Source organism: Styela clava, chromosome 5 (assembly GCF_964204865.1).
Source record: "Styela clava chromosome 5, kaStyClav1.hap1.2, whole genome shotgun sequence".
Classification (NCBI taxonomy): domain Eukaryota; kingdom Metazoa; phylum Chordata; class Ascidiacea; order Stolidobranchia; family Styelidae; genus Styela; species Styela clava.
The window spans coordinates 18,578,295-18,683,421 of NC_135254.1; the positions used below are offsets into that span (position 1 = coordinate 18,578,295).

Genomic DNA, 105,127 nt, shown 5'->3' on the forward strand with positions numbered 1-105,127 from the left:
CCGCGAATGAAAGGCATACGTATCCTGGTGCTTGAAACTGCGCCAATTATAAGCACTATAAAATAATAATTCATCAGCGCAAAATCATATAAGAATAGTTATTGACACAAAAATTCAATCGATACCCCATTATGGCCCACGAAGTGGACCAAAAGATCCTTTTAATATTATATTGTTGTTGTTAGAATTCTTTTCTTGTCATTATGTAAAAATTATCTTTCTCTTTAATTACTGGACCAGTTGCTTTAAAATTGTCACTGGTTAAAGATTGTTGTTGTCGCCAGAAGGCTATTACTTTTATTTATTTTGAAACTTTTTGTGGGCGTTATGGGATTTGCATTTTTTCTTTGTGTGTGTGTGTGTGTGTGTGTGTGATTACGTCATCAAAATTTTAAAAAATTGCGCATATTGTGGTGGTTCGACGTTCGCGCTCGTTGCGAGTTGTTGTGGTTCGAAGTCACGAGGATTACGCTTCCTTACCGATTCCGTGGAAGTTTAGATACCGGTACCCGTACTACACAGGTTAGGTGCGTAAGATAGAAAGGAGGCCTATAAAAAAAACTATACGCATATGCATATGATATATTAACAGAACATTCTACCATTCCGCTTACATAATATCCAATTTAAGTTTAAAATCACCTGACATTTGGAAATAGTTATACAGTTAGCACCTCTTTAACTGTTTTCATGATTCATATTTCCAATTATGCAACATTTCTAAAACTGAAAAAAGTCATAGACCAGGAAAGACGAAAATAATATTCATAAAAAAAAATAGATAGTAACTTACAAAAATAAACATAGTAAAAATCCTCGTATCATATAATCGCGAATCACAGAGTAAGGGAAGCTTGAAATCCTTTTATACTGTTCCTAAGCTACTTATAAACGCGACGTTTTGCCGTAATATTCAACAACTTTACCCCGTGTAGTTTTGATAACGTCGTTTGTTTGGAGATTAAACGAAACGGCTGCAAGATTGAAATAAAGGCTGCTTTATAAGCATGGATTATGTTATGCCCAAATTTAATTGTAGTTGAATTATATATTCAATGAAAATAACGCAATGGGTTAGTTAACTTTACTTTTATTTTAGCAGTTCTGTCATAAATAACAACATAACATTGTACTAACTGGCTTTCCATTGAATTCCTTGTGTCAGATTTTCGTTTTACGTATTTGAAACACCATGAATGACCGTGATTAATTAGTTTTGAATATTTGTGGACCACGTATGAATCAGGAAAAGTGTTTTCCTTTTTGGTACAAAATGTTGCAGTTGCTGAGAACCACAGTTGCTAAGTAAATAAATAAATTTGTGAAGTTAAAGTTCTCAATAAATTTTCGATTTTTTTTATAATAGCGTCTATATACATACATAAAATCAATTGTATTATATCTGCTTGCGTGACCCCAAACTATAAATCCGCTTCATCGTATAGTGATAATATGACGTATAGTTACTGTATTGTGTACATTTCTTCTTAGCTTAGAAAGTCGACACCGTTTTGAGTTTAAGGATATTTGTTTTATCAAAAATATAACTAATTTAAGGGTATGGAAAGCTAAATCAGGTCAGGCAGCTTTCGATTTCGTAATGTAATTTCGTAAACTCTAATCAGGAAATGTAATTCAGAAAAACCAAGCCAAAATTGAATTCTAGAAGTATAAACCAGTGAGACCATTTATTTTGAAAAATTAAAATATTTTAAACCGTTGTTCATATTAAAACTGTAGATCGAATTAGGAGCGTGAATCCCTACATAAGCCAGGCTCCTAGAGAAGAAACGGCTTCAAGCTATGTCAAAAAATGGCTATGGACGCTATAGTAAAGCTGGAGCCGGTATAGTTAAGATATAACCAATATTTGGATGAGAACCCACCATAGCCTGTTGGCTGTAGCAGTTCTAGATCGGATATAGCTTGACTATAACACTGCAGCTTGGCCATGACGACGGGTGTTCGGCTATAGACATTTTCAAAAGAATTCATCCAATTTTCATAAGACTAGACTTGAGTATGACCTGATCTACGTCACAACAAAATAGGGCTTTGGTATTTTTAATCCAAACTCCAGTTCTCATAGCTTTATTGTTCACAATACTATTTTCATGCCGTTTTTGGTTGTTTGGAAATCACATTTTTTGTCATTTCGAGGTTTGAAAATTCGATAGCTAGATTGTTCATTGCTACATTTATTCCCTTTGCAATATAGCGTGTCAATGGTATCTGGTTAAAGAGGAATTTCCTTAAAAAATGTGGTGAGGATTTCTCGCTATTTATTTGCATATACGTATGTATAAAAATATTGTCAACATGTATATAAATAGATAGCTTAAATTACCTGGGAAAAGTTACAGCGTTAGGAATAATTTATCTGGTTTGTTGGACTGCAGATTTTAGACAGTTAGGGAACGAATTCAGAACATTGATTCGATGTATATTCAATACCTTTAATCATAAAAAACTGGCAACGTTAAAACCATTCTCCTGTGATCACTGGAATAAAAAATCGACTCCAAACTTGCGACAGATTTATGCTATGCCAAGCAATTTTATACGACAAATAATAGATTGCTACTAGGAAAAGTTATTTCAAATACCATTAGAATGCGAGTAGATCTACTGCGTATTAAAATATCAAATGATCTGAAAATTTAATATTGCTCTACTGTATAAATGAGTGGAGAATTTCTTATTACCGCTTGGGAAGTATTGATAGATCTATCAATGCGAAACCATTAGTCGAGTATGTGTGGGCCTGATTACGATCCTTTTTCAATGAAGAATTAGAAGATATACAGGGTATTCAGAAATTCTTGAAAATTATTTAAATTGTGAAGGGAGTTCATTAATGCAATTTATAGCTTGTTTTTTTCCAAACGAATGTAATATATGGAGTAAATTGCTCGAATAAACGCTGTGTTCAGAATATAATAACAAACCCGGTAAAGATATATCGAGAACTGACTTCTTATCATCATCAATTGTAACGCGACGCACAATGTGAGCACACTGTATATTGCGGTCTGGCTGAAATCAAACCAAAATACTGATTTATGTACTTGTTTCTTTTTACCGTGAGCTATTTAGAAATATAGACAAATATTTAGTTTGTAAGAATGCTCAAAAGATGAATTGTTCCAATTTGTATCTCCAAATCAAAATGATCAATAATTGAGTAAAACTACTTCAAGGGGAGAATCAATATCACTGTGGATAATATTTTATTTGGATACCACTGTAGATTTGTATATATTATAACGCCAATATGCCTTCAGCAAAGAACGGTATGTGGGGAGTCGTGAGAGGTAAGAATTTTTCTTGTTTGTCCAATTAGCTCAACTTTATCTGTTTGCTTATCGTTTTCTTATATGCTGCTGTGAAATACTCTTTCGAATGCTCCATCAATACAACAAGATTAAACTTTGATATTCTTGTATGGAATGAATAGATTTTTCATACTATTATTGAGCAGAGGAATGTCAATAAGATGGCTTAATCAGATGGCGAACAACAACCTCTCGTTCAGTTTCCAATCTTTGTCGGTTATGGGAATAGTTAGCCAGATATTTGTTTCAGATACATGATCCTGAAGAAAACAGTAACCGTTATGTAAACCACTCTTCGGCGGCGAGAATTTTGAGCATCCTCTCGCACATAATTATACCCCACCCCACATTCTTTATTTGTAAGATTGCTCTTATTTTTTAATGTCTCCATATTAATAGAAAGGCTGTTCTCATTCCTTCTTCCCTGATTTATTTCTCATAACCAACCAATCGGATGTTTCGAAAGCATTTCATATTTATCTACTTCAATCATAATGTATGAGTGGTTCAGTGTAGGTATATCTATATATATATAATTTAATCGTCAGTTTATTTTTTAAATGTCCAGTTTTATAGTGTTTTGTTGTTGTTTTCAAATCGAACATTGATCGCCCGACATGTGAAATTAGGTAGCAAAATATGCTGGTCATTCCAAAAACCCAATAGCTCTCAACATATTAGTGACTACATGTTAAGAGCCTTCTTTGTTTGGAGTGAAAACGACTCTCAAAAACATGCCATAACATAAATTCGCTGTATTTTACAAGATCCCAAGACCCGAATAAAGCATCTGAATAAAAACAATGTCAAATGTATTATGATTGGTTTTATGAGTTGTTATGATAAAAGTTTTGAACGATCCATAGTACCCATTCCTTTCCATTTGTAAGGCAATATTTTAACATGTTTGTTGAAATTGGAGATACCATTGATGTACTCCGGCTTATCCCATTAGCGATTATTCAAGCATATAATATTATATCCGTTTATTGGAAACGCCTTATATTTTGTCGGTTTATGACAGGTTTTAATATCAGTCGCAGAAATCCCGCCTGATAATAAATGGCCCAAACTACCTTTCGTATGTGGGCGCTAGAGTTTTTTGAATTACTAATTTTCGTTCGACCTTTGAAAGCTCTTTTTAAAAATTAAACGTCGCTTCGCTACTTTCAACCTCGCATCTTCATGACGCATTAATTCTCGCTATTTTCTTGTAATTATTATTGACGCTTTCATACTTATAAGCGTGACTGACTTTGGAAAGCACTCGCACTTGAATCACGCGACCGATTGCTCTTTTTGAACTTTCCAAATGCATCAATGAATATTTAAAGATGAATTTTAAAGTATTTAATATCTATTAATTAACATCATTATACACTATATCATACATGGACGGTGAAGCGCAAGTAAATTTTATTTAGTAAACATATGGATTTTTATTTCAACCATATAGCCTACTTATACAAATTTACCAGTAAAGACAGGCCGGTCTTCTTTTATTGTCATTGTCATAATATGGTGAAATTGTCCATAACTTATATTTTTCAATCGGCGCAAGTTCATCAAACGCCGTTTCCTTCTTAGGATAATATGGCGGGTACCAAGTAATCCGAACGGAACGTGCTATTATGCGAAGGACCAGTGCCAACGGAGCTGATTAGAATCGGGAAACACTACCACAATTCGTCTTACCTGGTAACGATTAATAAACTAACGGTGACTGACACGGAATGCAGCGGCGGGTTGTGAACATGGCCCTTTCAATTATGGTCTCTTGACCATGGAGAAATCACGCCCCTTTCTTTTGTGTATGTTACCCAGCAATCATTCTCTAAATTGACTTGTATTTGGCTCTGAATCACATTAGCTTTGTCCAGTGCAATTGCGGTCGGTCAAACACAAGGATGTCGTCTGAACAGGATTTTGTGGGTTGCGTTTAAGTGAGTTTTGTACTTCAGGGTAAGCAATTATGGAAAAATATTGACAGCAAAACTATGAGAGGGGTTTGCAGTTTTTAACGACTGCATTTTATCTCGTGTTATATGTGTTGGTTTGAACTAATTTAACCTATAGCCAGTATGTTATTTCCCTCATATCCAAATTCTCAGAGTCAGAATACTCCAGAAAATAATTAATCGCTGACTTGCTGGAGGAAGAGCCGCCTAAAAACCGATAGTCGTAAACTGCAGCAAATAAAATTTCGGTTTTTTAAATAAAATCTCTATATTTCGTGTACAATGATCAAATAGGGGTGTTGTTTCTTCTTTTTCAATTTATACTGTACTCTGTATGTGCAGTACGTTTTAACCTATGTTACACGGATCGTATTTTACTTCTTAATTTGCCATGATTGTATCGATCCACGCATAATTAAGAACGAATATCGTACGCATGGAAAAAAAAATATATACGAAATGTATGATGCACAACTATTTTGCATATACGTTTTGAGAAGGCTTTTAAATTCGATAATCCCTAGACATGGATTTTGTGCACTGACTGACTGTACGGAAGGTGTGTTTTCTTTCTGAAAGACATTCATTTAGTTCACTTTGATTATATAATATATTACCTGGAGCTAACAGTCGGCGTGTTATTTAAAATTGTCGTTTTTGGATCACAACTGATTAAATCTTGTTCCTTCCACTTTATTAAAAGAGCAAAAAGGGGTAACTGGGAAGTAATTACATACTGAGGCTTCGACATTTTGGAATGGCATTTACCCTTTCATATTTCTCATTTTACACGCTTGTCGGCTTAGACGAGAGTTTGATTTGTTTAGAATTAGAAGGAAAACTTGAATCAGGGTATTTTGGCAGTTGAAGAAACCGCGTAAGTATCTTTGTACACTTCTCATCGCCCTGGCTACATTTACGCTTTTGCATTGATAGCCAATATCGCAATCGCATTAGGTCTTACTCCTGATCGATCTCTTTCTACTTTACTCACTTATCGCGTACAATTACCGACAATTAAATTAAGATATTACAGCCAATCAAGACGTGTATTTAAGAAGGCGATATGCTAAAATGAAAGTCATATTCAAACCGTCTGCTGACGACATTAATATTCAATGCGATTACTTCGATCCCGGTATGATCATCCTTTTGAAAAATTCATCAATTTGAGACAATCCGTTCGAAAAGATATAATTTCGTTGGCTACCTAATACGTCGCTACAACTTTGACCTGATGATATCTGATTACTTTATTCGACATAGAAATAGTAAGCTAAGATTTCAAAGCTGTGAGTTGTATCAAGATTGTGATGATTTCATTAATGATTGTTTTAAAATTTAGTTTGTACGACTACTTTGGACGTGGAAGATATAAGTTATGAATAAAAAAAGAAACATTTAGTTCTGGGTTATCAATTTTAAATTCCCAATCTTTGCATAGTTGTTTTTTCAAGTCAAAATGCTCATATTAAAATAGATTAAAAAGTCTTGACAATTTAGTGATTATTTAACCCCTGTCGTACGTATTAGGAGGTACTTCTGAGTGAGATTGCGTGATCTAACTTCGAGCAAATTGTTTTGAAAGGGAACAAAATGATAGAGGGTGAAGATAGGATACTGTTTTTTAAAAATGAAATTGGAATGTTAGCTAATGAATATTTTTTTTGACTGTTCCGACTGTTTTAATTGGGGCTTTGTAAAAATCCCAACACAGTATACTTCGCTGTCTAGAATAATAGGAAGACTTAGGGCACTATAGCCTATAGATAAGGGGTGTGCAACAGGCGGCCTGCGAGCTGCAACCATACCCGCCAACCCTTTATTGTTGCCCTTGTCAACACTCGGATTTTTCACCATCAAGCATAGTATGCTAATCCGACAGTTTATGTTTAAAAAGGTGCTTAGATGGGTAAAAATACATATTGTTTTGTGCTCCTGTCGCTTCGTTGAACCATTTCTCCGTTTTGCCCGGTGCCTTTATTATTGTAATGCCAAGTGATAACCGCATTCTCTACCTTGCCCTTCCCGGGGCGATCTGGTTGTCGCTAATGTATTTCGTCAGTTAAGGGTTACTACAACTTCTGTCAAAGATGATATTACCCAACTATGCGAGAAATCGAAATTTCAAGTGTCCCACTAAAATTTTAAATTAATAAAAAGCATTGTGAGAATTTTTTAATCTAGAAATTTTTGTTTTGCGTGGTCCACCCACAAAAAAGTTGCACACCCTTGACTTAGATCTAAAATCAGTCAATTAATTTCAATATAATGTTCAAAAGGAACTAGAATGGAACTAGAACTGCATTATATATCGAAAACTTCTGTATGGATTTAGCATTTGCATTCTGTATGTACACACAAGATAATCCCAGCTAAACCACAAAAAAATCGTTACATCTAATGTCGTACCGCACAACGTAAAATTCTTGTTCCGAATTTCGCGCTACAGATGTTATTATTTGACTTTAACGCAAAAATATGTTTTTTTTGTCTACATCTCACTTTCTTATAACATTTTCAACGTTCTCAATTGCATTTACAATGCGTTGACAGTTATAGAATCATAATCCTTATATTTTCAGCCGCTCAAGTCACTCGAGCTTCATTTCTCGGTAAAGGAAGTTACGACAAGGACGCGAAAAAGAAGAACAATAGCAAACCACGCCGATCAGTGTCTGCGGTATTTGATCCAACAACGGGGGAATATTACCATGATCCTTACTATCCGTATAGCCCTTCTACTACAAGTCCAAGAAGCTTAGAGGCTATATACGAAGAAGGACCGTTTGATCAAAATCACAACTCTCGCTCAAGGACCCGGTATAGTACCTCCGATCTTCAAAACTATACAAATAACCGTTTTTATGATAATCCCGCTTACGTGAGTGACAGTTCCACTGCAAACAGGCGGGCGACATTATCAAATGTATCTGACGTCTATTACGCTCAGAGACAGACGTCTTTTCCGCAGCATCCACCAGCTTATGAACCTAATCTTCATTGGAACACCGCTAGAAACAAATCATCGGTTTCTAAACTTGGACAATCAGTGAAGGTAAGTGATAAATATAACTTGTTTTTTTGTGGCACGACTCTTTGTTTTGAAGGGGATGTACAGTAACTTAATGAAATCGCTTCGGGTTGGAATTTTTGTAAACTAATAGCAAATTATGTTATTTTGCACCAATATTTTCAAACGTGAAAATATTGCAAATTTACCTTTTGTTAAATATAGATTGGTTTTATCATTAGAATGAATACATATAGCAAATGTCGATGGAACATTTAAGGAACAACCTACTTTAGTACCTGACTATCACAACTTGAAACGCGAATATTTGTTTTGAATTCATCTGAATAATATTTGGTCCTTTTCTGTTCCTATTTAAATAAAGCAGTGGCACTAACGATTACTTTCAAGGAGCCGACTTAAGCATATGCTATATGTATTTGAGCGCACCGAAGCCGCGATAAATTTCTGCTTTTATAATTTATGTATTCAAGATTCCAATGGGAAAGTATTGCAACTATTGCTGGTCACTGAAACAGTTTTTTTTTGTCACAAGTCACTCACTGGTTTCATATTTAGTTTATACGTAGTCACATTCACAAGTAAGTCTCCTCATAAACCGAGTATAATTACTCTCTCCAATACAGCTGGTATTCGTGGTGAAAATTTAAAGGAGTCGTTATTGCAAGCTCGAGGTTGGGCTGATAGTCTAAAATCGAAGTTTGGATTTGACGCTGTGGGGGAGACTAAAATAACTTAGAAAAGTGAATGACTTTTGTTATCTCGACGGCGTGTGGTCACCCGTTAACAAGGAGAATAAATGACAATATTCTCGAAATTTTTTCGTTTCGTCAATACAAACTCAAGCGCAACTCCGAAAATTCAGGTCTGACTAGTGCATTTGGAACATATTCTTAGTTTGGCATAATGGTTGAAGGCTCTGATAGACATTGTACCATGTATGAGACTACTCTATCCTTACTGTACTGTACTTACTTTATAAATTAATCTAAAGATAGGGCTATTAATAGTTAGACTAAGTAACTTGATCGAATGGTAATCGCGAAGATATTAAAAAAATGAGATTGAAATTTATATCAGCTAATTATTAGGATGCTCATAATATAATGATCGGTCTAAAATCAATATTTTTCAGAAAAAGTTTATTGCTGTTAAACAAAGTGTGATATTTGGCAAAAAAAACTATTTTTTCGCGTGAGTTCAAATAGATTATTTCAACGCTGCTGCTATGCGAACTTCGATTTTTCGTGCCTGATTTAGAATTATTAAATATTTATAAAGAGGGCAAGGGGTAATGGGGTTTTGCTTCCTGTTTGCGGTTCTCCATAATTGCTTGTATTTTTCTGGTCTATGTGGAGTGTACGTTTACATCATTATTGTTTGCATACGATCCAGTCACTAAATTTTCTTTAGTCAAGTATGAGCTATAATTGTAGCAGGACGTTACCGCGCGTTTTCTTATTTGGGCCATAACCGATTGAGAAAATTTAAAATTGTGTATAAAGTTTTTCTGTTTATCATTATTATTCGAACATACCAAATCGTTTAAGTAAACTGAATGGTAAAACTGTCACTCCGTTTTCTGCATTTTAATGCTATAATGCCTGTATGAGCGCATAAAATCAATTTTATTGATGCTTCAAAACGTAAATATTTCGGAATTGAATCAGAGTTGTGATTTTTCCCTTTTCCGGCCTGCAGTTATGACGTAATCGAGACGATTTTATTGAGTTCACAATTAAAGAGCAGATCCCTACATGTCAGTGTCTGCTTATACAGTGCCTTGTTCATGTTGAAGGCGTGAAGACGTATAAAAAAATTGTCCAAAATAATGTTTTGATCTGTGCCGACAAAATTGTTGTATCGATCACGGTCGCTTTAATAATAGTAAATAATATTATTAAAATTATTTAATTTCTGCGCCTGTTACATGAATCAGATAATCATTGTCTTGAATTCAGTTTGTTTGGGTTCGAATTCCTGATTGTTACCGTTTTAAGTTTATAACAAATGAGGTCATAGTAACTATTAATGTATTATCTATTATACATACTGATATATATATTATTGGAGTCCATGTGCTTTAAAGCGAGAATAGCATGTTTTTGGGCGGGAACTGACCCTTCTGCTTTTACCTGGTATAGCAGTAATTTGCGATTGGACCAGACAATAATTGTGCGGAAAGAATGAATCAAAAATTTTGCTGACCAATTCCACTTGTCTCAATTCCAAAAAGTATCAATTTGATTTGTTTTTTGCGACTTGTGACTTGTGAGTCATTGACAGAGCAGAAATCAATGTCATCTACCTGATTGATCGGTCGAGACGGTTTTAGTTATCTTAACCTAATCATTCAGATGTTTCGTATCTTTTTATGGGCCATGGAAGACGCGCGTACGACCGGAAGAACTGCGCCTCGTGAACAAATTTATATCAATAGAAATTACGTAAAATACACTTATAATGCTCAGTTATTTGATTCAATGACATTCATAGCAACTACGGATAGTGAAAAATGTCAATTTTGTCAATCGGTCAACTTTTTGTTATATTTACATTTTATATAGTATTATCGACGCCGTTATTTTTCAATTTTTGCAGTCAATTGTCAAAAAGAGCAAAATAGCAAAAGATTTTCAGAGAAGATCGCGCAGCACCGGAAGCTTGACATCAGAAAGGTCAAATCAAAGCCACCTTGAAAATCGAACGGGTCGTATCAGAATGCAATCAGTTGGATCATCTGTGATGGGAGAATACGACGATGTCAACCATTCACGGGTAAGATTACAACAATATTAGGTTAGATTTGTTTTATATTATGTTTTAAGTTAGAAATGTTGCCTATTAGAATGAATTGACTTGTAATGCATGTAGCTTACTTTTACCAAACTTAATTCAAGATATGTTGCAAGATCGTATGCTACATTACGAAGGATAATGTTAAATTTACTTTAGCAACAAAATTTACAACTTCTATTAATTCTTATGGATGAGAATTGTGAATCAATGATAACATGAAAAGTTTAGCTATGTTAAAGCGCCCATCAAAGGCAAAAAATATTGTGAATTAGTGGATTTCTATCACCATCAAGGGGTAACCGTTTCGAAAATGTTTAATAACCCCATGTACCTCATCCATTTATGAGTACCGGTATGTGTTTATGAGCATTTTAGTTTAACGGAAACATATTGGTACAGCGATGTTGCAGCGGTTAGAATATACAGGGTGGCCCCCAAAAAGAGAATGCAAGTCATTTGGAACATAATAAAGAGGGAACATAACTTTTTTGAAAAATGTCCTAGATTACTGAAACTTTTGGGTGCCATCATACACAAACAGAAGAGCGAGTTTTGAATGAATTTTCTTTTATTTTAGTAGAAGGAATTAAGAAATTTCAGGTCACCCTCTCTTAGTAGATCGCATATATATAAAGTGGTTTTAACACATTTTTGTCGTGAAAATTATAATAATATTGCTGAAATTATGCTCGAGGATTGGTTAGTTTAACCATGATTATCTGTCTGCGGGTCAAGTCATGACAAAGTTTAGAATTAGGATATTATCGCTAAGTGATCGATATAAGTAAATGGGAAATGTTGGCGGGAAATTCCAAACCAAATCCATGCAAAACAGGGTTTGACAAGTGTTTTGTTGAAATGCATCATAGCTGCTTGTCTTGGCAGCAAAAATTTGCACTTCACGCGCTTTGCGTGACGCCGCAGTGAAGGGTTTTCGAACTTTTTAAACTCAAGTCGACTTGGAAAAAAAAACTTTATTAACATAAAATTACGCATTTCATCAAGGCGATATGTAAGCTTGGTTTTGTGCACATAAACTATTATAACGCGGATGAATTTTCAATATAGTCAGTCTTACATAACCTTAATTTCAGTAGGTTTAATTATTTTATTTCAAATTCTAAACGTGGATGTTAATAAGTATTATTTTAGGAAATCGATTGATATTTTGCAACGCATTCGGAAGTACATCTCGCATTGCATATTTAGACACCACTACCTTAGTGCAAGACAGGATTGTGGACGTACGCAATCATTTCTATAATTTTTATATCATCTTGGCTATGAAAAAAGTCCTGTACAAGCGTTATTTTCAATTTATAAGAAAATGTAACTTTTTCATTTCGACCGAACATTCCTATTTTCTCACATTTTTGTCGTTCAGCAATTATTTTTGAATTAATAAAGTGTACTATTCTAATTTACCTTTAAACTCGTTCAATCACCCGCTGAATTAGTAGCGTTTTGTGTGTAATTTGATAAACAATTGGTATTCGGTAATAGTTTTTTGTCGCTCACGTGCCATGCTCGACTGTGCGTAAATGATTGATTTCAATTACATGAAATGCATATTTACATGTCGTTGTCTTTTATGTGAAAATGATAATGTTATTCCTACGCGTATTTCAACATCTTATATTTTATTTTTTTGACGTAAAATCAATTCGTTATTAATGGTAACTGACGTGTAGCTTCATATTATTGATCTTCTCGCTGTTCACCTTATCAGCTACGAGAGAGAGAAAATATATCGGTAGATGTCGCTGTTGAATTTCTTCCGTTGTCGTATAATTCACCCCAACCTCGCCAATTGCTCGTTCCAACACTCCTAGGTTGTTACGCAATATCATACATAGCAATTGTGTACAAAAAGTCCCATAATAAATTAATAGTGTGGACTTAGAGATCAATACACAATCTAATCACATCTTTCTGGTACCTCATTTGAAACCATACAATCATTTTGACATAACATAATATTTAATAATAGGCGTTAACTATGTATATCTCTATTTTATCAGATGTAGTAATTAAAAACAGACCATATTTTTATGTTAAACATAATCGTATACGAATATTTGACAAAATCTACACGTTATTCGCTTGCGAATTCTAACGTAAAAACTGTGTTCATGTTCACTTGTTTATTACCATCTAATCTAATCGTTCATTATGTTGACCGTATATTTGATCCCACGTGCATTTGCACCCGTGTGTATATCCGCGGGTTCAATCTATATGCGGGTGCTAAAACCCATTGGTTAGGGTTAGTATGGGTTCAAATATCCGTAAAACAAAACAAAAAATTTCATAGGTGCAATAGTATGCAGGTGCAATTGTCATGGGTTCAAAAGTAATGGAACCGTTCATTATTTATACAATCTAGCTGCAGTGACGGTTTCGGTAAACTGGTTGTTACAAAAATGCTGAGTTCAAAAAACAGGGCCAGAAAAACTCGCTATATTGAGTAATTCTTTTAAGTGGCCTAGCGTTGAAAGCGTTCGCTTGAACTCGGATTAGGATCCGATGTCGATCACTTTATTCAGGGTTTCATAAATTTAGTAGGCAACGACTACTGGTAAGATTCAGGCTATTCAAAAATTGTCCCGCCTTACATATCGTTAGATAGTAGTAGATTACCTTGGTCGAGCAAAAGTCGCAAAAAATAATGTCTTATAAATAAGTTGCAATCCGCAAAAGACGAAAAAACTCAGTTCTTCAAGTTTGCATTTTGTATGTTTAATATTTAGTCGTATTGGTAAGACTTGAGCATTGGATAAGGAGAGAATTTCGAATCATCCTCGTACAATTCTGAACCGCAAATTCAACTTCTTTCCACCAATCAAAACTACCACCCAGTCAAATGACGACAATCTTTCTATTTTAGGGAAATAACAAAAAATAAAGCACGACAATAACACAGATTATATCATTGCGTCATACCATCATATACAATAAATGTTAGATAAATTGTATCCCCCGTCATGACATTTGTGCATAAATTTTCTACCTAAGCGTGTTTAGGTAGCTCCAGGGCAATCTTTAGAATTTTTTCCTGGTTAGCAGTCGTCAATAGAATAGACAAACGTTGTCTTTACTGGCACTGACCTATGTTGCCTTTTAGAATGTATTAACGACAAAGAAAGAGAATAAATAAATAATGAAGCCTTAAATATTTTGGAAAGCATTCAATCTTATACAGAATTTAGACTCTAATTTTAACAAAGCATAGTCCGGATTATGATTAGTCAAGTATGTTTGATATATGGACTGTGTTTTACAGCGCTCACGCTATAGAAACCATATCTAATTAATGTTCGAGTTCAGACACTTACTGTTCAAATATACCCTCAAATTTTTGGCTATATGTATCCATTTGCTAACAGCGTAATAATGTTATTTGTAATCATATCTAATGGACGAAAGAGGTATCCAAAACTGGGATATATTCTGCTGCGGTCGTTGTATGGGGTCGGTGTCATCAAATTTTCGCGAAATACAATTTCCTTATAGGCAAATTCGCTGTTACGGTGTATATTTATACTAATATCTTGCCTATGCACCGATTTCTAAGTAATGACTTTTTAAACAAAAAGTATTCATGAGGTATCAAGCATGTTGAAGCTTGAATATTTGTGGCTCTAACTTCTAGTAATAGTAGAAGTGCGAGGTTGTGGATGCAAAAGTCGCTGCTTTAAAGTAGTATATCGTGAATAATATTTGAAATGAGCCCTGATTGATCCGCTGGTTTTACTATCGCTTTTTTGAACATGAGATCCTACTCCTACCTAAAACCGTCTCGTGATTTATTCGTAACTTTTCTTTTCTTATCACTAGTTGTGCTAGGTTGTTGTAAACTGCCCGTTCTGACTTTGATAAGACAACATGTTACCGAAAATTAAAATTCATAAAAGTTGCTGTTAGGCGTTTGAGCCACTCAATAAGCTATTTTGATTCTGGCTACAATATGCTTGCACTCATTGCGTGGGGACCCATGAGTTTACAGTTCAGGACATATGCTGTGTATGAAGCAAAGTTGTCAGTCAGGCTAATATGATTTTTTTCGTAGCTGGAAGTCATCATATAGATGAAACAGACTCAGTTTTTTAAAATGATTAGCGCTGTAGATTTTTTTTGTCCTGATTTACGTGAATAATTTTGGAGTGAAATGAAGCATGTAAATGGGCATGACGTGTATTGTATAGTTAGGCTAGGGCAAGTTTTCCCAAACTGGGTTCCGCAACGATATGAAAAGAGTCTAAAACATATAAAAATAGATCATAACCTTATCAAATTGCCGTTAGCCGATCAGTATTTAATGTTAGTATGTATTGATTCAGACTTTCATGAGTTTTATTTCGTCAACGGAAACATCATCCTTTCTCGTTGGCTAGGCACAGAAATTGATACGACATAGGATGGGGGTTCGTCAAAAATGAGATTCGCAAACAGGGGTTCGCGGCCCAAAAAGTTTGGGAAACCCCGGGCTAGGGGAAGAGTCAATATGGTTTATGTGAAAATGTCTGATTTAATTACTAATTGCAGATGGTTTTGGCCTTTTTTTTTATATGTATAAACGATTGTACTCGACTCTAGACCTATTTGACTCGCATATCTACTCGTATATCTACTTGACTCGCGATTCGGGGTTCAGAGACTTCCACCAACAGTGCATGGAACCGACAAAATATACATTGTAATTGAGTTTGTGTAACATTTCTTACTGTGTTTTTAAACTACTTCACTATAGCTTTTAATAAGATAAAAGTAATTTTGTAGTTCAATGCCGAGGGAGAAAAAAAAATTTGTGCATTGTTTTGTTTCCGCACAGTGCTTTTAATTCATCGGATATAATGTCACTTTACCTCACAGAGCTCGTTTGGAACTCTTCCACACAGTGGAGACGTCTTTGACGATTTCGCTGCCGGACCACATTATCACAGCAACGCAGACGACACCGAGGACAGTATGTCTCTGTTCAGTCTACATGGGACCGCCCGGATCCACAGGGATCTACCTGGAAACAATATTTCCGGATCCGGTTCCGGATATACCCGGCGTACAAGAGGACAAGCAGCTCCATCATATAAAGACATTCTCGCTGTACACGAAAAGCATAAGTGAGTGTTTATTTTTATTTCTTTTGTCAGCGTTGATTTTATAATTTATTCTATTGACCACTTGGTGTCAGTTCGTATCTGCGATGTCCCTTCTGAAACAAAGATCTAATTTGATTTTATTATCCTATTCTAGTATATAATAATATTTTTAGTGTTGGAATTTTGTGTTGATTTATGTGTACTACGATCAGGTAGCCTATTAGCTATATATCGGTGCTTCTTAATCGGGGTTATGCACCCCCTAGCTTCCACCAGTACAGTCCAGGGCACGCCTGGGCAAGTTGCGGCCCGCTGGTCCGTGGTAACGTTACATCCGACCCGCGAAAAGATTTCTAGATTTAGTTCTTTTTTTATTTACATATAAAATATACAACTGTAAACTTCGTTATTGGAATAAAAATCAGTGTTTTAGTAGCGATGTTGTATGGACCATAGTACCAGCTGTTGTTGCCCTTAGAGTCGTGTGCTAACACAGCGGGATATTGTTAGGCTAGTCAGCTCTGGCTACCCAGTATTATGAAAATGCTAAATACGTCTGCCATTGAACCTGACAACCTGACCTTGGAATGTTTAAAGGGGGTTTCTCTCCGCCAAAAAACTCAACATTTAAAATTGACACCGCACAATTTTCCTTGTGAGCTGGATTTGGCCCGCGGGTCGCAAATTGCACACCCTTGCAGTAGACAGACCATCATGAACAAAACAAGGTGTTTCGCTATGATCCTAACAGCTGAAGGCTAATTAGACAGATTATTATCAAATTGATTCAGACGTTTTCAAGCAATTTTCTGTTTGCTTTCTTATGTCATGGACATTTAAACTTTAACTTATGAAACAATGCGACATGAAGCTACGATAAACACCTGCTTAAATTAAGTCAATCAATAAGGCTTATGTTGTCCAGATTTCCAGATTTAGTCAATGTGCCTTCAAAAGAAATTGTGGGAACTTTATACTTAACCGTCATTATAAGATAATACTCAAGTTTTCTAATTGATCTCACCATAACTTGGGATTTGAGAGCTGTGTAGCTTCTTCTTAGTCAGCCTTTTTGACGCCATCATAGCTGTATTTGTAACGGAATTATCGCTAATATTGTCGTTTATCAGTTTAATCCGTAAATATTTTGTATTTAAAACGGAGGTTGAAAGTTGATTCAGAAACGTGGCCACGTATGGGTACCAACATGAGATGTAATAATGACTCACACTTGAACAATGGTAGATGTTGTACCATGGCACGATTGGCAATATTCAAAAATAATGACGTTTAACCATTAAAATATAAACCACGCAGTCTCAAACCCACAATCGGATTGAAAGATATAAACTCGTGATAAGTTTTCAATTTCGTTCAACTAATACCATGTTACCAGACTGGATCGTTAAGTCATAATGAAAAAAAAAATGTAGCAGCCTCACTTTCAATGTAATGCTTACTAGCACCGATGGGAGTTGATTTTACTGACCATTGTCAACTACATTTGTTATCATTATTGCCTATTCAATATCCCACGTATTAAATCTGTCAAAAGGTTGACACTTTTCCAAGAGGCATATATAATTCTGAATTATATATTTTCAGTCTTGATTTATTAAATAAGTTCCGATGGATACAGCTCATATATCCTATGAGGAAAGCGTTTTCGTGTTGTCTTGTCTTGTATAAACAACCTTTGCCAATATTTTCCACGGGTCTCTGATTTTTATCGATTATACGCGCTACCGAATTATAAAAGGATGAAATAAGTTAGGTATTTTATATAATATAACTTTTCGCAATCAAACCTCTTAAATATGTCATTTTATTCAACCTTGGTCCACTAAAACCTGTCCCAAGCCCATAAATACACCCCAGAACGTGACTCGAACAATTTATATATCATTTGACGTTTAATGCGGAATAAATTTTAAATGACTTTATTAGTTAAATAGCATTTATCATATACAGCGTTACCCCAAAACAAGTTTTTTGGAACCTATTTTAAAGAAAATTTAACTTTTATGCAAAGCTTGCCAGATTACTGAAACTTTTGGGTACTGTAATACACGAACAGAAGTTCGAGTACTGACTTTTTTCCATTGAAAAATATGAGTGTCTGTTTTGGTGTGTAGTTGGGTATTTAATTAAATAAAGTGATGATTTTGAATGTTTTGAACTGAAAATTTTGTTTGTGCGTTTAATGACAAGCCCCCAAACTGGTCAGAAGAACCTCGAATAGCCTTCGAACTTTAAAGTGGTGTCATGCTTGGAATCTTGTTTAGAGTAAACAAGCGCGAAATGATACATTCAAATCAATTTGGTGTTATCATGATGCGTCATTGTCAGTTGTCCGTCACGTATGATTTAACTAACCCATCTCAAAACATTTTACGTTCTTTCGTGTGGTTAGGAAGTTTATGATCTGCCCACCTGCGGTAGATTACTTCATGGTAATTGGCTGTTGATATGTTCCATATTTCATCTGAACACGCTTTTATATTCATATCTAAAATACCCTGAGGCTCCAATGACAGAAGGACTCGCCTATGGTGGTGAGGAATTTGAAAACATGGCAACGTGTCAAAAATTTTATATAATTTCAAATAAATTGTTATGTTTCGCAAAATTAGATTTAATGTACAGATAAGATATGTTCCAAAATAGAATTCATTTCAATTTCTCATACCCGCATCCATATAAACAACAGGTATATGAAATCAAATTAGAAATTAGAATCGGAATTATATAGAACATAATTATTTATCTCGAAAAAAAAGAGAGAAAAGCATGTGACGATTATATGGCATGGAAGCAGTTCTGGGACGAATCGACGATGTTCAACCACCCCCCAAGTTTCTCATCGGTTTCACTCTGAATGACGCGAATACAGTGTACCAGATAACTCGTTGTATATGAATGCTGATACATGCTAGAGATAACAAAATACAGTTCAATTCCTTACATTTCCAAGTACTTGACACAGCTCAGACCTAGTAGATAAATGTTGCCTATTGTTATTATACAGACCTAGAAAAACCTAGTTATAGGTATATATATTGCGTTTGTCGTCCTTTGGTACCTGCTCCGCCCTTCACAACTAATGAATCATGTTTCGGACAATTCTTCTTTGGTATGTTCTTTATCAGACCCTAGTCACTTGCAAGACTACTGCCTTAACACTGCTATCTCCATGGTTACCTAGATTGTTGGTGGGCGGGGTCATTTTTTGTTTGAGACGTGCGACTGCTGGGTCTACCAGGTCACCTTGACGTATTTTCTTTTCAAATACGTATATAATTGGACTTTTTTATTATTATTTTCTTTGAGGCTTTTTTGAGGGTGCAGTTGCTCGATGATCAATACTGTTTTTTCGCTTCTCTCCTCAGTCCGAATTGCCTTTTTCATAACTTATTGTGTTTTAATGTTTTTTCAGTGTGGTGAAAAAATAAACTACTTATTACTGATACTGGTATTTCGAGACTAGGTTTACATACAATTCTGGATCACGAATCGAAATTTATTATCTCAAAATCTTTCATGTAAGCCTTTTACTGAATCGCCATTGTTTTTTGTGTTTACAGGTTTTGACTTTGTTGTTATATTTATACTTCGCTGTACTAAATTTACGCAAACGGTAATGACAATTTGAATTATTATTTTAAGAAAGGTGTTATATTACCGTCATTAAAGCTGTTTATTGATTACGACGCTTAAGTTGATCAGCGTTCAACTTCTCCCTTATCACTTCTCTTAAAGCTATTTTTAATCATAGCTTTTTGAATAAGCATTGTTTGTGAATCTTTCCTGTAGATTCCAAATTAGAACCTGGATTGTTTGATATTTCCATTGAATTTCCAGTTTTTTGATATGATTCATTGCATTCGATAGGTTAATCAAAATCGCAAAAATTAACGGTTAACTATTTAGTCAGTGATTCATGTAAGACTTTGCTATAGGATGCTTAGTAACAAAAATTATTGGATAAGGAGTGGACCTATGGATAGTTTTGTTATTATGTTGTTGTTGTCCTTGTTGGACGCGGGGCGGAACCATGAATCGTTTTGGTATTATGTTGTTGTTGTTCTGGGAATTTTTCTTCCTTTCATTATGAAAAAAATTGCCTTTTTATTCAATTATTGGACCAATTGCTTTTTCAATGGTTAAAGATTGTATTATTCGCTAGAAGGCTATAACTTTTATTTATTTCTTATATTTCTGTGAGCTCTATGACAGGGCTACTCAACTACTTTCACCAAAGGTCCGTACACAAAATTCAAAATTCATCGCAGTTCGGTCATTCCTAAAAATATATTTTAACTATGCAAAAAAGAGTATCGTTCGACCAAATACAAGAGCACAATGATTTTAGTAAAACGGTTCATTAGTCGACTACGTGTCCAATAGCAATATATATAAGTTATCGATAATTGTTCTATTTTAAATTTCAAACTTACAAGTAAAAGCTGACAAATAGCATGCAAAGCCCCAAAACAATTTAATGTTTACCGCCTTGTAAAAAAACATTATGTATCCAAACAGCCGCTAAAACTTCGGTTTTTAAGCCACTATTGACATCCTGTTGTTTAGCAAATGCTAAGGCAGTAAACAAGTGAATAGATGCTCTGAGAAACTTATATCGCTATGACAGTTTTTTTCTCAGTGATTTAGCGAAAAATGCAAAATGCATTACATCACATTTGTGAAATTAAAAGAAACGGTGATATTCAAAGTCAAGAAGCAGCTGTGGTCCGAATTGAATACTCCAAAGGTCCGGATTCGGACCGCGGTCCTTTATTTGAGTAACCCTGCTTTATGGGATTCGTTTTTTGTGTGCTATGACGTCATCAAAATTTGCGCACTTTATGGCGGTTCCGCGAACGCCTATCAGCCATCTCGTGCTCAGTACGGCCTGCGGATCTCGTGCTTAACATAAATGGGAAGTTATTTATGGGGAACGGTGGACTGCGATTCCTGATCAGGTAATACAGAAGTGACTCAGATCACGTGATCATGAAGAATTGATTATCGTCACGGGACCTGGAAAATCTATGACAGTCCCTGTACCGTTACCAGTACCTTGGGTAGACGAGTTAAATGTGATGAGATGTTCGCGTAGTCGAGTTGTTCGTCTCCCGATACGGATACTGATAAGTTACCACATATGATTTTCGGGGAATTGATGATAAAATATCTAGTTTTGCTCACCTTGTCCACATATATCAGCCGAGTTCTCTTGCTTTTTTCTTATTGAGAAAATTGTAAGAATTTTTTTTACTATAAATATATAGCAATATATATATTAAAAGGCTTAAATTTTTGATATGGCACTTGTAAAAGTGTTTTATTCTTTTACACTGCACGATGGACAACTCCGCTAGAGGGAGATATAGCACTGGGGTTGCTTCGATCACTCTTTCGAATTTTTCTAGGTGATTAGTTTCCCAGCAATGTATAATAGGCTAATATTAGAACAACCGAAATTGAAGGGTATCAACTTACTTTTTACTCTGCTCTTCATCTTCTAGAAATAATGAGGGCTTGAATCACGCTGTTGTTTATACCATGTGTCCAAAATTTATTCCATTATTTTCGTCATCGTTCCAAGAATGCAAATAGATTTAAAGATATTTGAGAAATACTTCTCGTCCTCAAATATTTTCAATTCACTTTATTGATTAAGAAAAAATGGATGCCGCACAAAATGTGATGATTTTAAATTCGTTGGTGTCACCACGAAAACCTGCAAAATTGGAATATGAATGGTAATAGCTGTCCCGTTTAGGATTTTAGAGTCATGAATGTTGTTTGTAGTTAAAGTTGTACCCTACCAGCGGTAACGTGAACATCCTACGTTTGCTGTAGTGTAAAGACATCTCAAATTGTTCTTGCAATTTCTGGTATGATATAACAGGTCTGATGGAATATTCTTGAATTTTTTGCCAGTGAAACGGTTAAGGTATAGTTATGGATTCTCAGTGAAAGGCCAACAAAAAAAAATGCGAAATTGTCATTTTGATAGTGCCCACAAATTATTGTCAATGTGGAACCTTTGACGTAAGCAATAATACTGTTGAAAAATACAATAATTTTATCAGCATTTCTAAGTTATTTGGTATGTTTTACCTTCTGTAGACAGAAAAGTTGCAGTTCCAAGAGGACTACGTTACAACAAACACAATGAAGATAATTTATATGGATTTTTCGACAAAACAACATGATACATTTACAATCGTTTTTCAGTTTAATTTGCTGCATAGTTTTAATATTGTAGAGTCGCATTCCATCACACTAAATTATTGATAGCTAATGTGATTACTCCCGATCAATTTCAAGTATCTCGCCCACAAAGCGACGACAAAAACTGTCGAAAATTAAGCGCTATCATGTATGACTCAAGAATGATTAAGACTCAACAACCAAAAATTGAAAAATGACTAGCTCATAAGCAGAATACAATATTTGTCATCTCTGAGACATTTTTAACCAACAAACTGTATGAAATTTTGGCAACACCTTTTAAAATTTATCAACAATATTGACGGTTTGATGATTTGGATTGCGAACGACTAATTTTCTAAACTGTTTCAATACCCGTGAGTTCCATCCGTAACCTACTACCGAAACAGCAGTTCCATAATAAACCTATTACTTTATAAATTCGTTTTGTTCTGATCCAGTATCTTCATTCACGGATAAATATCTTTCATAGTTACTTCATATTGTTAGCAGTTTCTAACGCCCGCATGCATAATTTAACGGAAACATTGAAGGTGATAAAAGACCTCGAGAATGACATCCGAGAATTGAAATAGCTTTTTGGGACACTCAACAAAAGTTATATTTCTTGGTGAACCCGTATGACCCTATTACAAGTGACGCACCCAGTACATTTGAACAGAGAAGGCTTTCCAAGCAAAATATGGATTATTTATTATAATTGCTAAGGTTAAGAAAAATATTCATAAATCAATTTAGAAATAGAAATAACTGTTGACTTCAATGTTTTTCCTGGAAATTGGTTTGAAAACCTTGCATCACGTGTCACAAATTATATTGTGTAACGTTTCGCCTGACTAAATCGATTGTAGCCTTCGCGTTACTATTGTACTGTTTGAAATCGATAGGTTCATTAGAAAAGAGATTTTTTTCAAACATCAAGAAAAACCTCAATAACAACAACAACAACTACAATTTGGAAAAAAGATTCATAGAGAGTCCAATGATTTACTTCAAAACATTTTTGACGTCCTGGACAGACTAGAGACATATTTGTCGGGTTTATTTTCAGTAAATAATGTGTGTTGAGGCATATTAGTTGGGTTAGACCATGCGGAAACATTTCCCTCATTTAAAACGCATTGTATCTCCTATGTATCAGTAACTGCTAATGGTGGGAGTTTTGTTGGGGGAAAAGGTTTTAAATACGTTTTAGAAACATACCAGTACGTAGATTCACAACTCAAAATTTACGAAGGTTGTGCTTGTGACGTCATAGCCTATGAGCTCGACTCTGGGTAAACATTCAGTGAATTGTGGAACACGTTGTGAATTATGATACCACTACTGAATATAAATTCCGACATTGTTATTTAATATGGGCCAATTAAGCACGTATATCGCGGTACTGTTTATAATCAGATTCCAGAACAAATTCAAAACAATTCGGATTTGCTGAAAACGCCCAGTATTTGACCAATAGCGATGCTAGTGATGAATGTTTTTAATTCCATTCATATCAATAGTATTTCTGAGATTATAATGATTACTATGCATTTCCCATGGACGTTAGAGAAGTAGGTGGCCGAAGGTTGAGCCTGGGTTTGGAATTTACAAACAAAGATTTTGTTCATAACACCCTTTCAAGTCATGTAGATGTTAAGTCATGTATGTTCGCTTCGGCCTGTATCGGTTTCAAATATTGCTACTTCTTCTTTTCTTGGGAACAACATAACCTTCAAAATACCAAATTCTTCTATTGTAAAGACAAACTTGGCTTGAAGATAATAATAGACACCCAAAGCATCCCCTCTGGTGTAGGCCATAAATAAAACAATAAAAAAAAATATAGCGAGATTAAGCTTGATTCGACTCATTGTTGCAACGGTTCTGACCTTGTATATTTGTTGTTTGCTGGTTAAGTCGTCAATATTTTAATTGGAAACTCCTTTCCAGATTTAAACAATATTAAAATTGCGTATGGAAATTTCATTTTATACTTTTATACTGTAAAATATATTGCGACTTGTCATAAAAAAAAACTTTAATTTTTTTTTTTAATAAGTGTGCATCGTGAGTGTGCGACGCAGGTTAATGCAAAACTTGTAATAGTGTCAGGTAGCATAGTCGTCGTGAGTTGAATGTTTATCTGCAATTAACTTATACGATGACCCAAAAAGACAGAACTCAAGTCATTTGGAACATATTCTAGAGAGAACATAATTTTCGCGCAAAGCGTACTATATTACTAAATCGTCCCGACTTTCGTGGTTAAAAAAAATTTTGTGTTCTGTTTTATTAGATCACCCTGTGATATATTAGTCATTTGTACGACGGTTTAGAATAACCACAAGTAAATAACATGTAGCAAACTTTAGAAGACGTATTAGAGTTAAAACGGGTTTATTGTTTTCTACGGGAATCAAGGCTATCATTTTTTCAAGTAATATTTTGGTCATACTCCTATTAGGCGTTACAAATTATAAACTGTTCCTTGCACAAACTGGTAACAAATTTATAAACAAAGTATATTAGAAATATAGGTTCTATAAACCGAAAACAGAATTTTTTTAGGTAGCCGCGGGGTATTATGTATAGTTGCATTATGATATTGATTTTAACGGTTTTGATTTTATAACATTATACTTGTATTTAGGAACAGGAAATACCCTAAGTAGTTTTAATCTGTTTGAAAGCCGGCGATATTGGTAAATGTTGTTTTCTTACTACTGGGGCTTATGATGCATATTTATTATATATATGTATATGAATAGTCTGTGTGATTCGAGAATCTCGCTGCACACTAACAGCGTATTTCAACAGGTAAAATATAAAGGCTATGCTTTTCAGAAGAAGTCTGACCTCGGTCGGATGAATCCGTGCAGAAACGTTACATTTGTGTTTGTGTGCCATCAATATTCTTAAAACAGTAAATAGTCTGGTTTATTTTGGCTACAGCATATTTGCATTATTATTATAGATATATATTATAACATAAATATATATTATGTATATTCGAATTGTTATTTAATTATTGTTATTAACGTAGTTTACACAATGTATAACAGTGTCCTAGTTTTTTTTTTTGAATTCACCTTCAAATTTGTCATGTTGAGGGATTAACATCGATTATACAAATAAATCCTTTTATTCGAAATAATAATCGCCTTCTTATTACAGATATAATCCCTCACTTTTCCAAATAACATTAACGCTATTAAACTATAAGTATTTTATCAAACTTTCGACCTGATTCGGTGAATATCGATTGATGAAAAACATGGGGAACGTATGTTCACACTGTATAAGATGTCCGGGTGACCCCCAAAAATCAGAACACAGATCATTGGGAATATATTTCAGAAAAAAACATATTTTTTGTGCGAAGCGTCCTAGATTAGTGAAACTTTCGTTTACAATCAATCATACACAAACAGAGGTTAATGTGTTGAATGAATTTTTTCGTTCCATGCATTTTTTCGGCGTTCCAAGTGTGTGTACCAACATGGTGGTAACTAATTTTGTTAGCCTATTTTACATCAAGTTGTGTAAAGGGTCTGAACCCTATGGGCAGGGGTATATTTATTTGGCGCAGACAGTCCTCGAACTCTGAATAGAACTAAAATAAGGAAAATCGGAATGAAATTATGGTCTAACCCTAAAACGTTTGAAACAAGCATTGTAGCACGGAAGTTGTGGTGACGAGTACGAAAGTTACTTTGCATACGAGTCAGCTCACTAATTGCGATTTATAGTGGTATTTTGACTTATACGGCTGGGGTATTTACTCACAATTGAGTGCGCATGAGTAGTGTTCCGTTAACGTAAAGTTTTCTGGGATAACTCAAGGGTCTCATATTCTACAGCATTTCATGTTCGTTCTATCGCCGGTAAACACTCACTCCACTGGAGGGAGTAAACCTTTATTCAACCTGCTGCGATGTGCTAACAAATTTAATTACGTAAATAACAAGCAATATTGAAGCTTTGGGAGCTGATAATTAACTTACCTTTGGCCGCACATATCATTGCCATAAAACACATAGTTTTTCAATCACCCAACCTTGCTCAATTGTTTTTTCATTGTCAAATACATAAAGAAGACCGAGCGTGATCGATTATTAATTGTCAGATGGGAGTTACATCTTGTCATTTTCATTCATTCTCTAAAAATGCATTATTTTGTCGTCTAGTATTGTTATATTAGTATATATGTATATGTTTGCCTTCAGTGGAAAATTTTTAAATTTCATCATATTATATATATATATATGTGTGTCAAGTTATCATAATCGAGGTAGAAAAAGAGTGAAATAATAACAATTACGAGAGCCCTTATCGTTTATGTTTCAAACTTATCTATAAAGCTGATGTGAAAAAATAGATTATATTTAGTGAAAACGTAAAACATTGCTTATGTAAGTGTTTGAAAGGTCTGCTTGATATGATGTTAGTTTGGTGGTAAGAAAAGGTGTATGATATTCAAAGTCATTCTGACGCCGTTTGATCTGTGTCACAGGAATACTTTGTAAGATGAGATCAATTGTATTTAGAAACAAAATAGCAAACTCTCGTTAGACTCGTAGTTTATTACTTAGCTTTCGTCATCTTACAAGTTTCTAAGGTGCTGATATAATTCCATCTGAACAAGCATCTGTCATAGTCACTCAAAGTCTTACTAGATTGAAATCAAAATGACGTCGATTTAACTTTATGCAAACAGCATGCAGTACTGGCACATTCTGGTACAGTATTCAGGAGAATTCGCTTTACCGGTGATTCGTTCATTTCAATCTTTCATTGCCATCTTGTACCAAACTGATTTTTGAAACTTTGCGTGAATGCCCATTTACTTACTCCAATTTTTTTTGACAAAACATATCTCAGTCGCTATCACGTTGGTCGCATTATTTTAGGGTCAGATTCGAAGATGTTTTTCTCCTCATTACCCGTTGTGTGATAAAATAAATACCAGACAAATTGTTCCATATCAGTATCTTTTATAAGTCTAAATGAATACCCCATATTCTTAAAAACGAAATATACTATGCCGTGTCATACTATAACTTGGTTATATCTGATTGCCTTAGGTTTATCGTCTATGCACGTATCTTCATAACTAATCTTTATGAAATTTTTAGTTTTGAAGTTCACACGGCGGCACATATAAATATTATTATAAGTAATTACTTTCATAATTCTGGTTTAGGTTATTTATGGTCAATATTTTAAATAGTTTTTTCAAACTTATGGAGATTTTAAAATACAGACTCCTGCGTTTCAAACGGCGGTTGGGTTTATGTACATGTCTCTATTTCCAATTGTTATGATTTATGTAGATGTTCATCGTTGTACAATAATTGAAGTGGAAAAATGAGCACTCCCTTAGTGTGTGTACCAGGTTAGGGTTAGGCCATAATTTTATTCCGATTTCCCTTATTTTGGTTCTATTACGAGTTCGGTGACTGTCTGTGTTAGCCAGGTGAATATACCCCCTGCCCATAGGTTTCAGTCCCCATACACAACTTGATGTAAAGTAGGCGAACAAAATCATTGTGGTACACACACTTCTGGGGCGTCGAAAAATGTAGATTTTTATTATATAATATTACACTTTAATTGGCAAAACGAAAAAAAAACTTGTAGTTATCCGATAATCTGTTATGCTGTTATTGACACACAACTATTTTAATATTTTCTTGAACAACATATAGTTTGGCATCAACCCAACCTAATTTATGTCAACCTTACTTTAGATATAGCGGAGGGAAAATTACAGAATAAAACCAATATTTTACAATTTGTTCTAAAATCTGATGGATGTAGGGAAGTATGTGTTTATTATCATTTACTGCTGATATATCACGCAGTGTTTTCAACATTTTTAATACGCATTTTGTCAATTACATATGGCTATAACAAGTCAATTTCCTCCGCGTTTGAAAACAGTTCAATAATTTAGTACTTAAATACGTTTTATCTTTTATTAATCCTTCGACTGAACGCGTTTAAAATCGTTTCATCTTATTTATCTTGTATATTGCTAGCGAGACCCAACTAATTTGCATATTACGTTACACAACATACCATACTTGATCTAGTGTTACCTACCTTAAACCAAAACGCCGACGATGACCATCTGGACTAATATGGGGAAAATATATATTACATTCAAACTCATGAATTTTTGATAGGTCATCCCATACACTGCCCCATCACTGTAGTAAAAATAAATAAATTTAATTACAATTTACAGTTATTCGATTGGGTAAATTCTCTTTACCGTTGTTTCTGGAAACCGTTCTGGATCTATATGTTAGAGTAATATACTATTACACGATCCCACTCGGACGAGTGACAATAATTACAGTTATTTACCAATGAATTCACCGATTTTTCCTCAATTTTCACTTCACTGAAGTTTTATTGTCAACTGATATATTCATTGAGTATATCATTTTCGCTATGTGTTAAATTGTGACACAGGGCATCGTGAAGGTTACCAATGAGTAAAAACGTTCATTGTATAATTAGCGACTTTTTCGTACGACTGTCGCTCGTGTGTTGGATTTCACAATATCGATCCCGGCACACTTGGCATTTCGGCAGGTGTTACATTTCTCTCATCATGCCGTCTCTTATTCCCCTGTTAGTCGATATAGTCAGTGGCATTGCCGGGCATTCGTTTGTATTTTGTTTATCCCAGATGTCCCTGATTACGATGTAAATTGGGTAATTAAACTCGCAATGTTGCGATTGACAATAATAATTACTGACACTTTATATCCTCTCTTCGATTTTAACTGCGATGTATTGTCGACTATTATGTGCCAATTAAGTATAAAGTAAAATGCCGAAAAGTTCATAAATTGCCATATAATCCAGTTTAAATTAACATTAATGATCACACGCTTATCATCCAGATTTAGCTCCTTTGTTCATATACGTTTGTTTTCATACCGTCGACTACTAACGCTGAAATATAGCAATACTTGACACTGTTCTTCGCACATTTAGTACCATTTTCAATTAGGCTAGAGATATTTCATTTCATTCGAAAAAGAAAGTATTAACATAGAACATCGCAATCAATTGATATACGGTATCTGTGCAGGATACCAGGGCAATGGGAATCCTATATCTATCCCTACTGATAATAAATGTAGAAGGTGGGCCCAATTTTGCAGGTATAATCCCGTTCCGAAGTCTATTTAAATCCTACTCTGCCCCATACCAAAATTACAAGGGAGAATAAGCCCGAACTTGGCCAACATTCAATCACCCAGCTTGGAAATAGACTTGACATTTGTAGATATTCAATAAACTAACATTTTATAAAGGCGACCATAATTTGGAAAATGTTTATTTACTCAAAATCGAATTCCAACACGATCAAAATAGCCTTTAAATTATTTGTTTATATACACCATATACTAAATCATATATGAGGTTAGATTTCCTTTCCGCAAAGGTTCTACTGTTAAAAAAATCTTTTTGGTCTTGCATAAATCGTTTGAAAAACATTAGGTTATCTAGTTTCTGAAAGGTTTTGAAATTATGGGATCGCATTCATCTCAGTTCTATTTGCGTGGGTAACAATTTCTATAGAATTTAGAAATTGAGATGAAAGACATTTTATTGTTCGGATCGTGTTTCATACATATATCCAATCAAGATAAACATTTAATAAGATGATATATAGAAGAGTACACATAAATATTTTAATAGATGATTACAATAGTTATCCGAATAGTCTTTTGTTTTGATATTTACAATTCATTCAAAATTCAGTCAATATTTTAAATGGATCTGTCAAGCCACAAAACCCAATATTCACAAAAATAAATTATTGGCGACTTCAGCACATCATTACAATAACAATATGTTATTTGCAGAAAACCTTGAGATGTATCTGAAGATACTGATATAAACCATTTGACTTATATAGATCTCCGTTATATCAGAAATTCGACTAAATTTTTGGAGAATTTTATTTACAGCAATGCGGTAAGAACAGAAGTCTAAGCTAGCGATTATAATATTTTAACTGGTGACAACCGTGAGTACAAACCGACTGTATATAGCACCCCATGAGATTTTCGGTGAAGCAAATTTCAATATAAATCATGCCATACCTATTCCCCCATTTCTAACCGTGCTACAGTGCTCACCAAAATTTTCGTGGGCACATTTCGAAACGAAATTTTCTTTTGTTGATTGCAAGCTCGAAGCTGAAATAACAATTATCACTGCTATGAACAATACCATTTAAAAATATGATTAATAACGATTTTCAGTTTATTCTGTTCATCACTAACACTGTACATTAGCTGCTTTATTAGGCAATTGCATCTAAGCTCTCGGAATTTAATTTCATATAAATTTGATTTCAACATTACGAATGATATGTATACTAACTAAGTGTCTGACTAATTCTTGAAATATTTAATAAGACAGCATATTATTGTAGGTATAGTTTTTATTAAAAATCAAACGCGCTAATAAAACATCAATTTTTAAGCACATTCTCATGCTAAGTGTGCTGAGTGATTTAAAATTAGCTTTAAACTATTGTGATGAATCACAGTTTACCTGTGATGATTACGCTGCTATTTGAAACAGTATCTTTGTTAGATACTAATATATTAATCATCTGATGGTTAGGTTTTGTATAAGGTAACCGAAATAAGGGGATGATGAAAGGCATATGTGAACGTTTCTTTTTTTGCTTCAATATTTCTTTAAAACAATTCATATCTAAATCGTATTTTTATACTAGATTAATACGCAAAAATAGATTCCAACGGGCAACTTACATTATAAAATAGTTCGAGTAATCTTGCAGGATCGCCCTACAGAATCCTGAGACTTCAACCTGGTATAATCTTGTATATTGCAGGAAAGAACATTAGTTAGCCTTCTTTTTGAAGTGTGCTTTACAATTTCTATTTGATCAATTAGAGTAGATGCTTACATGTACAGAGCTACTATACGATTAGAAGCAGGGATTCTCTTCTGTTCTTATCTCGCCTAGTTAATTGCACCGTAAGTGAGGCAGAAAGCTTCTAGAGTAGCAGGGACTCAGCATTTGGACCAGTGATATTGGTATAAATAAACCGCTCATATGCCGCATTCCTGGAAAATTACTATTGAATACTATTACATTTTATGTAAATTACAAGCAGTGCATCAATATTAGATTATGATAATGTTAATTTGATAATACCGGTACAATGGTCTTTTAAGAATGATGTGATTCCCCTCGCTGTAGACAATTTAAATAACATTTTAAAATGGTACGTGAAATCAAGAATACTTTATGATATTCAAATTATGAGCTCTAATTGTTTTCTTATTACATTATGATTCCGTGCATAGCATTTTCGTTCTAAATTAACATTTCATTTTACGAAAGTATTCTCAATTTTGCTTTGGTTTATTCTGAAAAACATTCATTTTGAAAGGCCAAATACGAAAATAACACCCAGATGGATAGTATACTAAATCTTATACTAATATTTCAAAAAATCAACGACCTTTAAAATGAACGACAAAATTTGTGTTGTTGTTCATTCAGTTGTAGGGTGGCTATTGATTTTCAAAAGAATAGAGATAATTGTACTTCCATGTATTCCGTGGATTTGCTAAATTTCTTGGGCCCACCCCACAATAAAGTTAAAGGGCATTTGTTGAGTACAGAATATAATAAACTGATGTAAACAAAATTATCAAACGTTCAGTTTATCTTATAAATGTTGAATTTATCGCTCTACAAAAAATTTTCGGGTGGTCACATACTGAATCACCAATGCAAAAGCGTACGTTGTCGCCTTGACATGCGAAAAACATTTTTCATTATGGAAATGAGAACCAAGAACCGCACGGTTCCATTACATTTGAAACCACGTACATTTGAACCCAAGACAATTGCACCTATAGAATTTTTGTTTTACGGATATTTGAACCTATACTAACCCTAACCCATGGGTTTTAGCATCCGCATATAGATTGAACCCGCGTGTATACACATGGGTTCAAATGTACGGTCACCGAACCGCACACCTCACTGCGATGGAGCGGATCTATAAATAGGGACAATATTATACAGTACATATATACTCCATATATATATACTATATACTTTTGACTTATTTGTGATCTCTTTGTATGTAAATTGACATCATATAGTTTGTTTTTTTTCCTACTCCTACACTTTTCTGTTTTTCATTTGCGATTTTTACAAGCATGGGTGGTCTTGTGATGTGGACCACCACCACGGCATTACATTTTCACAAAAAATACGACAAAAATATAAAAATATGCTTTTGTTTTAAGTGAATTAATTCGCTCTGTTATATTGTCGATTGTAAAGTGAACTTTCTGAAACAAACGAGATGCGAGCTCACGAGTTTCCGTTAGTTTATCTATACCGTTTAATGGAGTATATATGTAGCATTCCATAAGCATGCAAAGATAATAATTAACGGAATGATTGAATTTGTTACTTGCGCAATATATAGTTAGATGTCGGTAAAATTGACGATGATTTTTCTCATCGAGGATTCGTTATAATGAAAATCCTCCTTCTTTCATGGCCAAGATAATGGTTACCAGATTCACGTCAATCGTCAATTCTTAAACAAGGTATCTACTACTGAGCCGTGTACTTTATACGAAACTAATCTTTTCACACTTTCTTTTTAAACATGGATCAACCACAGATTCAACAACGCAATTAAATGATCTTTCGTCAGTATAGTTCTCAACTATTGCCTGGACGAACAGTTTCACTCTTATTTGCAGCTCGCATATCGAAGTGGATTTTAGTTCAATTCCTGACCATCAGCGCATTTTAGTTTGTGAACGCGATTACATCAGCCACCATAAACAGTTATTGAAATTAGTATGACTGGACAACAATATATGAAATTATTATACAAAACGACATTGCTTCGTTAAATTTGCGCCAGATATGTTAAGGTTTTGGACAGTCAAAAAGTGGCGCCAGGGATTGTTTTGAAGACATTAATATTCGTGACTCACACTTTTAAAATATTGATCAGTTTTAGTATAATATTAGTGCAAATCATACCAGAGTATTATTCAGGCTTGGTAAAATTAGGTATGGATTCGTAAATTAATAGATCTCGTGATGTACATGATGTATGATGAGAGATGAACGATGTATTTATTGTACACCTACCCGCCATATATATCCCATGTATAATCAATATCGCTGGATTCGTATAGCTACTCTTTTCCGAAAAAAACGGGAACATTGAAAAAAGAAACATTGTTGGCAAATGGATGTGGCAGTTAAAGTAGGAAACGGAGAAAAGTGAGACGAGATATTGGCTGACCTGTGGACGCCGCTGTAATGACACCCGGGGCTAATTAACTATTAATGAGACCGTTCTGTCGTCCGACAAAGGGTTAATACTTCCCGTCCCCTTATAGATGCCTTCATCAATATTTTAGTAGGAAAAAGGAATGGGACGTGAAGCTAACGAGTAAATTACAAGAGAGAGCAAGCGAGGATGTGCATACTATAGCTATCTAGTGTAAGGGAATTCGAAGTAAAGCCTCGCCCGAATCTATCGTGACGGATTTTTTGTGTCAAGCTTACGATTTTAGTTTTACGTTTTGTAGAATTCATTGGTTTTTAAACAAATTAGTATTTGAGAATTGAGATCAGTACAAGTTGGATTAGATCAGGCGGTTTTGCATTTAGTTGTTTTAGGTATTTATCCTCTCGAAATAACCATTTGCCCTCCTTTACTGAGAAACTGCATTTAATATGTATTATAATTATGTAAAGCGAGTATTGTTTAAAATAGCAAGAACAAGCTAAGAGAACTATTTTTGACTCCTAGCAGGTATGATGAACTTGGAACTGGCAAGTGTAAAGGCTATACCCAGCGTATAACCATGCCTATATAAAATGGTGGAATAATCCCATCAAAGTTTGGTCGGCGGATGGCCAAAGATATTCAATTCCTGCCTACGATACTTCGCTTTTGTGTATTGTTTTTTGAAGCTATTACGAAAAAGGAAACAAAATTTCTGAAATTTTTGACAAGTCTAGGATTTTTACATTTGGCATGACTTGTTATTTTTTCGTCTGTTAAAACCATCGAAATCCCATAGTTGGTATTTTTTGCAACGCTGCATTATATCTTGAATCTTGTAGAATTGAACGTCGCTGTCTGACTCCATTTTGAATCAGTAATAGTTAGCCGACAATGAAAAAAACAGCCAATATGTACCGTACTCTTCTGATATTTCCAGTCGTTAATCAAAATAGTGAAATGAAACTGATGACTCTCACTCCTAAGATTATAAAGTTAGATCAGATTATCCCAACAGGTAGCGAAATGTTTATTTCGGCCTGTGCTATCGAATCAGGGGTAAACAATTGCAAATTTTTAACACATACAGATTTTACAATGCAAGTCATAATAAATCATAACAGTAATGGTTATTTTTGCCTCGAACGTGTTCAGCTGCATACAGATAACAAAATCGCTCTGTTTCACATGACCCATGTTATTGTGGATTATTATAATCTATTCAATACCTTACTAGAATCTAAATTCTCCTGTTATTTGCGGCTTCTCGGTACGCTAAAGGCGGAAAAACATTTACATAAACATAAGCAATACGGTTTCGTAACGCTATTTTTACCAATCGAGTGCCCCCTTTCCACATTTATTCCGCCTATCCTCCTACTTCATTAGGTATGTTAGAAGCAAATGTAGCGTCTTTTAACGATTTTATTATTTTTCTTCTATCTTAATTGTAAACAATTGAAGCTATATGTTTTTGTATAAAGATTATATCCAACGTACATCACATAGAATACGAGTTATTGCTTTGAATTGAAGGATTGTATGCCAGATCTGCATCTATATATATTGTTACAAGATTGCTTCAATAAATAGAGCAGTCTATACCGTACAGCATGTTCTTCTGGAAAATAATTCGTAATAGTTTGTAAATATCTCGGAGAAGTACCATAAACACAGAATCGGATTCAAAAGGTCTTTTTTGAAACATTTTCAGGTACGTTTTCATATATTTAAATGTTTGTATTCAGTTTTTATATATCTAATACTGTATTAGAAATAAGGCACACAACGTTCATTTCGTGATAAATTCGATACTGCCGTAGTGTGTACCTAATTTTATTTCGATGTTCCTCATTTTAAATCTTTTTCGAGTTCGGGGACTGTCCGTGTTAGCCAAGTGAATATCCCGCTGCCCATGGGTTTCAGTCTCTTTACACAACTTGATGTACAGTAGGCGAACAAAATTAGTTACCTCCTTATTGGTAAACACAATTTTGGAGCGCCATAAATTCTTTGTATGTGGGCGCTAAGAATTTTTAAATTTTTTTGTTATACAAGGGGTGTTTAAAACGAAACATTTCCGATATGACTCTCTTTGGAAGATTGTGACGATTTGATAATGAAGATCTTTAGTTTTTTGATATTATTGCGAAAATTTTTTGTAGTGTAAATTTGTCTCGAAAATATTTTCGAGATATATTTCCTTTTTTATTTTTTGTTGAATGCAGTGTCGCGTTATCTTAAAAGTCGGTCTTTGTTATGCAAGGTGATTCCAAAAATCATAACTCATGTCATTTGGAACATATTCGAGAGAATGAACAAATTTTGTGTAAAGCGTTCCAGATTACTGATTACTTATGCTGGGTAAAGCCATACGCCAACAGAAGTTCAAGTGTTTATTACATTACAATTACATTTTCTTTATTTTCTAAAAGTAATTAGGAAATTTATGGGTTCGATTTTTTGAGTCACCTTGTGATAAAATATATATGGCATATTGTTTGTGGGCATCACAAAATCTTAGAGGCCATTTCTCTATTGTGTTACATTCACCATTGGGTTTTTGTTTTAGTTTTATGTTTATTATTCATAACAACGTGGTAATTCAAATCCGATTTAAAAGGATTATCTTTTAATAGTATAAAAGTCTTTATGCAGTTTTATGGATGTGGTAGTATTACTTATTATTCTGTCTAATAAATAATGAAAAGAGCAGAAAATTCACTATATTGTCATTGTAGTTACTAAAAATATTAACATTTTTGTCTTGCATCCTTGTTACAATTTTTGTCCAACTTCGCAATTCATCATTTATGGAAGTTTACATTCTTGACTACGTTTCTTTTTATATTAGCTGCTATAGCAGAGGTGTATGTGGAATGAATTCAGTGAACGGTATATTTTCGCAGTAATCTCTCATTCTGCATAAGAAACGAATATTCAAACTTGTATATGCTAATAGCGGGAAATTATTTTCACTGCGACGCGGTTCTATGGGAGCGCAAAAATAGGGTAAAAAGTGGACATAAGAACAACATCACGTTGATTATAATTTATAACATCATTTCAAAAACACGCCAGGTGAGCGTAATGATGATGAACCAAGATTGGTGTATGAGGCGGTTAAAACGAAACAAAACAATAACGAATTTGGCGTCATTTGCGTCATGATGCTTTTTATACACGCACGCGAACTTGACTGACATCTGCAGGACTGCAGACGATCACTCAAGTTATGCGACAATCGATACTTTTCGACATTCTGTCTATAACAATGAACTAATGATGATGTAGTGTGACTGTGATTTTTAAATATGCCTCCATTGGTCGCGTGGGTCATTTATATAGATAATCTTTATCGGTAATTGACAAGAAGAAAACAGGATTGTATATTCATTATAAAGATTTGACACACGTTACAGCACTTGTGTCGATTTAAACCAATCTCTAAATATGCGATATTCATATTGCCCTGAAAGCAATATGCATAAAACCATTTGAGTGCAAGTCAATAAATTTGCAAGCTTTTTTGTATACAGCTATAAGCTACTAAAAATAATTTTCAAAAGAAAAATAATGAATCATATGAGGATTTTCATATGATCAGAAATAATAATAACAACTGTTATAATCAAATTATCATCCAAAACACGAAATTATTGTGGTTGGCCATTGAAAGTTCTCCTCATTACACATTTAATTAATAATTCAGGTTGTGCGACATCTTGGTGCGCATACTTCTGGAGCACCGAAAAAATTGTCTTTCCCCTAAGATATCATTTTGAATACCAACGCGTTTAGTGAATGTACAACAGCTAGGGGCGTAGCCAAGGTAATGGGATTCGGACCCCCTCTCCTTCTAAATATAAAAAGAAACTTTTCTGTATCATACATATCCCTAGACAGAAAGCAGCTCAGTTGCTATTTGGTTTTCTCAGACATTCCATGGGAAAGAAATGCTTGCTCATAGACATTTTCTGGTTAAATCCTGCGTGGTTGGTTTTTGGCCCGTCTCCTTGATTGTTGATCGGTTGGCATTGATTTGAATCTTTATCTCTCACGTATCTGCATGATGTTTTTGTATCACGTTGAAGGAAAACAGTATTTGGTCAGAATATGATTGATCTCTGATACGAAGTTCTATTGATTTCTTACATATCAACATACTCCAACAACTAAAAGTAAGGAATACATAAAATACTGTATGCTAATATCAACTGTCGGTAATCATTTGTCAAATCGTTGGAGTTTACTTCAAGAGAAAAGGGGTTACTGTCAATCTCTGTTTTAGATGTCAGTGAACACAAGTAGTATATTAGTGAAGTGTGTTAGTTTCTCCGTAACTAATGAACCTGTCCGGTTCATATTTTTGGTACTCAGAGTATCTGCTATTATATTTCATCAAAAATTTAGCAGTTTCATTTTAATAAAAGGAAAATACTTCTATCCGAATTGTTCTAACGCCTTCATACTGCTTGCCCGATGATCATTTCGGAAAATTTGAAGCTCCCAGACCTTACCATATCGGTAACGATGTGCGATCTTCGTGTCCAGCATGTATTTGAGCATCGCTCCCTTATTTTATTTTATATAGGATGACAGGATGTACAACTTATGTCATGATTTGGACACAATTTATTCCAGCTCAGATAAAAATCACATGACCCAATACTATTATCTTATTTGAAAATGATTCTCAATTAGTGTATACATGTTGGTACATTGCTGTATTCTGGCAAGCGCGTGCCTCTTTTCGTAATTCAATAAGTATCTATTTTTTTTTTTAAATATATTTTCGAAAAATTAATTAAGCATGTGCTGCTATTAAACAATTGAGAAGTTACAACAGTTGCCACAAAATTGGCTTTAAACATGTCCATTTAAAAGCCGTAGGTCTGGAATTATTTTACTTTCAATTGAAAATAACATATCACGATCACGTACTAATTTCCACCGCATTAAAATAAAACCTCTATAACGTCATGACGCAAGTTTACGCAAAATTACGCATGTACGTAATATATCGAATCAACACATGATCAATCAAAGAAACATTTGTCAAGGTACAGGCATGCATGTCTATGACTTGTATTAGGAAATTGACTCATATTATGACACAAAGAAATATTGGTAGAAGCTGGAAGGTGTTATATCCAATTTAATGTTACATCTATTTGTAATTATAAAACACCGAATTATACCCTTACGTGGAATATTAGAAGGCATTTCGTAGATTAGGCAAAGTATAGGGAACTTCAAAGTAATCGTGAAATGTCAAGTTAACTTTGAAACGATATCAAAATATCAAAATAAAAGTGAAGGCAATATACTTTGTTAGGAATTTTGAAATTGTCATGCACGATTTGCTATGTGTTTTCTCAAAATTAGGATTTCTAAAATGGTTTCATTTTTGTGTAAAACAAAATTGTAGATCGAACCGAATCCATTATTATGTAGATATATATAGTCATGGTAAGAGAAAGGGAATTGTGTCAAAGACTACAGCATACCAAGCTAGAGTCAGTTAAGCAAGAGTAAAGATATAACCAAACCAAATAGAAGAAATTTGGGATTTTATTCTACTAAGCTATGATTACGGATGGTGCAATGGTGGCTTTTGATCCTTTTTATCTGACTTGTCCACAAACATGGATACAACGGTACGTACTAGGCATATAGCTTGTCTATATATATTTTATGTACTTGATTTTCAAAATTCAATTAGTCTTTTTGTAAATGGAATTTAGTGAATTTAATGAATGACATGTGAATCCATTGGATACAGTCAATTTGGTCACAATTTTGTGACTCGCCTGGGTAAATATACTATAGGAAATATGCAAGCGTCCAATCCTTGATAGGGAGGTATTCAATCTAGGATTGGTTATATTCTACTTAGTTGGGCCCAACTAATTTTCGTTACAAATTGACTTATATGGTTGAATTGTGTTGTCTGCTGAAATAAGAAGCGCCGACTTAGCGACAGCGATCAGCGATGAACAACGAGCTGAACAGTAGATAAGTCTTTTGTCGTATGCATATATTTTGGAGTAAGTGTATATACACATCTCTTGATACATGATAAATAGTGTTTTGAAAACAAAATTTTGTGCATAATATTCACTATTATATGGTTTTAACCAACTGTATTTTGAGTTGAACCTCGTCGATATATATATATATATATACTTATCACCGACACGTTTTAATTTAGAGTTTACAGCCTTGAGATTTTCTGGAAACTGTCTGAATTGTCTATGAATCAAAGCTTATTATTTTATGTTCTAATTACTTCGCTGGTCTGACTATGACTTTGTTGCAAGGCTCAAAAATATTCCCATTATGTTAATTGCGTGCGTTGTTTTATTATAAAACCTATTTTATCATTGGCCTTTAAAGGTTATTCTGTCTTGATTGATTAAAATTCAAATTCTCGCGAATCGATTCACTCTCAAAAATCAGCGTTTTATGCAATCAGCATTTATTTTTAGTAAAATTCAATACCTAAATTTTCGATTTCGATTTCTAATAATCGGCATCGGTACTTTTCTGAAAAAAATCGTCAACGTTATTCTACACAGTCGAAATACCTTTTTTGGACAAATTATTGTAATATCTATATATTCCAAAATCTATCTGGGAAATTAAATAGTTTTCGCTATATATTGTTATAATAGATATATGATTTGCGCTATACACTGAAAGTATTCAATGATCTAATAAAATTAGGTTCACAAGTTTAGGCCTCAATGTGGACAGTTTTTCATCTATTCGGTGGTTAAAGAACAAAGAGTTTCTCTCTATAAAAGTTGGGATTCGTCCATCCTGTCATATAAAATAGTAGTAAATGGTGATAAAACTGCAACTTTGGAAAGAAACTAAGTAACACAATGAACAGGTGGGACGAATGAAACACAGATCAAGATCAAAATAGATAATGTTTAAGACAAAATCTACAATACTGCTGCGTTCTTTTAGTGTACATCTCATCATTTTTCTTTTGGTGACAATGACAGGCAAAGATATGTTTGAACATAACAGATGTGAAAATATTATCTTCCATAATTTTTACTTGTTATTACCGCTTCAAAAAGGTGTTGGGATCGTTTATATAAAGCATAACATTTAGTTTTTATCAATCGCATAATAAAGCTCAACAAGGCGCCCGTCGTTGTAATGGTATTGCGATGGGGTGACGAAAGGTTGCTTTGTATTGAACATGTTCTTCGAATTGTCATCATACCTTACAATACTTGACAAATATATATGATTAATGAGCGCTATTCTGTACTTCTTAATGAGAATCTAAATCGCAAGGTTCATTGTATAGTAATATATTTCGCAGAATAATGCAACGGAATTTTATTATGTAAGAGTAATTACATAACCACAACCACACGAACTTAGGAAACTATATAAAAACTAGATATGTTTAATTGTTATTTCACAGTAATTCAGATGATGGAAACCAGTCTTTAATGGAGGTATCTACTGATACAAAATTCATAAATTTACTTTTATTTATTAGTAATTAACATTTTGACTGAGATTGTGAGCTCCAACGTATTATTGTGTGAAAAAAATATATATATTTATTTGTTTGTGTTATTTTGAAACTTGAAGTTCAGCAAGAATTGTATATCCGTTTGTTTAATTAAGAATCGAATATTTTTAGAATTGGATTACAATTTTCAAATTATTCCCTAATCTTTTATACTGCATATAGGGTACTGATCTAATATTTTGCTGTCAAAACATCACAAATCATTAAGATTGTCGAGTAGAGTATGGTATGACAAATATAAGGGGATATAAATCTGAATTATAATAAAAATACAAGTTTCATTTTTTCATGACAATGCCGCTTGTTCTGGTATTTGATTCTTCCCACAAATATTTTTTGGACATCATTTATATGTATACAGTTGTCAATATGCTCCAATCGTTTACTTGGAAATTACCAATTGAATATTCGTTGCGCTTTTGAAAATAACTCGTATAATGTGCTTAGTACCAGTGATACCTGACTTAACAATTCCTCATAGCCTTCCGGTAACGGTGTGGCTAATAAAGCTGGTTAAGGTTTTTTAAACTGTTTGGATTTACTTATATTATTGTTTATCAAAACTGAAGTAGTCGCTTGTGTTTCATTTCATTTACTTAATTACCAACTTTCGATCGAGGTAATTTATTATGTTTCATATTTGATTAATCTTGGCACAATAGAACATGGCAACGTATCAATCATGTACTGAAAAATTGATATTCAAATTTTTGTTCTCAAGTATGCAATGCAATGCCATGCAATACAAAAAGCGGTACTCCTGAAGTATGCGCACCAAGATGTCGCGAAACCTGAACCCTAACCTCATACACAATCTGAGTTCACACAGTGTTCACACTATATTGCTGAAGTCAAATCATTCCACATAATTCAATTTTGATATTCCGTCCATCTCACAACTTTTAGAGAATGTCGAATCTTAATAACCTTAGTTGAGCAGAGGGGACCCGTTCCTACCAATTACAAAATTGCGCCTCCTTGTGACCAATTGATGTACAGTCGAATGGAATGTTTTCGTTCTCATTTGTAAACAAACAAACGATAATTAGGAATGATGAATATCTGTGTCGTATACAAACTGTTGGGTTGCAACTAATGTGTGAAAAATATGAAGTTTGGGAATGGAGGATCGCATGGAGTATGCAAATGGTTAGACAGTTTTGGTCCGGCATATTATAGGTACCGTTTGTAAAATGAATGATTGAATAATGTATCTATTATAACATTAGATGCAGTTATCTACTCATCATTATTATAATTGGAAAATCCCTAGAGAAATTAGGTGGCAAATATGGTAGCACTCCCTGTTAGGAATAGATTACCCTATTCTGCTGATTTGAATAGACGTAATATAGATTCTGACGTATGAAGGCAGGTACGAAATACCAATAACCATTTGGCGATCCATCAACCATTGGTTTTATTTTGCTTAGCAGTTTGATAGAATTCAACCTCAGTATTTCATCCTGATCAGTAAACTATAAAGTTTTACTGACAGTATCGCATGTGTCTAATTTGAAATGGGATTACTATATTAAGTGGTAATGACTAGTAATGTTTCACTGTTTGTCGTGTTTGAACATTGGTTAGACACTGGATTGTCGTTTTTATAGAGAGTTCAATAAAATTCGATGCTAAATATAAATCAGTTACGCGATTAGGTATATAATAAACACTATCTATATATATTCATTTTATATCGCTGCAAGCTCATTTTTTCATGTTTAATTTTTCTATAGACATAGTGATTTGATATAAAGATGTATTCGAAGCTTGTTGTCGTCTCAAGTAATAGTATATAATAGTATTATTGCATCTTTTGAAAACGCATGTTCAATCAAACGCGCCGAATCATGTGTGGCTAATTAATCAGCACTGTAGTATCTTGGAAACGGCTATTGTTTATTTTCAGAAGCAGTCATGCGTTTCACAACAATAAAAGCCCAGAAACTTCCCATATGCACCTTTGCTGGGGTGTATCAAGCTGTTTTTTTTGTATGCTTATTTAACATCTTACATTACACATTTTAAATAAACAATAAAAGCCGTCTGAATATTTCTGCTCTGGTTATCATAGTTATTTGATTCATTCTAGAATGGACAATCATATTACATACGAAACAACAAAATATTCAACGTAAACTATTTCAAAACTCATGTCTTTAAAAATGATCAGTCTTCATTTCACATAACTTGATTGTTATGTATAGTTTTCCTCCCCAAAAAATCGTTTGAGGCACTTCGTGTTTGAACTTTAGTCGTTTTTGGCAGGATCTTTCTTTATTTCAATAATAAAATGTTCATTATTCATTAGGGATCAATATGCCGCCGTGCTTAATATAGAAATACTCTATGCAAGCATACTAATGACACATAGTACATGTGATTGGAAAACAAATTGAGAATTTTTTTTTTTAATTTTAGTTTGACTTTCACAGGAATGAACCATAATTTCAGAATTAGAAACTATCCTGTTTTCAATATTAAGATTAGTTAAGGTGTTGGTTTCAGTAATTCACATTACGAACAGAAAAGAGTTGTTTTCAAATAGCATTCATTCCAAAAAATGATTTTCAATGTAAATCAAATTGTTAACGAATTTTTTGATCTGATATCATCCACTAGATAGGCATTATTATTGCCTACACTGTATTATGGGTATACAAAACATTACATACTCTAAGTACATAGAATATTCCATTAGGACATAAAATAAATATTTATCCCAATATTCGACCCGGGCATATTTCATCAGTGACGTACTACCGATTCTATCCATCGATACACATCATTTCATGGCAGGAATAATATTTCTCATCGAACTTTATAATATAGTCTTTAGAGAGATCCGAATTTAAGATCAACAGAAGAAATTTTTTTTTATCAATTTTTCTCAAGTTTTCTGTGTTAATATGCAATAGGAAAAATAATTCGTTGGAGATACGATTGAAATTCTAATATGCATTGTTAAACTATCTTTAAAAAAATCATGTCAAACGACTACCTTTTTATTGTTATTAAGGTTTTGTGGCTTTACTTGAAAATTGTCAATATTTCTTTACCACCGTTTATTATTCGTTACAGAATGGCGCGTTTCGCTGAAGAATATGCTTCCAAAAGACGACCCGGTGGCGGCCCCGGAGCTGGCGGAGGCAAAGGGCCTGGAGGAAGAGGTGCTGGCGGACCATACAAAATGACACTGGCACAGCAAGCCCGAACAATGTCATATTATAACCCAGTACCGAAACAGCAGAGCTGCATCACAGCAAACAGATCATTATTTATTTTCAGTGAGGATAACTTCGTCCGGAAGCTAGCGAAACGAATCATCGAGTGGCCATATCCTTTTTAAAAGCAATTTTTCATATCTTATCAATATGAACTCAAGTAAATTATCATATTGACAGCAGATTTCAGAATTGATTATTTGATTCACAAGCACACGTTTATGCTATAGTATGTGTATGCCCACGGCTGTACAGGCGAGGCTCTTCTCTAATTGGCGACAACTGGTAAATTATTGCTCTTGGGGTCAACTTTCATTTTTTAATCAGTCAGTGACCAACCACTATATCGGATAAGGGGGTTTGAGACAATGCTACAATTTTCAAAAGCTGGAAAAAATATTTTACAGTCCCCATACAAATGTTGGCAAAACTTGGCGATCTTTTATGAGTGGCATCAAACGCCCCAAAAACATCTTTTCGACACGTCAAACTCCTGTTGTTGTTGTTGTTGTTGTTGCCAAAATTCCACATAATATTCATCCCATCTGGCAATAATTCTCACCAGACCAGATCTGGTGTCAAGTCAGCTTGACATGCTTTTCTACATTTATGTCCGTTAGACCTTCAATTACATTGTCCACCTTGTTTTCATTTTCAAAACATATACCCATTTCCGTTTCACGTAACTGTGGATAATCGGATTACTTTGCGTTGGCGATTCTATTTTTGATACCCGGAGGACCGTTTATGCATAGACGTTAAATTTTTTGCCCATCGTGCTATACTTCCATGGTCTTCGTTGTTCAGTTCAGTGCGACAATGGTGATCGGAACTTCTGACATTGTTTACATCGAATCGCTCTCGTTCGCGATAAACTGACATTTTATTTCTATTCTGAAATGGAACAGTTCTAAATTAAGTCTAAATTAAGATACAAATTTTTATCGTAGAAACGGTTCACATGGCAACGGTTTCCACGGATTCCGTAGACTGACGTCACTGAACCTATTAAGTTTATATTTTAATATCTAAAAATTATATCGAATTTGATTGCGATTTAACAAGTAGCTGATTATTGAGTCTAAAGTCAATGGAAAGTATGTTATTAGAATTTTAAAAAGTGTAAAATATGTAATACCCCACATGCCAATAGTTTTCTATTTTATTTAATCTCTCTGTTGAAACCTGCGACCTCTTTCGGTCCGAGCTGTGTTTGTCTGTTACGGTGTTTCGGCAATTTTTCAATATGAATTATGCATGGAGCTAACAGTCACATCTGCTTGCTCGCGTTTCTGAATTTTGCAGCTAGCCAGCAGTTTCCAATAATCAATACCCACCGATCCATTTGATAACTGGAACACTGAAAGCGCAATTAGCAACGTTTTAATTTCAATTTTGTTTGTTTGTTTTTTATAAAGGCCGATCAGTGTCAATTCACCAAAATTAAATACACAGCGACGTGGCAATATGCTGCACACGCGACCTAATTAGATGGCGCCATGCCGAAGTTGCAAAACCGTTTATTCATGATAACCATGAAACATCACCGGTAATAATAAACCTGTTGTAATGGTATGAGGGTTTAATCTATAAACCTTAAATTATGTATTTTTTCCTCTTGTCAAAATTTGATATTTCTCATTCGGCGGCGAATTTATTAAGAGCGAAAAATATCTCGATACAAAAATAAATTGGTGTATCGGACGGTCCTTGAGTGCCTTCAATGTGTACGCTTTCAAGTATGTTTTCATATATATAATTTGTAATTTCTTTATTAATATTGCATATCGAAAATTTCCTTAATCAAATCTATTTCATCCAACACTCCTTTCGAATACATGATTCTATTAACCATCGTAGCAAACTGCATAGTACTGGCATTAGAAGGCCATTTACCAAAAGGAGACAAGACTCCGAGAACACAAAAATTGGTAAGTTTTTAGTTAATAAGTTAATTAATTACTCAGAAGTGAAAAATACTCATCAAAAACGTGCGTGCCAATACGAGCAAGATGTTAATCCTTGTATTACAACAAAGTATACTACATAAAGATTGATGTTTTCAGGTTCAAACCTTTATTTCAATTCTAGTTTTTAAAGGTTATGAGTCACTATTCGTGCCCAACGCTATCGCCAAATATCCCTCATATACCGGTATATGAAGCTTGCAATCGGTAAAAATTTGGGCCAAACGAATGGCTTCCGAGAAGACTTTTTAGTTAAAAACGAGTTTCATAGCGGATTAAGCTATACATTTGATAAAATTGATAAAAAAAAACAGCATTTCTCAAATTTTAATTCGATAAGCAAAGAGTATATAATACGGCCATTTAATGAGATTAATTCTGGATAAACTAATTACGCTTGACGCAATATGGCCATCGTCCATTTTCATAACGATTTCACGATTTGAACTTTAGTGTTTGTTATAAACCAAAACAATCAATCGCTTATAGAAATTGATAATCATTACCTAAATCGGTTTCAATTGATTTATACAGTTTCAATTACAATACCGTACTTTTGGAATCCTTATGTAAACTTCTAATGTTTTTTGAATGGTTTAAACTGGATTTCAGTTTGGTAAGAAATGTATAGATGTGACTTTTGTACTTACTTAATGAATGGATGAATAAAGAGACAGCCTAAATAGGACACGCTGGTTTGTAGCCTATTTTATTCAACTATTGAAAACTACCATGCGGTCTGAATGGGCTGTGTTATTATTTCCTATAGCGTATGAATAAAAAGTCCTCATTTGTCACAACTCATTACATTTATCTATTTACACAGGAATTTACAGAGCCTTATTTTTTGGCAATATTTATTATTGAATCGGCGCTAAAGATACTGGCGCTGGGCTTCGTTTTGCACAAAGGTTCCTATCTACGTAACGGATGGAACATCATGGATTTCACTGTAGTAGTCACGGGGTGAGAATTTTTTCTATTACATTTGCTTCTACGCAAGGGTGAGTACCCCTATTCGTCCGCTAGCTTTAAACGGAGTGGTCGAGCTCAGTATTTAGCTTATACCTCCGACACTAATCAACATTGCCATTTGTCTGGCGTTGTTCTGAAATATAAACGGGGCACCACACGCTCATTGGACAAATAATGTAATATATGTGGAAAATATACATTTTGTTCTGTCCATATCTAAATTTTGTTTTCTCCGATATCTAAATATCTAATTCTAAACTATAATATTGTCTTTATTACCGGACCAAATTGACCAAAATGAAATCGACCTCACACTAATAATAAAATGTATCTAGATAACGATAGTTAGTATCTTCATTTGAGGACAATCTGAAAAACAAAACCTTATTCTGGTGCACAAAAATGCACCAAATGTAAGAATCTTACTGCTTAAGGATACTCAGGAATTTCTAGGTTTAGATTGAAGAATAAAATTAGGCTACATAGGTTAGTAATTGTGAAATGGGTTTCGTAGCAATATGGAGGTATTGCCCAAAATTCTTTTTCATAAACGAAAGTAGGTTTTGAAAATGACACATTTTCTATTTGTGGGCCGTTTACATCGAAGTATTCGGAAATGGGTGGACCGTAATGTGTAACCCGCGATGCTATCTCTATTAGACCAACACATCCAACGAAAATACTAAATTCATTTTGTTTGAGGTTCACTAATGTGTTTTGGAAACTCGATAGGCTGACGGCTCGTATTATGTGGCTGTCCATTCCTACGGGAAAACATTAAGATCACCAATTAACGATTTCTCAGACCGTAGTCGCTAAAATATTTATGTCTACCATGAAGTAGAAAGAAAATGACTACAATTTTGATATAATTGGGATTGTTCCCGATTTAGATAAGAGTATATTACAATGCTTTTTTTTTCTCTGCATGGTTCAGTGATCATAATAGTCTAGTCAACTGTTAGTAAACGCCATCGCATTAGAATAATTCCTGATGTAAAACAGTTAAATTTGTTTATGTTTTTGCAACGTTTTTCTACGTGTTCTGCAATTTTAATGACTAAGAATTGATAGACGATGCACACTCATAAATCTTGTGGTCTTCTGGCTCGGATCCCGATCGCATTTGTCATCGATATTTGAGAAAAAATAATTAGATATATTTTGTTAGATCATTGCATACCTTCCTTTATTTCTTACATAATAAAAGCCGATTTAACTAAAGAGTTACCACCTTATAGATTATGAGACATTTGTTGAAAGCTTTCCAACTGCTTTCACGTGATCTCGCATTCGATCGTTCGTATTTTTGACTAGATATATATACATCTTGTGTTCTACCCTAAAAATCAATTCCTGTCTAATATAAATAAGCAAAATAACATCTCTACGGAAAAGGCCATAACGATTGACCCTTATATACACCTTTACTTTTAACTGTTTTTATATCATTTTGCAACTGTACAGTCTAATATCGCTTTTACAAGAGGGAAAGCAAGAAGGAGCATCCACGCTTCAAATTTTAAGAGCAGCAAAAGTTCTAAGACCTATTAAATTGGTTTCAGGCGTGCCCAGTAAGTGCACTCTACACAACCACAAGACGTGATTCTAGAGTAAAACATACACTCGCACATTTATACCTTTTTCTTTTACGAAAAAGCACTTATTGCACTAGTATATGATATCAATCCATACTTTCATGCCTGCGCCGCCGATTTTATAAAAAATTGTAAATTTTTGTAGGTTTTGCACGTAGAAAGCACAAGTAGAATATAGAATCACACATTCTCAAGTCAATATTTTTTTTTACTATATCTAGTAGATACCGAACGTGTCCAGGGGTACATGAACGAAAGACTATGATTTACATTGTACAGCTTGCTACCCCTAATTAAGGAAGGCTTTAATTAAGGTGCTACCTCCTTGTGGCTCGAACGATTTAAGTTCAGTTTCACAATCTAAATATGTACAAAGAAATAGCCACTACAATGGAATGAATATTGGATTATTAGTATTTGGACTATTTTTTGGATTATTGTTTCATAATATTCAATTTCTGTGTTTGAGATTTTCTTGGTTGACATTTACTATGGAAAGACGATCGATATCTATAGTCGGGTTTAATTATGATGGAAAAAATTAAAGCAACCGAAACTTATCCGTGATATTAAATTAGTATTTGTCATTCTGAATTAAAAATGCTCAAATTGAACAGAAATGTTACAAGAGCAGTTATATATGTTATGAAACCGACGCTTTTTACTTTAGCGTTGTCTTATAATGTTGGATAACTCGGGCTTCAAGCAAAGGTAATCCAACCCAAAATTATATTTAAAAAAAGCAAGTTATGTCCTCTTATTTTGTTGTATGGTCAATTGTTCGACTTGGTAGCTTTTACCATATATACAGTTAAGTTTGACTCATTTGTCCATTCCAAACTATGATACATTAAATTTCGATTCGATCACTTATCCTACCAAGACCCTAAAAAAGACCCTATTTCTCTCCCACAGTTTAGTTGTATTGGGTCGAATAATCTTATAATTGGATAGCACACAGACCCGACATCGCTAGCGTTTCGATTGCCATATCTTGCGTAATTAGTTAGTCACACGAAAGCTTTATCAGAGCAAACGGACGACTACCAAATCAGGCCATGTATGCTGAATAGGGCTTTTATAGGTCATCAAATTTTGAAGTTAATTCTTGTAACTTGCTCAGAGATAGATATCCTTTACTTCTATATATTTCAAGTTAAACTCCAGTAGTAATAATACAAACATCATACCACTGTTGATAGAATTGTCATTATAGCCTTGTACTTTTTGTTCGTTTCATCCAGAATGAGCATACGGGCCTTAGGGTAAATAAAGGCGATTTGTTTTAAGGTTTCAAGATTGACAAACGTAACGGAAAGGACCGTTTTCCATCAATTATTTAGCAAGAAAGGGTCAGCAGAACTAGTTTCAAGATTATTTCTTGCGCAACATTAATATGTAATGAATATAAGCCCGATATGAGTATTTTTTGCGAAAGTATTAATTGAAAATCAGTATCTGAATGCATCTGGATACTTCTCTAATTATCAGGACTTTTGCGCTTTTGCTACTTAGAACATAAATTAAGAAAATGCCATTTCTACGCTACTCGGCAAAGATACCACATATTGCAATATTTTTCATTATTGTTCCACTAAGCTTTGGGCTTGAGAAAATGCGCTTCATCGTATACCAAAGACAAATTTTAATGATAAAACATGATTTAAATCAAACATTCTTTGATTAATGCGTTATTGGTTGTATAGCGTGCTAATTTTGAATTTTAGCATTAACATCGGAATAAAAAGCCTTTCAATCAGGCTTTTTATTCCGAATTTAATACTAAAATTCAAACGTTACCTCGCTAACCATTCTGGATATGGGTGTTATAGATGAATAGTTTCAAAACAGTTAATTTTTCCATCAATCAGAAAAAATAGCGACTTCAATATAAGTTCAATTGAATTTTGTTACATTTTAGAGAAAATATGATTGCGCTTCGAAATTTTAAACTAAATATCACTGCTTATCGGTAGTTTCAAATTAAAATCGTTTATTTATCGAATACATCCGGATAGTAATAACCACTTTGTGTACATTCTCATATGTTTTGTAACCTCTACATTGAGGTCATACTTAAAAAATATAATAAATTTATATTTGACCGAATGACAGACACCTTTCCTTATCGATACACGTCTCGTATATTATTTTGGTGACGTCATTGCACGAATGGGTTATATAAATTCAATACAGTGTACCATCCTATCGATCTGTTTTTTCCCTAGCGCTGATGTCCTCTGATTTCACGTCGATTAAAGACGCCCCTTTGGTGAACGACGTGTGCGTGCGTGCGTATCGTCAAAACGTCATTTACGTAAAATACATAAAAAATATTTTAGCGTTACCTGCATTGTAAGTTTACTACACGTTATACGTGAAACGAGTTTCCCCTGTATATATATTATCTTGCGTGAGTACGTCGTTACGTTACGTCCCATCACGCCGAGTTTGCCGATCGACAGTTAATTTAATTTCAAGGGAAGGTAGAAATTCGTTGTCCATGTTGCGGCTTTCTAATGGAAGAGTTGGCTTGTTCCAGAAATCCCTATGTTAACCCTTGTGACACTTCAGCTGCATTGGTGGAATACAATGTGTATGTAACTGGAATCAGGAATTTGATATTGATGGTTCATGCCTTGCTTAATTATACTTGAATAGGACACAATTTCTGATAATATTTAATATATTAAAAATACAATTTTCTTCCGTTTCTCTTTGTTAGATCGCAATGTGTCTCTTAAATATTTAATTGCTGGTATACACAATTCCATAACCTTGGACTTGAGTTAAATAACAGCACACGGATTGCCGACTTTATGAGGTGGGTTCACTTCTTGGGCACCGAGTCGACCCGTGGCATGAAATAAACTCCAACCCATCCTGCCCAAAAAGCTCTGATATTGTACCGGGACCGAAATATATTGTAATGCTTCATTTATCAATTCAGTAACTAAAGCTTTGAACTGATCAGACAGGCTGTTTCAAGCATATCCTGAACTTGATCTCAGAGGGGCCGACTTGCAATTATGATTGTTCTGACTTTGAACACAAAATAAAAACACGTTTCCTGAAGTTTATAAACGTGCCTCTCATAGATCGCTTGTCAATATCGATAACGGAATAAGAATACTACCCGCTGATGACTTCACTCTTGTAGACTTTTTCGAAAGCCGTCTAAAGATCATAAATTAAATTGAACAATCCACTATAGCTTTATAGATATTGCACATCTTTCACTCTTATCACACTTTCTTCAATTCCTCTTAGATGCATCACCTATTTTGAGGTTGTTGGTTCTTCAACCGGATCCGGTTTTCAAACACTCAGGGCAGCCAGAGTCCTGAGGCCGTTGAAACTAGTATCCGGTATACCAAGTGAGTTATTTACTTCTCTTTAGTGTGTGAATATTACTTATCACTAGATTAAAAGTTTATTCATTAGCATTTTAACACGTATTGCTTTTGGGTTTCATATTTCTGCATGACTGTCTGGTTTGGTTTGAATATCAAACTTAATGAGTATTTTCACATATTTAGTACACAGATGTTATTTCAGATCATGTTGTGCTAACCGAGTTTTTAAGCAAAGCTCATAAATAATTGTATCCTATTTCACTGAATTAGTTTCACTGTTTTTCACTGAAATTTTTAAATTATTCCTACGAAAATAAAAATAATTCATATCACACTTGAATACTGGAACTTTTGTTTGTGCATGATTATTTCAGCAATCTAGGAGAGGGCTACTCAACTATTTTTACCGAAAGTCCGCAAACAAGATTTCAAAATTATTTGGGTCCGGTCTTTCCAGAAATTATATTTCGGCATCCTTAAACAAGCACTTCCTCGGCCGACTAATGATTAGTAGCAAATTAAAATGGTTTGTTATGGTGTTATAGTTCTTTTCGTATATATTCAAAACTATGAAAGTCATTTTATAATCGAAAATTCAAAAAGAAGGGCTAATGATCCAAAATAGATAATTAGGTGCGGTCCCAATCCAATATACGAAAGGTCCGGATTCGGACCGCGGTCTACCAGTTGAGTAGCCCTGATCTAGGACACTTTGCTCAAAAGTTGTGCTTTTTTAAGGATATGTTTGGAATGGCTTGGGTTCTGTTTTATTAAGTCACCCTGTAACAACCGAAAGCAAATTCCAAACCATACCCCACTGCTGTAATGAAACAGTGTTTCAAGTTATCAAGATTTCGACAACACAAATAACATTTTCCGAGAATAAATTTTACGAATGATCTTCGGAATTCAAACTTTATACCTGAATAATTTTGATCTAATAACCAGATTATGGCAACAATACTGTTCTAATTATTTCTTTTATGTAAAATCAGGTCTTCAAGTCGTTCTCAAATCAATCATGAAGGCGATGGTTCCGCTTCTACAAATCGCTGTACTTTTACTTTTCTTCATCGTTGTTTGTTCCATTATTGGTCTTGAACTTTATATGGGAAAGTTCCATAAAACGTGCTATACTGAATCTAATGGTGAGCATTATATTTAGTTTATTTTTAAACGGTAAGTTCATGTACACGAGTGACAAATTAAAGATATTTCTCATTGTTGGATACCGAGATTTTTTGTCTAGTCAATGTCTGATTTATTTATTACATTTTCTGTACCAGGGCCAATTGTCGTTGAACCCAAAAGCCCTAGCTTTCCATTAGTTACCATGCTAATCGATGTCGAACCCGATTCCTATGTTGTTGAATAAATGCGATATTATATGCGACGTTCAAATCTCTAGTCTCCATCCCTAATTTTGGCAACATGAAAACTAATTTATGCCTCGTTTTATTATGACGTCATATCGGTCTGATTATCGGAAAAAGCACCGTGTATTGCATGTCGTATTCATGTACAGGTCATTGATTGAGTCTTTTCTCATAAATATGCTTGCGTCACGAATCGCCTTGATAACCCCCGTTCTCATATTCCTTCTTGGCGCTTTGACCATTTAAATAATTTACACTGTTAGAAAGATTTGTAAGATAAACTGTCATTCTATTATCATCCGGAGCATGATTTACGCGAGATAATTTCACGTTTGAACACTCATGGGCTTGAGAAGACTGGTCTTTCCAAAATACTTAATTCAAAACATTTTTATAATAATCGATCGTAAGCCGTCTTTGACCAGTAACCGTTAAATTTGCCAAAACACACTGCACTTTTCCATTCTATCAATACCATAATCACGAATTTCGTTATTTTATGAAAATTTTGAATATTTCTGCAAGACAAACATCAAATATTCGTGACGGGATCGAGTGAACATCAAAATTACGTTTGTTGGACATAATTTGGATCGTTTGGATTGTCCAAAATCCTAATGTTTATTTCTTAACTGCAGCCAATAAACGCATATTTGTGAGAATACATGAGGCGGTCGCATTCTTGTCTTCGTGATGGGTCAGTTTTTGAACATTGAAAAAATTCTGTCCTTAATGATAAAAAACTTCAGCACGTTTACTTGAACTTCTAAGTAGTTCATAACTTGAAGATCTGGCCAAAACTGAAGTTTTTTTTGATTGAAAACAATCAGCATATCGTTTATATTAGATGAAATATTTCGCTTGTGTCGATATATTGTTCTTATTTTCAGTGAATATAAGTTGCTGGAATTGCTCAATATTGTACACCGTAAATGCTTGTTAGACGCACTCCTTTTTTCACAGTGTCTTCTTGCGTAAGAGAACACTTATATAGTCATCAATAAGAGCATAATGTGTAGTTTTTAGAGGTCACAAAAAATCATTAAATATTTATAACTCGGAATTTTAGAGCTTTTGACGAAATCGTTTAAGCAAATGGAAATATGTCGACAGAACAACCATAGATAGATAGCTAGACAAATGTCATACTTGATTTGAAATATGTATACTATACTCACAAACCTTCTTAACCATCAATGACGTGGTAAGAATACCCGTCGTATTTCGGTCGTTGATGGGTTAGCATGTCCGCTTATGGGTTATGTCAACAAACTTGCTCATTGGTCTTGAACTCCGCCATAACCTGGATGTTCAAGCTTTATTGGAAGTTGAAATCGCCCAATTAAATAGAGTAATTTTTTGACAATGTTAGAATATAAGTTCAAAAAGATTTTGAGCTTACAATACAATTGTTTTTAATACAAACTCTAAACCCGAGCCCCCACACACAGTCATCTACAAGACAGTCATCTACAAGGGATCATTTTCATTAAGTATATGATATTTTTGTGTTTACACTTTATACAAATAATGTTATGATTTGATTTTGGAAGGGCTTATTCCACCTATTAGCAATTTCCGCACAGTCGTATAGAATCTGGCGTCAACGCTTTTACCAGCCTTGCGTTGGCAAATGTAACACTCTATCCCTACGACGTATAAATGTCATGTTATTCAGTAATAGAACAACTTTATTTTTATAGGCGAAATATTGCGACAAAACCAGATATGTTATGGTAACGCTACCATTGATTCTGGCGAGGAAGACTCGTTACCCTATCGCTGCCCAAACGGCACTTATTGTGCTGAGTGGGACATGGGTCCATACTATGGTATTACAACTTTTGATAATATCGTATTTTCGATGATGACCGTGTTTCAATGTATTACGATGGAAGGTTGGACAGATATTCTCTATTTCGTAAGTGTGTTTTTTTTTAAATTGTACTTTGTGTAACAATGAACATACACACAGAAAGATGGTTATCTGTGTTTATATATGTTTAATAAAATACCTTTTATCAAAGATTTGTTAATTTAACTTTTGGAGGAAAAATACAGGCATGGTGTCTCCCATGCCCTATTTAATCACAGCACGTAATCATTCTATGAAAAATAGTGTTGTATTTTTCAAACTTTTGAGAAATACTTTACATTCATTGTATTTATTCATAGTATTACACTCTCTTTTGAGTCGCTTCCATTACAGAAATTTATACAATATAGTCTGTGCTCTATGGTGATGAATATACCCAATGTTATTTTCGATTGTTTTGTAATAATACTTATCCACGTAATCAGGCTGACGACGCAGGAGGTCACCAATTGAACTGGGCATTTTTTATTATGCTCGTCATCATCGGCTCATTCTTTATGCTCAATCTTGTTCTTGGGGTTCTCAGTGGGTAAGAAAGGTGGCGCCATAGACTTATGACGTCACAAGGTGTGGTTTTTGTCGTGATTGTCCCCGTGATTGTGTTCACTACTAACTGCTTTAGTATTGTGTTTTATTATGTGTTTGCATGGCTTGCTTAGTGTGATCCTTTACTGAAGTAATGGCAAATTTGGCTGTCATTGTGAATTGCCGTGCTTCAGATGATACCACACGTGATTGCAACCGAACACACCTTGTGTTCGTTACCACCTAGCGTAGGCGTTAATGTGAAGTGTATCAGATGTGCTGCCGTAATCAGTAAAACTTCTATGGTGCTTGCCTTGTCATTAGCATACATATCGACGTTTTCACTGCAACATATAATAATCATTCAAACGTAAAGCTATTTCAAATTAAATCGTGATATACGTCAAAATACTAGTAACTTTGTTAATTATTTTTACATTTTAACACTCACTGTTCAATTTGGAACAAATGTAAAATATTGTCATGGTAGATAAGCCACGGGGTAAAAATTTAACATCAATATCCAGGGCCTATTTTTCCCTCGAGCGAGCGCATGAAATTAAGACATAAATTATTTAAATTTGACTCACGATTCTTGTCACAAATGGTCTCGGAATCGCGCCGCGGTACCTCTCAGGGATCCCCGTGGACCGTTTTTGGTCTTTCTTTCCGTACCTAAATAGTAATAACGTTCCATATTGGCGTGTCTAATACCAGCGTTAATGTGTTTTGAGTAAAGTGCTTGACCGACCTGTCGTCAAATTCACCTGATTAGAGTGTTTAGGTCCCCTGTCGCTCAATACAAAACCTAACACTATTTCACGTAAATACAGCAAAATAATTTCGACAGTCTAGTTTCATAAGTCAGTCTAGTAGTGCAATACCTTGTAAAAACGTAGCAGAATTTTTTTTTTTTCAAGCAATACACACACATCCAATCATATTTCTATATTTATCTTACCAACAATTATCTAAATTTCTAAAACATGTGTGTTCAACCTTTAATACATGAAGGTCAGATCCAAACAACTTGGCAAAACCGCGAGCCGCACCTCTAGCGCAACAATTTTGGGTATTGATCTTATGACATGCTAGCTGTTAGGGGCATTGTAACATCATAGGCATAGATAATAATTTGGACTAAGGTACAGAACGCGAAGAAATTGGAATTACTCGCATGTACCACATTAAACTAGATTAAAAACTCATTTCGCCGGCCGCACACCATTAAAATTGGCACTTTACCGCGGACAGCACAATTTTTCCTTATGAGCCGCATTTGGCCTAACCTGACTTTTAGAGGTGAAGTAATGCCAGGATAATGGAGGAAAATATACAATATCATAGCATTGGTAAGTTATGTTACAAGGCGGGTATAAAGTTTACTTTGGAATTGATATATTTGGTGCTTATTTGCACAGTTTGCGTTGACTAATATACAAAATATAGCTTCAAATAAACATTTATACACATGTTTGAAAGTTAAGCACAGAGCTAAATAAGATGACAGACCTTTTAAAATGATTCCAAAGAATCTTGAGTAAACACCTTAATTACCACAGAGCAATACAATGATTCACTTAGTAATTACAGGTCGTAAACATACACAGGTCGTATACAACAATACTTAGTGTTAGATTTTGTATATTTTCTATTCATTTCACTCAGCGTAAAAAACCACAATAAGAAAGGAGATATGGTAGGATTGATTAATGATATAAAACCAAGCCTCAGCTGCCTATTTACACCTAGATTTAGTCTCCCTTTTCTCTTACTGCTCTCCCGAGTAGCTACCTGGCCTGAAGTAGACCTATAGTACAGCCCTTCACGTTAGAAATTGGTGATTTTGAGAGTAATTTGCAAGCTACGGATTGTTGAAACTGGCACCATAGCATCCATCGATTGTAATTTTCGTCCTAACCTTATTCAAGAGATACAAATTCCAATTGATTTTTCAATTCAAAAAGCCAGTGAAAAATTCATCTTTATGATAAACGTATAAGCTAGCTAGCTTGCTAAATGCAGTTTTTCATATGAGAATTCAATCCTATCCCAAATGTCTGCTTACAGGCCGTCGACGGTCATATCTCCGCATTTGACCAAATTCTGGATTATATTTACTTCTGTCTGACGGTGATTTTCGGCTCGTTCTTCATGTTAAATCTTGTTCTTGGTATTCTGAGCGGGTAAGTAAAATGGGAAAGATGAAATTATTAACATTTTAAAATCAAAATCCCAATTTTAACAAAATTGTTTCACCCTCATATCGATTTTCACAATCAAGCGCTATTTTGCAAATTGTCTGTTGCAATGCCTACGATTATTTTTCTTATGAGTGAATATTTTTTGCACTGTGAGTCTAATATCATTTAGGTCTATTCGCGTTACTAATGAGCACTGCATGTTTGTTCTTACTATTTTGGAACTTTATACCTATAGCATGGCTTAAGTGTCCTAATTGTTTGTGATTTTGTGTAATATGATTTCAATTCATAGAAGCTGACTACCTTTATTGGTGCTTAAAGAAATTGCTAAACCAGGTCAAATCAGATTTGTTACCGCTTTGGCTACTGGTGTCTTCCCGAAACTAACTATTTAAAATTTGTACGGAAATTTATCTGCAATCTAACATAGCAGATTTATTCTGGAATAGAAATTGCTCCAAATTCAATACTGGATGTCTTTTTATGAAATATTTTTCATATCCGCTGCGAACCAAGATGTGTAGAATTTGGTGCTCCCGAAGTATGTGAACCAAGATGGAGCTCAACCTGAGTCCTAACCGGGAACACATACTATGTTCAGGTTGTGCGCCATCTTGGTGCACATAATTCCGGAGCTCCTAGAATTTTGTAGTCTCGCAATTAATATCGTTGTGGTAATCAAGCTAACTTTTTCTAATCATTTCAAGCGAATTCGCGAAAGAACGAGAAAGAGTCGAGAATCGAAGAGCATTTCTGAAGTTGAGGAAAAGGCAACAACTAGATAGAGAGTTGACAGGATATCTCGAATGGATGCAAAAAGCAGGTAAAATTTGAGTTTAAATATTACAAAAAACTCATTTCTACAAGATTGTTGCATTGCTGTTACATTGTACACATTAATAAATTATATATTTTAGAGGAAGTTATATTGGAAGAAGAAGAACGTTGTCTTGAAAGATCTGCATTAGAAGGTAATTTTGTTGTTCTTACAATTGCCCCTATGGTAACTATTTTGGTGTAAAAAGACAGTAGACCACTTACATAACTATTGCTAACTGCACCGTACTCATCTATGTTACCATACCATTCGCTTCCATGATACATTCCTTGCATTTTCCTAACTTAATTTTGACGCATTACTATATTTCCATTCCAGCCCATCGTCGGAGAGTCGCACACAATCGCAGTCACACTGATCTTTTAGATTCAGATGAAACCTCTTATTCCGATATATCAAGCACTGTGGGTGAGTCACCAATTATACTGCCAAGTTCGCTTTATAAACTATTATCTCGTACATTTATGAAAACAAGCTTGTATTCAAATATACTTTTTCATTCAAGGGAAAAAGAATCGATTCACACGATCCATACCCAACTCAAAACCTTCAAACGCACTTATAAGATGGCTAACTCGGAAAGAACGGAGATTATGGTAATTTATATACAGTAATAGCATTGTGGTATTTTGTGTTATAGATAGACCATGGTTACTCAACTATTCATTTTACCAAAGGTTCGTATACAAAGATTCAAAATTACTGGGGTCTGGTCTTTCCCGAAAATTTATTTCACAGTGCGACTGGATAAATATTTGAAAGCGTGGGAGATTTATCAGAAAACGATTTGTGGAAAACTGATAAACCGCAAAATAAAAACGTGCGCTGTTGTTCCACGCTATTCGCATTGTTCATTATGGCGCCACGGTTCTTTTCCCTCTGTTTTTTGGTTTTTTAAAATAAAAATAATAATATTCTCTAAAACTATAAATAAAAAGTTATTTAAATCTTCATATCCAAAATTAATGAGGCCAATGATCAAAAAATGCGGTCCGAATCAAAAACTCGGAAAATCCGGATTCGAACCGCGGTCCACCAGTCGAGTTACTCCACTCTAGGCTCCAACAATAATGAATTAGAAAAACTATTTGTTGGCTGATTCCATTCTCGATTTCGTCTCCGATCTCTACTCCAGTATTGATCCGGAATGCCCTACCCGACTTCTTTACTTTATGAACGTATTACATTATATATACTTACACGCTTTCATTTCAGGATAAAAGTTCGTCATCTGGTGAAAAGTCCAATATTTTATTGGGTGGTGCTAACATTAGTGCTTTTAAATACTGGTTTCACAGCCAGCGTCCACTACCAGCAACCTGAATGGTGGACAAATTTTTTATGTAAGTTGACCGATATTGGATTTTCTCTCATCTATTATTTTATACTTTGCCATTTTACATAGGCTACAAATATGCTAATTCTTACGTGCGAAAGCCTTAAATGTTATCAATAAAAATGGCGCCATAAAGGCACCATTGATTGCATACATACTTGAGTGACCGTGAATGAAACACGTAATGTAGTTTAAAATTGAGTGTCATGTAGACCGCTATTTGGTGCTTGCGAAAATATTGGAATTTCATATTGAAATATTTCAAAATTAATTCTATTCGAATAGGTATGTAAAATGACTTGTAATGTATATGCACATGGAAATGTATATATATTGCAAATTGTTAGCCTTGTTATATTAAAGTTATTTTTTTTTTCAGATTATTCCGAATTTGTATTCTTGGGACTCTTTTCCACTGAAATCCTTTTAAAAATGTATGGTTTGGGAGTCCGTACATACTTCCGCTCATCTTTCAATATTTTCGATTTTGCGGTAAGATTCTTAAACGTTCATGACGTCACATGAAATTATGACGTCACCAGTGATGTGATACTTATTGAATTACCTTGCAGGTCATCTTAGCTTCAATATTCGAAATCATTTGGTCAATGATAAGGCCTTCAATGTCGTTTGGACTCAGTGTACTGAGAGCGCTGAGACTTCTTCGCGTATTCAAATTCACAAGGTAAGATTTTAATCTTCAGGGTTATTTGTTTTTCTAATTAACAGTACGCCGGAAACTTTATTGTTTTGTATTCACAGGGCTTGGTCTGGTCTCCGCAACCTCGTGGTGTCGCTGATGAGTTCATTACGATCGATTATGTCTCTTATATTTTTATTATTTTTGTTTCTCGTCGTCTTTGCACTGCTCGGAATGCAAGTCTTCGGTGGCAAGTAAGTTTATTAGTGATTTTCAAACCAAACTGAAACCTCCTATGTTAATTCAAACCAGAATTTAATTAATTTGAGTAGCTCTTTTTAAATTTAAGGCAAAAAGGGTGATCTGTCTTAGACTTAGCGATTTTTTGTACGTGCTTACGTAACGTGAAATACAACATATGAGCTTCAGGCGTTTTATCGGCAATGCTTGTGTGGTTTATGCTTTTTAAGATTGTGAATGCCCATACTAATACCAGTGGTTTATTTTTCTACCGTATTACATATCAGATAAGGTTTTCTTTTCTTGGCGTTATAGGTACACACGCGTACGCTATTAAAATACCATTATAGGAAATTATTTTACGTCCATTTTCTAAGAAACTTATATTTTTATAACCCCATATAAGTTTGTGAATAAATAGAAAGCAGGTCATTTACATTAAAACAAGTTTCATAGTGGTTTTCAATGAGATAATGTATTTCATGTTAAAACAACTGCTGTGTGGAATCGTCAACTGGTTGTCGTGAAACAGTTTAAGGGTGGCCGATTCTTATTGTTCTTAACAAACACCTCAGAAGACGAGGGTTACTTGCATATATTTCTTGATATCTTATCTATCCTTGATTTGGATGAGATTTCTATTGCTATTTGTAGATAATTACTAAAAATAAAGAATATGATGAAAATTATGTTAATCGAAAACTACTTTTTTATTTCAGATTCAGCTTTCCTGAAGGAAATCCGAATTCAAATTTTGATTCATTTCCGAGTGCAATTTTAACTGTGTTTCAAGTAAGTCTGAGAATAGAAATAATTTATTTTCATCATATACTCTATCGACCTGACTCTTTACAAAAAGAACCTTATATACAATTATCTATCGCGGATTCAAATTATCAATTCCTTACACACCTTATCTAACATGTATTCACGGTTACTGGCGAATGTACCTTATTTTTGCTATAAAAGTACTTGAAGACAAAAATATTAAAGACGATGTATTTCAGTCAGCTCAAGTCTGTCTAAAGTCAAATTATAAGCTTTTGGTAGTTGAGACAGAATAGGGAATCGTTTATGAATAAAAAAAAAACTTGCAATTAATATTATATAAAGTATCTGTTCCGCGATACAACAACTAGTTGCCATTTTTCTCATTTCATTGTATACTGATATAAAATTCTTCACCAAATCAAATATATTTTAAATCTCAGATACTCACCGGTGAAGACTGGAATGTAGTTATGTACAACGGTGTTCGTGCCTTGGGTGGTGTAGCTGGAAATGGATTACTGTGCTCGCTTTATTTTATTTTTCTGGTGCTTTTTGGTAATTGTATCCTTTCACAAAAAGTATTTATAGATATAGAATCAATTATCCTATTTTAGAGATGATATTATGTCTCTTTTTGACACTACTTCCTATTGCTACATTTCAGACAGAGTTGATGAATTCTATAGTCAACAATTTTGTATACATTTTTACCCTCTCTCCTATACGCTAAATCTTTTTACTATCTGTTCAATAAGTCGTTTCGATGCAATGTTTTGCAAGGTATTAAGTACATAGCATTTGCGTTGTAACTCCCATATATGTAAGGCCTGAAGGTATAATAAAAAACATTGAGATTTATAACCCAAATGTTACTTATTTACCAATAAAAAGTAAAAGATATAACTAAAGGTAAACGTTGACTCCTTAACCCAAAATCTGCATCGAAAAGACACGCTTTTGAACGTATTCTTGGCTATCGCGGTAGACAATCTAGCTACAGCACAAGAATTAACCAAAGACGAAGAGCAAGAGAAAGGTACAAAAGAAGCTCAAAAAGCTCTTCGAGTTGCTCATGAAATGGAATCAGTCAGTCCTGGATCGATGGATAATTTATTGCAACGGTAACGAATTCATCATACCATAGACTAATTTTATTTTTGTGGTAATTAAGACTCACGTCACTTTTTTGGGTATAAACCTGCCCCGATTCTGAAGTGTTTATGTTTGAATCTTTGGGGTAGGTTCAATTTATATCCAACCTATAGACCCACCCGGTAGCGAAAATCTTGCTGGTTTGACTCTTTGATAAATATGACCTGATAATAAAATGCTTCGCACATTCTGAAATAATAGGAGTAAATATCCTGTAATAAGTTACATAAAATGGCATTCACTCTTTATTAAAACTTATGTTTTATCATCTTTCTAATATTAGCTTAATAATATAAAACTTGTCATTTTATAACCAGAAACCTCACAACAGCACCACAGCCTTCAATGTGGGAAAATCGTCGCCGGGAAATGAGAAAACATTTGCGAATTTCCGATGACGGATCCCTAATGGACGACAGCGATGATGACGTATATGTTCCTGGGCAACGAGGAGGAAAATGTGGAAAATATTTTGACGTTTCTCATAACTCGTCTCCAGCTCGTAATCCGGATGAGCCGGTTAGTCTCCTTTAATTAAGACTATTTTTTGTATATCGTATTATATGCCACCCAGAACGTTTATACTATTGAATATGCCAATATGGGAATAACAAATACCGCGAAAAAGCTCAAAGCAAATTAAGTACTATCAAAATATTGTAGATGTGAACGAATCAGCTGTATAAATTCAAAAGATATGCGACATGTTAAGTCTGATTTTTAAACGCCGAATGCTTGGATATACTCTGGTTCGAAATCGATACTGATCTTGATTATAGCTACAATGGCGTTTCAAAGGCCACGAATAAAACATTTTAATTGAATATTCCCTGATTTAGACATCTGGAAAGAATTCACCACAGAAAGCAATGAGTAGAGATAACAGGTAAACTTATACTACTGAAAATCACATATATTATTCAATCATTTTGCAGTAAATCATAATTTAAGAAACACCAAACTTACTTTTTAACAACGACATAATACTGATATGTTTCATTACTAGGTATTACTACAATATTCATCGCCTAGCAATGAGTTGATCTACTATTTCTATTGGGGAAAAGAAACTCGACTTGAATAATGATTATTATAATAATCAAAAAAATAATTAATAAAATTCGATATTTGACAGCAAATCTCCTATAGCCAACCACGTAAACAACTGCATGACTTCGCCCGAGAAAACGAACAGCAATTCTAATAAACGAGAGAGTCCACATCGGACAAAATTGGACAATACTGATCCCGAGAAAGGACTTCTGAAACCGGTTTCGCGTCGTAATTCACCTAATTTATCAATGAGAGGTTGCGAGTCGCCAAGTCCAGCTGCCATGGCGGGAATACACGGGGTCGCAATGTCTCAAATTAACGCAAACACAATAGCTCAGCTTCAAAGTAACGTTAGACATGACGAAGAGGAGTCCGACGAGGAAGCGTCGGACAACAGCAGTGAAGACGGACCGAAAGAAATATTACCATCAAGCTCAATGTTTATATTTAGTTCCACCAATCCGTAAGTTGATATACTTTGAAATATGATAAACAATGCCCGGCATGAGCCATCATCAGATGGATGTTTCTACAATCTTTTTATCAAACAAATTCCTCAATTTTTATATGCGTATTATGAAAATGTTTTCGCGATTTGGCACTTACAAACTGATTCACATGTTCATAACCTTAAACCTCATTCCTAATCCTAAATGATATCTGAGTGACTGCTCAAATTGTAGTTGTTATAAATCATGGTTCACTTTTTACTGTTGGTCATAATTGCGAAAATATAATCGTTCTCGTGGAAATTACCATTGTCTCTCTCTCTCTCTTTTATCAATTTATTGTATTTGTGACATCATAATGTGACATATCGAAATCTTTCTCCCATTTTACAGGATCCGAGTCGCTTGTCACTACATCGTCAACATGAAATATTTCGAGACGACAATATTAGTTATTATCGTATTGAGCAGTATCACTTTGGCTGCAGAAGATCCGGTCAACAAGGAATCTTACAGAAACGACATCTTAAATTATTTTGATATTATTTTTACCGCTGTATTCACGTTTGAAATGGTTATAAAGGTAAGTACGAGTGGACGATACCAAATGCCGATTGCATTACACTCATGAACAAATTAGTATTTAATTATAATAGCGGCTCAGAGACCTGGCTTTGGCATAGGATTACTGATATGATTTTTATGAATGCTCAAAGCAACATCACCAGATTAATAACATTGTATCATCAATAGAGATGCCGCAAGCGAACACTGTTCCGAGATGTAGAAAGCACTTGTGCCGTGGATATGCCAATAGGGGTAGATAAACACAGGTGTTTACGAGCACTTCAACATTGTCTGGAAAACAGCTTGGTGAAAGAGAAGACTGGATTTTATTAATTAAAATTCTTTCCATTTTTACAGATGATCGATTTGGGCCTTGTTCTCCATTCTGGGTCTTATTTTCATAGTTTATGGAACATTCTGGATTTTGTTGTCGTATGCAGCGCTCTTGTTGGATACGGCCTCATGTGAGTATTGTTGTATTTTTGTTTTACGTTTCAACTCTTTTTAGATTGGATTCCTGTACTAACCATACATTGAAAAATTAATTTCCATGTAAACTTGAATTGGCGAAATTGTTCGAACTCTATTTTATCTGAACGATTCATATTGTTATGAATATTTTGTTGACGTATATTTGGGGTGAAATAAATTGATATGCCTAGTTTTTCCAAAAAAATTGATTTGCTTTTTTCAAACTTCCATCAAAATCCACAATGGTTTTTTGACTAATGATATGATCGACAAAAGCTGTTGGTAAGGCGAACTCGATTGACTCGTCTCGATACGGACTCGAGTCAATATTGATCAAAGGCTCGAGTTTCGGATTATCCGTGGCTCGACTTGACTCGTGACTCGCTGTTTAGGGATATCCACCAGTAAGTGTCAAACCGAACCATACGATTTTGTTTTGTATAATCCAGGGCCTCAGAAGACCCAACTCTCGATTTAGGCGTGATTAAATCACTGCGTGTTGTGAGAGTATTACGACCATTGAAAACAATCAAAAGATTACCAAAACTAAAGGTAAATGTATTTTTGTTATAATATGGTATTTTTCATATGGAATCGTCGTAGATATATATGATGATACAAGTGACCAGTCGTCGCAAATTTGAATTATTGTTAGTAGTTGTGATTTTCTAAATATTCCACTAGCAAATTGTTTATGTTCTATAACAGGTATTAGTCGAACTACTATAAAACCGGATATTTGGGTTTCGAATCTCGGCTAATCCATTTAGCTGCTCGCTCTCAATTTGTCATTTAGATTTTAAATGGAAGAAAAAGTTGAGATAGGGATTGGCTCGTATTCAAACATTAGAAACTATGGCTAAACAGTAGGTTCTCATCCACCTAGCCCAGTTTTTTCCGTATTTTTGCAACGTCATGTTGTTGCATTTGAATTGATTTAACTTATGATTTTATTTATTTCAGGCTGTTTTCATGTGTGTTGTCAACGCTTTCAAGAATGTTGCTACTATATTGATTGTCTACATGCTTTTCATGTTTATATTCGCTGTCATCGCTGTTGAACTGTTCAACGGAAAATTTTACTACTGTACAGATGAGTCGAAACATTTTAAAATGGAGTGCAAGTATGTATTATATTGCCTGTTTTGTATTTTTTTGAATGGTTCCACTCTGAAATAAGCTCTCAATGAGCACCTTCTGATACGTATTTTTGAGGACTGGCATTTTAGTGTAAATAACTAAAATTATTTTTTATTTATAATTTGTCTAGGGGCAATTATATTGAAGAAAATTCAGACGGTACTTATGCTGTTAAACCCAGAGAGTGGAAAAGACGAGATTTTCATTATGATAATGTACTATACTCATTTCTCACTCTATTTGTCATTTCAACTGGCGAAGGATGGCCGGAGTGAGTATTTTTAAAAGGCTTCCAGTCAATATTCTTAGAGTATCCCATTGTTAATCTTACCTCAACCTAAAATCTAATACAAAAATGAATGAATTTACAAAATTGTTGATTCGTCAGACGAGTTTTCAGGTAAAATAAGATATCGGTACAGTTCAGGATTTTGTTATATAAACAAACAAATGAGGGTGTTAGGGGAACAATTGGTTTGCAATTAAGAGTTCTCGAATATTAAAGCGTCAGAGGTTTACTCCCTTTTCCATATATTGTAACGAAATAACCATCGTATGCGAATATGTATCACACAGTGAAAAATCCTTAGTCATGGCTTTTATGTTTCCTAAAAACTATTTTTTTTTAGCTTTTATGCAACATCTCCCCGAATATAACCTACTACTCAAAAGTAGGGGCCTGATATGATTTGGAACAGACAAAACAATATTTTTCACATCTGGTTGAGTTTATTAAAACATAAGAAATAGTAAAGACATCGTGCTAATAAGTTTACTTTTTCATTTCCAGTGTTCTGTGGAACTCCATTGAGTCAACTTCTGAAGACCAAGGTCCCATTCCTTACAATCGCATGGAAGTTTCACTCTTTTACATCGTCTTTTTTATCGTTTTCCCGTTTTTCTTTGTCAACATATTTGTGGCTTTAATCATCATTACTTTTCAACAAGAGGGAGAAGACGCAATGTCAAAATGTTCACTTGAAAAGAACGAGGTACAGTAAAAAATGTATATATTTAGAACTAAATAGCATCACTTTGTTGTTCGCTTACAAAAACGATATTTTGAGATAGAAATATATTAAGATATATGATATCCCCAACCATCGACGTCATTGAAATATTATGATGTAACAATTGTCGCAAATTAATATTTTAAAATGTGAAAATAATACTCAAATCTAATTTCGTCCCAATATTAAATTTTGAAAGCAGTATGTAAATAAATATAACAATGTATATAATATACATAATGTATAATATAATATAAAATATTATTTCTCCATAAACGCTTTGTTATTTATGTTTTCCTTAGCTTATCATAGCTCGATAACAATTAAATATATCGATTCTTTTGTTTAGAGAGCCTGCGTCGATTTTGCTATTTCGGCGAAACCTCTGACGCGTTTCATGCCCGCAAATAAAAGCGGATTGCAATACAGAGTATGGAAGATAGTCGTTTCTCCCGTCTTTGAATGGTTTATTATGGGGCTTATTGTGCTAAATACGATTGTATTGATGCTCAAGGTAAATGCATTGTTATATGTTTGTTCGTGTACGTGTGTTATAACATATCTAATATTGTACTTAATATTAGTATTTCACACGAATTTTAAGCTTTTGACTGACGAATACAGTGAAAAAAATTAAAATAAAAAAGTTTCCACATTGTTTTTATTTGAACGACGAATGAAATGTAAGTCTTCTTGTCATCGCGAATTAAGTGAAATACGCCAAACCCTTCACTTGTATTCAAAAACGTCATTATATTACAAATCACCGCCCTATATTATTCTACATGAAACTACGTCGTGAACAATGAAAATCTGCGGATCATACTGAGTCAGGGGCCGTTCAATCATCACATAATATTTTTACTAATTAATATCAGTGCTTTTTCTTTTCCCATTCCCTATAACTGTTGTTTTGTTGTGAAATCAACAGCTAATTCGAAACAATTTGTTAATGTACCATATTTTTGAAAGCGGGGAAAAAAACAAGGCCGTGTAAATAGTTGAAGCAATAGTACCATGACAGTACCGTGTTCTCATTCTCCTTATCCAAATCTTCAGTCCTTTTTCAATACCCACTTGTATATTTGACGTTTGACAGTTTGACGGCATGAGCAAAGAATACGAAGACAGCTTGCACAATTTGAACATAGTTTTTACAGCACTCTTCAGCCTTGAATGTTTTATCAAAATGTTCGCCTATGGCCCTTTGGTAAATTTTGCTCGAAAAAAAAATTAAAAAAAATAACTATACTGTCTGCTAGTATGCCTCTATGCGCACGAATTTATGTACTTACTGCTTCATTTATGTGCAAGCTCAAAGTTATTTTGTATTTACAGCTTTTGTTCATTAATTTGTTTCGTTTTAACATCTTATTTTTATATTTGACCTTCGCGGTCGTCATGGTCAAAGCATGACGTCATTTTGATGAGATGATGGCCGTGCCTGGCTGCCCATGTTCATGCATTAGGTTTTTAAAACAACATTTATATATTATATAAATATATATATACTAACATATTTCTGCATAGCGCAACTATGCATCATATTTTTGCACGACTATAATTCGGTCATTCGCGTATGCTCAGATCGTTGACGAAGCACCATCTACGCATACCTTGACTCGTTTATTTATTGCATATATTTTTCATGTAGCATGGCATTTTCGGCAATAATGCTATGTAATAATGCTATCTTTCTAAACCTGTCATTCAATTTTATTTTGTTCCTTTCTGTGACGTCTTAACCGATTGTGTTGTAAATGACCTTCGACCTTATCATCGCTTCGGAAACTACGTGAAAAAAAAAACAGGATCGATGGAGGATACAGAATTCAAGTCAATATGAAGATGGCCTCCACTACAGCAACTTAGCCTTTACTGGCCTCTTTACACTCGAATGTTTGTTAAAGATGATGGCGTTTGGCCCTATTGTACGTTACGGTATTAAACTTATAATGCAAGGTTTGGGTACGAATTTGGCGAAAAGTTTAGACGATTTCAAGTTTTCTCATCGTTCTTTCGATTTCATTCTATTGTTGTACGAGTTCAAATTTGCAATCTGAAGTTATATTGTATTGAAATCTTCATATAAAAAGGCCTAAAATGATGAAAAACAATGACGTAATTTTAAGATTTGTATGATCTTTGTTTTTAAAAAGTATATAAAAAATCTAAAAAAATATTTCAGCATGAAACTGTTATAATTTGCAAAAAGCATGTTTTCTTTTTGCTATTCATGTTTTGAAAAGCAAATACGCTCGTAAAGTGCATGGTACATGTAGATTTAATTTTATTAAAATTAATTTTACTTTATAATAACGTAATAAGTTCAATACGTAAGCCAAGTTCTACACATTATTTTTGGTGGAATCTAAAGATTTGGACACGATTCAATTTAAGAAATACATATTTTTAAAAACATTACAAACCATAAATTTTTTAAAAATGTTTTGCAATACATCTGGGAAACTGCCACCATAATTTCATTCTTTTGTTGTGATATTTGATCAAAAACGTTTTACAAATTCTCTTCAAAATCTTCTTCTTTGCTACATGCTTTTCGCTTCATTAATCCCATTTTGTGTTTTCTCATAAACCAGAATTATTTCAAAGATGCCTGGAATTCTTTTGACTTCATCACTGTTCTTGGGAGCATTGCTGATGTTTTGATTACTCTACTGGCGGTAAGTACCAACTGTATATTGTGAACTTCCAAAGTTGATAATTAAAATTTAGTGAAAATGCAGATACAAAAAAGCGACACAAATTCCTGTTTCATTCTTGGGGTTAAACTGTATTAAATTATTATAGCGAAATTGGCTATAAACGTTCCAACCTTATTTCTTCCATGTTTAATCGTGTATTTTGGTCAACTAATAGCTTGCCGGAATATACACGCGTACGGACAGCCATCTGTAAAACTAAAAATGTTCATGTGTTTGGACTATATTTGAGTTGAAAATTGGGTAATTTTAGTATCAGTGTAACTTTAGGTTTACAAAATCATCTTAGTAGACTGAGACTATTATACGCTTGTAAACATTTTGTCAAATTCAGAACTTACAACGCCAATATTTGCCTCCTGATCAGCAGGTTACTCTTTACATTTTTCAAAGTATACTTCAAACTTTTGCTTTTAAACAGTTTGAAGTTTTCCATGAACGTACGCTATTGGTTAAATATATAACCTAATAAACTTTTGAGCACTGTGGCGTAAAAGAAGCGATAACATGGCAAACTAATTTGGGCTGTATGCGTTGTGATGCATCTTAAACTTATTTACTCTAAGATGCAGAGTATGCTTGTGAAGAACGGTATTTGAGAGATGCGTTTGACGAATGATAATTAAAAGTGAATTTGCTACACTGTGCCTAGTAATCTTTACATTTGATTTAGTTTTTCAATGTGCATAAATTTTTTACATTGGTCATTCCCGCAATAATAAATCGTTCCACAATAATGGATATATTGATGTTGATAGATTTTGGAACACCAAATTATTCGAACTGGCACATAGTCGTCAATCGGATTATATAGGGTCTTATGAGAGGACTTAAATCGCAGTTTGAATTTATATCCCATCAAGTATATATCTCAGTTGAAAGTATTTGTCGATTTACAGACAGGCAACATTGGGCCCTCCGATAACTTGTTTGTGTCTAAATGCACAATGATGTATCATGTATCAAAGGGTCGCACTGACTTTTACTAATGTATGACTCTGATAAATTTAAATTGGAAGCTACCGTCTTTCTTGCTTGAGCATCTTCTATCTATCTATGGCAGTATTTTGCATCTACTAGCAAAATATGTTATCTTTTCGTGTGTTGGTTTTCAAACGTATTATCGTTTGAAACCCTTACTAGTTTTATTTCTATCTTCTCTAATCATATTGCTATGAAATTAGTCAAAGGTGGTTGTGAAAGTCTTCTGACTCGACCATTTATTGACTCGTTCATGCATTGCATTTATACACTATCGTTTTGTGGTCAACTTCAACTACATCTGAATACCTGTCTAGCAACAGGGTTCGTGCCTATATTTTAATTTTCCAAGTTGCTAAGTCGTCTTGTTTCAAAATAAAAACTTTTTCTAACATCTATACATTTGGATCTTGACTGTCACACGTCATACCACTAGCAAATCATTCAATTTGATTTTCAATAGTTTTCAGAAAGAAATTGCATTATTTATAGGAGCAAACTCTTTGCCATTAGGAATCATTTTTCATTGCACCTCCATTCTTTCTATATTTTGTAATTGATGATATAGTGTAGTTAGATTCTATTCTTGAAATTTCTTCTTTTATTTTTAAAACTCCTACAGCACATGAGACAAGAATCGGAGGTAATATTATAATATGAAAACAAGTGCACAAAACTTTCACCCATAATTTTAACATTATTTATATTTAGTTGTTTACCATTAACACACGAAATATTCGTGTTGAAAATGGGCTGCAAAGCCCCGTGTCATTGTCAATGTACACTATATTTGTGATTTGGTTATCCCATAATTTTGAAGTTAATTAACAAAGTTGAAGTTGTGCATTGCTGCATGTTCTATATCTCATATTGCATGGTTGTTTTTACTATTACTGGTAATTGCATGAACGTGAATGACTGATGCACTACTCAAGCGACGGAAAATAATGTCGAATGAAATCAATAAAATTGAAAAACGGAGCGTACCTACCACGAGTATATCGGGTTTTCGAACACCAATGGGTAAAATCGGTTTATCTTTTGCCAATTGATATGAGTGGTGCAACAGCACAATTCTACATTAATACACTTGCATGAATTTGCATTTTTCTTTTCCTTTCATTCACCATTTTATGCATGCATAGCATGCTGATCATTTTTTACAATCCAGTAACTAAAAATCCAGCATTGATCATATATAATTTCGATCTATCAGCTGAGAATTGCACAGTTATTTAAGCGAAATGAATTTTCCAATGCAATACAAAAAGACCTTGTTTTCGTAACATTGAATAATTGACCCACAATACCTTTCGTCAATATTTTAGGCGCAATTCAAATTAAAAAAGTCCAGTAAACTTATATTTCATTAGATAAATTTGAGCGTATGTTATGCCATATAAAAATATAAATAAATATTCACTTGTAAGCTTTTTATTACTACATACGGTGTATGTCATATTGGAATAGGAAGAATCTTCCATTAAATACAGATGATAAAAAATCGGCAAAATGCCCTCTTGACCACAAAAAAGACAATTTGTGTTAAAATATATATACGTTAAATTTGACTCGTTCAAAGTATTAAAATGAGCTTTTTGGATTAAAATTTCTCTGCAATTCTCAATGCGCTTAATTAGCTGGTAATTCACGCAAAATTTGTTTTATTTATCATTCACTGCTATGCTGCTCGGATTCTTTATCTGTGATCCTCTTGTAGCATGACACGGTAGGTACTGCTGAAAATCTTTTACGGGACGGTTAATAATAATATAGTTGTTTTCATTTATGACGCAACCCAAATAGATAGCAACTGTTAAATTGTAGCTAAAAAGTTCCAATTTTAATTTATTGGCAAGATAAATTTTCACTATTCGGACAACACAGATAAATTTGTGTTTATGTGTTAAGGACTTCATTATGATCTGTTCTTGTTTTTGTCTTTTTTCTTTCTACCAAATTTTGAAATGAAACTGTATCGTTTATGTGGTGGTCGATTTTTCATCTTGTACTTGGAGTTTTGTGGTGACTTCTGTTTGTGATACATTTTCACTACGTACTAGATGAAATAGTTTATGATGAGATTTGTTCATATCATTATCTTTATCAATCATGTATTGCTTCAATTTTTCCTTTTATGTTTGGCATGATCCAAACAGTTAAGTAAATAAAAAATATATAATTGTTTACGAAATAAGTTTTGTCTAAATGAAAATACAGAGAAATATATTTTCGTTTTTGTAGTGTGGTCGTCTTCTGAGCATTATCATTACGTAACATACATATAAAAACATTATATTGCACCATACTTATCATAGTTTCTGTTTTATATTCTTCTGCGTGCCAATAGTCTGGTTTCATCAACCTGAGCTTTTTGCGACTGTTCCGAGCGGCTCGTCTCATTAAACTCCTGCGGCAAGGTGAAACGATACGGATTCTACTGTGGACATTTGTACAGTCAATAAAGGTCGGTAAACCTATACTAGCTTTAATCTCAACTTATTTGTTGAAATATGTTTATCAAATCTGATTTCAAAAATTCGTATTCGTATCAGAAATTTCATTTCATTTGCACTGAATTATTTTTCTTGGCAACTGAAATCGCATTTTACTTTAGTTCTGCAACAACCTATAAATGTACTTTTTTTCATTTAATAGGCCCTGCCTTACGTCTGCTTGTTGATGGTAATGCTGTTCTTCATATACGCTATCATCGGTATGCAGTTATTTGGAAATATAAAATTGGATGCAGAAACTCAGATAAATCATCATAATAACTTCAGAGATTTTATACAATCTCTCATGCTGCTATTTAGGTGAGTGAATTCGAAGACAAAAGTATTACTTCTCTCATTTCTTTTGTAATACTTCTTTTGTCTCTCTGTTACTGCTCTCGTTTTTCTAATACTTTTTTTCTCGCTTTGTTATTTCTCTCATTTGATTGTAATACTATTTTCCTCTCTAAATTACCTCTCTCGTTTTATCTAAATTAAAGTTTTCAGTATGAAGTCGACTTGAAACCTCTCTTTGTATTTTCAGTTAATTTCGTTTTATAATACATTTTAAATTTCACACTCGAAAAAGCTTCGTGGGTAATTATACGTCGTATCGCGGGTTTTAAATTATCGGAATGACTCAGGCTTAGAAAAACTCAACCAATTTCTTACGCTCTGGGTTATGAGGTACTGTATAACAAAGTAGCTGAATATCAACATCTCTGACTCAGAAAGGGGCCCATTAGAATATCTAAAAGCTGCTTTCTTCCCAAATATTATTGTATTTGAAATTTATACTTTCGATCAATAACATCATTATTCTGTTAAAAATGTATTTATTGTAGGTCTGCAACGGGAGAGGCCTGGCAGAGTATTATGCTTGATTGCGTTAGCGCTGAATGCGATCCAAGGGCGGGAGCAGAAGACAAGAAATGTGGCAACATGATAGCATATTTTTACTTTACGAGTTTTATATTTTTCTGCTCTTTCCTGGTAAGTTACTAAAGTATTTTCTCAATTTTATCTTTTTAATCGGATAAATTTGAAGTCCTTTTATGTATGTATGAAGTCGCATCACAATATTATTCATTTTGTTAGATGCTTAATCTGTTTGTTGCTGTAATCATGGACAACTTTGAATACTTAACGCGCGATTCATCCATACTTGGTCCTCACCATTTGGACGAGTACATTCGTGTTTGGGCGGAGTATGACCCACAGGTAAGATGTACATAAATATATTTCTTTTTTTATTAATTGTACCACAAATGCTCATTATTGGACCAAAAACTCAGCCTGAAGCCCATTCATACGAAAAAAGAATTAAAACACAGTCTATGTTTGTCAGCTTGGCCCAGTTTGTTTAATAAATTTCACTAATTCTGCTCCCAGTCACATCGACGTGATTTAAAGCTGACTCAAGCTTAACACATTTAAGAAAGCTCCAAGAAACACGCCTGATGTTTCGATGGTATTTCATATAGTACCATGAAAGTATTATTTACGACCGAAATATCTGCACTTTCATATAGTACCATGAAAGTATTATTTACGACCGAAATATCTGCATTTTCTATGATGATAATATGCGAGGGGAGAGAAAGGCAGTAGTTAATCGGAAAAGCTTGAAACTCGTTCACTTCCAAACTCCTTTGTTTAATGTAGAGGCCTTCCAACCATATCTTTACCTTTTGTATCCAGGCAACAAGCTATATAAAGTTTTCGGACATGTTTGATATGTTACGACACATGGAGCCGCCTCTGGGGTTCGGGAAAAACTGTCCAAATCGCGTTGCATATCGAAGACTGATACAAATGAATATGCCTTTGAATTCCGAAAAAAAGGTTAATTTTACAACAACGTTAATGGCGCTTATTAGAGCGTCGTTGCAGATAAAAATTCTTCCACAGAATATTGATGGCGCTGGGAAGACCTACAGGTGAACTTATCATTTATGTGCTTTAACGCATTTTCCAAAATCCATCTGTAGCCAAGTTATATAGTAGCCTAAATTACATTTTAATGATGTGTATGTGTGACTCGTTTACCTGAAACGCGAACATGGCGGGCATTGGTTCAGTGTACGAAACGAGTAAAACTGATATCAGTGTCAAATTCCATTCAACTTACTTTTTTGTCAATTTCTACTTTTTTCATTTCAACAGAGATCAAAAAGTGCTTGATGATCAGCTGAGAAAAGAAATCAAACTTGCTTGGAATAATCTTGATCAGAAAAAACTTAACTTATTGGTGCCTCAAGAAAATAGAGAAAATGGTAACTGGTTATATTTCCATCGTACTCTCATGGAGTTTTCAGGCGCTCGTGTTATTCTGTTGATAAATATATAACAGATTTGTCATAACTTGTCGTGTAAATTTACATACGTCATTGAAGAACCATAGTAATGCACCTATAAAAAATAACCATATCTGTTTTCCCCAGATGTCACAGTTGGTAAAGTCTACGGAGCGTTGCTAATGTACGAACACTGGAGAGCATACAGGAGTCGACGTGATGGAAACACGACTGCATTGGCGCCACGCAACGCCGTAATGCAGACAATGGCGAGCGCGGACGATCACGATGGGCATAATTTGAGGATGGCTAGAGGAGCTAGCTTGGCATCCATTGTGTCTGCAATTTCTGCGAAGGTAGCCTACACAAATGTTCAATAATTTTGTTAAAAAACTAGAAACTATGTATGGAATAAATTGGACATGTTGAAAATAGCCAACGTTTTAAATCGTTAACTGTGGATGATTCAACTAACACTTAACAGCGCTCCACATCCTATCTGCATTCATCTTTTTGCTTTATTCTAGAACTAAATATTTGTTATTCGCTTCTGCTCATGCATTTAACATATGAAATAATTCTTATTGAAAGAGTTGTTTATACTCCTCATATTCATTAGCAATATAAACGTCAAACGTTCCACTGTGCATCAAGAAGCTCTGTACTCGAACGACCATTACACCGTCCAATGAAATTTCTAGTGTAAGTTTAATTTATTAAAATACGTCTGTCATTTTTTAAATTGAATTTTACTTTTAGAGTGGAAGAGAGAATGCATTATCTTATGAACCAGGTGGAAGTAATCTGCGAGTGCCAGGAACTCAGGTAAACTTTTATTTCGTTCTTCTTTTTTAAATTTTTTTTACAGTTTTGGTCGGGAATGAAGTCTACATCAAAAGAAATTCTGTTACTTTTAATATCGATTAATAATTACTTAATGATCACATTCTGATACGGTCGCCATTTCTAGAGCGAAGAAAAACTGGATCATACCGATAACGACAAGCATAGTCACGATACAGTGCCCTCAGCCTATACGAAAGATGACAGTGAATTGTCTGTCAAACATGAAGAAAACCCTTCTAGACTCAAAGCAACATCGCCTACAATAGATGAAACTGTAGCATTGTTGCGACATAAGCAAGACGACAGTAAATTCGTGACAATGGATGTTCCTGCCAAAAGTGCTGTTATTCGTAGTCCGTGTCAGTCCACCAGCAACTCGATGACATATAACTTTATTCCGTCGCCGTCTTCGCCTCGAAAAACAGTAACAAACTCGAAAGACGTTTTTGAGATGAAACATGACCCAGAAAATATGTCTCCTAAAATTAAACACGCTTATCCCAGAGATCTTCAACCAACATCTACATTATTCCAAGCAATGAGAGAACTGAGTCAGTCCCAATTATCGTTGAATCAAAAGTTTGATGGAAATTACACCTTACTGCCATCTACTGGCAATAAAAATCTAGGAGATAGTACTACGAATACATCTGCCTCTTCAGTAGCAGACTTGGAGGTTGGAATGGCCCAAACCCGCCTGGCACCCATTGTATCCATTACTGCGTCTAGTCCAGTAGAAAATAAATATTCCAGCTTTAGTCCACTGGATGATTCCTACCCCGATGTTTTCGGAGATACTTCTTCGGAGTCTTTGCAAATAATAGGCCGTCACGACCGAGGTCGAGTGCGCAGTCATCCACCCCGACGCTCGGCTTCAACGTCCTCCCGCCCTCATCGAGCTCGGCCATTAGGAACGAAACGATATATGGTCGTAAACAATAAAAAACGATTAGCATCGAACACAAGTGTTATAAACTGTAGGGAAGAAGACATTTCGGAGCCGACAAGAGCCGTATCGATGCCGAAATTAAATGAAATTGAGGTTGGCAAATTTGATGTCATCATCATCATTATCATGATCATTAATGCGCTCTTTGAATTACAAGAGCTTGCCTGTGTCGCATGTCCACATTGCAAAGAATGATTGTAACGACATAGTTATCAGTTACAGCCTCGGTTCAACAAAACAACGTCATTTGTGATATAAACCATTAAAGAATCACATATCTGTAGTTTATCATTTTCAATACTTCCTAATTACTTTTTGTGATCATACCGTTACACGTTTTATTAGGTATTTCGCCTCGTGTTCACTCTGCATTCCAGTCAACAACGAACTATTATTTATGTTAATTATTGTGACATCACAACCTATGCATTTACCTCATTTCTGAAATCAAAAAATTGTTTGCATTTTTTTCGTTGTCAAGTGTAATCATTGAATGTATGGTAGAACGCTAGACCGTGATTGCCCAGCGACATCTAAAATAATTGGTTTTGAATGTAGAGTGACATTCGTCCTTCATCTTTTGTTAGTGAACATGAATTTACCGAAACTTCGTCAGTTCATGATATCATAAACGTGTTGCAGCAACCATTGAATTAGCCAAATACCCCAAAATTTATTTTACGTCAATTTGTTTTTGCGCGTTTAGACTCGGACGTGTCAAAGAATATACTTAAAACAAAAATTGAAATCAAGTTAAACTTTTACATATAGGTACAATTTATGTAAAAAAATAAATCAAATTTGGCATATTGGGTGATTCTGCCGTATATAAAATTCATCGATGTTTTGGAAATTAGAAATCAAATCATTCACGAAATTCTTGAATATCAAATTTTCTGTTTAAAATGATTATATCCCGTTTATTACAAACAAGTGTTGAAATTTTAAAATTTGTGTAAACAGCCACTACATCGTTGAAATTACAGTAACCTCTTCCGTTGGTGCATAGCCTACTCATTTTACAGCCTTCGTGAGGTGGTAGATATGCACATCAACGTAGTGAGACTGATGCAATAATGTATGAATTGTAAACTTGAATGTACAAAAAATAAATTAGTTTCCATAGTATCTGATTGTTTATCAATTTGTTCTTATATATATTATTTTATTCCATTAGCCTCAATACGTCGACTTGGGTTCGGATCGCAAGAATATGAAGCGCTCATCGAGCAATTTACATATAGAAAACGACCACGTTCAAGCTAATGTAAATGGATATCACAGACAAGGGCTGGGTAAATATTTTAGTTTTCTGCACGTGTTTTGTTGTCAATATCTGTCTGTACTCGTCAATGATTAGAAAATAATTTTCACTTATTGAAAACAGCGTTTGACAAAATTCTTTAAACAACGTTTGCCACTAAGCGCAACCCCATGTCCGTCACTAACCGAATATTTCAATTATTTACGATTGTATGTCCCTCTTTATCTGCTGTCCAGTTATTTTATATTTGTGATGTGATATAACAGTCATCAAGTACTTGATAAAAATCCCGTTTAACGCCTACTCTCTCACTTTAAGCACGTAGTTGTAAATTTCTCTCCTTTTCTTTTTTTGCATGTTGTATGTTGTTTCTCTCGTCGTTTTTTTGGTGTGATGTCTCTCTCATTCGTAGCTCGTTACGATTCTGGTGAAACATCATCTTCGCACACTTCACTGAGCACCGATTATTCACCTGTATCGACGGAAGAAGATGCAGAAAGTTTGAGCGAAAGCGAGTGGGATATTGCTGTACCACCTTCGCCATTACCTCGTCGGAATTTGAATTTCAGCAACAATATCGTGAGACGGAACAGCAGCAGCGGTGATCAGTGGTCAATGCAAAAACATCCCAGTTACCTGCCCCCAAAGGAAGGAACTACTTTCTCTTCCGCGACGTTGCCTTCTTATATGCCAGTTACTAGTTCCTCTCATAATCATAGAACCAAAAATAGCCTGAAAAGAAGCCTGAAGAGAATTCTCTCTAATGAGAAAACTGAACGAACTGAACAATACGATGCTGGGCAAGATGCCAAAGCATTTGACGCGATATTCATGCAAAATAATAAACCAAAAATACCGGCTCACAAGCGACGTTATACTGGAGGAAGACAAAAATCTAGACTGTCATCGGCACCGGTTACCGGACAGGAAACACGTCGAAGGTCGAGAGACTTAGGCGCTGTTCTTCGACGAAAGGCCAGAAATACCAAACGCCTCGAGATCATAGGAGATTCGATAACGTCAAGTGATGACGCTTTTATGGCAAACACTGATAAAGCGAAGCCCCTTGCTGCACGTCAACGTTCACTGTTTTTGATTCCTCCCGCTAACGGACTGCCAGCCCAACTTGTTGTCACTGACACAGAACCTTCAGACGAGACAAAAGATAATTTGAATTCAATTAACCAAAAACAGAAGTCAATAGAACCAAAGCCACCCCTGCGTAAAGTCCATCCATCTACAGTAAAAGATACTTCGTTACAAAACGGGACTGCTTCTTCAGAAGAGTTAGACATGTTTTTCAAGGCCGGGTCCACACCCAAATTTCACTCAGCGCCAGATAGCGATGACTCTGATAACGCCTCATTTGGCAGTACTCGTACACCTTTCCCCAATTCAATGCCTGTACGTATGGGTCCGTTGAAATTGTTTTCTGATACCAAAACTCGTATGTGGCTCGGAATGGATGTAGAACAGAATGATGTATTGAAAAGTAACAACATCAGACTCTGTAAAAGTTGTGATTCGATTCTTGTATCAGACAGTTTTTATGGTAAAATATGCACTTCGCCATTTTGTAAGTCCTCTCCTTTCATGAAGCCTCACCCACCACGGGATAATATTACTCCGAGATCATTTAACACTAATGGTACACGAAGTCAAACGCCAGATACCGTAGCGACGCTTACGTCGTTGGAAATGAAAGACCTTCCAGATACTTCAAACAAACCCGTCTACCACAATTTTCATACAACATATAGGTCGCATCGTCCTCCAGACTCTAGAAGAAAGTTTTCCGTTGGTCAAGATCACAATAGCGAGGTAGTTATCGAACCTATCGCCCCAGAAGCCAAAGCTAAATTTGGTTTCAATCCAGTCAATCAAACAGAATGGTCAAGCCGTCCTAATCCTAGTTACGTTATTCCTGAAATCCCAGAATTGGACGACGCAAGTCACGATACAGCTTACGCCGAAGGGAGCAGTACCGAAAGTGCAAAATGCGAAAACATGCATTCAACTGTAAAACGATCGCATAGCATGGAACATGCTGGTAAAACTATTCCAACAACACTGCCTCGAATAACAGTATCCCGTGCATCAATATCAGTCCCTGCAGAGCAATCTCGCAATCTACCACCAGACGACTGTCCTTCTTCACATTATGCCTCTGCCAAATCTCTTCACGTTTACGTCGATGCACCTGACGTAGCCGATACCGACTCCGTGGAAGATTTACGTAAAAAATCAGACGTAGCTTCGACGTCACAACCAGATCAGTCAGAAGAATCTACTACTACTATATCTCGTATAATGAGCCCATTTGTGGAATATTTTCAGCGATCGTTCTCACGAGAAGACAACGTTACAAATGTTTTGGATATTGACGTGGAAAAATCTATCAAACAACCTAGGTCAGTGGTAAACACGTCTACATCATGGCACGAAAATCCTGCATTTGATGATAACGAAATAAAGTCAACAGAAAAAACAAACTTAGATGACAAAAATTGTGCTATTATGTGACGAGGTTCACACCTATTTTTTCAAGAGTACGCAAACAAAGTATAGAACGACGCCGGAACTAACCGTCCATGCTCACTGTTCAATTAACTAAGAGCAATTTACTTTCATTGCCATTTGGCGTTGATATATTCTTTTAAATTATTTGAAATTTTGATACTTTCCAAATGTAGTAAGGAGGTTATGCCAATGAACGCAATAGAAGATTACCAACCAAAAATAATAAATACCATTCTTAGATCTCCCCAGAGTTTTAGTTTTACCCCCTAATAAATCGAGATAGCATTTGAGTGAAGTTTTCATTGCTTACAAGCAAATGAAGTTTATAGGATAATATTAGTAAATCCCGAGAATATAAAATGTTCAATTTGAAAAACAATGCCGATTGGCCTGCTACAATGTTGAATATCAACTTGGAAGTTTTGATTTAGCGCACCAAATCACCGTATATGTACTTGCCCTATATATACATGTAGTTAATTTTTCAGTCATGCGCCTGCCGGGCTATTGGTAAGATAACTTCACCGCATTCTCTTCTAATAGTTTTCAGAATATCTCGTTGAGTATGATATTTCTAGCTCACTTTATGTTGTTAATTAGTTCCATATTATATTGCAACTTTGCCGCTGATTTTGCCTTATTATTCTTTTATAATTAGTATTTATATCTCTACATCATAGTAACGAATACAGTACCAAAATGCATTGCAAAAAATACTTGGAAAATATATTTTTGAAGTTTCTTCAATCACTGATTAACTTAAACGTTCTTTTTTGTTGCTGTTGGTAATAATGTGTGTTCGTTCTAACTTATTGAGGTGGGATTTAATTGCCTCGTTTTGCGAAGCTCGTAAACGCCCGGAAAAATACACGACGTTAACAAAACAAGTAATTCAAATTGCTTTTCTAATGACCCTCATCAAATCATTTTTGGACTTGATGTAGGACCCCTATAAAATTGAATTTTACAAAAAAAAAGTGTGACACGATACTAAATTGAAAATCTTGAACAACATAGCAGTGGCTTTTCAAAAAAAATCTTATCGCGAATGTTGTTTATCTTGCTCCGTAATGATCCTATAGACGCCTTTGCTTCTCTATGGCACTGTATCTTACACTATACAACGTAGCCCATCACGCCTTACTTCCTTTTGAGGCAATTGAATCGTTAAATAATGTTAAATTTCTGATTTTACTTTATTGCTTCACTATAGTATTTTTCCCAAGCCTCATTTCTTATATTTCCGAATATGTGTCATTTATGTTGTACGATACAGTACAATGATTCGGTTGTACAGTTGAAGTAAATCGTTTCTTCAGCTAGGCCGTTCACTGTGAAATGTGTTAGTAGTTGGAAGACATACACCGCAAAATTCCTGAGCTGAATGTTGTGTCGTAATTCTGTGTTGTAGATGTATGTTATGCGCATGCACTTCACTGTTATGTTCTTTGGCGTACGGTGAGTTATTTCGTATTGTTATCAGTTTGCACATGCGTGCATGATACAATACTAATTTTTTTCCTCTCTTATTCAGTTACAGAAGAGAGAATTTCTCCTGTTTCGTACGGTGAACTGAGGGAAAGCCACAGTTGTACGTCGTCATTTTTACCACAAGAAGAGCTAGATGTATCGGAAAGACCGTTGACCCGTCGGTCATCGGGTTCTGAAACAGTCGGCCACCGCAAGGCAACAAATGTATATCGTAAACCATATTCTGGACGCGTCGAACCTGACCCAAATCAACACAATTCACAAAAGCATTCTGTGCAGACCGGAAGAATAATTGGAAGCGACCGGTCAGCCTCAACCAGCGCCTTAATCCCACATACGGATCAGAGAATGCATACAAATCGAATGACAACGGGTAGTCGGAGTCGAAATTATATATCCGACGATGCAACAGACCAACAAATATATTACAGCAAGTACCCGGGGCGACACATGCAATATCGGGCGCACAGTCCTGACTTTTATCAGTCAACCACATCGTCTGCGGCCAGTACACCACCGTTCTCACCCCACGATCAGATCAGGCCTAACTCTGCATCTGGATACAGGAGACGATTTTTGCCGGCTACTCCAACTCGTCCATCGAGGATCGTTAGTGTCAAACGAGACGAAGGAAATAGAATTTCGGCATCTGCTTCGGCTGTCATACCATTGTCCAGACTCCACACTAGCAGTCCTCTCACGCACTATCGTTCGGCATCTTACGCGAGTAATAATAACTTATGGAAAGGATATGATGCTGTAAACATGCTGCAAGGTCGACAGCAACCTGAAAGTCAGTATATGGATCAACTCCGTGCTGGTGGTGATTATTACGACTGCGCTTTTGATGATGCTACTGATTATGCCGCATCCAGACCTCTTATATCTCCGCCTGTACCACGGAAGCTACCCGAAGTACACAGCCGATTAAGCCCTAGACAATCCGGTATATGCAGACGAAACACCGCACCTAGTCGTGAAAGACCACAGGTAGAAATTAGAAACGTTTTCAATGATGAAAATCTTTCTCACATTACAAGTGCGCAGTCCCATAGCAACATAGGATTTTACGAATATCCACAACAAGAAGATGATAACGCCTGGAATCAGAGAGAATTTCCCTCCTCAGCGTTGCGGAATTACGGCCGACACGAAAATAACGCTAACAGCGATGAAGAATTGCACAGAACGGCGAACCGACGACGAGTCACATCAGTGCGTCGAACTCTCCCGACTTCAGAGCATACGCAGTCTTCTTCAAGACCATCAAGTGGCCGTAAGACGTCTGTTCCGGAAGGAATCGTCTACGCAAATTTAAACGCAAGTCGCTTTCAGACCAGTAACGAAGATGAAGTTGACGCAATATTTAGAAGCGAAACATTGCGGGCTGCAGGAACTCGTACTCTGCCACAAGTTTCACCACGAAAGCCAATAAAACATGACATAACAGACTCAGAATGCAATAATGCCGACGAGGATGTCAAAATCCCGCTTTTGTCGGGGACTGAAACCACGCCTCGCCGTCACAGACGAGCAGGGAAGCAACTGCAAGGCGGATCACGCACCGAAGTGACGCACCGATCCTGGGAAGATAATCTTCAAGATAGAGGATATGGCGATGATCAGATTGGTACAAACAAAAATGCCAATGAACTCAACAGTCACCGTTACGGCAATACAAGCAAAAATGAAGATTTTGTCTTGAATAATTTAAATAACAACAACTGTAAAAAAGACACCAATGCACGAAAATTAAACGGGTGTGCATTTGGTATAAACGATGCCACAAAGCACAATGAGACTGGTAATTCCGGTATAGCATGCTTATATAATCAAGAAGATGGATCTACATATTATCAAGGGACCGGAGAAGGAGGTTCTACGCCGTCATTAGATGGCGTTGCAAAATTTGATGCCTCCAAATACAAGCGAGACATTTTCAAGTCGAGGACTTTCAGTTCGACCAAGCATAGGCGAAGTAGCTCTTCATCAAGCGGACATATTGAAGACTCTAATTGTAGAATAAAAACACCCAAGTCGGCTCGTGAACTAAAAGCAACGGGCCCGAACTATGAATCCGCCAGCCTTTTATCATTAGAAAAGTGTGTTGTGCATAAAAATGACAAAACTGATGCACGCAGCACAACTGACTCGCAAAGCAATCGTTCTTCGGTATCGCCAAGAACAAACAATACATGGTGTTGATGCTTGCACTCATAAACTAAAAAGTTTAATTAAGGAAAGTGTAATATTTCCATTCGCCCACCGACTTTGAAATATTCGCGTCATCTTTCGTTCTGGGTATTTTTCAAAATCATAGCTCCCATACGAAACAAATATTGCATGAATTTTTGCCTTTTCTAACAACTTGTTTTTTTACATTATAAATATGACAAAAATTATTGAATACAACCGCATGATGAAACAACGTTTTCTTTCTTTCGTGTATTTTGTACAACTTGCTCTTTATTATATTCTAATTAACGATTTTGGTTTGATTTGATGGCTGTCATCTGCATATTGCAAAAATACCGTCATCACGTGTAGTAGCAGTCTGAACAGTAATTATCGTCAATGAATATCACAACGAAGAAAATAAATCAAAGTTTATTTAACTCCGGCGGTCTTTGTTTCTTAGTGACTTTTTCTTGATTTCTATTTTATTATCTGTCTCAAATGTTTTAACCACTCGGTTAAGTATTTAATTAAATAATGATGTACCGAATTGTATATAGTGTGCTTGCTACAATGACTAGGTGTTTATAATACTAAGAATAATTGGAATAATCCCAAGACAGTGCTTACTTGAAAATCAGAGTAGTCCCTTTAGCTGGACTGTCCAGAGCTTACGCTGACACTCAAATGTCAACAATCAAATACAAATCTTCCAAATTTGATGTCTTCTTGAGAAGGATAGTTCATTGATTAGGATTTGAAATGGTTTAAAACAAATTTAACAACTATTTCATACACGAACATACAGCAGATGGAAAAGTATTTTATTAAATGAATAAAAGAATAATTCTCAAATTTATTGATGCAAAGACCTGACGACTACATCAAAGAGCCCGACTTCAATTTACATCAACGTGTTTACAATGACGAATAGGCTATTTATTGTTCAAGTGAAGTCAATTTTACTGATCCATTTATTTGGTCCATGTGACGTCAAATTTCGCTGGTGAGACATTCTCATCTGTACTTAACATAGAAACTGAAATAAGTGACAAACTCTGCATTTTAGTCAAAAAAGAGGTGAATGAGAGTATCGTCAGATTGGTGGAAGTCGGTTGGAAGTATCTTATTGGTAAAAAAAATTTCAACACCTATTTCCAAATGTAATTAACGTGCGAGGTAATTACATGGTACATGCGAATCCAAATTAACTCAGGGAGACATTCATTTTAGTGCATGGTATATATAGAAATTCTCAATACATGTTGTTCTTCAGTCTAGAGATAGCATTTTAAAATTTTAATTCGAGGTTAGACAACATCCGTTACTTAATCAAAGAATTCACTTGATTTCACGACAATATGGGGCAAAATTGCTCACGGTTCTTTTTCAAGATCCGATGATCGTTTTTCTCAATATGCATCTATATAGTTGCAATGATTTAGTTAAACTATGACAAATGAAGCTGGCGGAGTAATTTTTCCCAATAACAACTGTTCCAATCCGGGCCAATAAAGTATTTGAATGATTACTTCTTCAAATCTGATTGTTTCCGTGACGTAATTGTAATATTGGAAACAAAGTGGATCCACAAGCGTACTAAACCTACTAGTCCAAAATCGGAAAAAAATATCAAATACGATTTTAGTTTACGTTTGTTGTCCGCTATGCAAACTCTTTCCTGCCAACGAAACGTTGCATAGTTGTGCCTTTTTTCATATATATATATATATATATATATATATATATATGTAATAGAGGACTGTATTCTTCTGAACTTTCGCAACTTTTTTCCTCCAAAAATGAGATATATATATATAAAGGAAATGTTAGTAATTTGGGTGGTGATATGCAACGACATGATTCATATATATATCACATTCTCAATGTTGATAGAAGATCAATTCCAAGATACTGATAAACGACGACAGATGAAATCAATTTTAATGTTCTTTGCAACGAATTTTCATCGTTGTGTGGTCCAAAGCCGTGGAATCTCCCTTCCATGTATACCAAATAATCCTGGACCATGTCCCAGTAGATCTTCCCCATACAGCGTTAGGTGAAGCACGAAAACAGTTTTTGAACCACCATCCACCATGAGTACCGGCACAATTAGATCCACTCCTACGTGTATGAAATAGAACCGATTAGTATGGTTTTTATGACATGATAAAATTGTTTGTTATTGTGAGTGTAGTCAAATCATAGTGTGTTTTTATAAAGACTTGTATTTTGGTAGATGCACTTTTTTTCGGTAGTTTTGTTTTAAAAATTATTTTTCGTATTAAAAGCCAAACGGGAATAGTAGTGCTTTAACATAGGCCTACTTTGCCGATAGCCCGTTCAGTCTATAAAGCCCCAATGTTTAAAACCTCACATATCGTTATCACGATCTTTTGTTGTAAACACCATTCCATCATGAAACGACATACTGTCGCCAGCAGTTCCATTGTATCCTGAAATTGATAGTCGATATTTCTTTTCCTCGTCATCAATTACGAATGTGCTAAAATATGAGATTGGATAATATTGTGTTAAATGTGATTGTTTAACCTGAAAACCCTCAAATCCCAAACAAATTTAATAGAATATTTTCTCAGTAATGTATATTTAGATTAAAACACTCGTCTAACCCTGCAAAACGAACAACAATAAAGAATTTATTGCCCGAAACGGTAAATTGAAATAGAGACCTATTCAATGTTCTGGGTTCACTAGCTTATAGTTATACTAATAAGGTGCCTGTTGATCATTGATTACATTAGAATCTCTGTTGGCGATAAACGGCTCATACAAATTATTTTAGATGATGCTTAATGTGACATTTTTTTAACTTTTTCCTTAAAATATTCAATTCGAAATATGCCGTTGACACGGTTATATATATACCGTCGACGTAAGACATTTTAGCCCATTGCATGCTTGATACTGCGCAAACTGCATTAGAATGAATTCCAGACATTCATAAAAGCATGCAGATCGCGTGTACGCACTGAACTGTCGGAAAGTTTTTATCGACTATCAAGTCAACTTTGTTAAACTCTCCAGTCTACACCAGTGGTTCTCAAACTTATTTGTATTGCGACGCCCTTCCACAAAACAGGCTCAAGTTGCGACAGGCTCAAGTCCCCGTGAAAAACGACTTATACAATTTAATAAAAGTCCTCTTTGGCAATGACGAAACGTAACGAAAGTCATTGAAATTGCATATAATTTAGGGTATGAGTATATTTCCTTCTTTTATATAAATGTCACTGAATCTTGGGGTGAATTGTGAAAGATCCGCACGCATTTTTCTTTTAACATTTTACACTAGATCGATATTTCGTCTTAATTGCGGCTATAGTAGAAATAGCCTGCTGCTTCACTTAAATACGAAGTCGCAAAGAGGATAAGAGTGCGGAACGCTTTTCTAACCAATGAAAGATAATCTTCATCTAAGCTCTAAGGAATTTCGCAAAAAAAAAAATAGGCGACGCCCTAGCAAAATTGAAATAACGCACTTGTGCGTCGCGACGCCCACTTTGAGAACCACGGGTCTACACAAAACGAAGCCAACCAAGCGTGGCCGGAATCAAAACTTTAATTGGTGATCTTTCATAGTGTGAACTAGGCATGGAGTTATACCTGTACTCAGCATAAGCTTGTTCACGTTCAAACGATTCCAATTCAATTCGTAGTTGACAGTCTCTACCTCTCATCACTTTATGAATTGTGTGAAGTCCTGAAAATGAGGATTTAAAAACACAAGCCATTTGAGATCGAAAATTCTATGATAAATTGACGGAAATAGCATTCTTCAACAAGAATTCATTTTCCCACTTATCCTATATTACGCTGCTCAAATTAAAGACATATTCATAATGAATTTCTAAAGTAAGTCAGATAAGTCATAATAAAATTGTCTACTGAGTATACAATTTTTACCGAACCAAAACTCCCCATCCAAGCTGCCAAATCCGTCCTTGTATTCGTTCCAATTTCTTTCAAAATTAACTGATCCATCTCGACGATGTTGAATAATCTGTAAAATTAATTTCAGTCAAGTACCAGACAATGAGTAATAAAGAAAATTTTATGCGATGGTTTTGAAATAGCACTCCTAGGTCGGTTTGGGAATGATTTAATTTTTAATCACATTATTCGAAGAAGATATTGCTGAATATCGAAGGAACAAGAGTCGATTTTTCAATCAGGTCGTTGGTTAATATAATGAGGTAGTTTTATTTTTTAAAAACTGATTGGTTTGGACAGTGGTGATCAATATGTTTGACGCGTAATCAATCGCTAACGCGGTTGTTATAGCGTATAGGGTGATTGAAAGGTAACTCCCTATTTTGAAAAAACTATAGTTTATTTTTAAAATATAATTTCTACAATTAATGAATATGAGAAGGAAGTATAATGCATGGGCTTATTGAAAAGTAACTCCCTATTTTAAAAAAACTATAGTTTATTTTTAAAATATAATTTCTACAATTAATGAATATGAGAAGGAAGTATAATGCATGGGCTTTTATTTAAAATTCAATATGGGCGCCTTTATTTGCCACCAGCTTCTCAAGTCGACCAGGAATCGCATCAACTGATTTCGCAAGAAACTCTTGCGGGATGGAAGTCATAACTTCACGTATTCGCCCCTCAAGTTCTTCCAAATTTCTTGGTTTGGTTGAGTAGACTTCCTCTTTCAGCCAACCCCAGAGAAAAAAGTCGCAGGGTGTTAAGTCAGGACTTCTGGCAGGCCATTCGTGCGAACCGCGACGACCCATCCATCTTCCAGGAAATTGAGCATTTAGCCATTCACGAACAACAATAGCAAAGTGTGGAGGAGCTCCATCTTGCATGAAAATCAAATCTTCAATATTTTCCCAAGCACTGATAACTGGCCAAATTTCATCTTTCAACATAGCGAGGTACCTTTCGGCATTCATGGTATCGCGAAGAATGAAGGGACCCACAATCCTATCAAAAGTAATTCCACACCATACCGTTACTTTGGATCGATTTTGCATTTTTTCACAGGTAACACGAGGATCTTCTTCCGCCCAGTAGTGGCAGTTATGACGGTTCACAAATCCACCTATGTGGAATACAGCTTCATCACTCCATAGAATATTTTTAAAAAGGTTGGGCCAATCTCTAAACCAAGCCAACATTATTTCACCAAACTCCATACGAATGTCAAAGTCTTCTGCAGAGAGTGCTTGACAGTAATGCGGCTTCCAAGCACGCCATTTAAGCTCGTTTTTTAGCACATTACGTACACAATAAAGGAGAGCCCACTTTCTCTTGTTGCTTGACGAATTGACTTATGTGGGCTACGGGTAAACATTTCTTTAACAACTTGCACTACCTCAGGATCTCTGGATTTGGAAGGACGACCGCTTCTTTGAGTATCAGCCACAGATCCTGTGGTCATAAGTTTTTTATGACAATTCTTGATCGTCTTCGGGTCAATTTGGGCATGTTTTCCCTTAATAGTTCTCCACCATCTTTGCACTTGAACAATGCATCCCCAAACTTCATAACGCGCGGCTATCTGGGCACGTTTCTGTAGAGTAAGACGTCCAGCCATTTTTGTAGGGTTTTGAAATAAAATAAATTTGAAAAGATTGAAATTGAACAATATTTAAACAAATCTGAAAGGAAAACAAGAACATAAATTAAATTGCCATATATTAAGTAATATATACACATAAATTTAGAAACATGAAACATGATATAGCATTTGAATAAATTGTATTTATTTTAAAATAGGGAGTTACTTTTCAATCACCCTGGTATATCAAAATCAAAAATTTTTTGGTTTTGCATTGCAAAGCAATCTTTTTACATGATATGACTAACGTAATGAGAGTTAACACTTATGATGGGACATGTCCAATTGTTATGCAAATATTTAAATATATTGTCCTGCCATGGAGCATACCGACAGTATACAATATATATATATTGTCCACAAAACAATATTACCATCCAGCCTTTACCATCGCACACAAACCCTTTCCCGTGGACTAAATGTATTCCAGCTACAGTAGATTCTTTGCAAAAATCAACTCCGCTCATTGATACCATACTTGTCCGTAATTCTGCATTGAAATAAAAAAAACTTTATTACATATACAAATAGCGTGTTGCGGTATATTGGGAACTTTAGCACGTCAATGATTTTAATCCCATTGTGTTGAAGTCACAAGAACAATTTTGCAAGCTTTATTCACAATTTGAAATACTACGTTCACATAATTTCGATGAGACAATTACATTAAAGGATTAAGTAATACTCATTTAGTTTCCACCACAAAGTGTTGGTCTCACAGAAAGAGTATAAAAAAGTCCGAGATACCACCATCATGAGACCGATATATTTTGATTGCGAGTCTGGCCAATTGGCAATGACGATTGTACAACTACAATCACGATAAAGCTATGTTCGTAAAATTAGGGTTTAGAAGAATTGCTCATAATAACTCATGCGTACCTTGTACTTTCATGTCAATGGTACGTTCTGCAACTTGCGGATCGGCATTTGCACCTCGAATCCCCGGCACGCCCCTGTCTCCTTTTTGACCCTTCTGGCCATCGCTGCCCTTAGGACCGCTCTTCCCAGGTGGCCCCGCCTCTCTTCTGTATTGTCCCTGATTTTCTCTGACCAAGGTAGTGGACACTTCTTGGTCACCGCAAACTGGTATAGTAACATATCTGCAGTTTTCTACGTCGTGACAGATCACGTTGTGGAGAAAAATTGTACAAACTAACGGTACTACATGTGTGTAACTAAACAGCGCCATATTTAACGCTGTAAACTGAACCTTTGCGATTTATATAAACATAGACTTATCTGACACTATGTAGATGCAAAATGAATTGGGACACACATCCACGCGCAATAAATACGCAACGCCTGTCAGTAAGTGCGATGCTGATCCATTTCTCGACTGCCCCCAAGTGGTGATTTTGAAATCTTTTTGCCTGTAATTGGTTTATAGATGACGTCATATGTAAAAAGATCCTTTTCAATTCCCAAACACTAAACCGGAAATCGGGAACACCATTGAAATCCTTCAATATCCTTTACATAGTGATTCAATGACGTATTCGAAAATGCCCTCGTCACTGCGACGTATTACGTTGAAAGCTTGGGAGTCATCTTACGTTGAGAATGGCCCAGCAGCAAATACGAAACGGTAGGTAAATAATGAATATTGAGCACAGCATTGAGTAGAAGTATAAAAAAATAGGTTTGTAGGTCCCATAACTTAAATGATTTTCGTTCTAACAATGTAATTATTAAAATAGTCAGTTTGAGATAGATTGATTAAAAGCTAATAATAAAATTCAAGAACTATGTTACAGTTTTTTTTAATTTTTCATATTCATGTAGCCTGGTGCGTAGGATGTGGTAAATTAAGTACGTTATTTTTCTTGTTAATTCGATATTTGCTTCTGTAACTTCTGAACAATTAGGTCCAAGCAAAATCAAACTATATTCTCCCCACATGGTGAGTATTTCGTAACAATTTTGAATTTGATCAAATTTTCTTTTCAAAATTACAACCATTTTGAATTGATTTTTTGTAGGAACATATGATTTATTAGACAATAAATGTATACTTTCAAATAATACAAATGAAACATGGCCTTCAAAGAAATGAAACGTTTTCTCTTGTTGGCAATTTATTGCTCAGTGTTAATACAAATTGATGGATACAATATTGAAACGCATTCCGATACATTGAAATCGTTTGTGCATCAAATTCGTGAAGACGATGTGGTTTCGGAAATAGGTGATAAGCGATTTTTTGGATATACGTTTGAAACCGGGAGAATCAACATTGAAGAACAGGATATAGTGTCGTAAGTATATTAATTTATTTGAAAAAATAGCCACCGTTTTTTTAAAAATTCTTGATCTGTTACTTTTTTGTCACGGCTCAAAATTTGGGCATATAATTTTCGTATGTGTAGTCAACTTCGGTCCAACAACCCGCAGCGATTATGTGCCCCGGTTTTGTCTGATATGACTTGGTTCACAACATTATATATGAGGTATTTATACCATACCAGTGTGCAACGACCATGTAATAATCTGTCACACATTAGATCGCTAAAGCCATTGTAGCCTGTTACACATTCATTTTCACTTACCTTCGCTATCAGCCGATGATGGGTAAGGATCTAGCAATTTTAGAAGAACTGTAAACATTCTTATTCGATGGCGGATTTGGGATTTGAGCCCAAAATTCTCAATCTGTGAAGACAGTCTAGATATGCCTAACGCTCTAACCATTCGGGCTTCGTGCCCATGTACACGCCCAACTGCTTGATATCATGTGACGAAATTAGGTTCCAGGAAGTAACTCATTCAAGTTGTACCCAATGTAAATAGGAAGATTATCCGCTTTGCAATTCTTGAGTAATATAAGATATCTTTATTTTCTCATTTTTTTTTGTTCGTCAAAACTGGTTAGCAATCCGACTGTAGATTACCCATACAGCGAAAAGATGGCATATATGTTTCAGTTTTCCATTGTCAATATTTGTAACTGGCAAGATAATTTTTTTTTATAAATGCTAGTTCTTGTATAACTATACTATACGCATCTCCACTTTTACTATTTTATAAATTATTGAATTATAGTATGATGATTGCAGCCCCATTAGAACATGTGTTAGCAGACACAACAACAGAGGAGCCTGACGGGAATGGCGAAGCAATACCGGTGCTAAAAGCAGCAGTCACTTACACCAAATCTACAGGAGTTTTATATAACTGTGGTGAGATTGTTGATTTTTAATAACAAAAATATGCCTGCAATGTTATATTTATCATGAACAAATAAATAAACCGGCTTAGTAGTGCTCCAGCGGAAATCCGAATACGTTTCTTAAATCTACTCCTAATCTCTAACTATCTCTAACTATATATATATGAAAGTTTTAAACCAGTGCCATTCAACCATTTTTACCCAAGATCCGAACTTCAAATTACCGGGGTCCGGTCTTTCCTGAAATTATATTTCGACATCCTCAAGCGCGCGCTTCCTCGGCCGTCTAATGATTATTCACTAACCAAGATTATTGCGCTATTCGCATTGTCCATTATGCCGTTACAGTTCGTTCCATACATAGTCAGGTGCAAATAATAAAATAACATTTAAAACTATAAAAATCGTTTAACAAGAAGAAACTTTCACATATCAAAAGTGGGGCCAATGATGAAAAAAAAAAATTAGTTGCGATCCGAATCGAATACTCGAAAGTCCGCCTGTTGAGTAGCCCTGCTCTAAACTAAACCTACCAATCTAACTTTTAATATAGATGCGCTTTTTTTTTATTTTCTTTTCTTTCACACATAAGGACTTTCATACCTCCATCGCTGGTCCATCGTTGACTACGTCTAATTTCCAGATATTTTTGCAGATATATATAGCACAACACCGGAAAATAGAAAATCAAATTTCATAATTTATTTTGCAAAAATGAAGGAAATTTATTTAACACTTACACTTCTGTTTGTGCATGATTGTACCTAAACGTTTCAAAAATCTAGCACGCTTTGCACAAAAGTTATGTTCACCGTAGAACATGAATGGCGATCCAATGACCCGCGGGTCACAAAAATGACCTACTAAGTTTTTTCGGTGACCCACCAAGTCACGAATTCATGCAAAAACGTAGAGACATTTCTGCGATAAAATTTAATAATAATAACTGCTTCAATTCAATAATCTAACTATAACAAATACTATAATATGTCAATATGATACAGTAACAACGTTTATGAAATAACGATATATACAATTCATCTGTTCATTTCTCGCAACTTGTTTATAACAGAGGTTTTCTTTCAAGAGATGTATAAACCGAAGGCCCGCAGAGTGTTATCGGAGTTATAGTTTAGAAAACAAAATAATTTTGACTAAAATTAACGACAGCAGAAGTCTGAAATAACAAGGTAGGATGGTAGTGACATAGAAAGCCGAGCGAAATATATAATTCAATCGGAGTGGATTCACCAAATATGCTAAAAAGCGCTCAAAATTGAACGAAAAAAAAACATGGCAAGATTTTTCAAGCAAAACTCAAAACAACAAGTGGCTTAAAATATTTCATACGGAAACGTCGTCAATAGGTAGAATCGACTCGCGTCCTTGGCCCATTACTCGGATTTGCCAAATCCTCGACCCCATCCCTAGTATGCGTGTGAGTCCTTGTTTTCGCACATTATTTCATAACTCCCCAGTCATGATATAAAAGCTGCATGTGCGTAGCATAAAATTATAAAATGCTAACCAAGGAGTAAAAGACTTGCGGGGAAGATGCAACAGAAGGCTTTATCAATGATGCAAACTTTGATTACATCAACCACAATCTTGTTTTCCACAAGGAAAATCAAATTTCTGACCCATTCATTAATAAGGATCCGCAATCCTAAGGTAAAGTATTATGTTTCAAATAACTTGTTTTTTTGGTAATCCTGTACCTATTCTTTTCGTCAGGTATGATGGTGAATAATTTTCAAAATATGTCTACATCTATAAAGGTTCTGAACTGTAGCAATAAGCAACCGTTTCAACGATCATTGTCAGGATTTGATCTTGCTGATAATGATACACTTGGAATATCGATGACTTCGGATAGTAGCAAATCAGCAAAAATTACATCAGACATGCCTAAGGACCGAATGGTGGTTAGTAAAAAGTCACTCATGTTATCTGTCAATATATCCAAGGATTATAATTGCCTCTATGTAAATTATCATTTTCCAGTCTTCTTTTCTGTTTAAATTTAATTTTTGTTTCAGGCTTGTGCCCACCTTCGGGCTCACAACTGCGGTGAATCATACAAAGCTGAAGGTACATGTTATGTTTCAAACGTGGAACCTGGACGTGGGGATGGACGATATTCTGTCGAATGGAATGAAAAAACACCATGCAGACAAAGTCAAGTCTATTCTTCTGATTATTTTTATAGTTTTCAAAATGCATTAGTTATTATTTTGTGGGCTAGCCCACGCAGAAGTTACTAGCAAAAGATTACATGAAAATGGAGAGCTTCAATCACCATATGAAGTGTTCTATACAAGCTTGTGCCCTAGGGGCTACCTTTATTGAAAGAACTATAATCTTTTTTTTTTAAGTTAGACAAAAGCGCTTTCTACTTAAGCCATCAAACTCACGTACTATTTATTTTATGCAGGCTGTTTTGAAAAAAGCATAGACTTGATGTTTCTTGTGGATGGATCTGAATCAATAACGAAAAAAAGATTCGAAACTGTTAAAGATTGGGTCATAGATGTAGCTGCTGGATTTGATATAAGCGAAGAAGTACAAATTGGAGTGGTAAGTTGAAACGTTTGACTTAGACCATGATCACGCAAATTGTCGGATCTTTTGTACAAAGACCCCGCCAAAAAACAGTCCCTCAAATCTCAAAATAAAAAGAATTAGTAACTATCCAGTTGTAAGGTTATGGTGAGGATTGGAAATGCAGATTGCGCTCGAAAGTCATGTATTCAAATCTTTCCTAACCTTAAATCTTAACTGCATACTTACTAGTTTGTTATTTTATTAAAACGTAGCGGAGGTGTTTTTCTCAAATCTCACGTATTCGATTTAATAATGGGGGATTTGTACAAAAGATCCAAATTGTCTTTACCACTAACTTTTACATTTCCGTCCCATGTCGTGTAGCAGTATCGGTAGTGATATCACACATTAATGGAAAAATTGTATGGCGAACGTTGAACTTCGGATTCAAATCGGTATCTCGTGAGTCGTGACACGTATGCAGATGTCTTAACTAGTATTTAACGCTTATACGAATGTTCTCATTCCCTAAATGCTGATTAATTTCTTTATATTAATTTCAATCATAGGTGCAATATTCTCACTGGTGGAGAGATAGGAAGAATCAGAAATGGTTAAGAACCGAAATACCACTCGGTGAACACCATGATCATGCTTCATTTGCAAAGGCTGTTCGAAATATATCGGTGAGTGTTGTAATATATTCTTATACAGCCCGATTAATGTGGATCAGTTTCCCTGGGTCCAATGAAAAACAAGTGCATTTGAAATCAGTAAAGAAATGAGCTAGAATCAAACATACTTATATTGATGAGCAGAGTGAGCTTAGAGCTTTTAATTTACATGCCTTAAAGTATCTTTGTGTATATATAAGGATATAGGATGAGAGGATCTGTCAGAAATCGTCAAGTGCGCGAACATCGATCCTCCAAGAAATTTTATAATATATATATATATAATTTTATGTATTCAAACAACATGTGATACATTATAAAACTACAAAAATTACTTCTTTTAATATAGTTGTGGTAACAGTGTATGGCTTACATGAAGAAGTGATTATTTGAACATTCTGATATGATTTATGAACTGTATTTTTTTTAGATAATAATAAAAATTAACGCAATTATTATGACCTGTTAATCCTTGAAAAATTATTATATATATAAAACTATTAAAATATACCCAAAAATGAATGTCAAATGAACACAACATGACACTACTCAAGATAAAACTATTGCCTAAATCAGTTTTTCCCAACCTATGGGTCGCGGACAAAACTGGGTCACCTGAAAATATCCCTGGGTCGCTTGTTTTTAAAACTGGGACTTAAAAGTTATTGAATCTAATTTCTAATAAATTGCTCGTTTTGTGCTTGTTATTGATGTGTTGCTCAGTAGTACCATATGTGGGAACCATCGCAGCATATAAAACTAGGCATCTATTTTGCTGAAGTAAAGCACGACACGTTTTCGCTCGCTGATGGCAGTCAAGCGCAGCATTCTCACTTTGAAGTAATTCCGAAGAAATGAATGTTATGTAAAATAATTGTTTTGTTTTTAAAATTGGGCATAACAGCACTACAAGCCGTTTAATATTTGAGCATATCTTTGAGTCGCAAGATTTTTCAAATTGTATCTTTTTAAAAGTTTGGGTCGGTTAAAAAAAGGTTGGAAACCACTGGCCCAAATGACAATAGAGTGAGCCCGTGAAACGCACAAAAATCCCAATATCTCCACTTTAGAACAAAATTACAATAAACTTTTATTCTCACAAAAAACGTTGTGAAGCGGTAGTTAGATTATACCGAAGAAAACATACTTTTTGTTCACCTAATGCTAAGTTTTCGTTTTTAAGAACAGAAAGTTACACCATAAACGTTAATGCTGTCGAATACATGCCTTCGAATTTCTTACTGGCGTCTAATAAAGTGAATCTGCTTACAGTTATTTTACCAATTTCTCTTTGTTAGTATCATGTTCATTTTTAAGTATCATGGCTTTACAACATACACTGCGCATGCAATCGAAAAAACTGTTCGGGACGATTTCAATGGACTAAGAAGCCGATATCCACAAGCAAGAAGAGTTATGATTCTTCTCACTGATGGGAACTCTACAGATAAAGAGTAAAAACGATAAAATTATTGTTCAATTAATTACGCTGTGAAGTCGGTAAATGCTAATAATGGCTTTTTCCGTTAATGAATATTTCAGGAGTTTGCCTTCAGCAGTCAGGTATGCAGAATCAGAAGGTGTGACGTCATTTGCTGTCGGGGTTAAAGGTTACGTGCTAGGCGAACTGGAACTCATTGCCGGAGCGCGGGAAAGAGTAATCACCGTAGATGATTTTGATCAACTTTTGGGAATCGTATCAAGAATTCAGCAGGGAATACAAGTTATGGAAGGTAGGAAAAATATTCTATCGTAAAAGTTATGTTTCCCAATTCGGTTTTGTCACATTTGGTTTTTTTTTCAACTAAACCAATATACAAATACCAGCTATGGATTCTGCTTTAAGTGCGTTCATATCATGCTCAAACTGTGGAAAGTGGAAAATTGAACATTACTTCGTTATATTGTAACAAAACAAGTAATTTTAACAAAATTACAACTAATTTCATATCAGTTTCTTAGGTTGGTAGCTATCACTTGATTGGGGAATCCATTTTGATATTTCTACTTCGGTAGCCTAATTCATGTTGGACTGCCGGTACAATCCAAAATTCGGCTCGTGTCTTTTTATAATTATTGGTAATAGATGCTTTTCCATTATTTTTATACAGGAAATACCAACAGCAACATTACAAATGATTTGATGCAATGCCAGGCAGGAATTTCATCCGACCTCTCTCTTGTAAGTATTCAAGCCAACAAGGCATCACTGGGCAGTAATTTCCCTATTCCCTAAATTGGGAAACATCCTTCTTAAATGAAAAGATAGGGAGCATGCTGCCACTGGGCCTCGTTTAAAACATTGGCACAAATACCTCATAATATCATAAAAACACTAGGGCATAAAATATTGTTTTTTGTTTAATTAAATCACAAATATGTATAAAAAACATAAACCTCTTGTATGTTATATTCTCTTTGCCCTGTGATTAGTTATAGAGAATGGGTGAGATTTTGAGAGTCGAGAATGGTCTGTCTGTGCCAATGTCAGAATTTTTTTTTATATGAAGCAAGACTTGTTTTAAAATAGAAATATCAATAACTGACAAATACCAGTATATCGACATGTACCGGTATTCTGATATTGATAAATGCTGCTTCTTCAACATAACGTGAAAAAATCGTGGTTCACATTCTGGTAAGCTGTTTTAGAAATATTTTAGTAGGTTTGTGCACACGAGCTAAAACACCACAAGTAAAATATATGTATATATACAACACTTGTATGCGACCATTTAATGTTTTGTTTAAAACTAGAACAAATGCTCGCATTTTAAAATCGACTGATATTTAGATATTTTCTAATTTTGTCAGGTATACTAATTCCAATTTATTGATCTACTCGTCTATTATTTTTGATAAATTGATGACAACGCTACACTTTACTCAAAAGTTACAAAATTGGAATAATTTTTACGTAACAGTATTCAATTTGTTATATTTATCAAAATGTGAAAAATTTGAATTAATACAGAATTATACATTCCATATAAAGGTCATCCTAGAAAATAATACTAATTACCATAGAACTATTTTAATAATTATTCCATTTGTTTGAACAAATACACACACGAACAGTAAATTTTTGTTCTATTTTGACACTGAAACTAAAACAAATTTTACGTAAGGTTTGAAAAACAGAATTAAAATTTCCCAATAGAACTCATAGTCATAAAAATTTGAAATTTCACCTTTCTTTCTATGATGTCATAAAAATTAAAAATAGTACATTGTCACTGACGTAATGTAATAAAAATTTATTTTGCTATATTGTTGAAAAATAACAATATTACTCCGAACTAGTTTACAATTTACGACATACTAATGTTTTTAGAAGCTTGGCGGAAATTCGATTATTTGAACTTACCGTCGTATTAGATGTGAGTGAAAAGCTGCACTACAATTGTCCAATACAAATGTCATAATCTGATTTAATGTGAAATATGTAGAAATTTGCTTATATTAAATTTTATTACTGTAGACTTAATAAATATGCCAAATTGCTATTGCAAAATCGCTTCAAAGTATTAAGAAATATGAAATTCTTAAACATTTCGCAGCAAGTTCACCTCTATGATTTCAATACAAAAATTGACAAATATTCAACAAAAACAAAACGGTGTTTTTACATAAAACTTGTTTCACAGATCATACTCCTTGAGCCGAAAATATATGAAAATCTTTTTAACCCTGCAAAATATATTCACTCATTCCCTTTATTCCATCTCAATTTAAATGTTGTGCCAGGCTAATTGTGTGTGTGTTTGAGAGGGAGATATGGTATATATGCCAATGATTATTGTCCGATTGAGTGAGTGATATTCGCTGCAATGCGGTTGCGCCGTCGCAGAAAGTTGCTGCTCGCTTTTTTGAAGAAGATTCATATGCGTGCCAAGCGTCAGTAATTCGATATATACACGACCTTCTTAACTACATAGTGATAATGTCTATGCTAGAATTTGTTCGCGTTGAATGCTCGGATAATTATGAATATTTAGGCGCGTCGCTAACGTACGAGTGCGAAGTGCGAAAAGGCGAACCATTTTTAGTTCGAAATAAGAATGTTCGATCGTCTATCGTTTACCGAGTCTCCTTCTACTTGGATGACAAGACAAAACTGGTTTTTAATTGATCGAAGGAACTATTTCTCATACATGAGTTAGTAAGTACGTGATGATGTATTCTTGGATTAAAAAAATGTAAAAGACCTTGTACATGAGTGTTCTCCCATAGCAACACAATAATAGGTTACAATTTTATGCGTACTTGTTCTTTACCAGAGGTAGGCAAGGTTTTCAAACTAAGGGCAAAAAATTTTGCAGACCTAGTCTGGCGAGCCATGTAAGTGTGACGAAAAACGTTACATTTTATGAACAATATTTACAGTGTTAACGAAGCACAAATGGAAAACAATATGTCTCGTGCGAAAACTAAATTTAACTGCAATCTCAACAGATTCCATGAGCTATTTTTAGCCGAAACAATACAATTTGATTTCGGTTTGGCTGTGGCAGCATCAGGCGGGCCAGATTGAATTACCCAACCGGACAGATTTGGCCCGCAGGCCGTACTTTGCCCATTTCTTTTCTATAATGTTAACACTTCGGAGAAAGTAGCTGCTGTTGTTTGAAATGGCGACCCGGGTTATCTATACCCAACTGTGTACAAGTACAATAAGACGCGGACTTCTGTTAAATCTATATGTTAACCAAGTTTTGGAATAAAGATTTGAAACCGAAAAAGTTGATATATTCTATGTTCAACTTGACCTTTCATACAGACTGCATTTGGTATTTGATTGATTTAGGTTTCCAACCTTTAAACCTAATTCGCATGCAAATGATATTTTCGATGTATTATGGTCTACCAAAGAGTGAGTTCACTCGGAGCTTCTAAATTTAGAAGTATTTAGTTTTAACAAACTTCAGAAAATTCTGTTCGTGTTCCTTCAATGACCCAAATATTCCGCATGATAATTAGATGCCTTTGAATTTAGTTCTAGTGCACATTCAAAACATTATACGGGCCTCCTTACCTTATTGCACTTGTACGTTGTAGCTGCATACTCAGGCTTACCATACGTCCCGTTTTAGGCGAAACAGTCCCGCTTTTTGGCGTCTTGTACCGCCGTCCCGACGAGTCAGCCAAAAGTCCCGCTTTGGCGTTTAGCCATCCAGCATATCATATCGAACGTATCATATGTAAAATCAATTCTAATTGGTCCTGTTCGGACGTCCACGTGAATGTAACATTGAACAACGTCTTTTTGAAGGTGGTATCTACAGAAAAGCATGCTTGGGCGAATAAGTAAATTCTCAATGCTTGAAAACGGCAGACTATTTTATTATTCTTTATTCTATTTGCTGTACATAAGAAAATCTAAATTCGGATCATTTTTATCGTTAGCGTCTATTCCTTTCTATTTTTCGAACCGAACCCGATATTGAGACAGAGAATAATATGTGCATGAATTCTCGATGACAAAATGGTCAATGAAGCCAGTCTGGATGGCTTTAAATGTAGGCCTATGTAGTAAAAATGGAAACTGTGAGGTTACAGGATCACGGCTAAGGGGTCGTGTCTTTGGAGGTGTCCCGCTTTGGAGTCAAAAAAATATGGTAACCCTATGCATACTACATATCGTTAGATTGAATTAAAGCTTGTTTTACCTTCAAAATTTATCGCTGAAATATTACTATTTTTTTTTAATAATTTCATAGCGTAGGGGTCACCAAAAAACAACGAACTAATTTCTGATCAGCGGTTAATTAGTCTACCAGTAAAGTTAGCATGTACGAATGTCTAAAAATCGAATCTCTAAGTTTCCTTTAAACGTTGTTTAGGATGATAAGAGAAACTTATTTCAATATATAGAAATAGGGTACTAGGACTATTTTCTACAATCCCCAATTTTGAACCGTGACAAGACACTCCAGGAAGTTGTTTTTGTGCTGATGGATATATATCATCAATGTAATTATTTCCTAATGAGGTGTTGCTAGTAGGCCACATCGGTTAACTGGTTAATCCAGTTCGACAAACGATCCACGGAAAATCACAATCTTTAGTTCTGAAGATTAGACGTGTTTTAATCAAACTCGTCTGACTCGATGCAATCTAAGAAAACGTGCTTTGACGTAACTATGGACAACGACTCTGAGGTTTTGAATATTACGCTTATTACGTCACTGTAAAAAATGACGATACAAATGTCCATAAATGAACTTAATATATTTCTGAAATATTCATTTTAGTTCTGAACGAAAGTATCGAGTTAAAGAGGGACAACTCAGTAATATCCCAATTTCAAGTTCATCATTTCGAAACTACATTTGTATAGGTTTTGCATCTAATACTTTTGGTAAAATTTTGGATATATTTAAAGTTTTAATCGTTTATACGGAACCAAAAATATTTGATTGACGTAGGTTTAATGTTTAGTGGAATAATTTTGGGTTGACATTATTTCATAACATCATCAATATCTGACGTGCGTAGTTAATACGAGTATATGAAAGAAACTATTTGTCATATCCCATTGACATTTCATGATTTTTAGAAAGTATGATAATCACAAAAAATCAATGAATGATCAAGTACCTAAATGGCAAGGTTATTTACGCTTCACGACTTTTACGTGGAATTCACATCAAATCTGAATTGATCACGGCGCAGTGGTGGCATACAAGAAAAGACAAGGTAGAAGAATAAAGCAAAAACACTTAAAAATGATAAAAAAAAACTCTCTGTAAAGTTGCTACAAATGATTAATTTTTAGAGTGACGTGAATTGATATCAGCAAAGCTATAAAAGTGGGGAAATTAATGAGCTACAATTGAAGGAATATTCGAAACCGCTCACGTTTAGACAAAGAATTCTTCAATGCATTGATGATAGCTAAAGCATAGTAGCATTGGCTGTACAGCATGTAATAATAACATTCCTCATTATGACAAAAAAAACACAAACACCTATCATTTGCAGAATATTAATCAATCAAAATGACACAACAACTTTGAATTATTTTTACTATATCAGCAGTACTGCGATGCGCAAATTTACAAACCAACTTAATTTACGATTATCATCAATATTTTATCAAATCCATTATTGATATATCGGTACATATATATGATCAAACTACAGTTCACGAAGAAGAATGTCACGTGACTACGGATACTTCCGTCCAAATTTCGGTACCGCGATTGCACCGTGACTAGATAAGTGACGTCACTCTTTTCTCCAATGTGCCAGAAAACGTGCGACAATA

At 34.7% G+C, this 105,127-nt stretch overlaps 3 protein-coding genes across 7 annotated transcripts; 2 read left to right on the plus strand and 1 right to left on the minus strand.

The window, feature by feature from the left end:
• The first annotated feature begins 3,112 nt into the window (after nt 1-3,112).
• LOC120344323 (voltage-dependent P/Q-type calcium channel subunit alpha-1A-like) lies at nt 3,113-86,440 on the plus strand. Of its 5 annotated transcripts, none has more exons than XM_078113110.1 (46): nt 3,113-3,314; nt 7,879-8,351; nt 10,929-11,105; nt 15,999-16,246; nt 44,441-44,694; nt 46,408-46,514; nt 47,377-47,516; nt 52,394-52,500; nt 53,475-53,627; nt 55,559-55,776; nt 56,157-56,260; nt 59,168-59,283; nt 59,378-59,431; nt 59,617-59,706; nt 59,804-59,894; nt 60,514-60,641; nt 61,014-61,126; nt 61,207-61,319; nt 61,397-61,528; nt 62,234-62,306; nt 62,726-62,846; nt 63,235-63,406; nt 63,755-63,956; nt 64,277-64,323; nt 64,573-64,953; nt 65,333-65,522; nt 65,864-65,970; nt 66,427-66,529; nt 66,941-67,101; nt 67,248-67,388; nt 67,908-68,109; nt 68,477-68,641; nt 69,227-69,337; nt 70,728-70,811; nt 72,454-72,474; nt 74,182-74,298; nt 74,490-74,647; nt 75,172-75,319; nt 75,425-75,547; nt 76,028-76,266; nt 76,493-76,602; nt 76,771-76,979; nt 77,383-77,448; nt 77,594-78,511; nt 79,596-79,713; nt 83,737-86,440. In XM_078113110.1, the coding sequence occupies exons 1-46, from the start codon at nt 3,275-3,277 to the stop codon at nt 85,896-85,898; spliced, it is 9,507 nt and encodes a 3,168-aa protein (XP_077969236.1). In that variant the 5' UTR covers nt 3,113-3,274; the 3' UTR covers nt 85,899-86,440. The 5 variants fall into 5 exon arrangements, with proteins under 5 accessions (XP_077969236.1, XP_077969234.1, XP_077969233.1 ...); XM_078113108.1 differs by lacking the exon at nt 69,227-69,337 and adding an exon at nt 69,939-70,058; XM_078113107.1 differs by lacking the exons at nt 56,157-56,260; nt 69,227-69,337 and adding exons at nt 58,327-58,442; nt 69,939-70,058.
• Nucleotides 86,441-87,588: 1,148 nt separating this feature from the next.
• On the minus strand, nt 87,589-92,788 carry LOC120344381 (fibrinogen C domain-containing protein 1-like). Its single transcript, XM_078113116.1, has 6 exons — nt 92,353-92,788; nt 91,845-91,960; nt 89,799-89,895; nt 89,499-89,595; nt 88,249-88,377; nt 87,589-87,995 (listed from the first exon to the last, which is right to left on the minus strand). The coding sequence occupies exons 1-6, from the start codon at nt 92,660-92,662 to the stop codon at nt 87,812-87,814; spliced, it is 933 nt and encodes a 310-aa protein (XP_077969242.1). The 5' UTR covers nt 92,663-92,788; the 3' UTR covers nt 87,589-87,811.
• Nucleotides 92,789-93,444: 656 nt separating this feature from the next.
• On the plus strand, nt 93,445-100,147 carry LOC120344357 (integrin alpha-11-like). Its single transcript, XM_039413546.2, has 9 exons — nt 93,445-93,728; nt 94,513-94,649; nt 96,374-96,564; nt 96,679-96,817; nt 97,074-97,216; nt 97,753-97,869; nt 99,175-99,311; nt 99,400-99,590; nt 99,969-100,147. Exons 1-9 carry the CDS (start codon nt 93,508-93,510, stop codon nt 100,091-100,093), a joined length of 1,401 nt encoding a protein of 466 aa, XP_039269480.2. The 5' UTR covers nt 93,445-93,507; the 3' UTR covers nt 100,094-100,147.
• The last annotated feature ends 4,980 nt before the right edge of the window (nt 100,148-105,127 follow it).

Bases quoted from the DNA above. Each gene is read 5' to 3' on its own strand.
- LOC120344323 (XM_078113107.1), top strand. From the start codon at position 3,275: ATGCCTTCAGCAAAGAACGGTATGTGGGGAGTCGTGAGAG. The intron at 61,127-61,206 runs GTAAGATTCTTA...ATTACCTTGCAG, and splicing joins TCAATATTTTCGATTTTGCG to GTCATCTTAGCTTCAATATT. The intron at 64,324-64,572 runs GTAAACTTATAC...GATATTTGACAG, and splicing joins GCAATGAGTAGAGATAACAG to CAAATCTCCTATAGCCAACC.
- LOC120344381 (XM_078113116.1), bottom strand. From the start codon at position 92,662: ATGGCGCTGTTTAGTTACACACATGTAGTACCGTTAGTTTGTACAATT. The intron at 89,596-89,798 runs GTAAAAATTGTA...CCTCATTTTCAG, and splicing joins GGATGGGGAGTTTTGGTTCG to GACTTCACACAATTCATAAA. The intron at 87,996-88,248 runs GTGAGGTTTTAA...TCATACACGTAG, and splicing joins AAAGATCGTGATAACGATAT to GAGTGGATCTAATTGTGCCG.
- LOC120344357 (XM_039413546.2), top strand. From the start codon at position 93,508: ATGGCCTTCAAAGAAATGAAACGTTTTCTCTTGTTGGCAATTTATTGC. The intron at 97,217-97,752 runs GTAAGTTGAAAC...TTTCAATCATAG, and splicing joins AAGAAGTACAAATTGGAGTG to GTGCAATATTCTCACTGGTG. The intron at 99,312-99,399 runs GTAAAAACGATA...TGAATATTTCAG, and splicing joins GGGAACTCTACAGATAAAGA to GAGTTTGCCTTCAGCAGTCA.